The sequence below is a fragment of the Cydia amplana genome, chromosome 16 (assembly GCF_948474715.1).
Source record: "Cydia amplana chromosome 16, ilCydAmpl1.1, whole genome shotgun sequence".
NCBI lineage: Eukaryota > Metazoa > Arthropoda > Insecta > Lepidoptera > Tortricidae > Cydia > Cydia amplana.
Window position 1 is genome coordinate 15,022,041 of NC_086084.1, and position 131,819 is coordinate 15,153,859.

The following is a 131,819-nucleotide window of genomic DNA, read 5'->3' on the forward strand; positions in this document are numbered from 1 at the left end:
AACCCCAAGTAATTTAAAGTGAGGCCGAAGGCCGAGCTGCATGAATGCAGTTCTCCCAAGCGTTCTACCAAGTCAACTGTCTTGATAAGCGAGCCGTCGAGGCACGCGAAGGCCGAGCTCCGCGTAGGGCCGAAGGTTCGAAGCGTCACCCGAGAGCGTCACCCGAGAGCGTCACCCCTTACGCTCCCAAGCAAAACCAACCCTCCCCAAGTGTATTAATAAGCGAAGCGGTGGGCAAAGTGGCCAAGTTTGTTTAACCGCTCGTGCTAATATTGATACCCGAGCAAGCGAAAGATTCTAAAATTGAACCACGAGCGTAGCGATTGGCTCAAGAAGTGGAATCTTGAGCGTTGCGAGGATGTCAAGGCACGAGGGTTAAACAAAAACTTGGCCACTGAAGTGCCAACTTTGCTGTTGGTGTGGTGAAAAGATTATTGTAGGGCTAAACAGCCAAGTTATAAATGAGGCGAGTTAGGAAGGGGACATGTTTAAGAAAGAGACCAAGTAAGAAAATGGCAAATCAAAAAAGAGACGAGTTAGGAAAGAGACAAGTTTGGGAAAGAGACCAGGTAAGAAAATGGCAAGTTAAAAAGAGACGAGTTAGGAAAGAGACAAGTTTGGGAAAGAGACCGGGTAAGAAAATGGCAAGTTAAAAAAGAGACAAGATAGGAAAGTGCCAAGTTTAGGAAAATGTCGAAGTCGTTCTGAGCGAAAAATTTAAACCTGCAAAAAACAAAACAACTTCTGAGTTAAAATCATATTTCTTTTTAGAACGCCTCAACGCCCTAAATAAACCAATAGCTTAATGTTGTCAGCATCAAAAATTCAGTCAGTCACCTGGCAACACTCCAACCGGCCCGGGGGCCAAATAAAAATTAATTATTATTGCCACTTCTCACTCCCCTTTACCAAAGAGAATAGATGTGTAGAGAGTTACTGTCATGGTAAATTATGTAGCCAGAGTACATTTACTGCCATCTTTCGACAGAAGATTAAAACTGTTAGAACGCCATTTGACTTTGATCCTTATTCTTTCAGTCTTCTTCTTCTTCGCCTAGCCTTTTCCCATATCATTTGGGGTCGGCTCTCCCCGTCATTCTTCGCCTGGCGTATCTGTTCTGGGCCGTCGAGACACTTTCAGTAATAATAATTATGTGTTAATTTTTAGGGTTCCGTACCCAAAGGGTAAAAACGGGACCCTATTACTAAGACTCCGCTGTCCGTCCGTCCGTCCGTCTGTCACCAGGCTGTATCTCACGAACCGTGATAGCTAGACAGTTTTTGAAATTTCCACAGGTGATGTATTTCTGTTGCCGCTATAACAACAAATACTAAAAACAGAATAAAATAAAGATTTTAGTGGGGCTCCCATACAACAAACGTGATTTTTGACCGAAGTTAAGCAACATCGGGCGGGGTCAGTACTTGGATGGGTGACCGTTTTTTTGCTTGTTTTGCTCTATTTTTTGTTGATGGTGCGGAACCCTCCGTGCGCGAGTCCGACTCGCACTCGGCCGGTTTTTTTAAATATTGAAATTATGCCATATACTCGACAGGTAGGCCAAAGGTATCGTGCAATGTTTTCGAGCGAAGGCGCCATAACCTTTGACCTGCTGTCGAGTAGATGGTGTTAATTTCAATATTTGACAAATTAACACATATCAGTAAAAGAATAAGGGTCAAAGTCAAATAGCGTTCTAACTGTTTTAATCTTCTGTCAAAAGATGGCAGTATAATGGCTACATAATTTACTTTGACAATCCGCCTCTGTTTAAAATTCTCTTTGCCTTTACAGTACACTGCGAAATAAAATATGGCCGCCCGCGGAGTTTATACCATTTGGATTGTTTAATCTTTATGCATGCCTTTTTGTTGGGAAATGAATGAGGTAAGACTAATTTATTGTTTACGACCGTGGCTAAAGTTTTTTTGAGCTTTTAACGAGCTCTGGGAAAATGTTATCAATGCTTCGCATTCGAATGGCGGGTTTTTGAGTCAACTGTACACTGTACCTACACCTAGTACTATTACTTATTCTGTACCCTAGTGTAAATTTCATTCAATAGCGTGACGTGACGTACCTACCAGCTACCTACGCGTTTGTGTTGTCTCATTTTGTATAGGATTTTGAGTTTTTCAAAACGTACCGCTTGGCGCGCTGTTTAAAATCCCATAAAAATTATGAAATCTTATTGACAATTGCCAACCCCATTTAAAGAGACAGACACTGTAACATAATATGTAGTACATTACGATACAAGTGCGAAAAATAGGAAATTTGCAACGAGTGGCGATAAATTAAAACACGACCGAAGGGAGCGAATTACCTATTCTCACATGTACCTACACTTAGCACCTATCGTGTGCTATCGTACAATGTTTCACAGTACAATTTTCGACATGTGCTAATTATCGCAGTAGCGGTAAAGTAGCACAATATATATGTACTGTAAACAAATACAACGAGCATATACGTACTTTAGTTATGCGATAGTAGACTTTGTACCTATCTATTTTCCATCTAGTTATAAAATAGATGGAAAATAGATAGGTACAAAGTCATACAGTGAAGCACGTATTGAGCCTTTTGGGAAATACATTACTGCCCACACCTACCTACTTAACGAATGATGCGCCGAAATTGCCGGTAAAATCTGTAATACGTAGTGATGTACCGACTATTGATTTGGCCGACTAGCCGACTAATCGGCGCTCGGATGGCCGATAAGTCGGCCGAATAGTTGGCTAGTCGGCCAGATCATTAGTTTTGTCCAGGTTCGATTCAGATGCACTTAAAAACAATCGTTTTACCCCTTTCGTCGCGCTATTCGTAATAATATTATAGTAACACTAAAAATAAAAAGTCTATCCTAAGGGTATAACTTCATACGACAGTCGGAATCGGACATAAAAGAAAGCGAGCACACGGGCAATAATTCGAACAAAATGTTTCTTACCACTCTAAATAGGAATTTGGGTAAAATATGTGAAAAGATTATGGTAATTTGTTGTTTATTTCTTTTTACCCTGTTTTTCTGTCACTTATAAAGTGCCAACTACTTAGTGGCCATTTTTTCCGACTAGTGGCCATATTTGCCGACTAGTGGCCATTTTTGCCGACTAGTCGTCGACTAATCGCCGACTACAAATAAAGCCGGATAGTCGGCTTTCCCGACTAGTCGGTACATCCCTAGTAATAGGTACGTGTTCAAAGGTTTAGTTTGCAATACATCCCCCGTTATTCCCTCAGAACACAATGTAAATTATTATTTATATATTTGTACCGCGTACAGAATTCTCGTTATTTTACAAGCTTATATTTAACTTGCCCTGTTAGTAATTAGTATGTTTGTTAGTTAGTTGGAAGCTTAGTTTGACCTACTTCCGGATTTCCGATTGAGCTGAAATTTTGCATACATATGTAAATCGATAATGTAATTAAGTAGGTACAAAATAAAGATCACTCTATATCCTGAAACGTAACTTCAGAGAACACGCAAAAAAATCACGTTTGTTGTATGGGAACCCCACTTAAATATTTATTATATTATGTTTTTAGTATTTGTTGTTATATAGCGGCAACAGAAATACATCATCTGTGAAATTTGTAACTGCCTAGCTATCACGGTTCATGAGATACAGCCTGGTGACAGACAGACGGACAGCGGAGTCTTAGTAATAGGGTCCCATTTTTACAAGCTTTTATTTAACTTGCAATGTACCTAATTGTACCTTGTTTGTATGGGTCAAATCTTGCAAGTTAAATTTGACCCAATTCCCGACTTCCAATGAAGCTGAAAATTTGCATATGTAAGTCTGGTGACAATGCAATATTATGGTACCATCGAGCTGATCTAATGATGGAGACAGGATGTGGCCATAGGAACTCTGTGAAACAAGGTAACCTAATTGTGTTTAGAATTGCGAAATGCGATTTTGCTCACTGTTTTTAAGTAGCAAAGTACTAATAATAATAAAGACATAAGTAGTAAGTAAGTAATGAGTTCGACCCCTTAACCCTTAACCCTTGTTCGAGCTGCTGAGGTGAAAAACTTATTAGTATTATTACGTTTTGGTTACGAAACCCTAAAAATCAGCACAGATGCACAAAGTAGGCGAAGTCACGGGTAAGACTAGTGAATATTTTGATGCTACCGCGGCGTGCCTCCGACGTATTACCGGCGTTTTCCGCACGAGCGAACATCGCCACCTGCACCGCCGTGATACGGCAGGGTTGACACTACTTGACACCGCCCGCGTGCTCAAAACAAAAAGCATTTTTTACCGTTCTTTTTTTCGGAACGAAAAAAAGGGTCGTATAATTCTAATTGGTACCTGTCGCTATCGCTTCGCCATCGAATCGCTTTGTATCTTTCTACCACTCTTCTGTATTAGCGTGACAGTGACAGTTGCGTTTCGTTCGCTACGGAGCATTAGCGATTGGCATGTTGTCTACGAGCCCTGAGAGCGGGTTAGTCCAACGCTCAAAAAACCAGTGTACGAGTTGCTGCGCTCTCCGATGACGCGCCTTCTATTCCACTATTCGTTACGCATCTCGATGACACATTTTAGACTGGTTCTGTTAGTTCTGTAACCGTAGTAATTTGTTCATTTTGAATCTAATTGCAATTTTCATATTATTAGTTCTAAGCCCTCTCGCACATGAGAGGAGGCCTTTGCCCAGCAGTGGGACGTATATAGGCTGAATTATTATAATATTATATATTATTATTATAGTTGTAATTCGTGTTGTCACTGTTGTCAGGAACTAAATAAGGTAACTTTTTCTCTTCTGAATAATAGTCGCCAACCCTACCCTATATTTGTCGGCGCGCCCGCAACACAAGCGGCGCGGCGCATAATTCCAGCTCGGCGCATATTTACCGAAAACGCCGTATTTAGGACAGCTCGCTCGAACTGGTTTTAGGTTACTACGCAATCTAATAAACTAAAGAGCAAAGGAAATTCTATAGTCCGTGCTCTCAACCATCGCATGGCCATCTCGCTGGTCCAGCGCTGGGCCATCATGTAGAAGGAGCCATTAGTTATGTTGTATGAAAAATTTGTGGTACTTAATTGCAAAAAGGCAATCTGCCGCCGCGGGGTGACGTAATCCCATTCGGACCGGGGTGGTATGTAGCCATTCTGCAGATTCACAAAATAACGCCTCTCTTTGAGTTGCACCCATAAAAGACAATGAAAAACTCGACTCAGAAATTAAAAGACCCGGAAACATTTAAGCGCTGAGCCTCGTAAAACAGAGCCGAGGTCTTCAAATTGTCGCCTAGCATTATGCATGCATGAAATACTATTATTTACCTGTATCAACAACTACTTCGAGTCCGTACTGGAAGTTGCAACCAAAATCAGGCGATATGAAGACCTCGGGAATAAGCTCGCGCGCGCTCTGCTCTTTGTACTTCTTTATAGAGATGTCGAGATGAAGATCTTATTCCTACATGCGTGAAGATAGCTCCGAAGAAGGACATTATCGGCAGTGAACGCATACTTCGCGAGTGAGAGATTACTGTGTATCAACAAAATTTTCTTTTATTTTCCTACTTTTCCCTACCCTTTTAATCCGATTACCATATACATAGGTACTTATTCATTGTGTAAGAGTCTATGAATATTAGCGGCGTTATTTCCGTACAGTGTCCGCAATTTGTATCGGGCAAGCAGCCGCATATTGATAGGCATTAGAGCGAGGTCAATCCGAATCACAGACCACTTATCAATAGACGGAGCACTTAACAAAGTTTATATTTCAATTTAGTGTTTATTAAGACGAGTCATTTGAGTTCGTCTGCTTTTGTCTCGAGGACTTGACTCAGGTTTTCACTCTCATAATTAAGTCGCAGTTCGTTTCCTTTTTAACATGTTAGAAACCTGAATATTCTGTAGTAATTTGAGTCTTTCAGATACCTAGCTCTCATCTTAATTTATGCATATACAAGCCTTATTTAAAATTGATGAGTAAGATACACAAATTATAAAATAACACCTGTTTTATTTACTCTTATTTCGATAAAACGTTATAAAATTATTGACGAAGTCCTTATTTGGAAGCTCGACTCTCTTTGAGTTGCGCCCATAAAGACTCAATGAAAAACTCGACTCGGGAATCAAAAGACTCGGAAACTTTTTAAAGCTAAGCCTCGTAAAAACGAGTCGAGGTCTTCAAATTGTTGCCAACCATATACCAATTGCGGGTGCAGCAGCGTTATAGAAGCGAGAAACTACTTACTTGATTTATAATAAGGCTTGTGTTGTGGTATATGATACATATGATACATAGATGTAGATATTTATCCTACTTAAATACTTAGAAAATATCCATTACTGAGGACGAAATTGCTAGGGATCTTAATGCGGAATCTGTGTAAAGTAGTCTATATATTAATTGAATCAGTAGGTACCACTATCAGAACACGAAGCTAGAGAGCCCTTTGACGGTGTTGGATACAATACCAGTTTGTGAAATTATATATGTTTTTACAATTTGGGACCTTTTATATCTTCAAATTTTAATGGTTTCATTGTCTCGGTCGTCACTTTGGTTGAAAGCAATAATAAATCTGGATGCAATAATACGGAATCTGTGTATGGTAATCTATGAATTATTTGAATTAGTAAGTCCACTATTAGAGCACAAAGCTAGAGAGCCTTACGGCCTTGAATTAAATTCGCTTCAATATTAGTGGTTAGTAAAATTTTGAGTATTTCGAATAATTGAGTTATTTGTAAAGATTTTATTAATTATTAATGTTGGAAGCCAATTCGAACGAACACTTGACATACAAACGATTTCTGAATGATGTCAGTTAGTTATAAAGTGTACATTTGTACTTATCTTGATATCAAGTGATCATCATCATCGTCATTCTACGCAGACGGAGTCGCGGGCAGAAGCTACAACTATTATAAATGCGAAACTGTCTGCTTAGCTCTTCACGCTTAAACCGCTGAACTGATTTAGATGAAATTTAGTAGGAAGATGACTTGAGGCCCGAGGAAGAACAGGATAGTTTTAGCAATCATCATCATAATAAGTAGACGAAGTCTGGAGAAGTTAGTAAGTCGATATTAAACTTTCGTGAGACATAAATTTTAAACTGTTTATACGACAACGGTAAGTGTTCAAGTTAGTAAGTAAAAAATCGCATAACACTGCCCTATAGTTCGTTCTTTTTAGCATTAGAAAGAAGGTAAGCGATCTTGAAATGTCTTTTAATTGAAAAACGCTGTTTAAAAATCAGTAATTATTACTTATGAAAGCAGAATAATATAAATGATCGTATTAGATTCATAATTGTTACATATTTGCCGTGCCTTATTTTTAAAACGTGTTTTTCTATAAAAAGACACAGCAAGATTGTTGACCTTATTTCTAATGCTAAAAAAACGAACTATAGTAACTAATAAGTACAGAAGACTCACTCTCTAACAAAACGCGTCTGTTACGATCAACACAGATATGGCCGCTAGATGGCGACAGCGCCACGCGCGGCTTATGGCTTTCGCCAAAATTGAGGCCGAATGGATGTAGGTACTTTTAGCTACCTGTAGCAAAGCGACGAAATCGCGGAGTGAGACACGCCTGCTATAGGCGTATAATATACTCGTATTAAATATTAATTAATATCAACTCCCTCGATGGCAGAATTTTCGATGTTAAGTTCAGTGTTCCTTGTGAAGTGATTACAAGTTGGGTAATATTCGCAAAACGTGCGGTATTAATTAATATAGACCAGAATAGAAATTAATTAACACTTTATTATGAATATTAAAGCGTGTGGAAATTGGTATTTGAGTAAAAGGTTATTTCTGGAGTGAAATTTGAAATACACATTGATCTTAGCTAATTACCTATTTTACGCTTAGTATAGGTACCTACGCACAAAGAGCAAAAGAAAGAAAGCAAAGAGGTCCCGGGTTCGAATCTTGATAAAGAGGAGTGAGATCAAAATTAGATCAAATACGTGTTATAATACCTCTGGGATTCGATTTATATACGCTTAGGTTTAATATTTTGGATGGAAAGTTTATCTATTGGCTTCTCTACACGATGGCCTAGCGCTGGACCAGCGAGATGGCCATGCGATGGTTATGGCTCCTCTACACGATGGCCCAGCGCTGGACCAGCAAGATGGCCATGCGATGGTTGAGAGTACGCACTATGGAATGGGCCACGTGTGGGGCCGCCAAGATGCGTACGCAGCGCACCATCGCTGGCCCACTACCTTTGAAACAAAACTGCATTCAAAGATTTTCTAAAACTCGCTTGCCTCGCCCGGGACTCGAACCAACTAAAATTAAAAAAAACAAACACTCCATATTTTATTATACTAATCGATAGTATTATTATTCAGGATAAAATTTCTCTAACAAAGCATTTTCTCTTTAAAAATAAAGGAAAGTCTCCTTTAAGTAAAATGAGCCAGCTTAAGGATTTAAGGTAGTTTCCCTCCAGGGCCCGACTTATCTTTCCACACTGTATTCTTCTCATGAAGTTAATTATACCTCTAAGTCCGTGATTCTTCTATTCTCATTCGAATTATCTCAATTTAATTAAAATATCTGGGAGACCGAGCTTTGCTCGGAAAAACATATAAAATCTCAAAAATTAGCGTTTTCCCAGAGATAAGACCTAGCTAGATCGATTTTGCGCCCCCGAAAACCCCCATATACCAAAATTCATCGAAATCGTTAGAGCCGTTTCTGAGATCCCCGAAATATATATATATATATATATATAAATAAATAAATAAATATGCAAGAATTGCTTGTTTAAAGGTAGTATATAATATAGATAGATAGATTAGATTAATTACAGCTATAAGCATGCGCTAAGCTGCTAGCGCCATCTATGTTCTGCGTCCGGAACTTATTCCTTGCTATCTAAGTGTTTCTAAACGCGTAACTTGTCAAAAAGTTGTGACTAGGTAGCATAGATGGCGTTAATGTCGTGTAAATTATTTTCACAAACTTGTTAGTTTGCTGCAATAATTTCATGATTTATATTAATATTTTTCTACCTATCTAATTATTAAAGGAGAACAAATAAGAAATGACTCGAAATTATGTAAGTTACCTACTGGAAATGTATTGTAAGATGTGCAATAAAGAGTAAATAGGTAGGTACCTATGTATTTTATTATTTATATTGGATTTTAGATCAAAACTTAAGAAGTGTCCGCCTTATACGTACAAATACAATACAGTTAAACAGGTACTTACCGAACAGATATGGCTTGTTTTTAAAGATGTAGGTAGGTACCTATTTATGTACCTATAGGTATTTAGGATTGAAAAAACACACCGTAGGTAATATTTTCACACATAACATATTAGTTGCCGTAAGGCCGTAACGTTTTAAACCTCGCCAAACATCTGATCGAACATTTTTGCCTGATTGTGAAATGATTTTTTAATAACTCGGTAATGTCGGCAAATAAAGTAAGAAAATAAAGATTTTAAAATCTAAAAGTGCACTATTTTTCGTAAAGGCCTATTGCTTTAGTTAAGTAAATAGTAGCAAAGAGAATAGATAGTAAATAGGGGTCCTGTCATAGTAAAACTTGTAGTCACAGTAAATTTACTGACATCTACACACAAAACTCAAAATGAAAATAAATTTATATCATTCAACTATCAAATAAATTTATATCATTTCGACCCATGTTCCTTCACTGATACCTGTGTTAAAATTGTTCAATATGAAACGGTGTCGTCAACGCCATCTAGCCGAGCATAGGCCAAAGGTGTGTGCGCCATCTATCCGAGAACGACTTTTTCTTGATTTCCGGGGCACGTTTTTTCCTTAAACTTTATTCATCTTATACGGAGTTATACATATGTCTTTGGTAATATTAGGTATATTTACAATTTTCAATATAATATGGGGCATTATCTATGAAAAGGGACCTTATTGTCGATGGCGCTTAAGCCGCTCAGCGTCGCGTGGCATTGTATTTATATCGGAGCATCGTTAACAAAGGCGTAAGCGCCATCGACAATAAGGTCCCTTTTCGTAGATAACGTCACATATTAAGGCTTAAACAGCATAATCCCTTTGACGTACAACGTACATGCTGATGCTACAAACAAATTCCATTATACGAGCATGTACCTAGTTATTATTTATTCCGCGCTGGAAATCTGGGCCCGATTCTCATTTTACTACTTGTCACGGTTGTGATATTTTGATACGAGCTTTAAGAGCCCGTCAACGTGCACACTAGCGCCACTGCTAAATAATCGTGATAATTTCAATTGAACGAAAGATATTAAAAAAAGGGGGCCGCTACCTACTGTATCTTGTATTAAAGTACCTTTTGAATACATCAAACTAGTTTATATGTTGCTGGATTCGTTAATCTACGAGTATAAACTCAAAACAAATAGATTGACGAATCCAGCAACATAGAAACTAGTTTGATGTATTCAAAAGGTACTTTAATACAAGATTAGGGTTTGCAATCCGGATCCATATGTATGCAATTATCCGGATCTGGATCCGGATCCGCAGATCTTCCCATACATTTCGGATCCGTCGTGCAAACCCTATACAAGATACAGTAGGTAGCGGCCCCCTTTTTTAAAATATCTTTCGTTAAATTGAAATTATCACGATTATTTAGCAGTGGCGCTAGTGTGCACGTTGATGGGATCTTAATAATTTTTAAAGATTATTTTTTGTTATTTATATTGTCAAAGTTAAAACGATTTAATTCACTGTTATTTACCTACATTCTTCTTTTTCTTCTCTTCTTTATTGTTTTTGTACAATAAGCACCTAACTTACACTACATTGACCTACTAACACGAAATACCTAAGATACAAGTATTAAGTTACTTAGTTTAGGTATTGATGTAAAATATCAGTTACAATCTTTGCTTACAAGATCTTTATTTTATATATACTTTTCTAAACCATGATTGTACATTTATATTATTTAATAGGTAACTATTTAAGCGTATTATAATTGTATTGTTGGATATTTTACACTGAAATATATTTTATCTTATCTTATCTTAATATCGCTCACGCAGATTGGTGCATAAGTACATAGTGAGTGCGTGAGATGCAGGCTAATAACTAAGCGCCACTTACACCATGCCACTAACCCGGGGTTAACCGGTTAAACCTGGAGTTACCATGGTTACCAGTACAATTTGACACTGTGTTAACTGTTTAAACCGCTTAACCCCGGGTTAGTGGGAAAGTGGAAGTGGCCCTAAGACGATCATCAAGTACCCGTACCACGACACGAGTCACTGACAGTGTCAACACTGACATATACACTAACGTCTACGTACTTAATTATCTTCCTACATCTCGCTCACACTGACATGTCAGTACGAGCGAGACGCATATAAAGTAAGTTACGTCGACGTTAGCGTACCTATATGTCAGTGTTGACACTGTCAGTAATTCATGGTAAGAGTAAAGGTCGTGTCGAAACCAGTTCATAACCTTAACGAGTTGTTAAATCTGAATCGGTCTGGTTACAATATTATACAGCGTGGCGCTGCTGAGGGTACAAAGCATAATTGTTGACATGGATTTAAGTTCCATGTAAGTAATTACTTTTATCAGAGATGTCACTAGACTTATATCGACCGGGATTACTTACCTCTTGTATTGTTTTCGAGCTCCCGATATTTCGACGCAGTTACATGCATCTTGTTCAGGGGTAACCAAGGCCGCACAACCACGCGAGTGAACGTAATTCATTATACCTAGGTACTAATAAGTTTTTAGCAAAAATTTCTTTTTTGGTATACAAGCTTTTATCGCAGACTGTACTTTTCTTACGACAGACAACTAATACTCATCATCATCATCATCATCATCATCCTGGCGTCAATCCCAGCTGTGCCCCCGCGCGGGGCGCGAGGACCCGGGGTCCGCCTTCCGACTCCTTCGTGTCCACTTTGCATGATCTTCGGCGTCCCTAGTGGTGTGGTGAGTCCGTTGGCACGCATGTCCTCCTTAACGACATCAAGCCATCGCTTCCTGGGCCGGCCTTTTCTTCCCGTACCGGGAGGAGGCGGCATGGCCAGGCATTTGTTACCCACGTAACTTGCCGGTCTGCGCGAGACGTGGCCATACCAACGAAGGCGGCACTCTTGCAGTTTGTCAGCGATGTCACGGACGCCAAGACTACCCCGGATGTGGGCGTTTCGGATGCGATCCTTGCGTGAAACTCCGCACATCCACCGCAGCATCTTCATTTCCGTGACACGCAGTTCCTGCTTGTGCCGCTCTAGTAAAGGCCAAGTCTCGCTGCCGTACAGAAGGGCAGGTCTAATGATGGTCTTATAGACCTGTCCCTTCAATTTAATCGGCATTTTGGGGTCACAAATAACCCCAGTCATCTCCCGCCATTTGACCCAGGCAGCGGATATTCGGGCTTTGACGTCGCTGTCGATGTCCCCGGTAGTGCTAAGTACAGATCCTAGGTACTTAACTTGATCCGTGCGCTTGACCATGTCCCCGCCTATGCGGACGGGTAGAGGATCTGTACTATTGCAGGCCATGTACTCTGTCTTCGCCACATTTAGTTTAAGACCGCCGTTCTCTAGCGACCCCCTCCATCTGTTCACCCGCTGGACAAGTCGGCCCTTATCAGAGTCTGTCAGCGCGATATCATCAGCATACATGAATAGCCACGGTGGCTGCTCATGGTAGTCTCGGATGCTGGCTGACAGGGCGTCTAATATCACGCTAAACAGAAACGGGCTGAGCACAGAGCCCTGATGTACTCCAACGGTGACAGAAAAGGGGTTGGTGTCACCAACAGCGGTCCTGACTATTGAATCGGAATCGCGGTACATGTCCCGGATAGTGTCAATATAGGTCTCAGGTACAGCCTTGGACCGCAGTGCCCACCAGATCATCTCACGAGGGACACAGTCAAAGTCAAAATCGAGACAATTCTAAAAACCCCTAACACAATTAGGTTGTAATGTACACCTCCTGTCTCCATCATCAGATCAGTTCGACAGTACCATATTATTGTATTCTCATCAGAACTACATACAGCTGCCAATTTTCATAACGCTTATGGTCCTTGGAAGATGTTTAAATTAGTTACCTTAGATTCCATTACATAGTTACATACAGGTCGATCTAATAAAAGCTTGTTAAAAATGCACGCTGCCACAGTTTCTACGTCCTATCCGGCAAAGCGGTCGTTCAGAAATCATGTGGTCGTTTAGAGGGGGGGTGGGGTAAAGAAAATATCACGAATTATCACGACGGGTGGGTCAGAGAAGATATCACGCCAAAAACAACAATATTACTCAAAAATTTAATCAAATATAAATCCGCTCTATTTTATATAAGTGATAAGCAGATTTTAACGATGCCTGTTTTGAGAGATAGCATCTTGAACATATACGCAATACAGAAGAAAAGCGGCCAAGTGCGAGTCGGACTCGCCCATGAAGGGTTCCGTATTTAGGCGATTTATGACGTATAAAAAAAACTACTTACTAGATCTCGTTCAAACCAATTTTCGGTGGAAGTTTACATGGTAATGTACATCATATATTTTTTTTAGTTTTATCATTCTCTTATTTTAGAAGTTACAGGGGGGGGGGACACACATTTTACCACTTTGGAAGTGTCTCTCGCGCAAACTATTCAGTTTAGAAAAAAATGATATTAGAAACCTCAATATCATTTTTGAAGACCTATCCATAGATACCCCACACGTATGGGTTTGATGAAAAAAAAATTTTTGAGTTTCAGTTCGAAGTATGGGGAACCCCAAAAATGTATTGTTTTTTTTCTATTTTTGTGTGAAAATCTTAATGCGGTTCACAGAATACATCTACTCACCAAGTTTCAATAGTATAGTTCTTATAGTTTCGGAGAAAAGTGGCTGTGACATACGGACGGACAGACAGACGGACAGACGGACAGACGGACAGACAGACAGACAGACAGACATGACGAATCTATAAGGGTTCCGTTTTTTGCCATTTGGCTACGGAACCCTAAAAACGACAATAGACTTGCTTAGCGTCTGAGTACCCGCATCATAATTATCACGTGATCTTGTGGCGCGGGGGGAGGGCGTTGCGTTAATATCACCAAGGGGAATCAAAAATAGGCCAAATATGATCACATGATTTCTGGACGACTCCGACCTATCGTCGCGATTATGCACGAGTATGCAGCGTGAGGCGCATAGTGTGGCGGGGGCATTACAATGCAAGTTGGTCGTCGGGTCGGAGTGGACCAAGGTGAACTTGTGGATCCATTATGTTAGTGTTATATACCTACCTAATAAATAACCTACCATACCATAAAGAAGAATGAATGGAGATGGTTGTCTGGAAGAGATCGCTTTAGCGATAAGGCCGCCTGTTGTTTACCTCTGTCTTTGTATTATTTGTGTTTCCATGTACATTTTATCCTGAGGTTGTGCTATAAAGAGGATTTGAATTGTATGTACTTACATATAATTGTTATTTACGATACAAGTGCGAAAAATAGGAAATTCGCTACGAGTGGCCAATTTTAAAACACGACCGAAGAGAGTTTTACTTGTTTTAAAGTAAAATATTGCTCGACATGGTTTGGCGAAATAACGAGTAGCTTCAACGGGAGCACGCGTTGACAGAACGATAGATCCTAACGCCCTTATTAGGCGTTATTAATCAACTTTCTATAAAAAACGCCCTATTTTTACATATATACTTATCTATATATATAAATGCAAGTGTCCTGACTGACTGACTGACTGACTGACTGACTGACTGATTCATCAACGCAGAGCCGAAACTACAAAGCTAGAAAGTTGAAATTTGCACACTAGGTTGCATTTGTAAAGTGTACAAGAGATAAGAAGCGATTTTGAAAAATTCAACCCCTAAGGGGGTTAAAAAGGGGATGAAAGTTTGTATAGGGTTCAAGTTTTAGTTTAAGCTAGGAATTTGAAACTTTGTGAAAATGTATTATATTAAAAAACAAGAAAACTCATTTCAGCGTTTTCGAAAATTCATCCCCCAAGGTGGTGAAAAAGGGGTTGAAAGTTTGTATGGAGATCAAATATTTTTGAGAGTGTGTGACTTTAAACTTTGTATATGGGTATATTATTATAAGACAGGAAAAGTAATTTCAGCGTTTTTGAAAATTCATCCCCTAACAGGGTTAAAAAGGGGTTGAAAGTTTGAATCCATTACAAATGCTTTGAAACTTCTTAGAAAGACATAATAGCCGATTACAACAAAAAGTAATTGCGACGTTTTAGGAAATTCAACCCCTAAGGGGGTAAAAAAGGGGATGAAACTTTGTCTTGGGGTGCAAATTTTATTTTAAGCTAGGACCTTGAAACTTTGCAAAAAGATATTAAATTAAAAAACAAGAAAACTAATTTCAGCGTTTTTAAAAATTCATCCCCCGAGGTGGTGAAAAAGGGGTTGAAAGTTTGTACGGAGATCAAATATTATTGAGAGTGCGGGACTTGAGTCTTTGTATAAAGCCATATTATTAAAACTCAAGAAAAGTGATTTCAGCGTTTTTCAAAATTCATCCCTTAAAAGGGTTAAAAAGGGGATGAAAGGTTGTATGGGGTTCAAGATTTATTTTAAGCTAGGAATTTGAAACTTTGTAAAAATGTATTATATTAAAAAAATAAGAAAACTAATTTCAGCGTTTTCGAAAATTCATTCCCCAAGGTGGTGAAAAAGGGGTTGAAAGTTTGTATGGAGATCAAATATTTTTGTGAGTGTGTGACTTTAAACTTTGTATATGGGTATATAATTATAAGACAGGAAAAGTAATTTCAGCGTTTTTGAAAATTCATCCCCTAACAAGGTTAAAAAGGGGTTGAAAGTTTGAATCCACTACAAATGCTTTGAAACTTCTTAGAAAGGCATAATAGCCGATTGCAAAAAAAGGAATTGCGACGTTTTAGGAAATTCAACCCCTGAGGGGGTAAAAAAGGGGATGAAACTTTGTCTTGGGGTGTAAATTTTATTTTAAGATAGGACCTTGAAACTTCGCAAAAAGGTATTAAATTAAAAAACAACAAAACAAATTTCAGTGTTTTTAAAAATTCATCCCCCGAGGTGGTGAAAAAGGGGTTGAAAGTTTGTACGGAGATCAAATATTTTTTAGAGTGCGGGACTTGAATCTTTATATAAAGCCATATTATTAATTCTCCAGAAAAGTAATTTCAGCGTTTTCAAAAATTCATCCCTTAAAAGGGTTAAAAAGGGGTTGAAAGATTGTACAGGGTTTAAATTTTATTTTAAGCTACGAATTTGTAACTTCGTAAAAAGTTATTTCATTAAAAGATAAGAAAACTAATGTTAGCGTTTTTCAAAATTCAACATTTAAGGTGGTGAAAAGGGGGTTGAAAATTTGTATGGAGGTCAATATTTTTTGTAAGTACGGGACTTGAATCTTTGTATAATGACATATTATTAGAATACGAGAAAAGTAATTTCAGCGATTTTAAAAATGCATACCCCATAAGGGTCCAAAAGGGGTTGAAATTTGTATAGGGTTCAAATTTTATTTAAAGCTAGGAACTTGAAACTTCGTAAAAAGGTATTTTATTAAAAAACAAAAAAACCTATTCAGCGTTTTTAAAAATTCATCCCCGAAGGAGGTGAAAAAGAGGTTGAAAGTTTGTATGGAGATCAAATATTTTTGAGAGTGCGGGACTTAAATCTCTGTACAACGCCATAGTATTAGAACACAAGAAAACTTATTTCAGCGTTTTTAAAAATTCATCCCATAACAGGGTTAAAAAGGGGTTGAAAGATTGTATAGGTTATAATTTTATTTAAAGCTAGGAACTTGAAGCTTCGTAAAAAGGTATTTTATTAAGAGAAAAGAAAACTAATTTCAGAGTCTTTGATAATTCATCCCCCGAGGTGGTGAAGGGGGTCGAAAATTTGTATGGAACACAAATATTTATTGGAGTGCGGGACTTGAATCGTTGTATAAAGGCATATTATTACAATACAAGAAAAGTAATTTCAGCGTTTTTAAGAATTCATCCCCTAAAAGTTTAAACAGGGGTTGAGAGTTGGTAGAGGGTTCAAATTTTATTTAAAGCTAGGAACTTCAAACTTCGTAAATAGGTAGTTAGGTAGTAGGTTTTATTAAATAGTGGACTTGAAAATCTTCTGGGGGTTGAGAGAGATTATATCGAGATTATCGAGAACAATTTTATTCAGTTAGGGGCTCGAAACTTTGTAGCCAGGTTGTGAAAGACAAATCTCATGCGTTGTATAATAATTAACAAATGATTAACCGTCCCTACTGCTATCTTTTGCTGCATAATGTTCTAAGCTAATGTAGAATTTATAACCACCAATATACAAATCCACGCGTACGAAGTCGCGGGCAACAGCTAGTATAATATATACGTGTTTTAGTTTCGTACATATGGCAACAGCCGTTATTTGTATGTAAACAGACATATTATTATATTGTATGATTTGCTGCCGCGGTCGATGCTCGACCTATTAACCTAGCCAGGGACGCGGAACAGTTTACTCTCTTTATAAATAAATAAAAACTTTTTTTTTTCATATCTTAAATATAAATCTTTTAAATTAAAATAATCAACAAAATTCACGACAACTATGCTATTATTTATTTTTGAACCGTACCTTTAACATAGCATATTACTTAAATTATTAAATTCATAATATATTCAGTTAGATGCGGGCAATAGATACCTACGAATTGCTAAAATTTACATGACGCATCACTAAAACTAAATTACACCAAAATATATTTCGCCAACACAAATTACAAGCATAGCAAAACAAAAGATAAACCATAATGTCTGCTGTTTTGAATTAACATTGTTTGTTTATTACACACGGTAATGAGGTTGCGATAGGGCTGCCCCATTATTTTAATACCAGCTTCTGCCTGTGACTTTGTCTGCGTAGAATGACGACGATGACTGATATATTAAAAAAAATATAAATAAATTACTATGACTTGTCCTTCCTCGGGTCTCCTTAAATCGGTTGAGCGGTTTAAGCGTGAAGAGGTGACAGACAGACAGGGTTACTTTTGCATTTATGAAATTAATGATGAAGTAGGTATCCCTACTATAGTCCATAGGTTCATTTCGCGGCCAGAATAAAACGTGAATAAAATTGTTCTTAATTTATCTAGTTATACGTGTTAATTTTTGTTCCTACATTTTGACACTTAAAATGTACACCATTATCTATAAAGTAAACAATGATCTACTTCCTTAATTTTTCAAAATTTTAAATGCACTTTATAAATTCAATCGAGTTTACAAGAAGTGACAACCCTAAAAGTTGCGCCAATCAGACTGGTCTGATTGATCTAATTGTAATATTGATGCGATTGCAAGTTTGAAAGAACTAAATTGAAAGTTTGTTCATGAATGTAACATAACTGTGAGCAAAAGTACGTATTACAAATACCTATTACGAATTTACAGTTTTAATTTACTACTATGATTATTACAATACAATACAATATAAATACTCTTTATTGCACACCTCATTACAGAAAACAATACGGATAATACAGGAAGAAGAGGTTAAACAACAGGCGGTCTTATCGCATATACATATTACATATTTTTTTCAATTTTCGTTTTTTCGTTTTCAAATAAATATTTATTTCGTTTTCAGTCGGCATCCCAGTCGGCAGTCCGTTTCATTTCTATTCCATTGCAATAATAAAGCATTAGATAGGCTACTCGTACTTTTGGACTCATATTTATAATTCTCTAGGGTCCAATTCAATATCATATAGTCAAACGTCTAATGAGCGATGAGTTGTCTTGTTCTAATGAGATGCAAACAGCTGAGTACCGCTAGCTATCTAGCCTTATTTAGTAGATAGTCTTCGTTAACATACTTTGATTGGATAACTGTAACAGAAGGCTTATTTCACATACAAAAATCAAAATTATGTCATTTTCAATATCTAATGTATTCACTAGAATTACATATATCGACCGGGATATGGACCGTGGTTACCTTTTGTATTGTTTTCGAGCTCCCGTTATTTCGATGCAGTTACATATATGCATCTGCGTCGAAATATCGGGAGCTCGAAACCAATAGGTACATAAGGTAATCAGTTAATCACGGTTCATATCCCGGTCGATTTGTCTAGTGAAACTAACCGTCAAACTAATCATTCAAAACTGTTATCTAATGTATTTTATGATATTTTATATTTTTTGCTTCGCATAGTTATACAGTGGCGTAAACTACTAAATGGGCAAGAATAATTTTTTTAACCCTTTGTTAAATTTAATAAAAGGGTAATTTCTGTTAGTTGTCTACTTCATAAATGAATTAACCTGTGTTCAGCAAAAAAGCTGACTTTCTTTTCGCATTAAAGATCGTTAGCAAAAAACGTTGACGACACCTGACGTGTTCGCGACCTTTGCGCATGCGCATACGGTCAGCACGCTAGTCCGAGACGCGCGCGCATCCTGAGCGCCCCGGTTCCGCTTCCGAATTTCAAAAATCGAACGCCGATGTAAACAAATGACCGTTTGAGATTGGAACGTTATTTTGAGCAGATTTTTTTGACAGTTATGATTTTAATCTTTTAGAATGAGAGTTTTCTATTTGGTGATTTTCTTTTGTTATTCGCTTTGTTTAATATTTACGTGTCTTTAATGTTTTCTGGCATAATGAGGATTGCAGAGTTTTTTTCTGCTTAGTTGTACATTTGTTGCTGATGTGTAAAATGTGTGTGTATCGGTGTATCGTGATGATGTGGTGTGTTTTATTTGTCTTAATGTTTGTGCCTGTGCATTCAAGTTTAATTCAAGTTAGCGATGTAGCACAAAATTATACAAGGTAATCATATTAATTATTTATATATATACGCGACGAAATAAATATAATTAACAAAATATTCAAGAATGTGACCAACGAAAGAAAGTCAAAAATTGGAACAGGTAGTTATTTGTCTTCATTTTGGTGTAGGTAACTTACAATAAGTTAGTATTATGTAGTATCCACAATTTCATGGATTAATTAAGTGTGGTCCGCAGCGTAGTAATTTCTGAGTATCAAAACACAGATGTGATGGCAAATGTAGAGTTTGTAAGGGCCAGTACAGACGGACTGCATCCCGACTGCAATTGGTATAGGAACTGCTGCAACAACAACTGCAACGTCGGCGTGCAGTTGCCATACAAGTTGCTGTCGGGTTGCAGTTCCGTCTGTACTGGCCCTAATATAACGTAATCAATAAATGAAATACGTGCTCTACTTCGAGGCCATATAGGCGTCTAGTGTGAGATAGCCAAAAATAATATGATACCTATTGTTGTTTACAACAATACCACGTACTCGAATTTAAAACTGTTGAAAGGTCATACTAACATTGAATAACATTGAAAGGAATCCTAGACTCTCCGAAACATGTCGCGCGAGTGAGTCTAAACCGTAAAATTATTCAATAAAGGGGCCCACTGATTGATTACCAGTCCGCCGAACGATATCGGCCTGTCAGTTGTTCGAAACTGTCACCTTTTTGTTCTAACTGACAGGCCGATATCGTCCGGCGGACTGGTAATCAGTTGGTCCCTTACGCTGCGTCTTACGTAAGCGAGCAACTCACGAATGCGAAGCGATGCGGCGCGGCGCGGCGGGCCCACGGCACGGCGTTCGCGTTCGCAACGAGATCGATCAGCACAGATATGGCCGCTAGGTTCCGACAGCGCCACGCGCGGCTTATGGCTTTCCCCAAAATTGGGGCCGAACGGATGTACTTTTAGCTACCTGTAGCAAAGCGACGAAATCGCGGAGTGAGACACGCCTGACGTAGGACACTTCTATAGGTATCAAAAGGATTGATTCACCCCGCGCCGCATCGCTTCGCTTCGCGTTCGCGTGTTGTTCGCCTACGTAGTACGCCGCGTTAACACGAACTGACCAACTGACCCTACTTTTGCATTCCCCAAGCGTTTTATTACTTGGGACGGGATGGTGGATAATTACTTATTTACGGTCTCGGTTGGCGTAAAACTTTTATACGCGATTAAGTCCCGTTTAGCTAGAGCATAAACTTTTATCGCATTTAATTATGATTTACTAACGCTAAAGCGGACCCCATGCTAAATTAAGATTCAACAAGATAACCGGTATAAGTACATGTATGATTAGATTGATTAGAATGATTTCATACCCGAATACTTTACGTACCTAATGCAACGGAAAGCCACTCCGCCTTAAAACAGTCGTTATATTTCAATAGGGTATTATACTGCATTTAAAATAAATTATTAGAGATGCCACGAATATTCAGCAACTATTCGGTATTCGGCCTATTCGGCCACTTTCCCGAATATTCGGTATTCGGCCGAATGTTGCCTACTATTCGGCCGAATACCGAATATCTGTTGCACCTACTTAAAAAGAAAAATTGCACAATAAAAATAACCAAAAACTATATAAGAATGTATAGTATATTTAGAATGTGTTCTTGGAAAGTTGTTAAATACGAAGACCCTTTTTTGAGCATTTGTTGATTAAAAACATTTTATTTTTATAATGAGTCTGTTTTGTTTGACTCTATTCATTAATGCTGGTCAACAAAAATATATCTTAGCTTAGCTAACGTCATCTAACGTTGAGCTTTGTTAGCGATCAGTTTTCATAATAATTGGGACTCAAAATGTTCGCATGTCATGCCGAATATTCGGTCGCCGAATATTCGGTATTCGGCCGAGAGAGGGGCCGAATATTCGGTATTCGGCCAAAACCACTATTCGGGGCATCTCTATCTAATCTAATACCTTTAAACGAGCAATTCTTGTTTATTTATATATACATACATATATATTTCGGGGATCTCGGAAACGGCTCTAACGATTTCGATGAAATTTGCTATATTGGGGTTTTTGGGGGCGAAAAATCGATCTAGCTAGGTCTTATCTCTGGGAAAACGCGCATTTTCGAGTTTTTTTATGTTTTCCGAGCGAAGCTCTGTCACCCAGATATTAAATTATAATAGAAATACAAAAAGTAGGCGAGTTGACCGTGACGTCACTGTGTAATGTTTCATATAAATTCCATATTAGTAAATCGTTTTGACAGTTCTAAAAATTTGACTAGTAGAAAAACACCCTATTATGCGGTTGAAATCAAAGACCAGATGTTGGATACGAAGGATAACCAACTCATTCATGAACTGAAAACTGTATCCCATTCATTCAAGTTCGTTGGCCTGAACGAACGAATGATTTTCTTGGTAATAATTGTATAGGTACTTAGTATGAATTATTTGAACTGGAAGTCAATTATATTTGAATAATATGACAATAAAATGGAGATATGTGACGTTATCTATGAAAAGGGACCTTATTGTCGATGGCGGTTACGCCATTATTAACGATGCTCCGATATAAATACAATGCCGCGCGACGCTGTGCGGCGTAAGCGCCATCGCAATAAGGTCCCTTTTCATAGATAATGCCCCATATGAACATGGAAATCATATTTTTGTTGACAATTACAACCATTCTTTGTTTTGAGGCGAATACAATACAACCATTAATTTATAATTATCGTTTTTACTTTGGACCTGAATAAATAAACTTTAAACAATTGCAGTTCATTTTACTACGGCGTACAACACAAAACTGCATAAGTAAAACAAACTTCACAATTTTTGTAGCCAAAACATAAATAAAATAAATATTTTAGGACATTATTAGAGTCTGTTCGGAAAGAGAAGAGTCGTGGAATGTATTGGGCCTCATACATTCCGCACAGATTACACAAATTGACCAAGTCCCATGGTTAAGCTCAATAAAGTTTGTAACCTAACAGACTACAAAGATAATTTTGTTCATGTCAAACATATTAAAACACACAAACAGAACAGCAAATGGTAATGATTTGTATAGATGAGATGACCTAGATTAAAACTGATTTCCTCATGCCTTTGTCGTGACTTCCGGATGACATTTTGATGCCGCTCGATCATTTATTTTACATTATATAGATTTAGATACCTCAATTATATAATTTACTTATACCAATATTTATTTGGTACCTACTTATAGTTATAATTCGCGGCCGCCTGTTGTTTACCTCTGTCTTCATGTATGGTTTGTCTTTCCTTGTATCTAAATTTATTCTGAGATTTGTATTGTATTGTATAATTAGACCACGAACTTTTCCTGGCAAAGTGCTTGACCAAATGGAATTTCGATGCACCTGTAATCGAGGAGTATCTCAAATTGACAGCTAAATAAATACAACAAAAACATAACGTGGTGTAACTCACTGAATAGTTTAATGAGTATAAATTAATATAGTAGGTAAATAATATTATGTCCTTTCGATATTTACCATCTGAATATGTTTCGTCAAAATCCAAAGTTCCGATGGGATGTCTTTTCAAAAAAATATTCGGCATACGACGATTACTTTATAGGTAAGTACTGTTCTAACAAAAATCTATGAAATTAGATTTTGGGAATCTGTCTGTTGGGGTCCCTCCCAAATTTTACGATTCTTTGTCAACATAAAATATTATCGTCGAAAACCAAAAATTCCCATGTCTAACCACAAGTATGTTTCTTAAATAGTTATAGGATTATAGGTACGAGGGGTGTTCAAAATATTCTCGGTATGAGAATGAAAACAAACAAGTACGAAAAGTTTGATATTTTTATTTTTCAATATACTCCCCCCCTATGTTCATACACTTAAAAGATCGATCAATTATTTTTTTTAATCCTGCATAAAAATATTTTTTATCTTTGGTGTAAAAATGCTCCTCCACTGCCGCCTTCAATGCTTCATCATCGGAAAATTTATTTCCACGCAGATCCTTTTTAAGATTGGGGAACAAAATGAAGTCGCTGGGGGCTAAGTCCGGACTATACGGTGGGTGAGTAACAGTTTCAAACCCACATTCAACAATAGCTGCCTTGGCAATATGAGCAGTATGGACGGGGGCGTTGTCATGCAGAAGCATAACACCTTTGGTTAACTTTCCTCGCCTCTTTTCTTTGATTGCATCCTTTAATTGACGTAGAATGTTAGCGTAGTACTGTCCTGTGATATTTACACCTTTTTCTTTATAATCGATCAGTAATACTCCTTCACAATCCCAAAATATCGTGGCCATGACCTTGCCAGCTGAAGGGATGACCTTGAACTTCTTGGGATGAGCTGAACCCTTAATGTGCCACTGCATGGACTCTTGTTTACTCTCTGGGTCATAATGATGAACCCAGGTTTCATCTCCAGTAACTATTCTTTGCAGCACCTCATCAGGATTTTCACCGCACAGGTCAATAAAATCGGAACAACAAGCTACACGCATGTCTTTTTGAAGCCGAGTCAGCATTCGCGGAACCCATCTTGCACTTACTTTTGACATATTAAGATGGTCATGGATAATATCATGTACGGTACCAATAGAGAGATTGGTTACTTGTGCTATAGATTTTACCTTCACTCGACCATCTTCCAATATAAGTTTTTCCACTTTATCAATATTTTCTTGTGAAGTAGCTACTACAGGCCGGCCAGGTCTAGGGTCGTCTTCAACACTCTCCCTTCCACGTTTAAACTCGCTTGACCACTTTTGAATGGTAGATAAAGAAGGAGCAGACTCACGGTAAACACAATCCATTTCCTCTTTTATGGTTTTTTGATTTTTTACCCTGTTTTGTCAAGAATTTTATCACGCATCGATGTTCTAATTTAGTTAACATTGTCAATTCCCACATGATGTTCATGTTTGTTCAGCAATTGCAGAAAAACAAAAGAACATCTCGGTTCGAATTATACTTTTTTTTAATGTCAATGAATAAACCTTAGCGGCCAGTAACGAAAGAAATTTTAGAAGAGGTTGTAAGATATCAATACCGAGAATATTTTGAACGCCCCTCGTATATGTAGTCATAAGGATCCTGAATAATTCCTGATTGAGTGCTTAAGTTGGTTCATACAAGGAAGCAATCACTACAGATTATGCGCCAACGCAACTGTTTTTGCTGCTTGCACAATACACAGATTCGGTGCAGTAAGATGATGATAACCACTGTTTGAACAGATGGTTTAGCCAAGTGAAAATCGTCTATAGAAAATGCCAACCGAATCTTTAAAAAAATAGGTGAAAAACTTAACTTAAGCCCCTTTTGCAAGTACATAGTTGTGTACAGTTCACAAAAAAGCATTAAATTAACCTTAAAGAAAAGAGCGAAATCTGGTCAAAGGCCGGCAACTCACTTGCAAAACCTCGATCTCTTGTGTTGCGGGTGTAGAATACCACTGTCCCTTATCAGTACCGACAAATTATGGCAACCCTAGTTATGCGGGACTCATGCCTATATTTTTGTATTGTAGGGAGGCGGTATTTGCAGCTGCTTCATTTGCAACTGCTCACTTTTTCAAAAGACTGTGTTCCAAATGTTCTTGTTTATGATGTACCCATATTTGCAACAATATTATTCACCCATGTTAAATAAGCTTAGCGTCATACATTTTGAACAAAAACACCTATGCTGGTTGCTGTATTGTAGGTATGTATAGGTATAGCTTGATTGGCTGGCCGATCAATTAAATCTATCAAAACTCAAGATATCCCTTCCATAATATCATTGTTCTCTCTCGGCATCAGTCACGATTATAATCACTCATATATGTCACTGTAGAGTGCTAATTCAGAGTAAGTACATATCTTGTAATGATATTAAATTGTTTGCTGCATCGATCCATTGTGCCAAGTGGCATATAAGCATAATGTAACGGGTGTCCATGGGCGACGGTAATCGCTTACGATCAGGTGATTCGTCTACTCGTTTGCCTCCTCATAAAAATACTAGATTTTGATAACATTTTCTATTTAATCTTAAATTATGTTGATAACATTAACCAAACCAGTTTAAAACTAAACAAGGAATATATATTTGGTCAAACAAATTTGTCAGTAAATAAGAACAAAAAAAAACTATACTCATCCTTTTCTTTTGGGTGCTAGTAGTGTAAGACAAAGAGAGTATGATTCTCTGTGTCTATGTTTGAAATGAGACAGTCCTTCGACAAACTATACGAACCTTATGTTTATTTACAAATATCAAATATTTGTCTGGAACTTCTATAGAATTGAAAATTCTATCTTCACCGCCACAGACGAAAAAGGTTGTCACAAAAAAAATATAGTTGGTCAAATCAATTTTTCAGTAAATAGGAACAAAAAACTATACTCATCCTTTTCTTTTGGGTGCCAGTTAGTACTGGAACTTACACTAGTGTGTAAGACAAAAAAGATAGTATGATTCTCTCTGTCTATGTTTGAAATAAGACAGTCCTTTGACAAACTATACCTCTACCTATCTAAAACTACCTACTATCTTACTACCTTACTTCTGTGTACTATGCTAACGGACCGTAATCCAAACATAATTGTTCCACACAAATAGCAAAACACGACTCCTGAGATCTTCATTACAAACATACACATGCAGCCAGCGGCGGCGCCACTGTTTAACGAATAATTCAATTTAATATGAAATGTGATCAGTTTAGTAATTAACCACTGGCATAGTTAAATTTGTGAAGCACGGTGTAGATTGTACTTTGAGTTAACTGCTTGCATTTACTAGCAGGGTATAAAGTGGAATCATTCCCATTATTTTGATAAAATTGGGACCAATAGGGATATTACTGCAATGTTTTGCCGCCAGAGCGCAGCACTAGTGACTTAAGTATACCATAATAGAGTAACTTATACATACTTACATACTGTACCTTAAACTGTTTTTTGACAAGTTTTCACAGACAATCAAATATGACATTGATACATCAAGGCGGTTTGTTTACAAAGGGCCTACCGGGAAACGCGAAATCGAAACTCAGCTATCTGCCTCTTTATCGCTCGAATATGCAAGAGCGATAGAGAAGTTAGATAACAAAATTTCGACTCTCTCGTTTGCGGTAGACCCTTAGATTGTGACTTATTTTGAGAGTGGCGCACCCTACGCAGACTTTCGCGTAATATTCCCTATTGGAAAGCCCTTGTAAATAAAAGTCTTGGAGGATATAATCAAACGGAGACGCCATGTCTGTAATTTTCTGTATAAAACAGTCTGCCGATTTTTGCGGGGGAGGGGAACGTCAAATGTATGCGTAACGTAAAAATAGCCATGTCAGATAAACGTCAGTCCATACATTGTGTATGACCGTTGGCCGCCTATTTTCGACAGAGGGGAAAGCCTGTTAATGGCTACTCCGTTTAGTTGTATCCTCCAAGATAAAAGTCGATCATTATAAATGTCAAAGTTTTGTTATTGTTTCTTTACGCAAAAACGTAAAGGGGGGGAGGGGGCTGTGAGTTTAACATCTACGTGGAGGAAGTCGCGGGCAGAGGCTAGTCATAAATAGAAATCTTCTCAAATTGAGAACTACCTCCCTCCTTCTGCTCCTAACCTAAATAATTCTCCTAAATATAAATAAATAAATAAATAAATATCAGGGGACATCTTACACAGATCAACCTAGCCCCAAACTAAGCAAAGCTTGTACTATGGGTGCTAGGCGACGATATACATACGATACACTTATATAGAAAAATACGTACTTATATACATAGAAATCATCCATGACTCGGGAACAAATATTTGTGTTCATCACACAAATAAATGCCCTTACCGGGATTCGAACCCGGGACCATCGGCTTCACAGGCAGGGTCACTACCCACTAAGCCAGACTGGTCGTCAATCCATCCATCTTAAAACCTGTTAAATAGACTTTTTCCTTCCTTCCAGCTACCCGTGCACTGACCAGAACCACCTGGTCCTCATACCAGGCGCTCTCACTGCAGGCAGCAGCAACCGAGCTTGCGTATCACGGTTCCACTCTGAAGGACCAGCTTATGTGACCTTGACCTTGAAGGCTGAGGGTCAAGAAACTAAAGCTACAAGAGATTTGCCCCCTGGTAAGATTGCCACAGCCAGTAAGTTTGCTTAAAGCAGCCGCATGCGTATCAAGGTTACATTCTGAGGGCCCAGCTCATGTGACCTTGACCTTGAAGGCTGAGGGTCAAGAAACCAAAGCTACACGAGATTTGCCTCCAGGTAAGAACTGAATACTTTCAAGGTCCAGATCATGTCCTTGAAACCCTGAAGACCAGAACCACCCTGGTCCTCATACTGCCTACGTATCGCGGTTCCACTCTGAGGGTTCCACCCTGATGACCCAGCATGTGACCTTGACTCAGCTCATGAGCCAGAACCACCTAGACCTCATGCCAGGCGCCCTCACTGCCGGCGGCCGCATCAGAGCCTTACGTATCACGGTTCCACCAGGGCGCCTTGGGTTCGGCACGTGTTCGGCATTCACCTTAATTAATTTAATCTGACTTGTTTATCATCATCACTACACCTTATAAAACAAAGTCCTCAGCCGCGTCTGACTTTTTGTGTGTTTGTACGGGATAAACTCAAAAACTACTGAACGGATTTTCACGCGGCTTTCACCTATCGATAGAGTGATTCTTGAGGAAGGTTTTTGTATAATTTGTTAACCCGTGCGAAGCCGGGGCGGGACGCTAGTATTATTAATTATTATTTCTGCCCACAGGCGATGGAGGCTGCCTGGATCTACCCGTTCCTCTGCTGCCGAATACCAAAGCCGAATTCATTGTTAATATAAGGTAATGTAAACGATGATGAAATGTCCACAAAACTGAGCACGAATCATATCATATTATAGAGCCTGACCAAGATAACAGTGTGGTTAAATAGAAGGGTTATAAATGGCTCAACACACTTTGTTACGTTAAAGTCGGTACGTGAGTTAGCATCAAAGACGGACGGTTATGCACAAAACTAACATGTTTACTTTAGGTAGGTATAGGTGAACCAGGATCTATTGAGGGTGCGCCATGTTGCGGAATTTCACTGGAACTAATTTTTTCATACTACACTGAATTGTCACCCTATACATGAGAATAACAACGCCCTCTTGACAATTATCATATATTACTGGTCAGGCTATACATAATTAATAGATTTTGTTAGAGAAGTAATTCTCAAACAAGAAATGAAGCGTGTGATAAATTGTCAGTGTCCTAACCAGCGCCAGTTTAAACTAATTGAAAGTTATGTCACCCAACAACAAGTCCTAACCTTGTTTTTGCCGCATCGCAAATTCCTTGCAGCCCGTTTGGAAACTTGGCTGGAATCTGCACCGGCCGTCCTTCGTCTTTCGACTTTATTCTTGTTTGACAGATGAGATGACTATTCGGCTTTTTTGAATTGGTATTCGTAACATGGCGTGGCCACTTTCGATTGTTTGTAAATTTTCTGGGTTAGATTTATCATACCTGAATACTGTGCATTGTACAGAGTCAAGTGGCGGGAAAGAGGGGAGGCCTTTGCCCAGCAGTGGGACACACTAATAGGCTAATAAAAAAAATAAAAAAATACTGTCCTAACAGATAGGTACCTATTAATCAATTTCATCTTCCTCGTGTGTGTCACGGCTTTTTCCTAGGGTCATGGGGCCTGGGGACTGCGTGGCAAGTTGGCAACTAATCACAAGTATAGGCGTAGGCACTAGTTTTTACGAAAGCTACTGCTATCTGACCTTCCGACCTAGAAGAAAAACTTATTGGGATTAGTCCGGTTTCCTCACGATTCACGATGTTTTTCTTCACCGAAAAGTGACTGCATTATAACTTTACGACTTGATCCTTCCTTAATGGAAGCTACGCATATTCATACATATATTTACACAATCATAATAAATCATAAGATTCATAAGCATAACTTCTTGTCTCATTCTTTACTCATATAATTTCTATCTTTCTCATTCTCTTAAATCCCATTCTTCATTTTAAATCAAAAGCATATTTTTGTATAAATCTTGTATTTTTTACTTTATTGTGTTCAGATACCCTGAACTCTGCACTTGGGAACGCCGTCTAACCCTCCGCATCACCAGCGGCAGGGTCGTGGTGTTACATACCGAAAGGGCCCGGTACCGGCCTGGGGATACCGTTCGCGCCCGAGCCTTGGTCCTCAAGGCTGACCTCGCTCCAGTGCATGGCAGTGTAAGTACACTTGCACTATATCACCAGCGGCAGATGTCGTGCTACATACCGAAGGGCCCGGTACCGGCCCGGGGATACCGTTCGTGCCCGGGCTTTAGTCCTCAAGGCTGATCTCGCACCAAGTCCATGGCAGTGTAAGTACACTCCTGGTAGTCACCTTACACTTCATAGATCTCGACTAGTAGGGTCATCATGATACATAAATACTGAAAGTCCCCGGTAGAGTGCTCAAGGCTGACCCCGCTCCAGTCTATGGCATTGTAAGTACACTTGCACTACATCTCGAACGGCAGTAGTCGTGCTACATACCGAAAGGGCCCGGTACCAGCCCGGAAACTCCGTCCGCGCCCGAAGCTGAGGGGCTACCGCGAAAATTGAAATTGCGTAAAAGTACAGAACCCTCGGTGGGCGAGTCCTACTCGCACTTGTCCGGTTTTTAATATGAGTATACTAAAAAAGTTTATAACCCAATTAAAACATTGCCCTTGGTTCTTAGATAACTGACCACTTGACCATTAAAAATGACGTGACGTGACCTCCCAACGTCATAAAACCATTGTGAGATGCGTCGGCCATGGCCTCCGAAGGCAAACGCCGGCGGGTATGCAAATGATGTTTATTTATTCGTTCTTGTTTGTATGTTAAGCCAATTTCTCTTCAAGAGGACGTATTCTGACGGTAGTGGTACATAATTATTCTTAGACTTTATCCAAGCGATATACTTACTCAAGCTGCTGTTAGGTACTAATTCCACGCAGACGAAGTCGCGGGCAAAAGCTAGTGTTTAAATCAATTATAATATAATATTTCTTTCGTAGAAAAAGAATGAAAGGAGACGAGATTGAGGGCCCGATTCGGATTTTGTAATAAACATCTATTAGATATCTTTTAGACATCGCCAAGATACGATAACGCGATATGTTTAAAAACTAACCTGTCAAATTTGACATTTCCGCGATTCTGATGGAGATACTCTTGAACCATGGTATAATAATATACTCCGCCTGGTACTCTCTTCCGAGATTCGCGAATGACCTAACACTTGCCTACGTCATCATGCTGTTTACAGGTTCTCAAACTTTAAAATGTGGGAGAATTTTAACCAACGGTGAAAATTATTTTAACGGCATTAATTTTAAGTTATTCATGTAGAAACAATAGTAAAATAAAACAAATATATACTGCCCTTTCCACTCCTACTCTTACAGTTCCGAATAGAACAGCCAACCATTTTCGTAACAAAACATTAATTACCAAGCTTACGACGTGAAAAGTTTGGAAAACACTGCGACTGCTGACACTGAGCGAGAAGGAAATAACAATTAACACGCGTTCGACAAGGATGACGGTCAGGGACAAAATGGCGGATTGTCAAATGTGACAGCGCTATCCTGTGTTGCAAGTAGTGTAAACAGAATTACCCGAACGTCTGAAATTTCTTTCGTGAATCGGAAGATATTGCTAACAAATAATTAAAAATGACGTGTTATTGTAAAATTTAAGATAAAATACATATAAATGAAAATTATAAAATTATAAAGAAATATTTTAACTTATTAACCATAGATATAATGTACCCATGTAACATGTTATGTTGAAATATAGTGGCAATGTTATTGTGACGTAGGCAAGTGACACTCTGGGAAGAGAAGACCATGTTTTATTAGACCATGCTCTTGAACGATTTCCACAAGATATTACTTAGAGATCTAATTCACATCTAATAGATATCTAACACGATCTATCGTAAAAGTGACATTGGTTGCCGGAATTGCGCTGCAAAAGAGAACTAGTTGAAATCTAAACTATAACGTATCTAGAATGGATCTAGTACGTGTCGTCTCTTGTAAATATCTTGAAGTTTGAATACGGCAGTGAGATTTGTGAACGGAAACTATTTATTAGAATTTCATGCAAAGCCAATGAACGGCTAGTCTTGATCTTGAATTTAACTTCAACTTAATAAATAACCCAGAATACTCACCCGACTCAAACCGGCCCCTGACACGGTCATCCGCGAATACATTAACACAAAAACTGGTAATTAATCTCCTTTTCAATTAATTGAAGTGTCGCGTTCACTTTGTTTTACGAGCTTTATTTTAACGGGATCGAAATGTCATTACATTACAGGGTGACTTTATTACTTGTGCTCAATTTATTTCACTGTTAACTGACAGTTACCTTATTACCCAAATACCCACCCTTATTATTAACGTTATTACAAAATGCATAAGGTCCACCGATGGACAGTTTAGTGTTAGTTAAGAGTGTTAAGACAAAAAAATGAATTATCCGTCTGTCTGTCCGTCGGTCCGACCGTCTGTCCGTGTTTCATGTCACAGTCACAGCCGTGTATCTCAGAAACTATAAGGTATATTTGAATGAAAGGTTCTGTGATTAAGGTTTAAACTCACACGACCTTCCTCAGTTAAAGATGACTCACGTCACTCACCAGGCCGTGTCCGGGCCGGAGTTTCCGGCGCTTACTTTTCTATGACACATGACAAGTGATCACGCGATGCTTTCCATAGAAAACGAAGCTCCGGAAGCTCCGGCCCGGACACGGCCTGGTCTAACGTGAGTTACCCTTTAAAATAAATCCGTTATGTCCTTTCAAGGACCACCTTTATTGTGGGATGACTCACTGTTTACTCGGAGTATTAAATGTTGATTTTGGCCAGGAGGTCAGCGGACCAGATAAAGGTATTGTTTGTTTACATAAATGATTTAAGATTACACTTTGCCACACGGATCGTTTGTTTTGGATATTTTGTCTGCCAGTGTGACCATCTTACGATTACATTAAGGTCATGTGGGATATGGTGGTGTGATACGACACTTTGTTTTCTAACTAAATAATTTATGTAGAAAAACTTACCGTGCAAATACTTAATTTTGTCAGTAGACAAAGGCGGCAAATTTAAAAAATGAAGATGCAAAAGGGTGATATCTCGTTCAAATTTTGGATTTCACGCCTTTTTCTAGCGACAAATTGGTTATTAATTAACGTCTGTCAAATCAAATAAACCGTTGATAATCGTTTCACCCTATCTGTTATTTTGACTATGTAGAAAGGTATTACATTTAACAGAGGTTTGTAATAGGTTGCTAAGTGTTATGAAGTTTTTACACTTTTAATAGAATAGAATAGAATATAAATTATAATTATTATAAATTTCGTAAACACACAGACAATAGACATAATTATATAAAAATAACATTGTGAAAATAAAGTGTCACGAAAAATAACAATAAAATGACATTGAAATGTTCTTACAGATTGAAGAAATGTGGCTCGAAGGTCCGCCCGGTGCGTGGGAAGGGACGCGAGCGGCGCAGTGGAATCGCGTGCAGACACGGCTGGGCTTTGGACAGATTCAGCATGAGCTTGATGCCCAAGCACCACCTGGACGATGGACACTGCGAGCTAAGTTGGAGGACGGCTCACAGGTAAAAGATTTCATCATCATTTCTAAGGTAATTTAAAATAAAAATGTACGATCACCAATTTATACACAAACGACTGTCATCTGACCTAACCCAAAGAGTTAACGGATTACCGTAAAGATAAAAAATCGAATATCGTATTCCTTAGCTTTTGCTGTATTGGAGTTGTCACTCCAAGCTTAGCTCTCAGTTAGGTCTTTCTTCAGCTTACTTACTGTTTTACATACGTCCAATTTAAAATCTGTTACAGGGTGTGACGGAATTCTTGGTGGGCAATTACGAGATACCACCATTCCAACTCAGCGTGAAACACGCCGCCAGGGTGCTGAGAACCAGCGAGCGACTTGTCTGGACTGTGTGTGTTAGGTCGGTATCTAGTAAATTACACTTTAGGTACCAATGAGTTAATATTATTAACTCATTCGTCATCATCAGTATCATACCAGCCGAAAGGCATCAACTGCTGGACATTTGCCTCCCGAGGATCGACTGATGAAGAACGTTTCTGCCCCTGTGAAGGCCGATAGTGAAGAGCGTTTTTGCCCAGTGGAGGAGGTTTGCCATCGGAATCATAATTCGAATGTATCTATCAGAATCCTGAGCCGGGACCAACGGATCTTCCGTACGATTAGAATCGAAATGATTACTCTAAATATTGAGGGGAGGGAAGTGCGCCGTGCCGTCTAAGTGCGCCTACCATTAATATATCAAAAATTGCTTATAGAATACTAGTAATATTAATCTCACACCTCCTCCCTCCTCCTCCTCTCTTACCTACATCTCATTCAACTCTTTCCTCTCTGCAGGTACCCATGGACAGAAGCAGTGGAAGGCATGCTAGTGATCCGTCTCCGCGGCGCCGGCGTCAACTTCTCAACGGATTCAACACCTGGCGTTCGTACAGCCGTCCGTCTGCGTGCTCCGAAGGCCTGCCACAGACACGCTGTAGCTGCTAGAAGGATAGGGCTGGATGGAGGAAACCCGCCCGATGTTGTCGTAGCTGACTTCTCTTTCCAAGTTGGTGTTATTTTAACATACATAAAAGTAGTAGTAACTTCTCAAGGGATTCGACGCCGGGTGTCCGTACGGCAGTCCGTCTGCGTGTTCCGAAGGCCTGCCATAGAAACGCTGTAGCTGCTAGAAGGATAGGACTGGATGGAGGGAACCCACCTAATGTGGTTGTTGCTGACTTCTCGTTTCAGGTGTGTAGTCCCTATCAAACCCATCAAACTAATATTTTCTAAAGCACCATCATCGTGTGAAGTTGGTGTACCACTCAGTTATGTAGTCCCTTCAAACAAACTAAAACACACCCTGAAGCATCGACGCGCAAAATTGATGTCCTTGTTTCAAAACACTGTGTCAGCACTTGTAAAGTAAAGTGCCTTAAAAAAGCTTGAAAGCGCCAGCGCGTGAAGAAAATTAAATAAACTCTAACTGCCTTTATATGGACAAAGTCTTGAGCACAGACTAACCTGTCAATAAATCAATTTTAAATACCTATTTCAGGAGGAGGGTACGAGGATCTGGCAGAACACGACGGTAGTCTCCCAAGTGGTTGACAAGGCGGTCACCCTGCAGTTCCTTACGAAGCACCGAGTGGTCCTAGCCCCTGGGCTGCCCTATAAGTTGAAGGTACATCGCTGAAATGCTGTAAAAAGCTAAAAGGAGAAAATTGCTAAAATCGGGAATATCTTGAACTAAAAGGCAAGCCAAAGTCTTTCTTAGATAACATAAATATATGAGTCCTGTTTCTGCGATAAGTGACATATTGGAATTGTAACCTAATCGAAGGGTTAATCATTTGTGAACCATATTTAGTCACAGCGATTGTGAATAATTTAAGTAGATACTATTGTCCCAAACAGCTCTTCTCAATATAACTGTATTCTGTATTTTCCGAAACTACTTATAAGTCCAATTAATGAAACAGGCGTACCTTATGTTACAGATAAAAGCAACTCGCTGGGATGACAAGCCAGCATCGAACGAGCTTGTCCGCGTGTGTCGTTCACCGGCTGAACGCACCGAGGCGTCATGTGACGACGCAACGACGGACGCTAGAGGCGTCGCCAGGGTCATGTTCACTGTGGACGATGACGCCAATGTCCTATATAAATTTCAAGTAAGTTTGGCTTTAAACCCTTTGGAGCGTCAATGCATGGCAGTAATGCCAATGAACAACCCTAAACAATCAGCTTACAGTAAGTCACGCCAAGACCTAATTTCTTCTCTTGTAATTTTCTTGAGATTCTTTAGTTCACAAGTAACTAGCCAACGATTATCTATTTAAAACTTTAAACGCAGTCATAGCACCATAGCTAGAACCGTGAACATTAGAAGACTAATAATTTTTTTTCGCAAAAATTTGCCAAATTTTTTCCACTGTTAAATTCATAAGTTAATAATCCTAATCTATTTGCTGAATCAGGCAACTCTCAAAAATGAAAGCAGCACAGCAGCGTCCCCACTATACCTGCCAGTCCGAAGATCAGGATCCATACATGCTGCGCTCGGGCCCCTGCGCGGCGACGCCAACGCACGGAGCCTCGTGCCCCTTTACTTAAGCAAGGAGGTTGATACTGCGCTGAGCGTGCATTTTGTGGTGAGTTGGGACATACTTATTTGTCTTATCGTTCTCTTAAGTTAACAGTATTAAGAGCCTTGATTATATCGCCGTTCTTTCGCAATATCTACCTAATCCATACATGTTTGTTGCAGGATTAAATCTTGCCCAATATAAGGCGTTCGTAGTAGAAAGTATCTCTTCAGACAATACTTACCTATGGCGGTTTATATACGTGTACAACGCAACCAAGTCGAAAAGTGCCCCTTATCTTATTTACCTTTAAATTAAATAAACACCCAAATATCAGTTGTTTTATTTTTAATATGTATATTGTACAATATATACCAATCAAAAAAATTACACAGGTATGTCATATTCATTCAGAACAGTACACTAATTTACATTAACAAGTGGCATATTATATTGTAAATAACAAATATATGCACTATCTAATTATCTGCATTTTGATATGATTTTATTTTAGTAAACTTAGAAGACATAGGGAACAAAGAGAATATAAGCACTACGATAGAGAGTTGTTTTTGATATCTTTAAATTTGTTCATCATTTTGATTAACATTGTTTTAACATCGCTTTTAAATTGTTCGTCCATGTTTCAATTTTTTTCAATAAACCGCGAGTGACAATTTGAATTGACGTACGCAGGGCGCGCTCAGCGGAAAAAAAATCTTATGGTTCGATGTACATTGCTGCTTTTCTTAGCGCAATACTGCTCTTTGAGTGTTGCCCTACTTTAGTTTGCTTTACATTGCTACTGACAAGATTTGGTTGACGGACTATATATCGCCGCCTGCAAGCAAAATTGAAACTTATAACCGCGCATGAACCGTGAATCTCCTTTGCGCGCCGCAGTTTTATGACCGAGCTGTGAGTGTCGGCACGGGGTTATCACTTGACAAGTTTTTATACCTAAAGTCTATTTTTTTATTCGGTAGACTGAAATGACAGTTCATAGTATGAACATAAAATGTCATTTCATACTATGAACTGTCATTTCAGTCACCGAATAAAAAATTGACTTTATACCCACTGATTTATTATTTTTAAGATAAATATGTAGGAATTACAAACGTTGATTATGTAAACATACATTTTTTATCCGGAGATAGTAAGTATGTCTGATTCTCACGGAAGTAAGTTTCGAAGCCATTGTGTATTTTCAATTTTGCGCGAGCGCCGCGTGACACGACTATCGATCGTGCACACCGAGCGGCAGCCCACTGCCATACACCTGTCTGATGGGCGCGCCGGCCAAATGTACCTAAACTGCGGAGTGACACCCCCCTGGCACAGCGTCGCGCGGCATTGTATTTACATCGGAGCATCGTTAATAATGGCGTAAGCGCCATCGACAATAAGGTCCCTGTTCATAGATAACATCACATATATTTACTCGCTCAAGACATATATACCAGTGAACGCAAAAAATACATGGAAGACTAGATTGGAACTAATTATCAGCTTTAAACTGGGCAAGAGTACTGTTAATAAGAAAGTAAATTTTATGTAATTGCAGACTTTCCGTCTTTACGTGCGCGTTAAATTGAATACAATAATAGGCCAATAACGCTAGGTAGAAGATTTACTTTTGCAAACGATTTTGATACATCGCCAAAACTGCGACGGAAAGCTTGTCCGATACAAATCACAAATTACCAGAAATCGGGCTCGAGTTTCTTTAATTTCCGAAAACCACTAGGTCCTGTTTTCTGTGTATGACCCAATCAGAAAAAACGAGCTGACGATGCTAAAACTCAGGCCAGTGTTCTTATAATTCTAAGAAAGATTGACAAACGTTCGTGAAGTCATTTTTACTGGCTTAAATGAAAAAGGACTATCAGTTCTCTTGGTTGAACTAATTAACTAAGTACCTTAAGAATATTTGTCGAATTCCAGGTAATAACCCGCGGAGGCACCATCTACCGCTGGGGCGTGACCACCCAGTGCCCAATATCCTCCTCAACCAATCAAATTTATGCTGCACCAAGGAACAGCAAGTGTCCTCAAGCCCACCAATCCGATCACAGCAGTGACTTACTGGACAGACAAATCTACCAATCAGGCAACAGCAGTGGCTTCATCCACCAATCCGAAGGCAGTGATCTTCTGGATAGACATTTGCTGCGAGTCATGCTGCCAATCAAGATGACACATCAGATGTGCCCGGATAGCCATTTGGTGGCATATTTTTATCATAGTGGGGAGTTGGTCAGTGCTGTTAAGCATATTGAGATGGAAGAGTGTTTTGTTAACAAGGTAAGATCATTTTCCTATTTTGATTGACTTTCCAAAAAAATACTATAGTCTCGAATATTTTGAGACTAGTTCTGAATTGTTTGGGAAATTCTATTGATTTAACAAGTCTTTCAAATTCTAAGCCATGTCCATTAAACGTTTCCTCAAGCAGTTAGACTGGTAATTCTGAATAAAGGATGACTCACGCTAGACCCGGCCGGGTCCAAGCCGATACGTCCGACACGTCTATGACGGCTGATCGATGACCACGTGGTGCTTTCCACAGAAAACGAAGCTCCGGAAGCTCCGGCCCGGCCCCGGCCCGGTCTATCCTTATCCTTAAAAGATGACTCACGCTAGACTCGGCCGGGTCCAGGCCAATACGTCCGACACGTCATTGTCTATAACGATTGATCGGTGATATGATTTGATCGGTTGAAATGTTTTCAGGTGGAACTTAACTGGCTCTCCCGCCAAGTAGCACCGGGCGCCAGCGCCTCCCTCTCCATCAGCACCAACGAATTAGCCCTCTGCGGCCTCTCCGTGTTGGACTCGGCCTCGCGCTGGCTGGCCCCCGTGCCGTCAGCCAAGGACTCCATCATGGAGCGGCTGAGGAATATCATCGTTAGTCATAGGAACTTGACGGAGTATGATGCTAATGGAAAATGTTTTCTGAGTAAGTCATTATCTTCCTCGGCTTGGCAACTAATCCCAGGAATTGGCATGGGCACTAGTTTTTACGAAAGCGACTGCCTTCTGACCTTCCAAGCCAGAGGGGAAACTAGGCCTTATTGGGATTAATCCGGTTTCCTCACAATGTTTTCCTTCACTGAAAAGCGACTGGTAAATATCAAATAATATTTCGTACATAAGTTTCGAAAAACTCATTGGTACGAGCCGGGGTTTGAACTCGCGACCTCCGGATTGCAAGTCGCACGCTCTTACCGCTAGGCCACCAGCGCTTCCATGCTTTCTGAGTATGATTTTTAAATAAGTAGATATAGTCCGTCAACCAAATCTTGTCAGTAGCAATGTAAAGCAAACTAAAGTAGGGCAACACTCAAAGAGCAGTATTGCGCTAAGAAAAGCAGCAATGTACATCGAACCAAAAGATTTTTTTTTCCGCTGAGCGCGCCCTGCGTAGGTCAATTCAAATTGTCACTCGCGGTTTATTGAAAAAATTTGAAACATGGACGGACAATTTAAAAGCGATGTTAAAACAATGTTAATCAAAATTATGAACAAATTTGAACTATCGTAGTGCTTATATTCTCTTTGTTCCCTATCTATGTCTTCTAAGTTTACTAAAATAAAATCATATCAAAATGCAGATAATTAGATAGTGCATATATTTGTTATTTACAATATAATATGCCACTTGTTAATGTAAATTAGTGTACTCTTCTGGATGAATATGACATACCTGTGTAATTTTTTTGATTGGTATAGGTATATTGTGTAATATTAGGATTTTAAATAAACAACAACCATATCTAGTTTGGTCTAAGAATGATTTATTCTTCTGTTCAATCCATAGACACAAAAACATAAAAGTCAAAGACAAACTAAACATACTCTACATCTCCCTTTTCAACATAAAGTAAAATAATAAAATGTAAAGGTTAAAGAATTAAATAGTACACACATAATCGTTGAGATGCCTAGGAGGTCTAACATCTCTGTTAGATCTTCTGAGAGGCATTGGAAGAGCAGGTGCCTCAGTAGCACTCGTCGACTCCATCTCAGACTCAGGACTTGCAGCTGGATTCAAGTTAGTAGCAGGTGACTGCTGAACAGCGATCTGAGACCAAGCCGACTGTACATGCGGTTGGACAGGCTCTCTATTACTTTTGTCCACTTTGATGAACCACGAGTTCCTAGTTTTTAAGTTTCCATAAAAGTCTTTTATTGTTACAGATCGTGGATTGTTGGTGATTTTGTAAACCGTACCTGGTTTCCAAATACTACTATTTTCATTTTCTTTATATACTATCTTTTGCCCTTCCTCTAAAATGTCACTTCTAGATTTTGTGTGTTGATCGTAGTATGATTTATTTTTATTACAATTATTCAGTAATTTATGTTGTATATCATTATGTAGTTTTGGTCTTAATAAAGCTTTATTTATTGGAAGTTTGGTTCTACAGAGTCTATTGAATAACAGCTCGGAAGGGGAACAGTTAAGACTGACAATTGGGGTATTTCTATATTCTAACAAGAACAGCTCAATATCAGTTTTCGTTTCAGCAGATTTCTTTAGAAACCCTTTACACGTCTGCACTGCCCTTTCTGCAGCTCCATTGCTCTGGTGATAATGAGGACTTGAAAACACCGTTTTAAAACCCCATTCGACGCTAAAATCCCGGAATGCTAATGAGTTAAATGGCATGTTATCGGAGTATATAATTTCTGGTATGCCATGCGTTGAAAATATATATTTCAAGACAGAAATGGTTGTCTCAGCTGTTTTACTATTGAGTTTGTGTAACTCGATCCACTTTGAATAGTGGTCGAATAAAGTAAAATAATCATTGTTACCATATTGCAAAATGTCCACGGAAATATGCTGAAAAGGCAGTTCTGGTAATTCTCTCATAATCATTGGTTCTTTCATGTTGTTATTAGAATGTTTAAGGCACACACTACAGCCAGAAATGAAATTGTCTATATCAGAAAACATATTCTTCCAGTAGAATAATGTTTTCGCTCGAGCTTTGGTCTTAGACATGCCGAAATGACACTCGTGCAGTTTTGTCAGTATTAGTCTTTGTAGAGATGTTGGAACGTAAAGCCTATGGCCTATAAATATCAAGTCATCCTCAAAGCAAATGGTTTTTCGGATGTCGTAATAGAATTTCAGTTCAGTCGGTACCTTAGATACGGAAGTTGGCCATCCTTTTTTGAAGAAATCAATTAATTTCGATGCTACAGGATCTACTTTTATCTCTTGTTTCAATTGAGATAGTATTGCATCTGAAACGTTAACACTGTGAATTACTACATTGAGATCACTATCACAGTCTTGACTAGCCGTGGAGCAGGCTCGACTTAATGCATCTGCTATGTGCATTTGTGTACCTGGTACATGCTTCATGGTTAAGTCGTATTTACTTAATTTTAATTTTATTCTCTGCAGGCGAGTTGACGGAATGTCATGTAAGTCTTTTTTCATTATGGAAATCAGCGGTAAATGATCTGTCAACATAATAACTTTTTGGCCATAAATAAATGTGTGGAACTTCTTACAAGAGAATAATACAGCAAGAAATTCTTTCTCTATCTGACCATAATTTATTTCAGTCTCTGTTAAGGATTTTGAGGCATAATAAACGGGTTTATTATCCTGCAAAAGTACACAACCTATGCCTGTCTTGCTCGAGTCAGTCTGAATCACGATCTCTTTACTGGGATCAAAAGTCTGCAGAACGGGATTCGTCGATAAGATAGTCTTAATTCGCTCAAAGGCATCAGTATGAATTTTTTGCCAGTCAAATATCGTGTTTTTCTTTAGTAAATCTCTCAATGGGCTAGTAAGCGAAGCCAGATTGGGAATATATGGTCGTAAATAGTTAATTAGTCCTAAAAGTCTTTGTAAGTCAGACTTGTCATTGGGTCTGTCAAAATTAGTTATAGCCTTAATCGCGTCGTCATCGGGTCGGACTGTACCATTTTCAAATATTTGCCCTAAGTATTTAACTTGTCTAATCATGTATTGAAACTTCTTTTTGTTGAAACGAACATTACATTCCCTTGCCTTTTCGAACACTTTAGATAAGATGTTATGCATTTCTTCCTCAGTTTCTGAAAAACATAGCACATCATCGATATAGTTTACAACACCATCAATTGAGCTAAACATGTCAGATAAGCGTTTCTGAAACACTTCTGACGCTAATACAATGCCAAAAGGCAGACGATTAAATTTGTATGTTCCAAACATTGTGGAAAATGTACAATATTTTGAGGAAGTCTCAGTCAAAGCAATGTGCCAAAAGGCGTCTTTCAAATCTAATACTGAAAAGTATTTAGCATTCTTAATTTTCGCAGATAGATCTTCAATAGTAGGAATGTAACAATAATCTTTTACTATCGCGTTGTTAAGATCTTTCGGGTCTAGGCACACTCTAATAGACTTATCAGGTTTTTCAATCACCACTAACCTGTTAACCCATTCCGAGGGTTCCGTGACTTTGCTTATTATGCCGAGACCCTCAAGTCTTTCCAACTCTTCTTTTAATTTTGGCCTTATTTTTAGAGGAACTCTGTATGGAGGTTTGGATGTAGGTATAGTATCAGCTTTTAATTTGATTTCATAGGGATCATTAAACTTACCCAAACCTACAAACAAGTCCTCATTTTCACGAATTAATTGTTGTTTTCTATCATCTGTAGCTTCGATAGATGAAACCCTTTTTACTAAATTTAAACGAACACACGTGTCTCGAGATAGAATCGGTGTAGCGTCCTCTTTTCCCGCGATGCAAAACGTTTCAGAGTACATCTTGCCATTTACTTCTATGTTGAATGTTGCTAATCCTTTGACTTGCGTTTTGTAGCCATTCCAGCTCTCGAGTGTCGACACCGTTTTCTTGAGGGGAACAGGGTGTGAAGATATGACCTTTTCATAGATGTGTACTGGTAAGATGTTGACATCAGCTCCTGGATCAAGTTTGAATTGAACCGGATTGTTTCCAGGCAGTATTACCTTTTGGAACCACGCCAACGAGTCAACAGACATGTCTGATGTAACAGACCCTACATAGTAATCAGAATCATCTTGCAAGTTTACCTCATTTGATGCGACTTTGCTGGAACGACACATCTTAGCGAAATGATGTCTCTTCTTACAGTTGACACACGTCTTGTTATACGCCGGACATTGACCGTAGATATGATGGTATCCACAGTTCGAACAGGTCTTCTGGGTGCTTTTAGGCACTGTGACCGCATTAACATCGGGTTTGTTGTCAGTTATATCTTTAACATGTACATTCGTAATCTCAGATATTCTGAGTGATGACACCACATCGTCCAAGGGTGGGTCTCCTTTCTTTATCATCTTTTTTTGACAATCCGTGTCACTCGAACCTAATACAAGACGGTCCCTTAGAATTTCATCTTTATTTTTGAAATCACAATCATTGCATAACTGTTTTACGTCAGTCAAATAATTGTCAAAAGATTCTCCTGCTTTCTGATTTCTATTATAAAATAGGTACCTAGAATGAAGTATGTTCTTTTTGGGGTTGCAGTATGTTTCAAATACCTTTAATGTATCTTGGAGAGTTTTCACCTCTTCCGACTTTACATCTAGAGTGTTGTAGACGGCAAGAGCCTCCTCACCAATTAAATTTAGCAAAAGTGAGATTTTCCTTGCCTCTGTCACTTCGGAAAGACCCGCGGCATTCAAGTATATATTGAATGATTGCTTGAATTTTCTAAAGTTTTCACTTAGATTCCCCACCAGGGATAACTTGGAAGGTAAATTATATCCTGTAGCCATACTTGACTGCGCCATGTAATATTAGGATTTTAAATAAACAACAACCATATCTAGTTTGGTCTAAGAATGATTTATTCTTCTGTTCAATCCATAGACACAAAAACATAAAAGTCAAAGACAAACTAAACATACTCTACATATTGTACAATAGGATTACATATTAAAAATAAAACAACTGATATTTGGGTGTTTATTTAATTTAAAGGTAAATAAGATAAGGGTCACTTTAGCTTACACTATAATTCAGGTCATTAATTGAAAAAATATAATGAAGTTACCAATGTTACCGGGTCACTTCAACCAAGCATAATACTCTGTAGTATTCTATTGCATCTTTGTAAATAGTCACAACTGATTGCTGAAAATATTAGACATGTGGGCCTATGGACGGTTTCCAGGACACAATTTATGGTCTTGTTGGATAGATTTAGGCATACGTTTTAATTTTATTTATGCCTTTTAACCCTAAAACAAAAAAACTGAACATAATCTTAAAAGTTCGAAAGAGTTCTTCCAGTATGTACTTGTCATAACCTCAATTTTTAGTCATGTTTACCATCAACGAGCATGATTGTACATTGTAGGCCCCTTAGCTTTGCTTATTCTTATTTAATGTATTGGTATTTAATGGTGACAGCAGAAATATCTCATGAAACAGAAACGATTCAGAATGAAAACCAAATGAAAACAAATAAGGTGACGGCTGTCATTCACGATCCACATTCCACAGATAAAACACAGATGACACGCATTTTGGAATTATTCGAACACAGTGTTGCTAACCCGCGATTTTTCAAATTTGCCGCCTTTTACTACTGACAAGATTTGGTTGACGGACTTTACATACCATAAAATAAACGCAGGGCGGAAGTACTTACCGTTTTTGGCCACCTTAGCTTCCTTTTTGGCCAGTTGTTATATAGGTATAGTTTGTCAAAGGACTGTTTCATTTCAAACATAGACAGAGAGAATCATTATATATTTGTCTTACACTAGTACTAGCACCGAAAAGAAAAGGATGAGTATCTATAGTTTTTTTTGTTCTTATTTACCTACTGACAAATTGGTTTGACCAACTATAGAAAACTATTAAATCAATATATTTTTTGTGTTAAAGTTTTATATGGTAACGCAGCGGTTCTCAATATTTTTTTTAGAAATACTTGATGGAACCCTACAATAAAACAATAGTTTTAAGAAGTGTATTTTTTTATTAAATAAGTATAATTCTAAATTCTTGCGGAACCCCTGCAGGGGTGTCGCGGAACCCTAGGTTTCCGCGGAACACACTTTGAGAATGGCTGTGGTAACGGATTGATTTGACCAAAAACGGGACTTCTGGCGAAGACTTTATTTATGAATGATTTCCGCCAAATATGACCATGACGATATACTTTTTAAGGTTCCGTACCCATAGGGTAAAAACGGGACCCTATTACTAAGACTCCGCTGTCCGTCCGTCCGTCCGTCCGTCCGTCTGTCACCAGGCTGTATCTCACGAACCGTGATAGCTAGACAGTTGAAATTTTCACAGATGATGTATTTCTGTTGCCGCTATAACAACAAATACTAATAAAAAAGTCGGCCATTTTGAAAAAAAATGGCGGCGTCAAAAACTTCCTTGGTGCGGAACCCTCCGTGCGCGAGTCCGACTCGCACTTGGCCGGTTTTATTGTTACAGCGTCAGACGAAGCAGTTCCAACACCCAGCTCCGTCCTCACGCACTTGGCGGAGGGCGGCGTGCGCGTCGCCGGCGGCGCGGGGCACGCGTGCGCACCAGCGCCGGCGCCGGCGCCGCTGCGCGAACATGCGCAGCCTAGGACCGACTTTTCGGAGGTGAAACTACAATCTACCGTGTGTCCTGTATAAACACAGGGCCATACAGCATCTCGCTATCTTGTGCCATAATCTGTTAGCATTTTATCAAAATCCCTCTAGGTTTTGAAATAAGACCTGGATGCCAGACAATACATACTGGACAAACTTGGCCTAAGCTTTCCTACAGTTCCTACACATACAACTCAGCTGGTCTTTTCTGCGCATTTGTGGGCTATACCCGTAACCCTATACTTCCAAAATCACGAGTTATTAATAATATTAATATAGCCGAGGAAGGTGATGAGGATGAGACGTCCCTGACAGGAAAGTAAATGAAACACTAAAAGAATATAACCTACAATTCAATTCAATTCAATAACAGTAAGTACCTACAACAAAACAAACAAAGTAAGCGAAGACATCGGCCTGTGACGGCCAGTTTGCACGCTGCAGCCAACAGGCTGAAATAGCTTAGGCATAACCAATCAGTATTGTTTCTTCAACTTCGCTTACCTCTTTCCAGGCCTGGCTGTGGCGCCTGGTGGCAGTTGGCGTGAACGGGACAGTAATAACCAGTGCACGAGCACCGGACTCTATAACACGTTACGAGGCCACGGCGCTTTGCGTGGCAAGAAACGGCCTCGCTGTATCCCCACCGGCCTCCTTACAGGTTAGTGTTTATGGTGTGACTATCACCAGGCCAGACTCTCGCTTCGCTTCGACTTCGCTGTCCCCAGCATCCTAGTTCAAACTATACGCGCGAGACTGGCGCGTTCTGCATGTCTCTATAGTTACGGCCTTTCTCTGTTTCCCCAGTATCCTTAACAGCCAGTGGTAGACCACTTTATTTCTACTGGCATTACGCCCTTCGTGTCCCTCTGTGTCTGAGTGAGCCTCGCCATTTTATCCACGGTACCTAAATTAATGAAAACTCTATCAGTAAGCAGAATGTGAGACGCCCAATATCATCCTCGCCTAATATTTTTTTTTTATGATTTTGCAGGTGTTCCGTGAATTCTTTATCCATGCTGATGGACCGAAGCGACTGAAGCGAGGAGACTCGTCGATTATTCAATACCGCATCTTCAACTACCTTTACGAGTCCCTTAATGTAAGTATTTTCGAAATAAGTATGTATTTCGATTTGGTTTGAAATTATAAATAGCTACCACATTTGGATTTTCTAAATGCTTAACCCGAATCAACCTTCATCAGTTTCGGCCCAGTACAGAAGTCAGCCTCCGTAAACCTTCAAATTGCATTATGGAGTAATAAGTATTATGTCTTCTTTCTTGTAACATAATTGTGGAAATATAAGTGAACACAGCACGTTTTGCTATCATTGGCCTTAAGTGACCCTTTACTTTAATTTTGTATATAGGTACATACCTACTACTTTCAAGACGAGACGTTTTGAAATTCCAGATCGAGATTCAAGTACTAGCTGATCCGCACATAGAAGTGCCGGACCGTACCGAGGTGGCGGCGATGCCAGCTCGTGCAAGCGTGACGCGGCGCGTGACGCTACGCGCTGCGTTGCCAGGTTCAGCGCGGCTCGCTATACGCGCGCGTGCACCTTCTCAAGGAGTCAGGTGCTTCTTAAGCCCTTGCTACACGGTCGCCGACAAGCCTTCTAACCGTCTGTCCTTGGTCAGTTTTGGTCAAATTTTGTTGGAAACAACTGTCTACACGGTCCGTCCAGACCAAGGCCACGCGGTCTGAGGGGCTTGTCGGCGACCGTGTAGCAAGGGCTATACGAAGTGGTAGTTCGTGATCCGACGCCGCACCAAGGTGCAAGAGGTCGGATACGTCATTAACAAACGTAATGGAGCTGGGCGGGACATGTTGCCAGGCAGTGATGGCAGGTGGGCCAAAATGTTAACGGAGTGGTGGCCGCTTTCAGACGAAAGGAGTGCCTGGCGTCCGTGTCAGGCGTGTAGATAGACATAATGCCTTACAAAGTGCTCATAGTTACTCGAAAGTGTCATACTGTGCGATGGCGGCGTTGCCAGCTCGTGCAAGGTATAACGCTATACGCGCGTGTGCCAATACAGGGAGTAGGGTATCATCATTCTCTTGCCCTTGTCCCATTTACTTGGGGTCGGCGCAACATGTCTTTCTCTTCCATACCTCTCTGTCGCCCGTCAACTCATTAAGCCGGGTTCACATTTGTCTGTCGTGTTGTGTTGTGATGCATCAGAACGGTATCGGTTTCATACATTTAATATAGTTGCGTTCACATTTCTCTGATACCGTGTGTTGTGACGGTGTATGAAACCGATACCGTTCTGATGCATCACAACACAACACGACAGACAAATGTGTGTGTGTGTGTGTGTTTCATATCATCTCTCACACAGTCCATCCACCTTTTCCTCAGTTATCCTCTCCACGTACTTCCCTCCACATTCATTCGTAATACCTTTCTCGTCACATGACTTTCATCCCTAAGCATCACATGCCCGTACCACGCTAGGCGGTTTGCCCTTACTTTTTCTGTTATGGGTGCAACTTTCAGAATTCCTCTTATATACTCTTAGGGTATGACTTTTTACAAATTGGAGGTCTATTTGGAAGTGTGGGACCGCACAAGGACTTGCTACAAAATACTGGAAGGGCTTCTACTCAGTTATATTGTCTCCTACAGGATTATGAACTAAAACAGTCGAGCTCATAACTGAAATTCTGATTTGGTTGCAGTGACGAGATAATCATCCAGATCCAAGTGGCTCCAGAGGGTGTTCCAGCTCAGGACTATCACTCCGCTCTACTCTGTGGACCAGGTACAAAATTAAATTATGTTTGACAAAATTTCTGCATATTATATCTTTTGGCAACCTACTTTATTCTAAAAATTTACCTTGAAATGGTTTTTTACGTTATCCTTGTCGCTAGGTTACCAATGCTAAAGGTAAGAACTGATAGCCTCATCCACACAGTTTTGTGACAATTCATAAACTTAATACTTGGTCAACCAGATCTTGACAGTAGAAAAAGGCGGCAAATTTGAAAAATGTAGGCGCGAAGGGATATCGTCCCATAGAAAATTTGGTTTCGCGCATTTTTTTACTGAAAAGACTTTGGTTGACCAGCTATAATTGCAAAGATATGATTTTTTTTATTTAGGTAGTGAAGTGTCCAGCACGTCTGAAGTGTCCTGGTCTTGGCCCAAAGTTGACGCTATACCCGGCTCTGAATCCGTCACAGTTTGGGCCATAGGGGACATCGCTGGACCATTACTCGCTGTAAGTAACACAAGCACACAGTTACAAGTGAAATGCGAATAATGTCATCAGGTAGATATATTTTATCGGTGTCCCTGAGGATAAAATTCGAATCTCATTATCTCAGGCTGTTTTTCCTATTCTTCATTTATTAAAAGTAAACAATCGTTCGCTAAGTTCAGGGCCAAGGAATCTTTGGTCAGTTTTAGAAATAGAATAAGCACTTGACTCTTTAACACTCATCAGACATCAGAAGAATAAGAAATAAAACATGGATAAAAAAAACGTGCTACACTTAATAGCCTCACCTCAGTATAGTGATTGCATTGGCCAGCGCTAATCTATCAATACACGAATTGATAGTGTAAATAATTAGACTGATTCAATAATGCGCTGAATATTTTCTAACATCATGTTGATGGTTCCCAGGATGCAGATTCCCTAGTGCTACTGCCGCGAGGTTGCGGAGAACAGAACATGGCTCGACTTGCCACCAACCTTCTGGCCCTCAAACAGTTGGACCCTAAGAGCCCAGCAGCTTCGTCTGCTAAAGAACACGTAGCTAGGGGTACGTTTCGTCAATTAGAGTTGCACAGTGTCCGACATTTTTAAAACGTCCGTCAGACATTTAAGAAAATGACGGTCATTATCGCCATTTATCTGACAATAATGGACATTCATAAATTTGGTTTAATTAGAAATAAATCACTGTGTCCGTCACCCCCTGTGAATCCAATACACAGTACCTGCAGTTATGTGTGTACCTATTGGATTCTCAGGGTACACCTCTCTTAGACGACCGGTCTGGCCTAGTGGGTAGTGACCCTGCCTGTGAAGCCGCGGTCCTGGGTTCGAATCCCAGTAAGGGCATTTATTTGTGCGATGAGCACAGATATTTGTTCCTGAGTCATGGTTGTTTTCTATGTATTTAAGTATTTGTATATTATATATATCGTTTTCTAAGTACCCACAACACAAGCCTATAGAGCTTACCGTGGGGCTTAGTCAATTTGTGTAAAATGTCCTCTAATATTTATTTATTTATTTATTTTAGAGGTAAGTAGGTACGATACTTCTAGCTTACATACTGAAACAATGTCGTTTTCCCAGGATTCACTCGTCAGCTTCAATACACGCATCCCTCGGGTGGATTTAGCGCGTTCGGTGCCTCTGATGACCCATCTACATGGCTCACCGCCTTCACTCTTAGATACCTGAGAAAAGCACATGAGGTAAGCGTGGATATCAGCCTGAAGACGTTCTGCTTCTAATATTTTCTTCTCCTCTTCTTAGCCAATTTATATATACTTGTATTTTTTTTTTTTTTTTTTTTTTTTTTTGATATTAATCATTTACTTGTATTATGTTCACAGGTGATCTCACCAGGCATGCCACCGCCGCCGGCGCTGCGTCGAGCGGAGCGCTGGCTGATGTCGCAACAAATGGAGAACGGATGCTTCAGGAATGAGGGACAGGTCTTCCACAGGGAGCTCAAGGTTAGATTCAGAACTGTTGCACTCTTGGGGATGTTTCTAAATAGCCATAAATCCGTCTACTTGAAACTGTAGCCTTCCTAGTGTAACTTAGAAAGCGTCGCCTGAATATTGCTAATCAAAAATGAATAAAAATCCTGTTCGTTGAATGTTTATAATCCCTTGGGAATCCTTCATAATCATTTGCGAAAAAAAAGCAATATGAAACCATGTGCATGATAGGTAGGTAATGAAATTTATGCATGTGATTGAACGCCCTGCGTCTTAAAGAGGAGTTTAGGAAATTCAGAAACTTTATTACTTTTATGTACATATATGTTTTATATTTTACCAACCGAAGGGAGGAAGAGATGGATCTTCGAATCCAAAACGCCCTAAGATGCTCGGCAGCGCTCCATCGAGTCTTAGTGTCCAAGCTGATCAGTAGACCGACCAAGATTCGAGTCTACAAGACTGTAATTAGACCAAGTTTGATGTATGGGTGTGAAGCTTGGACGCTGACTCAAAAAGAAGAGGCGGAGAGAAAAATCTGGCGGAAAATTTTGGGGCCTATCAGAGATGAAGATGGAACTTGGAGGCGAAGGACTTGGTCACTTTTTCTTTAGTGTATGACATGTATTTCAATTTACAGGTCAAGGTATTGTGATTTAACGAATCCTGTTTCCTTCCCCAGGGTGGACTCAACGAAGACGGCGAGATCGCCAACGTAGCGCTAACCGCCTACGTAATCACCTCCCTAGTAGAAGGGGTATCTGATCTCCCCTACAAACTCCTCAAGAACACCCTCCACTGCCTCCGTGCTTTACCCCCCTTGAAGACTAAATCACCGAACAGAGTCTACGCTCACGCTGTTCTAGCCTACGCATTTATGAGACTGGGGAGGTAATTTAATAAAGCTGTCTTTATTTAATTTCAATTGCTTACCTACATATACCTACATATGCACCAACATATGACAGGTCTTATGTTGGTGCATAGAAATTAAACCCGACTGATAGTAAGAGTGACCCAGGTGTCATATAGGTACACATGGCAACGTGTGACGTCGTTGGAATGACATCCGCTGTGCTGTGCTTTACGACGACATTCACAGTGATAGATATATAAAACTTTATTCGTTTCCACAACATACATGGTACCTACATAGATAGATGAAAGAAGACATGCAGCTTAAAATTAACATAAAAATTAGTTTACAAATCTTAAAGTAAAAGAAATTAGAAAATAAAACACAATGCTCAAGGGTTAACTGGAAGAGATCCCTGAAAGGGATAAGTTCGCCTTTGTACTAATGATGTGTGTTCTTTCATGTTTTATGTTTCTTTTTGTACAATAAAGTATTTTACTACTACTACTACTACTAAACACAAATACAAAACCATGTATCGTGGCAGAGAATAGACGCTGGCTCAGCATGGTGATGCGGCAAGCCACATCGCTGATATTTTGCCAGGACAGAAAAATGAAAAGACTGTACAACGCTTAATTCTTATAAATCTTACTTAACTTAGGTAATGATGCTCATGTTGTGTGTTCTGTGTGTACTGGCACGTGCTTATGTGCATGAGATGTAGTGATATCCGTTCCCGGACTTGTTTTATGTGCCCATACCTCTCTTAAAAATTTGTCTTGTTAGGAACCTTTGTAGATTCATTAATTGATTTGCCTTGTAGGTATGAGGAGGACTTGAGGAGAAGCAACGAGGCGAGCCCAGGGGTGGAGGGGTTGGAAGACGACGAGGATGTTAGGGAGCTGCTCGAGCTGATGAGGATGGCGAGGAGGAAGGAGGAGTTTGTTTGGTGGGAGACGAGTAAGTATATAAATCATTTATTCGCTTGCTTTTCTATTTTATTTTTCAATTGTTTTTGCTTGCAAAAACCACTTAAGAGCCAACAGGAGCTAAGATTTAAATATTTTAGGTAAATATACCCGTCTCGCTAACGGAAGCGGCTCCTAAAACTAGTGCGATAAGGACAAGGTGAAAAATCCTGCGTAAAAATCTCAAAAATCGAGGTTTCGTACTCGACTGTTTCCTCCTCCAAAACTTAACCAATCGTAACCAAATTTGGAAATCTAAATGATTATGACATTATCTGTGTCGGACCGTTTTGCTTTTTTGGTTAATTGATATTAGTTTTGAATAGCACGCCTCTCATTGCGGCATAGTCAATTAGGCCATTTTGGCCATTTTTGAAGGGCGCCTTAAAAAACAAAAATATCAAAAAAAGCAAAACGGTCCGACACAGATATTGATAATATTAATCTGTGTTGAAAAAATCATTGCTCTAGCTTCAAAACCCACGGAGGAAACAGTCGAGTGCGTTTGTATAGAGAAATGACCACTCCTGTTGGCTCTTAAAGGTTATCGTATTTTGCTCCCATTGAAACATTTAATATGCTTGATTATCAATTTCACTTTTATATAGGTACAGTCAGTAGCAGATTATGCTAAGCGGGCGAGGTGTTCAAAATGATCTTGACGCGACTTTATCGTTAAGAGAATAAGAGCGTGTCAAGGTAATTTTGAACTCCTCGCCCGCTTAGCAACTTCTGCTGCTGACTGTACTACACTAAAAAATTTGAATCGGATTCCTTGTAATGCTTTACTCATTTAATGTGAGCTCAAGTGGCGTATGGGCCGTATGGCAGTCTTAATATCAGTAGTTACTAGCTTATATGAATTCACTTGCCAATAATTTTCTCTGATCTCAGTTGCATCTTTGTTTCACTTAGAGCGGTGATCGTGCGCCTCTTGAGTTCGAGTCTTTCACCAAACGACTAATTTTAATTTCTCCTTCGTTTGAATAATGCCATCTTTCTCCTCAGGCAGTCTGGCGACGTCAGTAGAGGCGACGGGCTACGCGCTACTCGCGCTCGCGTCGTGCCCCCGCACGTTGCGCGCCAGCTGCGCGCACGACGCGCGCGCCGCCGCGCGCTGGCTCTCCACGCGCCGCAACGCGCAGGGCGGGTTCGCTTCTACACAGGTACCGGCGCCATTTTCTTATATCCACCACACCTCGGACACTGGCGATCAAATGTATGAAACAAACGCGTTCCTACGCACACAGCCTAAGCTCGTGTAGGTGAACGCGTACCATGCTTGTATGAGTGAGATAAGACATTGTAGGGTAACTGTGAGGTAGCCGAGAGCGGGTGGGCGGCACTTTCAACGTGATGCCTCAGGAGTGTCCATACTGTACGCTAGTACTCTTTAATACGAGGGTAATTTGAGAAGTAACTTGTTTCGCCTACGTATAGATGGCGTTGACGTCAACTCTGTATGTATTGATTTAGTTTAGTAATTATTATATTTAATATGTGGCGTCATGTCATTTTAGGCAGGAATTTGACATTTGACAGTAGTTCAAACAAAACTGGTCTGAGTTACGCGGGAAAATGGGAGAAAATTGGAATTCGTGGAGTTTTTCAGTTCTTTTTTTGGAAGGCAAAACTGTGAAACAAATCCATAAAAGGATTTTACCTACGTTGGGTAGTTCGTGTCCTTCCTAGGGAACGATTTGACTTTGCGTAAATGAGTTTAAGCGAGGCAGGACATGCATTAAAGATGCACCTCGCCCTGGAGTCCCGAAAACAGCACTTTTACCCGAAATCATCGATAAAATCCATGATTTAGTTTTAGCCGACCGAAGATTGAAAATACGCGAATTAGCTGAAGCCACAAACATCTCTTCTGAGCGGGTGCGTTTTATTTTACACGACGATTTGCACAAGAAAAAGCTTTGTGTAAGGTAAGTGCCGCGATTACTGACTCCAGAACAAATGCGTATTCGCATGTGAACATCTGATGAAGATTTGCAGGTGTTTAAAAAAAATCCCACAGATTTTATTCGCCGTTTTGTTACTATGGATCGAACCTGGATCCATCACTACATCCCGGAGACGAAACATCAGTCGAAACAATGGGCTGGTCATGGTGAGCCAACTCCAAAGAAAGCCATATGCATTATGTCTGCTGGAAAGGTGATGGCGTCTGTGTTTTGGGACGCAAAGGGATACTTTTAATTGCCTACCTGGCCAAGGGAAAAACTATAACTGGAGCATACTACGCATCACTTTTGGATCAGTTACAGGCGGCAATAGCTGAAAAATGTCCAGGTTTGGCAAAAAATAATGTGATTTTTCACCATGACTACGCTCCGGTGTATTCAAGTCGTGTCGCTGCACAAAAATTGTCGGAGTTACGATTGGAACTTCTTCCACACCCTACTTATTCACCAGATTTGGCTTCGTCGGACTATCGCCTCTTCCCGAAACTGAAAACATTACTCTTAGGGCGAAATTTTAAGTCCGATGAGGAGGTTATATGGGAGGTCAATGCGTATTTCGAGGCCCTTGAAGAAACCCACTTCCGTGAAGGCATAGAGAAGTTGCAGACTCGTTGGGACAAGTGCGTAGAACTTCGGAGGGATTACGTAGAGAAATAAAATAAATACATTTGCAATATTATTATTTTTTGATATGAAACCAAGTTACTTCTCAAACAACCCTCGTACTGTGTCTCCACTATGTCGCTTAGGCCCCGTAGACAACATGCCAATCGCTAACGCTCCGTAGCGAACGAAACGCAAGTCACTTGTCACACTAATATGGAAGAGCGATAGAGACACCAAGCGATTCGATAGCGAAGCGATAGCGATTGTCACCTTGGCTAGGCCGCCAGCTGGTCTATATCGCTCTTTATCCTAATGTCATCTAGCCGTGGATATAACGGACGCCAGGTGCTTCAATGCCCTCTTGCATTGGCCTCGCACAACAACCCGAATAGATTATTTTTAGGGTTTCGTACCCAAAGGGTAAAAACGGGACCCTATTATTAAGACTCCACTGTCTGTCACCAGGCTGTATCTCATGAACCGTGATAGCTCGACAGTTGAAATTTTCACAGATGATGTATTTCTGTTGCCGCTATAACAACAGAATAAAATAAATATTTAAGTGGGGCTCCCATACAACAAACGTGACTTTTTTGCCGTTGTTTGCGTAATGGTACCTACGGAACCCTTCATGCGCGAGTCCGACTCGCACTTGGCCGGTTATTTAAACTTAGCATAAGACAAGGGCCTCACAAATATCTGCCTACCTTGATCTGTTATTTTTTACAAACCCACAGGACACCCTAGTGGCCCTAGAGGCGCTAACCGCCTGGACTGCGTCACAACCCCCTGCGCCGGCGCACCTCACCGTGACAGTCAAGAGCGGGAGCGCGACATCCAGCGTCCTGCTCACACCTGAAGCTAAGGTGCCGGAGCTTATGAAGATGCCGATGGGGATGCTGGAGGTGACTGTGGAAGGTGAGATCTTGCTTTAACACGCATCTTTGGTCCTAAACTAAGATACACGTGTGAAATGAACAGACAAGGAGAGCAAGATTAAATGTACTTATTGTTTCTCTTTCTTCTTTCAATGGAACGCTTTTAACAGTTTCTGTTCCTCAAAGGAGGCCAGTGGTTAACACTAAACTCAAAACGCTATCTTAAAAAAACTTCATAGGTCAATGACCTGTCCCAGTAAAGTGAGGTACCTAGTGTGCGTGAAGTGCGCTTGTGTGTGAAATGGGGTAAATTGTCAGAATCTGAAAATTTCCCATCGCTACCGTCGCCTTAAGATGGTTCACTAATATTTACTAGACCAGGTACTTACTACATGAGCGTTTCTTTTATTTTTTGCAATTTTTACATATTGTGACCTTTTTTTGCCAATTTGTGTTATTTCTACTCAGAATCAGGAGCTCTTTCGATCCTAATGGGATTTAAAAAATGTCCCAGAGTATTTTCCTATTGTATTACCTTTTCCCCATTTACCTAATTTCTGTGGCGGTAACAAAAAGGAAAGTTTGAAAAATGTAAGTAAGTTTTAGGACAGTTTTCCCCTATAAGGATGTAAAGGGCTCGCGATCCTGACTAGAAATAGAGTCTGTGCGGAAAGAGAAGAGTCGTGGAATGTATTAGGGCCCAATACATTCCACGACTCTTTTCTTTCCGAACAGACTCTAACATAAAAGTGGCAAAAAAGGTTGCCACTAAATCGTAAGTATCACAAAATAAATAATAGTACTAAGTACAGAAGACTCACTCTCTAACAAAACGCGTCTGTTACGATCAGCAATCAGCACAGATATGGCCGCTAGGTGGCGACAGCGCCACGCGCGGCTTATGGCTCTCCCCAAAATTGGGGCCGAACGGATGTACTTTTAGCTACCTGTAGCAAAGCGACGAAATCGCGAAGTGAGACACGCCTGTAAGTGTTTAGTTTAGTAAGGAATAAGAGTGCTCAGTGCTTTGTCAACAACTGTCTAGTGACTAATTATCTAAGCGTGTTTTATTACTGACATTTAATATTCCTCACCGTAGGGTCCGGATGCGCGCTGGTCCAAGCTACGCGCGCCTACCACACTCTTACACCGGTATCCAGTGACAGCCTGCTATCTGTACAGGTATTTATGCAAGTCACCAATAGACTTTACAATTTCATGATTGGTGTTAGGTATAGACGGAGGATTTGCTATTTGCTCACTTCGGGACATCAAGCTGAGTGAGGACATTTTAGCACAATGTTCTGTTCGTCTCAATGAAGTATGTATATTCTATTTGTTATTTGTTAATTTTTGTGCTAATAAATATTACTTACTTACATACATTGTGGCCTAAAAGGGTCAAACTCAAAATTATGTCCACCTTCTTTCCTGTAGACATACCCAAAAGTTAAAATTGTTTGTGACAGGTATCGGTGCGCACCGACGGCGCCTTCAACTGCGACAATGGTACCAACTGCTTCTGCGCTGCTGTTGTTGAGGTAGGTATACACTTACACTTCGCCTATACACTTCGCTACGCCAACTGTTTCACTCACTTGAATTTTGACTTCGGGCGCCCCCGCCCTGTCAGCGCGCGCGCAACGAGCGACCAGGCGGGCGCCGCGCTCAGTGCACGAAGGGCAGCCGCCGCGAGCGCTCGAGCCTGAGAAAGGACCCCCGTAGGGCCCGAAACATGTCGCCGATTTATATGATCTGTGCCGATAGCGACTAAAAATTCAAGTGAGTGAAACCGTTGTCGTCTAAACAGTTTAAAATATGTCTCACAAAAGTTTAATCTCGACTTCGCTACGCGTTCAAAACAAGAAGGCCTAGCCAAGACACTCGGTCAGCATTTCCTATTTCCTGACCTTATAACAATTTACTATTGCAGGCCTGTGTGGTATGGACGGGCGAGTTCCCAGAGATGGCGCTACTGGACATCACGCTGCCCGGCGGCTTCGGCGCAGACGCAGCGCTACTCTACGCTCAGCTGCAGAAGACTGATACACGTAAGTAAATAATATATGATATCGCAGGCAAATTGTATGATTCCGCCTTTTGTAAAAGTTATACAAATTGCTGAAGGATCCGCTTTTGGATCTGGATGGCGCTGCGGAACGGCTGCCCTCCCTCCGCGCCTCCGATTTCGCAATTGCTCTTTAGGGGTAGGACAGACAAGACCACCTGGATAGTTGGGTGGTCTGATTCGGTTTTGGGTGACCATGAGATAGTGGTGTCATGGTGTGGTATAAAAGTTGATAAAACATTGATAAACAGCAAATCATGGTCACTCTTAGACGGCACACGTTTACGTTGACACTATTGAGCGCAGTAACAATTTGCCTTCGGCAATTTGCATAACGTTTCACGTTTGTAGAATGACGCCGTTAGTAAAAGGCGGAATCATATACAATTTGCCTGCGACATATATAGGTTACACTTTTCGTTTGTTTTCTGTTTGGCAGTATCAGTGGTGCATTTAACCCTCCAACAAATGTTTGACAAATAAATGGTAAAAATTTCAGCTCTCTAGCATTATCCAAGCCGAAACTACGAGGGTTCGAAATACGACGAAACGTGCCGAGAAAAGATATGCATTGCCTTTTGCCCTTTAACTCGTCTTGGCGGGGGCACGGCCGTGCCCCCAGATAATTCTACTAATTTTTGAGGGCTCAGAGGGTATGGCAATTCGTGTCTTAATTATCACTAATTCGCAATTTTTGAAGTGGAAACTTCCTTAGCAGCGCTGTGCACTTTTTGAGGTGGGGAAAAAATGTTAAACTCGCGACAGATCACGTGACCGTAAGACGGACACGTGACCTGATCGAAAAACTGTTACAATGTCATTGAGTTTTTCTTTATTGATTTAAATGCCATCTAGTGAGTTTCCTCTAACTGGTATTAATATAACTCGAGCACTAACAGTGATGTGCTTAGGGGTTTCAAGTAATGCGATGAAATAACGCTAGATGGCGTTAACCTCAATTATACAGACATTTTGCACTAGTTATTGAGTTTTCACTTCTGCCGGCACTCCCGGAGTGCAAAACGTTGTTTTTTAAGGTTCCGTACCCAAAGGGTAAAAACGGGACCCTATTACTAAGACTCCGATGTCCGTCCGTCCGTCTGTCACCAGGCTGTATCTCACGAACCGTGATAGCTAGACAGTTGAACTTTTCACAGATGATGTATTTCTGTTGCCGCTATAACAACAAATACTAAAAACAGAATAAAATAAAGATTTAATTGGGGCTCCCATACAACAAACGTGATTTTTGACCGAAGTTAAGCAACGTCGGGCGGGGTCAGTACTTGGATGGGTGACCGTTTTTTCGCTTGTTTTGCTCTATTTCTTGTTGATGGTGCGGAACCCTCCGCGCGAGTCCGACTCGCACTTGGCCGGTTTTTTTTTCCAGTTCTCCGTCGCATCGAGTTGTCCCCAAGCGCTGGTCGCGCCACACTGTACCTCGCAGCGCGTGGTGGCCGTCTGCGCGGAGCTCACAGATGCTTCTCCGTCCACGCCGTGGGACCTGCTGCGGCCACCAAACCGGCTTACGTCAGGGCTCAGGATTATTATGTACCAGCGCATAATGACACGCAGGTACGTAGCAGGGATGTTGCGGATGCCGATTTTTTGACATCCGCGGATGCGGATGCGGATGCGGATTTTTAAAGTCTCACATCCGCGGTACGGATTTTTAAAGGCTCACATTCGCGGATGCGGATGCGGATGCGGATGCGGATTTTTAAAGGCTCACATCCGCGGATGCGGATGTCAAGATAGTACCATAAAAAACGTCAAATATTACATTTTAGGAATTTTTATTTCAAAAAACCAGCCAAGTGCGAGTCGGACTCGCGTTCCAAGGGTTCCGTACATTAAGTCCCACTCACGCTTGACTGCTCATTTCTAATAGGTTTTTTTGGTTAATGACTAAATTACCTAGCAGTCTAGCATGCTAAGACGTTCCTGTACCGACCTGTTCCACATCCGCATCCGCATTAAATCCGCATCGATTTTATGCGGATGCGGATGCGGATGTTGAAAATAATGCGGAAGTTCCTCGGTTGCGGATGCGGATGCGGATATTCGCAACATCCCTGGTACGTAGCACTATTACTGTCGTGTTATCAAGCTTAGACTACGCTATCTTGCTGTGGCGGTCGATGTAAGACATGGTAAGACACTAAGGATAAGTAGACATAGGTATCACCTGCATAATTAATAAGACAAGTATGATTGAGTAACACGTAATGTCTAATGTTAAGCTATGCTATAATATGTGTCTCTCAGTAGAGGTTCTATGCATGGTCAATGGGTAGGTGTAGGGGGCTATTCATAAATTACGTCATTTCAAATTAGGGGGGGGGGGGGGTCTGGACATCGGATCGGATGATGGTAGCATGTTGTAGGAGGAAACGGGGTCATACGAGTCATGATTTTTGGATGATTTTATGGTCAAAAATCGTCAAAAATAAATGACGTAATTTATGAACAGCCCCTAGGTAGGTCGTAGAGTCGAAGAAATATGTGACGTTATCTATGAAAAGGGACCTTATTGTCGATGGCGCTTACGCCATTATTAATGATCCCCCGATAGTAATACAATGTCGCGTGACGCTGTGCGGCGTAAGCGCCATCGACAATAAGGTCCCTTTTCATAGATAATGCCCCATATTAAGTAAGGACCGGAAAACCTCTACTAAAAGCGTTATTACACCTATGCGTTTTGGGTTAGATACGACTGTATTGATGGGGAGAGACTATCATTAGTAATTTAAGCTATAGGTAATCACACTAAAACCTTATGTACGCGACTCAGCTCAACTTTTGAAATGGCTGTTGGGTACAGCCGTTATTTGTGATCAGGCTTTGTTATATATACCTTCGAATATCTTCCTAGGTAGAGTAGGTACCTACTCATTAAAAAGAAATACAAAATCGTTTCTTTTCAGATGTACACGATACCTGAGGATTGTCCATCGAGGATCTCGCAAAGGAGCAACGACTATTTACGTTCAGACAACTTGTTCACCAAATCCCTGTCAGAAGACGGTGAGATCCTGATAAACGACGAATTTACTTTCGAGGATGTGGCTGACGGTATTCCTCTAGAAGATCCTATTTACGATAATCTGACAAAAAAAGATGAGACAGAAAATAAAAATACGAATCAAAAAGCCAGTAACTTAGTAGCAGATAATGAAAGGAAACCTAAATTAGAATCTGAAAATGAAATCATTAGAATTGATGATAAAATTGACAAGAATTTCGACAATATAGATGATAGTGTTGATAGTAACGTTAATCCAGGAATAAACAATAAGACTAACGTAGATAAACCCGTTGACGATTCAGAAAAAGAACTTCCAGAAAAGAAAGAAGTAAAAACAGAGCATAGAATAGAAATAAGAGATGATAGTAAGCAAGAGGCAGGGGTGGATAATCCGAAGCTATCTAGTTTCCATGTGGTGAATTCGGCGAAAGATCTGGATGTTCCCGAAGGGATTGAAGGACCGGTGCCTGCGGTTGTATTGCCTCCTCCGAATTTTGTACCGGTTCCACCTATTACAGCGGGTAAGTACAAAGTGAGCAATTCTCAAAAAGTTTGTTTCGATCACATCTTAGATTAATATCATCATCATTTTCCTCGCGTTGTCCCGGCATTTTGACACGGCTCATGGGAGCCTGGGGTCCGCTTGGCAACTCCCAGTTATTGGCGTGGGCACTAGTTTTTACGAAAGCGACTGCCATCTGACCTTCCAACCCAGAGGGTAAACTAGGCCCGTATTGGGATTAGTCCGGTTTCCTCACGATGTTTTCCTTCACCGAATAAAATAAATAAAAATAAAATAAAAAATAAAAATAAAAAAGCCTTTATTATTCCAAAGTCTTACATAACATGCATTACTACTATTTTTACTTTCATTACATTATAATTATTTCTTGCTAACTAGCATGCATTTAAAAATAGTTTTAAATTGATAGTGTTCTAGAATATTATTATTATATTTTTTTAATAACTTATTATTTTTATTTATGTTCGCGTAGTTATATTATTATTCCATTGTTTAGAAATTGTCCATTTAATTGAGAAAATATTGATTTTACAGTAAGAATAGAATGTCATCCTTCACCGAATAGCGACTGGTAAATATCAAATGATATTTCGTACATAAGTTCCGAAAAACTCATTGGTACGAGCCGAGGTTCGAACCCGCGACCTCCGGATTGCAAGTCGCACGCTCTTACCGCTAGGTCACCAGCGCTTTTTTACATCTTAGCCACCCACTTACCAGATTTCCTTACACATTTGGTAACAAAAAAGGAATGTTTCTTAGAAACTTTCTGGGACATTTTGGGAAATGTGGTGGGAGTTGTTCAGCTTCATGTACTTTACCAGCATACCAATTTTTATAGAAATCTAAGATGTGATCGAAATGTACAAACTTTCTGAGAATTGTTCAAGTAAAGAGTTAAAATATGATCCATTGATGCCGGATGAACATGATCATAATTTTTTATGGAACCTGACATGAAACAGTAGCGGAATCTGTGAGGACATTGCTGGGGATAGAAGTATTTTTTCGCAGTCATGACGCCAAAAAGTCACCCAGTACCGGGTCAACCGGGATTTTCTAATTCCGGGGTTATAGCTTCTATTATTTATTTCTCGAATACGATGAAACGAAACGCTTTACGTTTACGTTACGTTTTATTCCAAATGATGATGATGGTATCCTGTTGACCCTCATCAGGGACATAGAACTCTCAGAAGGGATTTCCACTGTTCATTGCACCGTCCTACGCGGCTCCGTCCAAGGTTATTTCAAAGTATGCATATCACTAAGATGACAGAAGCTCTGTTATTCTCGTTATAAAAAAAAACTCAAAAATAGACGTAATAGGTAGGTATATAGGTACTTAATCCCATAGTTGCATTTATCCCGGTCGACCTTACCTAATTTTGGACTCACTTTAAATATTGCTTCTATTTTGCAGCACCTGACGTAGCCTTCCCGTCTGTCCAAGCCAACCCAAAGGCGTTCTACAGCTACCCGCCCTACGGTTACTACATCTATTCTGAACCTAGGCATAGATACGTGTATAAGCGCTAGACTGATAGTTTTAAAAATTGGTGGGTAGGTCTCCAGCTCCACTATTCTTCAGTTAAATCTTGGCTAGAGTTCTTTATCAGAATCTGGACTAAGAAAGAACTCGTGGTGTAGTCTACTGAACTACTTTGATTTAAAATTAGCGCCATCTAACGATTACATTGTGTACTTAAATAAGCACCAAGTTTACTACTTTGTGAACTGTATAACACAATGTTTAGTTCATCTAAAGCTACTTAGATGTCGCTAAAAACAATCTTGTGTTAAAGGGGCCTACTCCTAGTCTACTCGGTTTCCAGGAAAATATGTTACAAAAGGATAACATCTAATTGTATAGTTTAAAACATTATTAAATAGGTAAGGAAAACTTGTCCTTTACTAGTAATTAAGTGCAATGTATAGTTTAAGATTATTTATTACCTATTATAATCTCAGTGGATTTCTGGACCTCCTGAGCCCTTAGACGTAAGCAATATTGTGAATCCGCCGCCCTTGTATGAAGGCTGTGATTAAACGATTTTATACCGAGGCTAGTGCAGTTTTTGACCCACTCCTTTCCAGGCGTACCTAATCTGTCGCTGTCTACTTGTCATAGCTATATAATATATTCTTATGGCGCATAGTCTCATCCGCTACTATTGGTATTGAGTTTGAGCTAAACCTACCTACCTAATTAGTAGCTAAGTATATCATTATAATACCTACCCTACTTTTCGTTGCCGCCGCTGAATGCAGCTAATTATAAATATAAACCCAGATATTAATAACTTGTCCCAGTCATTCAGTAATCTGAATTCCTCTAAGGGCCGGGGTAATAATACACAGACAAGATGTTATGCAGTAGGTAGGTATCTTAAAACATCACGTAGTTATTTCCTTTTAAAAAGGTATTTCAAAGAGAGGCGAAGATGATGCAGATCGTGATCATAATCATAAGTACCTTTCCAAAAACGATATAGCCAGCTTTTTCGACAGTAAATTGTTGGTTTGCCAGTGCAATGCACAGAAACACAAACTTAATACCAACGATATGATAACGTTATCGCCAGGACGATAGAACTGCACAATACGGGAAGAGATACATAACTTTGTATTTATCTTTTAATAATTTTATAATAAATTATAAATATACTACAATTAACTACACAATAATACATATAGCCTCGAGGCAATCATTTATATACCTAAGCCACACTTAAGGAAAACTTGCCTAAGCCTTCATTCCCTAACAACCATAAAAATGTTAGTATAAAGTATTATATGATCTGTGGTATAACAATAACACAACAATAACAACAAATGTAAGTCCTCACAAGTTATTATTATTTTTCTACTCCAGCACTTAAATGTGTCAATTAAATGACTGACAGTGATATCTAAAGCAATGTCATTTGAATGATTTGTCTATAGGCTCATAAGATGACTGCTAGCAGTCATCTTATGAGTATAATACAACTGCTTTATTTTTTTTAAAGATACAAGTTCCGATCATCTTGATTGAAAGAGGTATGTTTTCATTTACAATAATAACTCTTTTTTTTTTAAATAATAACTCAATTTTTTTTAAATAATAACTCTTTTTTTTTAATAATAACTCTTTTTTTTTGCTGCAGCGCTGTCATAGAAAAAGTAATGTATGCAACAGCTCATAATTGGTTCTTAAAATTCTCGGGTCTTTTTTTACAAAACTCGACTACGTCTCGTTTTGTAACTTCGACCCTTGAATTTTAAGAACCCTTATTATATCACTGTTGCATAAACTACTATTATATACCTATATCAACCTATATTATAGGTATTTAATACTCATACTCATATTTCATATTATAGTTGAAACAATCTATCTCGGATTTACATAAGACCACTGTAACACCCTGTAACCTATGTTGGACAAAGAAATAATTCTAATTTTGATTTTTACCGTTAAGTAATAACATATCCATAGAACGATTTTTACCCCCTCCCGCCTGTAGTATATGCCAAGAACCTAAGATCCTCCCTCCCCCCCTTTGGCCAGGCGTGGTATTTTGAAGACCCCCCCCAACCCCCACCTCCTCTCTAAACTGATAACGTAGTACGGGGCCGTTCCCTAAGTGTGAGATCAGCAAATTATTTAAGGCTTGGCCAGACACAGAGCGCGACGCAGCGCCGCGTGATGCCGACGCGATGACTGTTCAAACAGGGCGCGCGCGGACCGCGCTCTCAACACGCCTTCATCGCGCGCGCGCGAACGCGGCGCGGCCGCGCGCCACCGCTCGCTGCCTAACGTCCGATCCGACTGATGTGACCCAGCGCGGCGCAGCGCTGCGCGGACGCAAGGGGCCGCGCGGCGCGGGGCGCGACAGAAGCGGGGCGTGATACCGGCGGGACGCAGTCTGTTTGACGTCGGTAACCTGTTAGCATGTGCCGCGGTCGCGCGGCGCGGACTCCGCGCCGCGCTGCGTCGCGCTCTGTGTCTGGCCAAGCCTTTATCAAACTTGCCAATAAACCAGGAAGTGGTGAAACTGGTGAACCACGAACCAAATAAAAGGAAACAGTAGTTAGCAACATTTTAATATATATTTTTATTCAAATGAACTCAATCATACATTACAGAATACTTGAATTTTAAATGTACGTTCTTTATTAAAATAATTATAATAATTACAAAATAATCCTTAGCGGCATATAATTACTTAGAAAATGTTTGCTCTTTAAGCAAAGTATGGACAATAATTTACTGAATTTTCCATCGCTCGAGCAACTCTCCCTTTGTATTGAAAAATATTGGATTCATTATGTGCTCTGCTCAATGTGGCTTAAAAGCTACATGGACAATTTTTTAAATTAACTATAATTAAATGCACCATTGTAACCATCTATAGCTCCTTGCTGTAGCCCACAAACATAGATATTAAGAAATAAATTACCTGTCGTTTGTATAATGTAACTGATTTTCAATACTCTCTGTAGGCCATGTCATGCGAGCAACATTAAATTCTTACATGCCAAAATTTCAACAGCAAATTGTTTATAATCCGATTGGTTGATGAGATCGCATCACGCGCGCGATTGGTCGCGACTAGTTGCGTTAGACTGCACGATTGGCTCGAATTCGTGAGCGACACCGCTGTACTAGCACCATTCTTAGTGCCATCACGGCCATAATATTCTTGGCTTCGATGTCTTATTTCACTTTTGCTGTAAAAATGTGAAATAATTAGCAATTGCATGAAATAAAATTATCTTTACTGATAATTGACAATTTGCATAAATTAATTGAAGATTTTGTTCATATTGCTCACATAACAATAAGTTTCTGTCCTCACTATTTTAAGTTTCTGTCAAACTATTTAGCATGGACTTAATCCCTGTAAAGATCTAACTTTTATTTTTATATCATTAATATTTTCGTGTACTTTTGATTCACAGTTGCATGTGTCATGCTGCAAAAAGTATTAATATAATATTAGGTCTCTAAGCCTTTGAATGCCGGAACGTAATCTGAGTATGAGGAAACTATTAGAAAAGAAAACCCGGCACACAAAAAATTAAACTTAAAGCTTTTCTAGGTATAATGTTAAATGCACAAAACTCTGTTAGTGGAATTAAGTTTGACCTAAAAGCATTGTTATAGTGATAATCTTTTCTACCTATTTGATTGTTTACAAAAATAATCTGAAGTGATAAAGCAAACATTAAAAGTAAATCATACACATAATCAAATACAATCAAAGATCCATTGATGACCCACCATATGAGTCATACTGTAAAGGCAGGTAATACCGAAATGTGAATTTCTGGTTGATAGTAATAACTTCATTCGTTGCTAATAAGGATGATTTTTAATTGCATTTTTGTCAATGGCCTTACAAATGACCAATGAAATCGAATTTTTAGCCATGAAATGGCAGATAGTGACAGTCTGGCCTTGTTAATTATGTTTACATCTGGACGATTTCTACAGGCCTTTTGTATAAAATACTGACATTTAAATCATCCTTGTACCATAACACTTAATTTTCTGCAACAATTACCAAAGTAAGACGCTATACGACCTTGTAGTCACTCAAAACTGTCAGTGATACCTTGCTTTCAGTAACAAAATGCAATAAAATTTAACAGTTACGATAGCGTTTCTCTATATAATCATAGATAAATACGCACCGGAGAACCGGAGCCCGTAAACATTTGAACAAGATACTCTTACGCGAATATGTACAGAGACGCGGAGCGCCCGCTGCGGCTCAGAGCGCAGCGGCGAGACATCATTGGCTCTTCAGCTCCTTGCCAATGGAATACGACACGAGCCGCGCCCAGTCGATCTTGCTGCGCGTCACGGGCAGCTGTCGCCGCAGCGCCTTGAACGTCGTGTCGCTCATCGTCTTGTAATTATCGGATATCGCAGTCTGGTACGCGTTCTCGGCCTCGCCAACCAGTTTCACGAACTCCTTGGCGGTCGCAGACTCACTATTGGCGACTATGGGCGCGCGGACTTCTTTCGAGCTGACTAATTGGACGTTTCCGTCCTCGTAGTAGTGCACCTGCACGCGCAGCACGCCGCGCAGCTCGGCTGCGCCACCACCCACGGTCAGAGACCACACCGAGCGCCAGCGGCCGTTCCAGTAGTTCTTCGGCTGGAACTGATGGTCCTCGATGCAGGCGACGAGCGACACGGCGCCCGACTCGAGCGCGCGCCCCACCACGAGGCTGGCGCCGTGTTTGTAGTGTGCCGCCACGTACGCTGTCAGCTCTTCGTCCAGGGCCGCGCGCCACGGCTCCGCGACGCGATCTGGCTCGTAGGGCTCGTACTCGGAAGCCTCCTTACGCAGGTGATCATATTTGAACGAGCGCTTATTTCGCGGATCGAAGAACCGTCCTCCGCTTAGCTCGTTGTGATCGGTCACTAGAGTGTGCAGCTCCGCATCCTCCAGCCGCACGGGCGTGAGCTGGTCCTTGTTGTACTGCGAGAACGCCCCGCTCGCGCCCTCCTTCAGTAGGCTATCGTTATTCAATAGCACCCTCACATCGTTAAACACCTCATTGAATTCACCGGGCGGCGAATGAAGGATAAAATCTGAAACGATTCTAACTTTTTCCTGATCACTGATCACTTCGTCACCGTCCGCCGCCATGTTTAGCACTTTTGACACAAATGAGAAAAATGACGGTGTCGACGATTATGTTGCCAACTTAAAAAACGTTCAGAATTCTACCAGATATGCAACATCGTTTTCATAAATAAATGCTTTGCCTTTCTCTTGAATTCATCGTTAAAATTATCTGATTCAATTTATAAATCTAATATCGATTCAATGTACGTTAAATGTACACACAATCTATTTTTAGCATTTTAACTTCTTGTACTGTTATAAAAGTATTTAAGTGTTCGAACGTCTTCTTAGACGTCAACGACTAGCATGTACAAAGAATGCGACCACTATTCATAAGTTTTGTAGAGTAAAGATTAATTAGGATTATTTATTATTCTATATTAAAATTAACCCCAATATTTAAGATATCATCAAAAATATATTTTTCCGTAGCTGTACCTAAAATTAATTATTACATTAACTACATTTGTTATATTTAATTGTGCAGCTGTCAAACGATGATTAGCAAAGCTATCTCACTAAACGCGCAATAGCAAGTTGTGTAACTTCTTCACCGAAAAATCTCCGAATAAATAGAGCCATGCTAAATTACAAATATTACGACTCGCCCGAAGGGCAGGACATTTTCAAGAAAGTGTTTGTGACATCCAAATATGCTACTATGTCCGGACTCGGTCTTGGCGTATTCGACGTGCTCATGTTTTCGCATCCCAAGGGTTTAGCGGGTACTGTGGGTCGCCTGGCGTACTACGTCGGTCCCGCAGTCGGCATGGCGGCAGCGTTCACTGTCACTGCCAATGTCGCTCAGAATTGCAGGGGGAAGAACGATAAAATCAACTATTTCTTGGGAGGAGTAGTAGCTGGCTCTGTGTTTGGAGCTTGGCAGAAATCGATCACTATCGGTGTGCCCGCGGCGGTGTTGCTCGGAGTAGCGGCGGTGATAAAGAAGACTGGCGTAGAAGAAGGCTGGACATTCTTCCCAGACAACCGCACTGCCCACCAGAGTGCTACCTCAGCCAAAAATGACTTCACAATGGCTAAAGATGTCCTTGAATACAAGACCTGGTCCACTGGTGAGCATGTTAAAGAAAATTTTAATGAATAGTCTGTGGTTTTGATTATTCTTGTTAGATTTACAAGTTTACATATAGATATTACACTCCTGCAAAAACCCTAATCAGTCAAACCCCAGATCAAGCCATTGGGTCAAAACTTTTATTAACTACATCAATTAAGAGACCTTAATATTTTAATATCACTTTTGATTATTTTAAAGATACTTACATATTATGCATTTTGCAGGTAAGTGTTACAATAATACTACAAGGGTCATTTTTAAGTTGAGAATCAAAAGTCAGATAACCTTTTCTATGCCGTGTCAAACACAAAAGCTGTCACTCAGATGCCGCATCATTGAAGTGTCAAAACTGACGTTGAACTTCATGTAAAGGTGAACCAGGATCTATTGAGGGTGCGCCATGTTGCGGAATTTCACTGGAACTAATTTTTTCATACTATACTGAATTGTCACCCTATACATGAGAATAACAGCGCCCTCTTGACAATTATCATATATTACTGGTCAGGCTATATAATTATGCACGTAGGTCAATGTTGCTCGGTGGTCTGTGACCGATCAATCGGTCTTTGGTGTTGAACCTACGGTGCGGATATATCGGTCATTGGCGTCCAAAATGTTAAAAATGTGGGTGATGTACTAATGATTCTTGTTTTCTCTTTCAGGTCATTAAATAGAAGAACTCATTGGTGTAGTGTAAATATGAACAGCTTGTAATTAATTTAAGTAAAATAATAAAAGAAGATCATTTGTTTATTTATTTTTTATTGAATAACAAACCTAAAGTGGAGATCAATAGAAAAGACAAATAATGTAAACAAATATGATATATTTTGGTTATTGATATAAATTACAGGTTTAAGTATAAGTATAAACTGCTGATGAAATCATGGTTGTCCACAAAAAATGCGAGATTACAAAGAAATTAAGGTAAATTGTTTTGTTTATTGTCTTTTCTATTGAACTCCACTTTATAAAACACTGAGACACCCCATGAGCGGTAAAATTATAATTGTCCATTCTAAGATAAAATTAATAAAAAAAGAATTTTCTTCTTGATTAGAAAAGGCCTGAGATCTTAAGAGACAAGACAGTTAAAAACTTTGATGATACCCACATGTAGATGTATTTCCCCCCCTTCAAATCTTCATATGGCAAATTTAGTTCATGCATGTGAACAACATAAAAATAATATTAAGCTAGAATATCACTCCCCTTGACTTGAAGAGTGGAAAAATGCGTAAAAAAACTCCCAAAATATATGTGATACTGATACACTCAAAGATGGATGAATAGGTAGAAAGAAAACAGCATTTTATGTCAATCTCATTTATTTCTTAACTAAAAAACTGGTCATCGCTAGTTCAACTAAATTCTGTACCTAAGGAACGAATGTTAACTATTTACCTACTCCCAACATTGCACATAGGGTTGCCAACTATTTTTTGGTGGAATATAGTATTTTCCAGAATGAGGCATCAAAAATATAGTAATTTCAAAAAAATATAGTACTTTTAGATAAAATAACTAAACATAAGCGAAATATAGTATTTTAGCGTACTATATATTTTTCCAAAATTATATAGTACAGAGAGCCAAAATATAGTACAATACTATATAATATAGTACGGTTGGCAACCCTAATTGCACACCTACTTTTGTCTATAACTAAGTAGATCTTAAATACTTAAGGTACAAAATCTTAGTCACGCGATATTAACAAAATGCTACGATAAAAATGTTAAAATAACATTAACATCACTATTCTATTAATAAATAAGTAAATTATACTTGTGTAAAACAATTGACAAAAATCATGATCATAAAAACGTTATATTATTTGTGAAAGAATGAGAAAGGGAATGTTTTAAGCAAAAAAGGTGTGTCACAATTTTTGGGAGTCCGATTCTCATTTCATAATATATTTTTATTTAATAGGTGTATAATGGTCATGCACAATACAAAATAACAAAAATAGTATATAAAATATAACATAACAGGCAACTGGACTTTTCTACCTGGCAACACTTCAAAAAATAAATAATATTTCTCATGTACAGAGGATAATTGTAAAATAATAAAAGTTTTAACAAAATAAATAATTATACTCTTAAATGCACAATTATTGCTATTTCAAACTCTGAAGTGAATAATTTTAATAAAATACTTTGTAAAATACGTTTATAATAAGCATATTGACAGTTATAATTAATTTACGATAAACCTTAATGATTGCTATTCCGAGTATTAATATGTAATTCTGATGTCCTTAATATTAAAATATTATTATTTTTGCATTGTAAAGAAGTGTACTAACTAGACTACAGGGCCAAATTTGTGAATAATATCAATGTATTTCAAATTAGTAATAATATATAATGTATCACTCAAGTCAATGAACTTACGTATACCGTATTTAAAAATCAAATAACGATGTACCTAACAATTTTAAACATATGTGAACGCAAAAATGTCGAAAAAATTTGGCAAAATTACAGACTTTTAAGTAAGTATAAATAATGTTTATTTAAAAAGCTTTAAAATTTACTAAAGTTTGGAAGGAAATTTGGCACGTAAATATACATTTGAACACGAATAACCAATTCAGTATTTTTTAATACTGGCAACATTAAACACAATCGATTATATTGAAATTGAGACCTAATTGCAGTTGCAGCAAGGCTTAAATTCGGTTTTGTCTTCAAACCAGACTTTGTTTAATATACTGTAATTCATACTTCGTTTCACGTACAATTTTAGGAACAATTTGCCATTTCTTTATGTATTTTATAAGACTCCACCATAAGGTAGGTAAATACCGATTAATGCAATGAAAACGAGTAGCTTTCTATGTAAAATTCTTTTAAAGTGAACCTTTCATTGCTCCTTAGTATAAAACTAATAACATAAAGACTGTTCCAAGCAGAGGCACGATTACTATAGTCTGTCAAACCATTTCCGTCAGTAGAAGCGGCAAATTTAAAAAAATGAGGCGCGAAGGGTTATTTTCCCGTAAAAATTAGAATTTCGCGTCTTTTTTACTGACAAACTTTTTTGACAGACTACAGTTAACCATTTTATAATTCAGTATAAATGTAATAAACAAAAGTCTACCATATTTTGTATAATATAAGGTTTAAATTGTCTCAAGCACGACTAGAAATGTTAACAAATTATAGTAAGCAAATAACAACCGTGTGTAATGTCTAATAAGGTTCAAATCAGATCGTTCCCACGACTAGAGTAAATCAGTTCATTTCTGCTCTTTCGGCTCCTCATTCGGTTCATCTTCTTCCTCCTCGATCTCTTCTATTTCTATTTCCTCTTCGATCTCCTCGCCTGACGATTCCCCCTCTTTCTGTAAACAGATAATAATATGTATACAATAGTGATATAATCAATTTTCAATCTTGTACCTTACTTAGGCAACTCAGCAAGCTTTTCCTAAACACGGTAAAAAGCTCTCCATTATATCACGATTGTATAAAATACTATTATTAACCGTTTAACCGCCATAGAATTTTACATCGAGCGAGCTCGTGTTTCTGGCGGCAATAAGTTACACGAAGTTTAGTCTTATTTATTGTATTAGACCGCGGCGAAATGAGCCCGATTTTTTACAGTCAGCATCAATAGTTGCTAAGCGGGCGAGGTGTTCAAAATGATCTTGACGCGGCTTTATTCTTAAGGGAATAAGAGCGTGTCAAGGTAATTTTGAACATCTCGCCCGCTAAGCAACTTCTGCTACTGACTGTACATCTGAGCATATTAAACTAATAACATACAAGTAAATAAATACGTAGGTACTCGCAAATTAAATAAGTAACTAATAACGGTTGCGACATAACGGAAAATTAAAGTGTCAGTTTAGAAAACAAATTTCGATTTATAAAAATAAAATACGACAAAAACTATAATTTAAAAAATACGACCAAAAATATAAAACGGCCACTATTTTCGCTTACTTCCTGTGCGTTGTCACTTCCGTTATATTTGCGCGCTAGAATAATAAATGCAAGTGTTTGATTAAATAGATACGAAATATACTCAATAGTATATTATATAAATATAATATACTAGAGGAACGCTAAAAAAATCGAATTACTGAATTACAGCACCCAAAACAATTTCGAAATTAGTAATTTATTTTTTTGCGTTCCTCTAAATCTGTGCGTGAGTGTATATTTGACCACCTCGAGAGGATGGATGAAGACCGGGCAGCCAAAAGGGCCTACGGAACGCCGTCCTGTTGGTCATCCTAAATATCGGTCTGCGTACAGACTGGAGGCAGATCTCCGTGAGGCGTCGGCGAAAGCTGGCGTGATACCGCTCTGGACCAGGGATGTTGCGGATGCCGATTTTTTGACATCCGCGGATGCGGATGCGGATTTTTAAAGGCTCACATCCGCGGATGCGGATGTCAAGATAGTACCATAAAAATCGTCAAATATTACATTTTAGTAATTTTTATTTCAAAAAACCGGCCAAGTGCGAGTCGGACTCGCGTTCCAAGGTTTCCGTACATTAAGTCCCACTCACGCTTGACTGCTCATTTCTAATAGGTTTTTTTGGTTAATGACTAAATTACCTAGCAGTCTAGCACTTACGCCGACGCTAAGACGTTCCTGTACCGACCTGTACCACATCCGCATCCGCATTAAATCCGCATCGATTTTATGCGGATGCGGATGTTGAAAATAATGCGGAAGTTCCGCGGTTGCGGATGTTCGAAACATCCCTGCTCTGGACCGAGCAAAGTGGCGTGCTCTTGTGTTGGAGGCCAAGACTCATTTTGGGTCATCGTGCCAGCCAAGTAAGTAAGTGTATATTTAGGGAAACCGCGTATAGTAAAACCCCAGGAGTTACCTATACATATAAGAAATTTTAACTATTTTTTAGGGTTCCGTACCCAACGGGACCCTATTACTACGACTCCACAGTCCGTATGTCTGTCTGTCACCAGGCTGTATCTAAAGGTACAAACTAACGAACGGAGTCGGGAGGTCAAAGGTCAAATATATACGACGTTACACTCATTTTGTCAAACTATCAGTGTCGGTGAATTTAGGAGATTGTTTGGAATTCCACGCCTCAGTATTTTAAATATAAATATAATACCTCTGCAACCGGCTGCGTCATGGCACTAGCTGTGCTGAAGTCATCCATCGTCGATTCTGCAATAACAATATTTTATATGGAATTAATTTAATTTGTTCTTGGTGACAATTAATGGTACTATTAAAAAAAATAAACTAACTTATCTAAATAAAACTAAAAATTAAATAAAATTAAAATAAATCTAAGAAATTGGACCCCTTTCGCATGGTGCCGAGGACGCTGGCAGCATTTCCCTGCTGTATTGCGAGGCTAATACGCTGCGCGAGAAAGCTGCCAGCTCTCATATTTTATTCAATAAGATTACTTCAGTAGGCATGCAGTCAGAATCAAACAGCGCACCTCACTTACTACAGATCGGAGTTGGAAACTTCTAAACAGTAGATATTAGGGTTCCGTACCCCCAAAGGGTAAAAACGGGACCCTTTAAGACCCCACTGTCCGTCTGTCTGTCACCAGGCTGTATCTCATGAACCGTGATAACTAGACAGTTGAAATTTTCACAGATGATATATTCTGTTGCCGCTATAACAACAAATACTAATAACAAAATAAAACAAATATTTAAGTGGGGCCGTTTTTTGCTCGATGGTACGGAACCCTTCGTGCGCGAGTCTGACTCGCACTTGGCCGGTTTTTTATAATTTAAATGGCAGCACACCGTTTAGTTTTTGTTTTAATTGGCAAGTCTCGAAGCTCGGTACTTAGTACCATCGCCCACCTGTTAACTGTCGCATCAGTATGGACCTTATTACAAGAAGCATAAGGTCCACCAATGTACAGTTACAGTTGTTGCTGTTTGTAGAGGATGCATAAAGTAAGGTACCTGGGTCGATTTCGGCCAAGTCCTGCTCCTGAGGCGCGTCTTGGATCAGAGACAGCGTCATCTTGCCGCTAACCACCGTCTGAAAAAGTAAACAACTTTTAATTGTAAATTATTTAAGTCTTGGTCTCTGGTTGACGTGTAAGTAGGCATGTATTTTTTTATTTTACAGTACATATGGTACTTTACCGCCCTAGAGCGGTAATTACCACAATACGTGTCTATATCGAAAATTTAAAGGGCCTATGCACTGTAAAACGTTGTACAATACCCGTGCGAGAAGGTAATTTGCAACTCGTGTCGATTTAAAGGGACCGAAGGGATTCGGTCGTGTTTCAATTTATCGCTTGCGAATTTTCATATTTTTCGCACTTGTATCGTAATGTAACGTAACTATTCGTTAAGACTAACGTATGTATAGCGAAATAAGGTATGTTAAATTAGTATGCTTGCCAAACAATGACAATATAATGTGATAAATTAGAAAATGAAGGAAATTAAAAGAAAATAAAGATCGACTTGGCGGGGGCACTGCCGTGCCCCCAGATAGAATATCATTTAATCAGTTTTACAAATATATGAGTTATCTCAACCAGTAATACATTGAACAAAATAGTACTAGACTGTAGGTATATTTATCGTACATAATTGTTAAAAGGTGCTAGTAGTGTGGAATTTTAAGATGTTTTTTATAGGGTTTACTTACTCGGAACGTAAACCGCCCTTTGGCTAGCTAATGGCACTGCATATGAACAATGCTTTTGTTTAACCGAGTCCCTAAAATCATCCGAGTTTATCATCAAGATAAACTGTTACTGCCTGTACCCGTACCATGAGTCACTGACAGTGTCAAAACTGACATATACAGTCGCCATAAGATAATATATGATATGTGCTCAAAAATATCTCACACTCTATCGCCTTGAAAATAGAGTCGTCTTCAGATGTTCGTGACAGGGTTCGAAAGGATAATTATCAATAATAGTTATCGTGATCTTTATGCCTGATAATTATCCACTTGATAATAACCTAAAAAATAGCAAAAAATGTCAAATTATTTTGTTCTATCAAAGAATTCAAAGAAAATAAATATAGCACCATCAATACCTGGAATAATTATCCCATATTTATCGGATAATTATCGCGATAATTGTCAGACTATAATTATCTGGGTAATTTCGAACCCAGGTTTGTGAGCACCTTGGCCGCTCCGATATATTTGATGGCGACTGTAAGCTAACGTTTAAGAGCCAACAGGAGCTAAGATTTAAATATTTTAGGTAAATATACCCGTCTCCCTAACGGAAGCGGCTCCTAAAACTAGTGCGATAAGGACAAGGCGAAAAATCCTGCGTAAAAATATCAAAAATCGAGGTTTCGTACTCGACTGTTTCCTCCTCCAAAACTTAACCAATCGTAACCAAATTTGGAAATCTAAATGATTATGACATTATCTGTGTCGGACCGTTTTGCTTTTTTGACTAATTGATGTCAGTTTTGAATAGCACGCCTCTCATTGCGGCATAGTCAATTAGGCCATTTTGGCCATTTTTGAAGGGCTCTAGCGCCTTAAAAAACAAAAATATCAAAAAAAGCAAAACGGTCCGACACAGATATTGACAATATTAATCTGTGTTGAAAAAATCATTGCTCTAGCTTTAAAACCCACGGAGGAAACAGTCGAGTACGTTTGTATGGAGAAATGACCACTCCTGTTGGCTCTTAAAGTGTCATTATATGGAACTTGCTAACTATGTAAACAAAAGTCACTAGTAAATTCATCGTTCAGAGACAATTTCAATATGGCGGTTTGTTTACATAGTTAGCAAGTTCCATAGAATGACACTTTACGTAATTTACTTTCTATACATCTCGCTCGCACTAATATGCGAGTACGAGCGAGATGCATAGAAACTATAGAAAGTAAGTTACGTTCTCGATAGCGTTTACGACAGTGCCAAACTGGTGGTAGTCACACTTGCCTATAGCTATTACAATAATGGATGTTCATATTTGTGTATGGTCAGGCGTGGCTCACTCCGAGATTTCGTCTCGGCCCTACAAGTACATGCGGCCCACACCAATTTTGGTGTCTAGCCATAGTGGTTGCCGCGCACCGCTACGGAACAGACGCCAGCTCGCGCTTGCGCCACCTAGCGGTCATATCTCGTAATAGACGCGTTTTGCTAGAGGGTGAATCTTCTGTACCTAGTACTATTATTTATTCTGTGCTATAACTATTACAATGCATGTTCTTATTTACACAAATACACAGGTATTACCTACACAGGTATAGTCTGGTGGCGTTATTCATAAACGGCTGCTAACTTAATCAGTTGATGATCGTCGTTTGTCCCTATCTGTCGTTATGCTATAGAGAGGGACAAACGATGATCATCAGCTGATTAACTTAGCAGACGTTTATGAATAAAAGATAAAAGATAGTTTATTCAAGTAGGCATAATTACAATGCGCTTATGAACGTCAAATAAAGCTAGGTAGGCCGGCTCCAACCCTACACCTCTGCCCCGAGAAGATTTAAATCCCCCCTCAATTGGAGGAGGGTATCCCATTATGGGACCGGCAACAAACTCGGCGGGACACATCTTTTCAAAAATAATTACATCTTATAATTAACATGCATTACGAGAAAATAAGGAAAAAAAATACAATTTAAATCACTATAGAATTCATGCAATTATACACATAAGGTGTAATAGAAATTTGATTTAGAAAATATACATATGTACATGGAATCATACAAATTCGTAGCTCTTTCAGAAAACATATCAAATAAAGCCGTAAGTCTATACTTTCACTGACCGGTTCATGTTTCTTGTGCGGCTTGGCTCTGTCCTCGAAATCGGCCACCAGCACCCTCGACTGCTGCGGGATATGGGTCTCCAGGAATATGGACTTCACCTCGTCGGCCTCGTGCTGCAATATGGACGCTGTGTCAGTGGGATAGGGTCGCTTTTTGCTTGTAAGTTGGAACAACGGATAGTTGCAATTTTTCTTTCATAGCTGAGAGTTAATAGATTATAGAAGCGATGTAAAGTGGACAAACCGTGTCCCCTGATAAAGATGGCGCCATGCGTTTTGTGGTGAATTGTCAAATGTCAACTTTTGACAGCTAGATTTCACCTCAGGTGTCAAATTGGAGGCACGATTTTGTCTTCGACTTTACTTTTTACCTCTTCGACTGTTGGGTCAAAATTATATTCGCTGTCTTGTTTTTTGTCCCCACAAATGTGACGGAGTGTAGCTTTTTCTATGTGATGAAATTTAGTTTTTAATTTTTCTCATGTAAAATATAATCTATAGCTAGAAAGACATGCGATAGCACTCGACTTTTTTATTTCAGTCAGAAACGAGACAACGAAAAGTATTTTGACCCTGTGAATAATTCTTTGCTACATATTTTTTACCCGATACGGTAAAGTTATTTTGATATTTGTTTAAAACTGCCTTTATAAACCAAAGACTAGAGAAATTGCTGCAGAATCTTCGGTCAAAAGCGATATAAAATCAATAGATATTGCAATATAGCAACATAAGCAAGTTAAATATATTCGAATTAAATAGTAAATCGAATAAAGTAGGTGCAGAAAAAAATATTATATATAAATTGTTTTTGTGTTAGCTAAAATGGCGGACAAACTACAGTGAATTAACTTACCTGTTTCAATCCGAATATTTTTAGTGGTGCATTAAATAAAGGAAGGTGCATTAGTCAATTAAAAAGACATGTTAATGAAATAAAACTGCTTATTTATGTTAATTTTTATTAAAGAATCTTAAGAGTGCGAATAGGTACATTCTGTGTACTTTACAATAAGCAGTTTTATATACTACGACATGACTGTACTACAGGAAGAAACGTTATTTCACGGATTTAATGTTATTCTTTTGAAACTTTAGAACAATTTAGTAGTTTCACGAGTAGTTTTAGATCTGTTGAGATGTTTTAGATCGTTTTTTATGTTAACATAATAAACAATAGGCAGTATGAGTTTTAATCGTTTTATTAATTTGGAATGTTATACGTAACCCGTATTAAACAGAAACATCTACTGATATTTACTTGTAAGTGGTAGTTTTATTAATTCTACTGTTTAAACTCTTCAATAGTGACATACATAAATGTAGTGGTTATCGAAAAGGGTTTTATTTCTTAGTATTTGTTATTATTATAAAGTAATTTTAAACCTTTAGAGACCTACGGAGTGTTTTTTCAATCCGTAGCCAAATTTTGTAAGGTGGATGTAAAAATTTAACTAAACATCTTAAACTATGTAGGTACGAGTATGTAATCAATCCCGTAAGCTCCAATTGATATACGCAAATCGCCATAACTTCCACTTGTTTACATTGTAAACTACCTACTCATTAAGTGAAATGTAACATGTCTTTTGAGTAAATAAAATGTCTTTAACCAGAATATAGCTAAGGGTTGAAAAAACACCCTGTATGAGCAGAAAAGTAGTTAAAATTTAACATAGAAAAATAACCCCTTTTAAAAACACCTCTACCACTACACATGCGTGCAATATTAAAGGGTCAACTGTCATAAATGGTTTGCACAATGTGCACCGTGCAGTGCGCTCTCACCGATCGAGCGGGCGTGGACGCGGGCGCGGGGACGGGGGCGGGGGCGGGGGCGCGACCCGTCGTGTGCGCAGTCAGCTCCATCCCCACCACCTGTGCCACCAGCCAATGAGAATAGACTATTTTTCTACACGATTTTTGAATTTTCAATATTCTTTTGTGGCACGTGTCTCAGTGACGTGGTAAATAAGTATTTTGGAACGAAACGCAAGTTCATTTGTATGTGTTGGAATGCTCATGGTTTTGAAAACCTTGACGTAAGTTACGTCGCCAATAGGACTAAGTGTTAGGCCTAAGTGGACGCTCATGTTGGGCGTGCAGCGGGGCGGGGCGTGCGGCGTGCATGTCAAACAAATGCAAACGAGCGGCCTAAGGCCTTAGTGCACGCTGCTCAAATCACCTGTGAGCCCGACGCCACGCTGCACGCCCCGCCGAACGCTCCGCTCCGAGCGTCCACTCAGGCCTTACACTAAGATGATCGATGTAAGTGCGAAAGTGACGCACGGCATGACCGGTGATAAGAATGCGATCATGATAACGCTGCTGTTCGGTTGGGAACGTCCACTAAGGGTCGGTTGCACTTAACCGTCTGTAACTGCTAAAGCGTTCGCTAAATCTTATTGTATGGGAAATTTCAAAGATCTCTGCCGCGTGACGTTGATCAGTCTGTTAACTGTGGCTGGTGCAACTCGCCGTAAGTCAGACGATATTACTTTCAAGGTATACACAGTAACAAAGTCCGATCGATAGAAATACAAATCGCTTGGGCATACGAGTAGTAGTTTATTGTCTGTTAACAAATTTAACACCTATCAGTGAAAGAATAAGGATCAAAGTTCAAATTATCCTTGATCCTAGTAGAATAACGTGACGTATTGAGTAGTAGATTATTGTCTGTCCCACGCCACCTCAGAACGTTTGGTAGCGATCCTGGTAGTAAAACTGATCTAGTAGTGTGTGTACCTACCGCGCCACTGAAGAGTGTGATGGTATCAATAGTGTATGTACTCGATGTAGGAAGTAAATGGGTAGGTGTGCGTAATCGCGCCGGGGATGCGGTTGATGGAGCACTATGAAATAGGGTGTTTTAAATGAAACAATGAAATTAATTTCGTCAAAATTATTTTCGTTGTCTTGTTTTTTGTCCCCAAAAATGTGACGGAGTATAACTTTTTGTTAAAGAGGAATTTTAGTTTTTAATTTTTCTCATGTAATATACAATTTATAGGGTGTTTTAAATGAAACAATGAAATTAATTATGTTAAATCTTTAACAAGTAAAAAAACGTTTATACAAATAATAGACAATGATGTATGTAAGTATATAATTTATTGTACACAGAAAAACAAATACGAGAAACATAGTTACATAGAGAATTAAATACAACAAGGTGAACTTATCCCTATATAAGATCCCTTCCAGTCAACCTTTGACGAAATGAGTAGAAAATAAGACAATACACAACAAGCAAGCGGCAAATTTCGAAAGTAAGATACATATAAAAGATGTGAATTCTACATTTATGTCACCTAACGTCTCCTCAAAGTAATTTGCGACGCTGCTCCACATACTAATGAAAGAACTCATTTATTGTATAATAAGTGTTATATAATGAATATAAAACTAAAATTAACTACAATTAAGATAACTAAAGCTAAAAAATTAAAAATACCTATCAAAATTTTGCGCCCTTGGTAGGGTGCCCATCACGCAGGCAGCGTTCCCGCGCTGGATTGCTATGGCCAATCTTTGCGCGAGAAAGCTGCCTGCGCGAGGGTCACCTGTGGCCTGCCTTAGGCGTTTGCTGAGCGCCTTGTGGAGTCCCCGATCCCCCCTACCCCACGGACGGCACGGACCTAGTGTCTCGACGCCAAAGGCTACAAATTCGTAGTGTGCGCCGAGACAACTATATTTTCTCAAACATGCAATGAAATGTCGTCGCTCCGGGCGTTATATCAGGCTTCGAAGTATCACGTTTAGGGCGGAGCAATTCCAGAGAACTGTAAAGGAATTTCATACGAAATTGAAGGCCTAGGCCGGGAAGTATTTTTTTTTTATTCTAATGTAAACCTGGGGTCTGTGTCCATGAACAGGCTAAACAGCCGAATAATATTTTTTATTTTTAGTGAATGAATGGTTATCGGACCAAAATATCCGTGTTAACGCCTGTTATACACGAACGTACTGATATTAAGAATACGTATCTGTATGATTCAATGTGTTGATGAATAAATTTAAAATTTTGTCTATACGTAAGTCACCAGAGACCATAGACAATATTTAAAATCCTCTGCATTTATTTTATTTATAGAAATTGAGATTCTTATTATCAGATTGTGTATAATGGTCCTAATAAGGTCTATTCGAACACTACACACGCGAAATACGGACGACTTCCGTAAAAAAAAAACAATTATGGCGGGATTGGAAGGAAAATTAAAAAAAAAAAGCGCCCAAGTGCAAGTCGGACTCGCCCATGAAGGGTTCCGTATTTAGGCGATTTATGACGTATAAAAAAAAACTACTTACTAGATCTCGTTCAAACCAATTTTCGGTGGAAGTTTACATGGTAATGTACATCATATATTTTTTTTAGTTTTATAATTCTCTTATTTTAGAAGTTACAGGCGGGGGGGACACACATTTTACCACTTTGGAAGTGTCTCTCGCGCAAACTATTCAGTTTAGAAAAAAATGATATTAGAAACCTCAATATCATTTTTGAAGACCTATCCATAGATACCCCACACGTATGGGTTTGATGAAAAAAAAATTTTTGAGTTTCAGTTCGAAGTATGGGGAACCCCAAAAATTTATTGTTTTTTTTCTATTTTTGTGTGAAAATCTTAATGCGGTTCACAGAATACATCTACTTACCAAGTTTCAACAGTATAGTTCTTATAGTTTCGGAGAAAAGTGGCTGTGACATACGGACGGACAGACAGACGGACAGACAGACAGACATGACGAATCTATAAGGGTTCCGTTTTTTGCCATTTGGCTACGGAACCCTAAAAACGTTTGTTGTGAAGTTGGATTTTTATTATAAAGATTATAAATTTGTTTTTTTGAGTAGTGTATTTTTTTATTTCATTGCATGTTTGAGAAAAGCACTATACATGCCTAGCCGTGAAAAGGTCTTGCCGGTTTCGTATCACTATCCGGCCTCCCTACGGTCGGCCGGCTATACCTACTCACCCGGCAAGCCCTTCTTTCCCGGCGTCTGCAGTAATGTACTATTATTCGCCTTGAATGAATAATAATAATCACAACAATTGTTTTAAAAAAAGTTGGTAGGTTGTAAGACATTTTACTTATAATGACAAAAATAGGCATTTCCCTAAGCCAGTAAGGTAAGTAAAAACTCGTTAGTTTCAATATGCTCAATCATTATCCTTCCAAAATAGTATGCGTCAGAATTGGAAAGAGTCATTGTCTGGAAAAGATATAAATAAAATTAAGCACTGCACTTTTTTAATCACTCAAACTGTATGTTGAACTGCGCCTCTCACGGGCATATATATTTTCCAAATATTCTTCACATAAATGTCTGAATCATTGAACTCGTTGAAGCGACATGGGGGCTGTTCATAAATTATTTTTAGAATCATCCCCCCCTAGAATCATCCAAAAATCATGCTTCGAATGACCCCGTTTCCTCCTACGTCATGTTACCATCATCCGATGTCCACGTCCAGACCCCCCCAATTTGAAATTACGTAATTTATGAATTTACGCAATTTATGTTGTATATAATATTAACTCACTTTTAAATCTTCCTTTTATCGCAAGATCCAGAGCTTTACTATAGATCCCACTCCTCTTCTATCCAATCCTTGTGGTTGATGGGGGTTTTCGCCGCTCCTGCCGCTCTAAGAACAGCTGCTGGCGGTGGAATAGGTCTAATCATCGTTGGATCCTCGTACACCGATTGGGTTCCTGGCGGTATGGTGCAACCACCGCCACAGGCTTGTTGGTGGCGTTGGTTGACGAGGACATGAAAGACGATAGAGTTGACGGAGGCGGTAGTGGTGACGGAGAGAATGGAGGTGACGATGGATGGGGGCAATGAAGGCGGTATAAGTGGGGTGTACATCACCCCCGGTTGTTGTAGGTATTCTTTGGGCAGCACCGCCCCCCCAAGACCATTTGTAGGTATGGGACGAGGTAATCGTACCCCCGTCCCATGACCATGTCCGACCGGCGATGGAGGCATTGGCATCCACATTGTATCGCAATGAAACTACGACTGAAGATATAGCTTTAAGTAGTCCTTTGATATGCGAGTGGCGCGGTAGTGAGTAGATTAATTAGTTACATTACATTTTTCCTTAAAGTATTATCAACTGCAATAACAAGTTGTTTTCAAGCGTTATAACGATTATTAGCCGTTAATTAATTAATTTATATTTTCCTTATCTTGTTTGTTATTTTCAGCCGGTTTAGTAATGAAGCTTGAATTTATTATCTGAGGCATGTTTTCGCAAAAGACGTGCGTGAACTTTGCCTTTAGTTATTTTATGTAGTTCTGACATCGTCCACACTAACATATTTTCCAATGTATTTTTATAATATATTAAACAGTCCTTACTCAAATGCTTTCATCTTTTTTTTTTCTTCTAACCTCATATCTCCTCGCTCGGAAGTAACTTGCGGATTGGTATCACTGTTAACAGGATTTAAATTTGTTTTTAAATTCTTCACAATCGGTGTGATATTTACCCGTTGTTTCACTCTGACAGAGAATTCTACTCCATCATCGTCTCTCAAAACCTGTGAATATATATCTGATGTCCATGACTGAGCCACAGATACTTCACGTTTATTACGTAGTTGAATTTCTTCACCTTCAACGGCCGCTCTGACGACATTTTACATTCACACCATGCCGTCACCCGCATCCCCGGCCTACGCACACCTACCCATTTACTTCCTACATCGAGTACATATTTACGCTATTGACACCATCACACTTTTCAGTGGCGCGGTAGATACACACACTACTAGATCAGTTTTACTACCAGGATCGCTACCAAACCATTTTCTGAGCTGGCGTGGGACAGACAATAATCTACTACTCATACGTCGCGTTATTTTACTAGGATCAAAGATTTGAACTTTGATCCTTATTCTTTCAATGATAGGTGTTAAATTTGTTAACACATATTACACATAATTTTTCAAAGTCAAATAGCATTCTAAAAGTTTTAATCATGTTGTCGAAAGATGGCAGTTTACTGTGGCTACAAAGTTAACTTTGACAATACGCGTCTGTACTAAATTGTCTTAGATTGAATAATTTTACGGTTTAGACACTTGTTTTAAGTCACTCGCGCGACATTTTTCGGAGACTTTAGGTCTCCTTTCTCAAGCATTAACAGTACGAGCAGCGTTCACGACTCTACATACATAATTTATGCGTGAAGCATTTTTAAGTCGTGGAAGCGGGAAGTTACGCGGCGGCGCATATACCAAGCACGTATAATTTCTCCGAGTTTTTGTGAAAATACAGGTTTTTTTTTTCGATAATTCTTATATCAGCCACACAACTGCAGAAAAGCAGTTGACACAGAAAATATGACAAAAACGGAACACATAAGACAAGTCAATGCTTATAAACGCTGCGTCAAGTTCTGACCTGCTAGCATGAGTTGCGTTCTCGCGCGCGATTCCATACATCTAGCGCGACTTCAAGTATGGACACGCGCGCGTTGAGTTGTTGCATGAGTTGTGTACTCATGCTAGACCGCCAGGCCCCAATTTCACCACGGTGACAGGTGCGACAATTGTAAAACATCACTGTTGCTGACGTCACAGGCATCCATGGGCTACGGTTACCGCTTACCATCGGGCGGGCCGTATTCCTGTTTGCCACCATCAGTGTATTATTTAGAAAAAACTTTATTATATCGGAAAAAAACAGATATTTCTCTTACCAAGTTTCTGACAATTGCCACAAGATTTAAAAGAATTGTCGGCAATTCTTGACAGGAAATGAGTTCTGTGTCGGAATTATGTGACAATTGTCGTGTTTCTTGTGACAATTGTCAGAAACTTGGTAAGAGAAATATCTGTTTTTTTCCGATATAATAAAGTTTTTTTAAAATAATACACTGGCGGTGGCAAACAGGAATACGGCCCGCCCGATGGTAAGCGGTAACCGTAGCCCATGGATGCCTGTGACGTCAGCAACAGTGATGTTTTACAATTGTCGCACCTGTCACCGTGGTGAAATTGGGGCCTGTAAGTACATAAGTCTAAACTCACCTTAACGCTGACTTCCTTATCAGGATCAACTTCCTCTTCCTCTTCGTCTTCGTCTTCCACCGGAGAATCTTCTTTCAAAGCCTCCTTCAGCAATTCTACAGTCTTCTCCGCATTTTCCCTAGCTTCGTTCAAAAAGTCTTTCGTGGACTTGGCCAAGTTATCCTTCTTTTCTTTAATGTCTTCTGACAGTTTCAGCAAATCTTCTTCGAGATGGCCACGTTCTGGTTCTTTTTCTAGTGATTCTTCCTCTGATTCTTCTGGTTCTGGTGTCAGTTCTTTAGGGCTTGGTTCTTTAGGTTCAGGTTCAGGCGTAGCCTCTTTTTCTAGGGTTGGTTCAGCCAATTCAGGGGAAGGTTCTTTCTCTGGGCTCAGTTCTGCCGGTTCAAGGGAAGCCTCTTTTTCCGGACTCGGTTCTGCCGGTTCAGGGGAAGCCTCTTTTTCTAGGCTCGGATCACGGGTTGCCTCTTTCTCTGGACTCGGTTCTGCCGGTTCAAGAGATGCTTCTTTTTCTGGACTCGGTTCTTTCGGTTCAACTTCTGGTTCTGGAGTCTTCTCCTTAGCTATGATAATAGGCGAGCTGTGAACGGAACCATTTGTGTATGGACGTGTGTGGTTTTCTTGAGGTTCCTGGAAATTTTATAAATAGATTAGATTTATGAGATACGAGAAACGGAGGAGTCGAGGGGAATACGCTGTAAGTCCGGTTTATTATGTTTAGGGTTAAAAAATCTGTTTTTTAAAGAGTCTTGCCATTATTTACAGCACTAAAACCAAGGCTCGGAAAAATATCCGTCATTTTGAAAATATAACCCTGCTGCGGTATCATGGTCGCGTTTTTATTACCTGTCATGTCATGCGTCACTTTCGCACTTACATACTTGTTAGAATGTGACAGGCATCGTGACAAATGATAAAGAGCCGGCCATATTAGCTCTTCTGTTCCGTACAACATAGACTTCTTTAGAGAGTACGTAGAACCCGTGTGAACGAACATTTTCGAATCATAAATGGGTCTTAAATTACGATGCTTTCAAAATGACGGGCGTTTTTTCGACGAGGCTTGCCTATAACATTTTAGTAATAGAATTTGGAGGACGAATAAGAGCTATAATTTAGAAAAAATCTCGTATCGTTTTTCCCCTGGACTCATCACTTTTAGACGCTCTACAGGCCACACGGCAGCGACACGACAAGCGACAAGCGTCACGAATTGACCAATCGCAATCCAAGAATTGAGTCTCGTAATGTGATTGGTGAATGTGTGATAGATGAGTCTGTAACAAGTTGTATTTACTTGTGCATCCTTCAGTATTTATAGTTTAAGAAGTTTTAAGAGTTTTAAGTGACAGACATTAGCGTTAGCTGCTAAGGGCGCCCGCTATTTACGCTGCGTCTTACGTAAGCGAACAAATCACGAACGCGAAACAAAGTGGCGTTCGCAACGAGATCGCCCACGTAGGACACTTCTATAGGTATCAAAGGATTGATTCACCCCGCGCCGCATCGCTTCGCTTCTCGTTCGCGTGCTGTTCGCCTACGTAGTACGCTGCGTTAGCTGGCGCGGCTGCACGGAGCGGGTTAACGGAAAATAGTATGAGCGTTGCTAACTGGCGCGGACGCGTGCGTCGGATTTTACTTACAATGGCACCCGCGTGCGTGCGCCCGCTCCGTGCACTCGCACCAGCTAGCGGACGCCCTAAGACCTAGTTGCTTAGCTTTTTTATAATTTTTATATTGCATGTCGCCACCGTGTCGCCTTTTAAAAAGACCAAACCAAAACTAGTCTACACAACACACACAGAAAAAGAACCCTCAAAAAATGTAATATTGGGTAATATAAATTTCTACTAACAACCACACTGCAAGTCTATCATACAGTAGCTAAACGAAGCGAAAAGTAAAACCACTGCAACGACAATCTCATTCTAATTCAAAGAGTGCGAAATAAGCATAAAAAAAAACACTTATTAATCAAATTTTATATGTTTTTATTATTTAATTATACATATGTATTTATTTAAAAATATTTTTTTAACAACGATATACAAAAAAATTAATTAAGTTACTATTATTCGTGGATTATCAATTAATAAACAGATTCCTCTAAATGTGTACCTATTTGTTTATTTATATTTAGCACAGATAATTACCATTAAGCATCAATTCGTGATATCAAAAAAACTTTACAAGATTATGCTCACGGTCTTTTAAGTAGAGCTCGAGGTGACTTAAAACAGAGGTAAGTTGAAACTACGTTAATTTTGCGGTATTTATAATCATATTGAAAAGAATATGAATCTGTGTAAGAATGTCCTATAATATTTATATTTATTTATATTGAGGCAAGGATGCATATAGTGGAACCAGCGGACGGTGGGACAAGCTAAGCAAAATTGACGTTGTTTTACCTTCCTCTGTTTTAATTCACCTCGGTCTCCCCTACCTAAGTTCCGAGTAGGTCCTCCAGGTTGGAGCGTTTGGCGTCAGTGTCAATCAAATACAAGCGTATGCGAGCGACCTCAGTGCAGGAACCACTGTGACGCTGCCCGCTCCGCCGAACGCTCCGCTCGACACTTGAACCGTACACAGCCATCACACAAGCGTCTTTTGAGCGTCGGCGTCTAGTCAGCGCTATGGAAAATGGCGTCGCGGCGCAGTTGCGTCGAGCAGCAGCCATAGAGTTGAGTAGACGCCGACTTTCGGGAGACGCTAGTGTGGGGTGGCCCTTAGGACTACTTTTTTGACAACTCGAATTTATGTTTTATTTCACGTTTATTAATTTAATTATCAGAATTTTTAGTTAGATATTGATGAGCGTTAGTTCTGACATGGTAGCTTAGGCACAGACAGACAGATGAAACGAGTCAAAAACACAGGATATGCCAACCGGAAAAGACGCTTCTCGCTCTATGATATAGCAACGTCTCTTTCCGTTAAGCAATATTGTGGAACACGCGGCAAACGACGAAAATAAACATGCTGAAAATTGCAACTGAAATATAGTAAATAGTGATAATAATGCCACGATAATAGCAATGATGTAAGGCGCAAAAATAAGTAGGTATATCGGATGAATGGCACAGACAGAAAAAAAAACGAAAGAAAAGCAAATGCCACACTAGCCAGATTGCGTTTAGCGTTTGCAACACCTTCCTAAAAAAATATTACACCCACTTTTGGACATTTTTCATGTTGTTTTTTGGCACCATAACGGCGTGTCTCTAAATTGAGACAATTTTTCTTCTATAGAAAGTATGGGTATGATTTTCTTACAACGATAGTGGGATTATCGCGAACGTCGAAGTTCGTCTATCTGCGTCTTTGTAATGACTAATGCACTGTGGAAAATGGCAAGCGCGATATATACTGATATGCCCACAAAGAGTGCCCAAAAATTGCGATATTTTAATTTTTAAAGATCGCTAGTGTGCCATTCGCTAGTGTGGCATTCGTAAGGCAGACCGGACGCAAGCGACCGGCGGCAGCGTCGAGCGGCGGCCATATTTGTGTGTATTGTTGTGTCTCTCCAACCTATGGCCGCCGCTCGTCGCTGTCGCCGCCCCGCGATGTGGCCGGGCCGTCGACATAGAGCGACTTCGCCGGCAGCGACAACCATAGGGAACGAAAGGTCCGATCGCTGTGTCTCGCTCCAACATATGGTTGCAAGTCGTTCAATGTCGTGGCCGAGTAAAGCATCGCCATGCAATGACCTGTCGTTGCTGGCTCTGTGCGTAGCTCGCTTCCATCTGCTGGTGCACCTCCGCTACCAGGCCCGATATGGCCGTGACAACTGCGTAACATTGCACATTAGAAGCTGCACTAAGGGTCAGTTGTACCAAATTGTCAACATAGTTTGGTAAATTCATTGAATTTTACTTGAATGAAAAGTTTGACTGACAGATGGGATGACATCTGCCGCCGCCATTTTAAAATTGATCAGTTCGTTGATTAAACGTGCAACTCGCCAAAAAGGTAGTTGGTTTCGATATTTTATTAGATATCTTTCTTACTGTGAACAAATGACTGTGGAATAAGGATACAAGTCTTGGGCAGCGCGGGTGTAAAAGAGCGTAAGTTCCACGTAACACTTGTGCCCTTTTACACCTAAGCTGCGCGAGAGTTGTACCCTTTTTCACCAGGGCCACAGGATTAAACCTGCACAAGACTCAACTCACAATTTTACACATCCTGAATTAAGCTTAAGTGTGAGGCCTGAGTGGACGCTCGAGTTGGGCGTGCAGTGGGGTGGGGCGTGCGGCGTGCATGTTAAACAAATGCAAACCGATCGGAGCGGCCTTAGTGCTCAAATCACTCGTGACCCCGACGCCACGCTGCACGCACCGCCGAACGCTCCGCTTCGAGCGTCCACTCAGGCCTTACACTAAAGCTTTTGTTTTGTTATTCCTAAATTTCCTAATTGTTACTAAGGTGCACCAGGGGCCCGTTTCTCTAAAGCTTGTAACTTGTAATAAAAGTGGAAGTCCCTTTCTAACAAAAGCTGTCAAACAATTACATCCGCTTGTATTACAAGTTACAAGCTTTTAAGAAACGGGCCCCTGGCCTTATATGGCCGTGACAACCTGTATAAAATTGAACATTAGTTGAGCTAAAGGAAGTTGGTTTAGATAAAGTACAGTCACCTGCAATAACATGTTAATCTTCGAAGGCCGCAAAAATATGAGAAACGGTCTTATGGCTCTACAAATAAATGATAATTATAATCTTATGATACCTCCGTATGTGGAGTAGATTTGGTATCAATCCATCGGTTTTATTTTATCATGTACTTGGCGGAAAACCATCGCTTAAAATGTACTTGGCGCAAAACCGTTATTTTTAAACCGGTTTTTAGGAGAATATTTCCATAAAGCTTCTTACCGGCCAGGCATCTCGTCGCGCGTCGATTAAACCGGTTTATTTAGGTTACAGTAAAGTTCTTCAAACGCTCGCGTTCTTATGAATGTTCGGAGGAAAACCGAAATAAACCGGTATTTACCAGTATTTTATAAACCGGGTTTGAGCCTTGCTAGCTAGAACTCTTCCGCAGGTCATAAATCTTCAGAATCGATTATCGATCGCTCCATAAATCATCAGCTCAATTGGTCATGTCATATATTAATCGTATTTAGATAAATATAGATGCGCTCACTATAAGTTGGCACCGCGTGGACACTTCTAATGAATCTGTCATTTGTCATCTCATTAATTACTGTGCACGTTTACGTGAGGTTTATTTATAAATTTGAGATTATATTTTATTTATTTATTTATTTATTTATTTATAAATACGTTTACACAACATTACAGATAAACCAATACGTCGTGAAACTAACACTACACATAACAACATAATTATAACAATTGATACTATTTACATTACACACGGATAACAAACGATTACGTTACACTCGAAGGCCTAGCATCCATCACCTCACAGAACCTCAAGCATTCGTTTCTCACGGCCGCCCATCGCCATGCAATCAGATCGCATTCCGGTGCTGACGTCAAGAGCGCATTAAGGAGAGAGAGAGCGCGCGGCAGTGGCGAGTTCTTTCGCGACACAGTTCGCGCAGCCGGCACAGCTAAAAGAACGCGTCTCCGAGGCCTGAGATCTATTCTGGAGACACCTGGAACAAATAGTCGCACGAGGCGGCTAACTAGTTCCGGACAATCCGACTCTCCGCGCAGTGTTCGACACGCAGTAATTATCAAATTAAAAGTCCGTCTGACTTCTAATGAGTTGTATCCAAGGGTTCCCAAGAGGTACTTGGTTGGATATAGAAACGGGTAGTACCCATAAATCTTTTTGTACAAGAACCTTAAGAAAGCCTTTTGCACTTTCTCCAGCAGTAACGCGTACGTTGATTCATGTGGTAACCATGCGATCGAGGAAGCCTCTAACTTGCTTCTGACCAAGGCGTTATACACTAGCTTAATAGCCAATGGATCTTTAAAGTTACGCATGTTGCGGATTACAAAGCCCAGTCTTCGATAGCAGTCGGTAGCAAGTGACACTATATGCTCGTGGAATGTGAGACGCGTATCGAAGACCACACCGAGATCCTTAACAGAAAACACACGATTTATGGGCTCTGATCCCAGAAAGTACTGTGCAAGTATTGGAGCGCGCGAGCGGCTGAAAGTACAGACACAGCATTTGGCAAAATTGAAAAGAAGTTTGTTCTCCATGCTCCACCGAAAGACCAAGTTGAGGTCCGCCTGCAATGATTCACAGTCTGTTCCTTGCTCCACACCGTAAACTAACTTTAAATCATCAGCGTACAGGAGACATTGACATGACTTTAGAACAGACTGGAGGTCATTAATCATAATTCCGAACAGGAATGGTCCTAGTATAGAACCCTGACTGACGCCCGATCGAGTATGATAAGGAGCCGAGACAAAGCAACCATGCCGGACAAATTGCTGTCGATCACGTAGATAACTTGCAAAGAATTTGAGCAATCCAGTAGAAAAGCCAATGCAGCTTAATTTTTGCAGCAAAATATCGTTATCCACGCGATCGAAAGCCTTCCTAAAATCGAGATACAGTACATCACCCTGGATACCTCTATCAAGATGTTCCGAAATGCTATCAACCATGATCAGAAGATTTGTGTTTGTGTTTGTGTATCGAATGTTACAAGTAGATGAAACCGAAATTGTATAAGTGCATTTTATTTTATGTACAGTCAACAGATAAAGTAGATAAGCGGTAGAGGGCGAAATTATTTACACATGTTTTTAATTTCTTAATGTGTTTTCGAATACCTCGAAAAATAATTTTGAATAATTAATTCACCAGCTTAGCTACTTATATGTATTGTTGACTTTATTTCTGTATGTTTTTTTTAAATTTATTTAGAAAACCAAACAGTCATATAAACACATCAAAAATGCAATACAAAAGATGTACTGCAAAAGGAAAATACAAAAAAATAGACCTGGAGGTTGATAACTATAAATTATGTTAACTGAAATAAATATATAAGTAAAATTATAATATGTAGGTATAACTAATGCATATCTATATCAGATAGAAAAGACTGCTATCTCTACTTAGGTACTAAAACATGTATGTATTTAACTTTTTATATCGTTTCATTATTATAAGTTATTATTTTCAGTTGAAAAATATATATCATAAATCAATAAGAAAATAGCCTCAAATCATAAATCATTTGAACGCAAATAAAACAATTAACCAAACATACGATTAATACACTCTCGCTTTCAAAGAAAACATTAATAAAAAAAAATCTAAAAATAGTGCGAAAACAAAATGACGGAGGACTCTGACCGGAATAGCACGATGCATCAGACGAAAACAGCCTTGGATATGAGCCAAGCGTACACTGGTTGTGGATAAATCTTATGTCTTTGCGATAAGGTCTATAACTGTTAGTTAACTAACCAAAGATTTTTTCGAAGTTTGCTAGATTTTGGGTTTATAGGTTATAAATTGTATGTAGATGACATGAGTCACCGAATGTTTTTAATTTTGAAAGATACTCCATCTCAGGTATAAATGGGGACTATGAGTTTATGATTCATCAATACGAACTAAATACGCGTATTTCATGAGGTTAAAACACTACTATCAAAAACTCGAAGATTCTCGCGCTACAAAAGGTCTTAATATGTATTAAAAGGGATACGCACAAAAGGGGTCTAAGTTCTACGTTATAAGGTCGGCATTCGTCTGGATGCATTATGTTTGGGTGCGTCACACCTACTAACCGTCACCATGCCGCAAGCTAGCTACATTTGCCAAGCCAAAATGCCCTGTACGGATATGATGGTCGTTCTTGTCTACGTGACAGCGTGATAAAACGGTGTCCGTCACTTTCTTTCCCATGGTGTTAAACAGTGACAGTTATTTTATCACGTGGATAAAGATGGATAAAGCTATCCATAATAGGCTGGCTGCATGTTTATAGTAACAAATGACGTTTTGGCTTGGACAGTATCAGTTCAACCTTAGGGAAAGCTGGCTGGTACTGGATATGAAGCTATTTAGGTACAAAAAAAAAAGTTTATGTTTCCGATGGACGCCAGTGCGTTTAGGTTAGGCGCAGTGCTTTACCAGAATGAACTATTTCAACAAAACACTTTCGACCATTGATATCATATATTTAATCGGTAACCACACTTACTGTAAATTTATAATGATTAGTTGCGGAATGTTCATACAATCTGAACCAGTACCTAATTGCCGTTTGTAAGAAAAAGTAAATGAGATAATTCAGATAATCTTCGGGTTCAACTTACCGAAGAACAACAGTAGAAATGTACACTGCTGAGACACATAATCAAATGCAATATATTTTTATTCTGAAAGGGTCAATGTACAGTCAGTAGTAGAAGTTGCTAAGCGTGCGAGGTGTTCAAAATTACCTTGACACGCTCTTATTCTTTTAACAATAAAGTCGCGTCAAAATAATTTTGAACATCAGGCTCGCTTAGCAACTTCTGCTGCAGACTGTACCGACGAAAAAAGATTATTTTTTGCTAAATAGGGTCAATCTGACGAATACCGTCTCTACCAGCGCGTTCGTCACTTCTAATCCCTCCATTTCTGACTTCACCGAGTGAAGTACGTATACATAAACGAGTTTATTGCCCTAGGACGGTCTTCCCAACCTAAAATTTTATATCTTCTTCGCATTGACCTTATACAATTGTATTAACCAAACCAGCCAACTCTCCACTTAAAACCTACAGGATCTACTTTGAAAACATTTCCCAGGCCATTCAGGGCTAGTACCATCCCACACGGTTAACTGTTCATCGGTGGACCTTATGCCTACACTTATGGTACACCGATGTACAATTAGGAATGTTGCTGTTTGTACCGCGTCTCGCTTGGCGAGCTGGCCGACGATCCTTTGCATGGCTCGCTCGGTCTCCTCGAGTCGCGCCCTCAGCGCTTCCAATTCCACGTCCCCTGTCACGTTCATTAATATCGTCAGCATCATTTAGATCTTGTTTATGATCTTGATATTTATAACGCCTTTTGTTTAAATCTTCCCTGTTATTTGTAGGTCCGCAAATTTTCTAACTACATTATCATTATCAACTCGACTAATATCTTCAACATCACTGTTATCGTCTTTACGGTTTAAAGCGCTTTCGTTTACATGTACCCTGTTTGCTGAACTGACCTAACTTTATTGTTTAACTTTACAAAACCTATCATTACTTTTAGTCTATCTATAAGTAGGTACAACATTATCATCCACATCATTGAGATTATGGTTATCATCATCGTTAGAAACGCTTTTGTTGACTATTTCTACATTATTATCATGACGATCTTTACCATTATGGCTCGGAACACTTTGTTACACTTTTTCATCATGATAGTAATTAATATTGTCAACACTATCAAAGGTATCATTTGTTGTATGGTTTTAAGTACCTTTAGTCGTCGTTTGTTTCGACTAGCCTACCTCTGCCTTATATTTTCTATTTTGATCTCTTAATTTTGGACTTTTAATTAAATTGTATTATTTACTGATTCAACATTGTTTGAACTTTATAGTTCACTATTTATTAATCTCGACTTTACCATTGTCGAGTTTTTTTTATATAATCACTAATGACTATAACCACCAATTTTAATTATTATTAATGAACCGATGCCCTACTTGTGGACCTAATTAGTTTTCTGATAACCGATATCCCGTTTTCCTGTTTGTGGTTGAATAAAACAACTAAATCGGTACTTACTTGCGTCCCTTTCTTTAGGTCCTGCGTGCAACAGAGACAAAAGATATTGTTTTTTTTTAAATAAACGCATTCCTGGCAGCATATTCTAACTTGGATTTTTAGGTAGATATTTCGGTACGATGTGTAAAACAAATGTATTATTTTTAAGTCCGACATTAGAAATGTGACTTATTTATTTTAAATCCCTTGTGCACGGCTTTTCGTGCAAGATACTCGTTTTGTCACATAGTGTTACACAACAATGATCTGGAAGAATCTAATCCTCCTAGATGCTTTCATTTTGTTTCTGAATTTGCAACCTTGTCTAAAATAAAAATCATATTTTAGTAAAAGGCCTCCGGGACTTAGAAGTGAAAATGATGAACATAGAAATTACAAAAATTTTATCTCACCCAGTTTAGAATCAGGTGAAGCCCTGGAGTCATCCCTGAAGACTCTGCGGCGGAACTGAGGGTCGGGAGCCACGTGCTCATAGGGGATGGAGCCAGTCCTCTTGAACAGGATCTGGAAACATAGATGAGAGTGTTACTTGACTAATCTGAGCATTTTTACAATTAATGTTGGCTGATTATCATCTTCTTCGCATTGTCCCGACATTTTTGCCACGGCTCATGGGAGCCTGGGGTTCGCTTGGCAACTAATCCCAGGAATTGGCGTGGGCACTAGTTTTTACGAAAGCGACTGCCATCTGACCTTCCAACCCAGAGGGTAAACTATAGGCCTTATTGGGATTAGTCCGGTTTCCTCGCGAAAAATGACTGGTAAATATGAAATGATATTTCGTACATAGGTTTCGAAAAATTCTTTGGTACGAGCCGGGGTTCGAACCCGTGACCTCCGGATTGAAAGTCGCACGCTCTTACCACCAGACCACCAGCGCTTCACGTTGGCTGATTATATGTAGAAAAAAAAATAGAATTCTTGTAAATAAGTTGCACGTCTGCATGCATTGTAACGCCATTTAGGGTCCTAGCTAAATTGGTTCTTCCATACTTACGCTATGGATGTCCAATTTAGCTAGAACCCCAAATGGCACAACAATCCCGTGTGGTGACTGTATATCGAGCGTAGACACGAATCTGCAGTTTTAGTGTACATTTCACGTAACCCATTCGATAGTTGTAAAATAACACTTCCCAGCCCGTAGACCCCAGTGAAGGAGGCCATAGAGGCAAAGAACTAAAACATAAGCATAATACCTTGCTCAGCGTGTAGACGAAGAACACGATGATGCAGATGGTGTAGATTGGCATCACGAAGCCCATGGAAGACTTGGGGGCCGGTACCGGTCCGCCAGGGGAGCCCAGCGGCGGCCGCATGCCCGGAATCGGTGGAGGCTGTCAAGATATGAAAATAAAGTTAAAACATTCTAAAGGAAAGTAAGATTCGCATGCATGTTAATTATAAGATGTAATTTTTTTTTGAAAAGATGTGTCCCGCCGAGTTTGTTGCCGGTCCCATATTGGGATACCCTCCTCCAATTGAGGGGGGATTTAAATCTTCTCGGGGCAGAGGTGTAGGGTCGGTCTACCTAGCTTTATTTGACGTTCATAAGCGCATTGTAATTATGCCTACTTGAATAAACTATCTTTTATCTTTATCTTTATCGCCTGAGTATATAGACGGCAGAGCGAAGATGAGGACGTTTAGTAAAACAAGTCAGACAATCCATCTTCCGGCCGATTTAGTAGGGCGCCGACCTTAAAATTACCAAACACGCGTGTAAGATTAAAGAAATAACTCAAATAGACCCAATAATTCCATTTATCCCGGTGATGGTGTAACATGAATAGGTAGATAAAACTAAACTATACCTATACCTATATAAGGGTTTTGCCATTCCGATAACAGTAAGTATCAATTGACAAACTTATTGAATATCATTACACCTATATCAGTTGTATGACGATTATTTTATTTAGCAGTTGACTAAGTGTAAGGCCTGAGTGGACGCTCGAAGCGGAGCGTTCGGCGGGGCGTGCAGCGTGGCGTCGGGGTCACGAGTGATTTGAGCAGCGTGTACTAAGGCCGCTCCTAAGCGTTTGTATTTGTTTAACATGCACGCCGCACACCCCGCCCCGCTGCACGCCCAACTCGAGCGACAACTCAGGCCTCACACTAAGTAGTCATAATCAATTTACTCCAGAACCCCTAGTATAAGTTTCATTCGATAGCGTGACGAGCGTTCGCGTTTGCGTTGTCTACTTTTGTATGGGATTTTGAACAGCACTAGAGATTTACACTAGAGGCACAGATTAAATTTTAACCAGTACTAGATTTCAAAGTTTTCAACCAGGTTTTACGTTCAAATTAAGGGAATTTCCTGTGGGACATTATACCCAATGATTAGCTATAACGAAGCAGCCAAAATTGAAAAGCATACCTTCTTTCCTTGAACCATATTCCACACAATTTCCCACTAAAAATTCACTCGATAACTTTTAGACTAATGTCCATTTTGACGGCGCGGCGTGTACGCGACTGAGACGGTTTCATAAACGTCTTTACGACGTCCACGTTTTATAACTTCCTGTGTTTACTGAATATTCCGATTCCCGGATGTAGGAGAGTCCGTCCAACCTGTGGAAAATTCGTAAAATCCTTTTTAGGGTTCCGTAGCCAAATGGCAAAAAACGGAACCCTTATGGATTCGTCATGTCTGTCTGTCTGGCTGTCCGTCTGTCTGTCCGTAAGTCACAGCCACTTTTTTCCGAAACTATAAGAACTATACTATTGAAACTTGGTAAGTACTAAGTAGATGTATTCTGTGAACCGTATGGGTTTGATGAAAAAAAATTGGTGTATAGGGATAGGTCTTCAAAAATTATATTGAGGTTTCTAATATCATTTTTTTCTAAACTGAATAGTTTGCACTAGAGACACTTCCAAAGTGGTAAAATGTGGGTCCCCCCCCCCTGTAACTTCCAAAATAAGAGAATGATAAAACTAAAAAAAATATATGATGTACATTACCATGCAAACTTCCACCAAAAATTGGTTTGAACGAGATCTAGTAAGTAGTTTTTTTTTTAATACGTCATAAATCCCTTAAATACGGAACCCTTCATGGGCGAGTCCGACTCGCACTTGGCCGATTGGCACGAGCGGTTAAACAACAACTTTGCCCCCTTGTAAAACAAATAACTATTTTCGTTCAGATGTGTCTTTTACTGTATTTTTTGTAGTTCTAAGGCAAGGCATGTTTATAAATGGAAGAAAAAACTCGGAGTAAACCTAAAGGGACATTGCTATTGATACTAAATTTCCTTTTGAACTTGTGGACCATAGTTGCAGTACTGGACTATATTTGGGAGGTTTTACGATAATTAACATTGGAAAAACAGTTTGAACTTAATAGCATTAAGGTAAACAATTAAATCACTTCAATCTTATCGGCGTCTCACTCGTTCCACACTCGAAAGAAGGAGACGCACGAAAGGACACTTGCGCAGGCGCAAATGCGCGTGATTCTATTTCTGCAGTGTGTCTAGGCCGCGAATGTGGGTCGGGGAGCAATGTCGCGCGAACTTGATTTTCTACTTGTGTATTTGATGGAATGGCCGAAATCGACTGGTTTTCTACTCGAACACTTGTAACTTTTTGACAGCTTTTGTTAGAAAGGGACTTCCACTTTTGTTACAAGCATTTAAGAGGATAGTAGACGACCACTTCTCCATACAAACTTAGCCCTCATTTACCAAACTTTAAAAAAGACAAAATCCATACTAATATTATAAATGCCAAAATGTGTCTCTCTGGCTGTCTGTCTGTTACCTCTTCACGCTTAAACCGCTGAACCGATTTAGTTGAAATTTGGTATAGAGATAGTTTGAGTCCCGGGGAAGGACTCGAACTATAAGGGGATGAAAAGGGGGGTGGAAGTTTGTACGGGGAATCGATAAAAAGCAGATTGGATCAAAAATAAGCTACCCAAATTACTAAATCCACACGGACGAAGTCGCGGGTAAAAGCTAGTATTCTATATGAAAAGATCCGCCCAATTAAGGTTAAGTTCAATGTGGCTAATTCCGTCATAGGGCCTATTCCGTCTACTAGCGTTTTTCTCGAATAACCAACAAAATTGATAATTTCATCGACAACGCAGTGATTGCTTTTAGTTTCAGCAATCAAAAGCAGATGGTTTTTTTTTCCTACGATTGAAAATCAAAGATATATACGCTCGTGGACGGAATAGCCCCTATGACGGAATTAGCCACATTTACCTTACAGATATTCAAATGCTTAATAAAATAGTTAGTAGCTAGTAAACTTTAGACTTATCTTTGCATGGAATTCAATTTTTATGTGAAGTGACAAATCGCCCATTATGTTAGAAATGTTTGAGTTATTCGACTGAGTTTTTTTAACAAGATATCTATTCAAATATCGACCTTGCCATCTAGTTAAAAAGATCCAAATTGTAATGGTAATTTAAGACAATTTTACTACACGTATACAATGCAAGCATTTGAAATTCCAAGTCTTTGAAATGGTAATGTCGGCTCCATTGTCGCAAATGGTCATTTGTGTTTATTTCCACAGATTTGGAGCGGGTTTCTAGTTCTGTTCACCGTTTAGTTTCATTGATTTATGTTGTGTTAGAATACACGTACAGAAAATGTAGATTTTTAGGCACGTTTTACCAGTATCACAAGAATTTTGCCTGATGTCGGCGCCTAAACCTTATTTTAAGGCATCAGTTGTGAGCATCAGTTGTGACTTACCCACGAACGAAATAGACTACTAATTTTCAGTTAGTGTGCAATAAAGACGATATAATATAAAACTGAAATAGATGTCATAATAATATTAACTAAATAAAAAGTGACCAAGCTTTCTGGTGGCCGAGGCCGGAATCGAACCGGCGACTTCAGTTTACGTGGCTAAAATCCTGCTCCTGACCACTAGACCACCCGTACAAACGGCAACACTCTTAACTTTACTGTCCATGGGTGGACCTTACTTTTGTAATAATGTTTACCGGTGGACAGTTAACAGTGTGGGCGATGGTACTATAGGATTATAGGTATAGTCAGAAGGTGAAACTACATTAATTAAAGGGTTTCATGACATAATTCGGCAGGTACCTATGTGGAAATGGATGATTGACAAGAGTCCGTCTAAATCTAATTTTGCACAGATTTGCATTTGAACACAACAAAGTGAGAGAGTGTCATAAGTATTTTCATAGAAATATTACATTAATGATGACATTTCCATACTTTGCTATTGCCATGCATGACTAGACTAGGTCCGACTGTAATAGGTAGGTACCTAGATTATTTATCTGGATAGATAGTCAGTTAACTAGCACAAGATCAAGAAGCCCCAAAAATAATGAGTATGACATCATGCTGAAACGCATCAAGTGTACATACTCTACTGGTGAATGGTACAAGTCAAAGGAGCCAGTTCACATGACAGATTTAGTTTTTATAGAAAACTCAATTATACCTACATTAACTAGATCACAGCATTTACAGCACTAACTGGCCTGCTAGCAGCTAGCATGAGTTGCGTTCTCGCGCGTGACTTCATACTTACGCCAAGCGCGACTTCAAGAATGGGCTCGCGCGCGGGAATGCAACTTATATGCTAGACCGGCTGCTCCTACAAATATCTTCTTCGTCGCGTTATCCCGGCATTTTGCCACGGCTCATGGGAGCCTGGGGTCCGCTTGGCAACTAATCCCAAGAATTGGCGTAACTAGCTGAACTTGTCCGCTACTTGACGCTAGATGTCGACTATGAAATAACTCGCGTTTTGGTAAGAAAACTGATGTATGGAGTTACCACACTTTCTTTACTTATATGTATTTCTCTATGCCCAGGCTCACATGTTTGTATGTAGCTCGCTTTGTGTTCAGCTGACTGTACGTCGATATACCTAATTTCTAAATGACGATGACGCTACGCTAATTCCTAATTCTATGCCTTGGACCAATCACGGAGCGACGCAACTAACCGACGTACGCGCATCGCATACAGCACGAAACTTGCTAGGGTTGTTACTTGTCTTGTATGATCACAAAAAATACAATAAAATTAAATTTCGTCCTCTCAGCATTAATAAAAATGCTGAGAGGACGAAATTTGATATCTAGTAAAGGATAACGCTATACTTTGCTTAAAACGTAAGTGAACTTCAAGAATAACGCAAGGAATTTAAAAGACAAAACGCATTGATATAGAATAAAGAACTGGATACCCAATCAGCCGCAAAAAATGGCCCCACAAAAGTAACGTTAAAACAGATCACGCGTTACTTTTTCGTTTAGTCTTGTTTGAAACGCTCAAATGTGAAGTTGTCAACAATTACGAAATGTGCCGTTAAAATATGTAAAAATAACAATGACAAAACAAGAAAAAAGGATGGAATATATTTCTTTCGGTTAGTTCTTTGGATAGCATTACATAATTTATGTAATCTGGTGGTGATTTTATGGTTTTGAATAAATTAATTTGTTAGTACCAAAGAAGGGATGTCAAGGAACAAAAATCTAATGAGTCGATGTGAGGTCAATATTTTTTTATATTTTTATATGAAATTCGTAAGGAATAATATTATGTTTAAATTCAAGATTTCCAAGAAAACCTATGCGACGTGCAAAGTGGACTGCTATTTAATTATAGCAAGAGATAGGGGTGATGCAGTTTTAAACAAGGCAAAACGGCACTTGTGTGTTCGGCCCATTTCCCTGTTTCCGACATATACGCCACCAATAAGGGCTTATGTCGACTAACTGTAAATGCTAAACCTGTCTGAACACAGTGACAACCACAGGATTTTTTTAATAAAGTATGGACTTTATTAAAAAAATCCAATCAGTACCTAAATGTCCCCGTGCACCCGTGCGATGAGTAAATGTAGATCTAAAATACACAGTTATTTTATTTAATGAGTTGAATTCATTTCAAGGAAATTAGTATTTAACGACGTATACTTACTTATTAAAAATTAAATTTTTTTGAATTTGAACCACGATTTAATTTTATTTGAGCTCCCGATTAAATTAAATTTGTTTTATTTATTACTTCAATTGGTTTTTCTGTACAGTAATACCTATTAAAGTGTACCAAAGTGACTCCATTCGTTCATTATTCTCGTTTGACGTTCTTTGACGTAAATACGTTACGTTTAGTGCCATCTGACTAAATTTTTTAACAGCGTTGGTACTTACTACTTATGTTTGCAAATTTGACACTTAATGCTTACGACATTAGCTCTTTTCTGTACGAAACATTTATCTTGACTCAAAATTTACGTAAGCGTTTTTATCATCAATGCAAATGGTGCGAAACGTCATTAGGATCCACATTTGTTGACGTTTTTGTTCTGCTTTGTATGTCTATTTCTTTTATATTAAGTCAGTGACAAAACGTAAACAATTTAATCTTCAAATTCTATCAAGACTTAAATAAATTATACCGGTCTGCTCTTCAATTCTATCTAATACAAAAACAAATAAGTTATGTATCAAATATGAAAGCTTTTATCTTCTAACGACCCCATCAAACACTAATTACTTTGCATTGTTTTATCACAGAGTTCCCATGGCCACCTGCTGCCTCCATCATCAGGTCAGCTCCATGTCACCATTATATTGCATTATCATCCGATTTACATAGGTAATACCTATGCAAAATTACAGCTCAATGGGAAATCGGGAAGTGAGACAAATTTAACTTCCAAGTTTTGACCCACGCTAACGAACTAACATACCTACATACATACTAACAGAGTAAGTTAAATATAAGCTTGTAAAAACCATGATAAACATTCATTCAAGTATGTCACATCACGAATCGCAAAAAAAGATGTATTGATCAACAATTTCCAAATTTTACGTCTTTTACAAGACGGTTGTCAATAAAAAAGTCCGATAAATATTCTAGAACTGAAATACTTAGGTCAGTGTGGCTACCACCAATTTGGCACTGACATAAACGCCATCGAGAACGTAATTTTGCTTGTGCGAGCGAGATGTAAAGAAAATAAATTACGTTCTGGATAGCGTATATGTCAGTTTTGACATTGTCAGTGACTCATAGTACGGGCTCAGGTGCCAACCCTAAACATAATGTCCAAGAATACCCATTCGTAGTTTGCTTTCGAGTTACCTCATGTCATGTGTGCCTTAGACAAGTCCTACACTGTTCGTCCACGTATTCTTTAGTAACTTTTACGCAATCGGTTAAAATTCTACGCGGTACGTACATTCCTAGGCGTGGAAAACTAATAGTGTTATGCAAGAGACAATGAATTGAATGGTATAACAAGTAAAATGTTTGACAAAGTATAACTTAGAAACATGGAATAAAAAAACAGTGTGTATGTGTGTGTTAAAGTAGGAAAAAGCTATAGTACGTTTTTTTAGCATTAGAAAGAAGGTAAACAATCTTGACGTGTCTTTTTATTAAAAAATATTGAAAAACACTTAAAAAATAGTTTATATTACTTATGAAAGCAAAAGATGTCGACTTTTTAATAAAAAGACATGGTCAAGATAGCTAACCTTCTTTCTAATGCTAAAAAAAACGAACTATAACAGTTCAAGATACTTACTTTACTCTTTGACTTCAAGCCATTTGCAATGTCAAAGACTGGAAACGTCATCACTATGTCGAATTTCTATGAAATTATGTCGCCTATAATGACAGGCCTTCACTTCGTTATATTAGACGGACTCCATAAGGTATTATTATATTTATAATCCGTAATATCGACAACAATACTCTTTACTGAACATCGATGAACCTTATACCTTTGAAATAAGATTTATAACAAGTCAATAACAATTTAAAGTACTCACGTGTTAGATGTTAGATCACTCGGCGAAGCTCGCAATGTGTTAGCTATTAAACGGGAGTTCCCAAGGATTTCAATATAAGGTTCAGAAGGGCTAAGATTGGCTCTTTATCATTTGTCACCATGCCTGTCACGTTCTAACAAGTATGTAAGTTAAGTGACGCATGACATGACAGGTGATAAAACGCGACCATGATACCGCTGCAGTATTTTTAATTCGGGTGTTATATCAAATTGAACGTTGTAAGAGGAGTATTAAAGTTGATATTATATTCAAATAGGTTGGTCGTATAGATTTTATGTAAGACTAGCGACCCTCCCCGGCTTCGCAGGGGTTAACAAATTATATATAAACCTTCCTCTTCAATCACTCTATCTATTAAAAAAACCGCATCAAAATCCGTTGCGTAGTTTTAAAAATCTAAGCATACATAAGGGACAGAGAGACAGCGGGAAGCGACTTTGTTTTATACTAGTGATTCAAGAGGAAGGTTTATGTATAATTTGTTAACCCGTGCAAAGCCGGGGCGGGTCGCTAGCATAGACTAGGGATCCTCTAGACGGAGTTTAGAGCAATTATTTCATGAAACCGATGCTGCCAAAAATACAGGGGTGCGGGGGGACGAGGTGAGCGAATCCCGCGCCGTGATTGGTCCGTTCAAAGACACGGACCAATCACGGCACGGGATTCTGACACTTTGACTCGAAGATGGAGTAAAACTACCGTATATAGTGGCAGAGGGGGTAGCGTTACTATGCTCAGTCTAGAGGATGTCTTGTCTGTGGTCGCTAGTAACAAATATAAGTTTTTACTCTGATTTTTAGATCCTACTCCTACGAATTGGGAACTCCCAAAGCTCACTCCCTCCTCGCGAAGCCACCACCACCATAACTCCCCTCACTGACCTTGATATCCACGTCAAAGTACACAGACAAAGGCGACCGTATTACCCTTGCGTGCGGGGGCATGGGCACAGGCCCGCGCGAGGGGGGCGTGGGCGCACCGGGGGGGATGGCGCGGCCGCGCTCGCGCAGCGCCGGGTGCGGCCCGGCGCCGAGGATTGGTGAACGCTCCTGCTTCACGGCTGTGGACATACCACTGTATGTAATACTTAGGGTAGGTGCGTTAGTTTTCGTCCAGCTCTAGTATCCGTCCACTCGACGAAATTTCAATATAAAATAAACGTACCTACATTGCTGCACAAATTTGGACTTATTGCAATTCTTAATATCGAAATAATATATCTACATAAAAATTATGTTTCGCAAGTAGCAAATTAAATATCAATAATATTATTTGCTAATATGTCAAGTGGGCGAAAACTAGCGCAATGACCCTATATGCGAGTGGTTAGATAACCTATCAGAAAAATAAGCTATTGGAAAAATAAAATAATGGAAAAATATGCGAATAGTTAAATATGCTATCGAGAAAAAGTAAAATGGTAAAAATTGCCAATGGCAAAAATAGCAATCTGGAAAAAACTACATATTTTCGGAAGAAACAGTACACACTTATTGTCGGTTGTCGATAAGGTTGATTTCAAATTGAAAAACTATATGAAAACAGCGCCTTATTGACAACAGATGGTTAAGAATGCCACTTTTGTAGCCCTTATTAAGGATTACGAATGGTTAATTAGTGTAGCATGATATTATTATAATTATCATACACTCAGGTGCAGATAATCCAAAGCATAATATCTTAAACAGTTGTTATTACAAAACACGACTACGCCTCACGTAGTCGGGTAAAACAAGGGATTAGTGACAACATTCACACATATTATACAAACGCACATTGAGATGTTTAAACAGAATTGTAGTAAAGTATGTTACATTGATTTTGTTCTACCTATTACGATTTATTTCTAAATTCCTAATACCCACTTACTCGTAACTATATAAAGTACCTAACTTGTGCAACTTCCTAGGGAGTTATCGCTTTTTTTCACAATCTATAACACCCGCGGGAACAATATAGGCCTTTGTCTTTTAGTACAAGTGTGATGTGCTTTTCGAGCAAAGGTGACGAAAAGTTATAAAATTCAACATGTGTCATCCCTATACCTATTGCCTGTTTCTGTACATACCATTGTTTACTAATAGCCTATTCTAGTCCTTATACTATTAACATAAGGTCTAAAATACAATTGTCCGCAAAACTTAATGAAAAATTAGGCTAAACACGTCACATCCTAAAACAAGTTCCGTAGTCATACTCATTAAATAGACCAACTGTCCTTGTCAGATCGCAGTCAGTGGAGGGAGATGGGTGATGAGAAAAATCGTGAGTGAGCTGATGTGGTACAAGTTGTGAGATTGAAGCGGAGAACATAGCGGATTCGGTTGTAGAAGCATGGCGCACCGGAATATCATTTATACAGTACCGGTACCATGATTCTCTGACAGTGTCAATACTGACATACCTACGTAACTTACTTTCTATACATCTCGCTCGTACTAATATGCGAGTACGAGGAAGATGCATAGAAAGTAAGTTACGTTCTCGATAGCGTTTATGTCAGTGCCAAACTGGTGGTAGCCATGCACTAGCCACACAGCAGTCTTCCGAACTCCCGAAAAAATGACCCGTGTTGTGGACCCGGGTAAGTCCTTAAACTACGTCCAAACGAGAGGTATGGGCACTGTGAATGCCATCTCGCTTTGCGTGGTAGAGCACAGCACAGCGAAGGTCATTCCAGAATTTCCAGATCTACATAGAGCAGAGCCCAACTGGGGAAGTACCTCCACCTTACAGAAAACCGCAGCCAAATAACACTAGACCCTACTCATAGTGCTGTGTTCCGGCAGGAACCTTACTCACCGGCAGGTGAGTAAGGTTGCCAGAGCTGAAAGAGGGTGCTGAGTGTTAGGGTCGGCAACGCGCATGTAACACCGTAGTAGTTGCAGGCGTCCATAAGTTACGGAGACTACTTACTATCAGGCGGGCCATATACTTGTTTTACACCGACGTAGTATTAAAAAATATATATTTAGTTGAACAGAATTTACCATAATATACCTATCTGCCGAAGCCCGTCCTTTGAGAGATAACTACTTAAAGATAACAAGATTACTTTCAAGAATTAAGAAAATAGGATGCATTCGGTTCAAATTTAATTTCGGAAAACTGAAGACAAACTTCGTGAAAGAGATATCTAATGAAAGGGAATTCCATTCATTCATTCATTCAGTGGTCTAGCTAAAAGTCGCCAAAGTTTGTAACTCGAGCCAAACCCCTCAATTTGACCCACATCGCCAATTGACGCATTGCCTAATTTGTGTATAAACCATATGTGCCTCCAAGGACCACAGATGCTAAACAATACGCATGTGGGCAAACAACATGTTAGAACTAACAGAATTACCTATTAATTCCAAACTAAATATGGCGTAACTTGGAAAACAAACTAATTTCGAGAAATATTTTTTGAAGTGAAAACTTCTTTAGCGGCGCTGGGCACTTTTTGAGGTGGGTAAAAAATGATAAACTCGAGACAGCATAAGGCGATCACGTGACCATAAGGGTCGTAAGGCGATCACGTGACCGTCAGCCCCGTAAGGTGGCCACTTATAATTTAAATGGCATTTAAATCAATAAAGAAAAACTCAATGTTATTTGGCATTTATGTTGCGGACTCGTTTTCAAGAGTCTTTACCTATGTTCAAATAATTTGACGTTGTCATGGCAGTATGTAACAGGGATGTTGCGGATGCCGATTTTTTGACATCCGCGGATGCGGATGCGGATTTTTAAAGGCTCACATCCGCGGATGCGGATGCAGATGCGGATGTCAAAATAGTACCATAAAAAACGTCAAATATTACATTTTAGTAATTTTTTTTCAAGAAACCGGCCAAGTGCGAGTCCCACTCACGATACATTAAGTCCCACTCACGCTTGACTGCTCATTTCTAATAGGTTTTTTTGGTTAATGACTAAATTACCTAGCAGTCTTACTCCGATGCTAAGACGTTCCTGTACCGACCTTTTCCACATCCGCATCCGCATTAAATCCGCATCGATTTTATGCGGATGCGGATGTTGAAAATAATGCGGAAGTTCCGCGGATCCGGATATTCGCAACAACCCTGGTATGTAAATAAACATGTCAATGAAAAAGTGTGATCTTATTTGAGAATGATAATAATATATAATAAATAAATAGAATACTTCCGCTAAACGTATGTATCGTGTTACCGGGCGTCGGTAACATAGTGAGGTGAGTTTTCACATCTATCGGCACTCCCGGAGTGCAACCTTTGTTGCTTGTTTACATAAACGTTTCAAGATAAGACTAGAAGATCATGTAATGAGGAGGGATGAATACTTCAAAAAAATGAAAATATTAACGTTAACTTCACTATACATTTTTGAATTGTGTAAATTAGTTAACAAACGAAAACATTTATTTGAGCGAACAAGAGATAACTTTCCAAGGAATCAAAATCTGCGGAAAAGAAACAAATTAGTTAGCACTTTCACAAATCTAAAAATAGTGAATTCCTGTCCTTACCATATGGCAGTCACAGTATATAACAACATACCGTCAGAACTAAAACATATACTTAGAGAAAGATTCAACATTCTTTAACAAACTAAAAAAGTTCTTGGTAGAAAACTCATTTTACAATGTAAAGGAGTATCTTAATTATAAGTCTTAATACCTAATATTAATTGCTAGTGTGTGCTAGTTTATAAGTATTAGTTTTTAAGTCTTTATGTATATTGCTGTGCCCCAACGGGGTTTATGCTGGAACACGTAAATACTTTAAAATCTTGTAAAACCCATAAAAGCAATGAATAAATTATGAATTACTTACTATATAGCCTAGCCTATTTAGGCAAAATAATGTTAGGGATGAATGTTGATGGACGGAGAGCGGATGGTAGACCCAAAAACGATGGATGGATTGTTTGAAAGAGGATATGAGAAAGAAAGGAGCGAGTGTTGAGGTGATGAACGAAAGAGGAGAATGGAAGAGAAAAACATGTTGTGCCGACCCCACATAACGTGGGATAAGGGCAGGAAGAAGAATAATTAGTAAATAGCGGTAGCGGTTAAGAAAGTAACTCTTCATTTCATTATATTATATATATACTTGGTCAAGCAGAACTTGTCAGTAGAAAAAGGCGGCAAATTTGAAAAATGTAGGCGCGAAGGGATATCGTCCCATAGGAAATTTGAATTTCGCGCCTTTTTTTACTGACAAGATTTGCTTGACCAGCTATACCTACTCGTACATCTTTTGGATATCGATAATAATACAGACTGACTAACCAACAACAGATGACTTAGCCACTAATTAATACAAATAAATCCAGAGAATACGACTTTTGCAATTGTCATCCGAACAACCTTAAAATTTGCCTTTTGGGGTTGGCAACTGTCAAAGGTTTTGCATAGATGGCGCCATCATAGCTTGCCCCTTTCTCTAGTTATGTTCTATGAGATTTGGCCTGGATGCCATAAAATTAAATAAAAACATTTTTGACAATTCTATGGATTGACAGGACAAGCAATGCTGGCGCCATCTGTAAAATACATCGTCAGGCCAACCCATTTAAGAACAACGAGTCACTTAACTAAGGCTCTACTTCATTTACATATTTGGACAAACAGCTCTACTGATGATCTAGTTAGATCTGAAATTACCAAATTAAGATCTCGTGGGTAGATCCGGTCACCCAATGTTAAATTAATTTTCAACGTATCAAGCCGAAACGTCTGCGAACGATGGAGCCTCCCTATGGCTCATATATCGTGGAAATATTCGCTGTATTGGGTACGGTCTTGGTAGCTCAGATGGCAGAGCACTGTACTAGTGACCCAGTGGTCGCGGGGTTAAAGTACCACCCAAGACAGTGATTTTTGTGATCTGCAGCGGTATCATGGTCGCATTTTATCACCTGTCATGTCATGCTTCACTTTCGCACTTAGATACTTGTTAGAAAGTGACAGGCATGGTGACAAATGATAAAGAGCCGGCCATCTTAGCCCTTCATTAGGTACTTTATTATAGTCTGTCGAAGCGCTTGCGCTTAGGTAGTCATACTTGAAGTGTGCAAAAAGGAAGCCGTTATATGAAAATTTCATGAGTGCGAAAGAGGTGGGCTGCAAATGTAAGAACGTGAACACTTTTGAGCTTCATTAGCAGCCGTTTGAATAGGTACATGTACAGTCGCCATCCAGATATCTCGGAGCGGCCAAGGTGCTCAAAAATATCTGAACAGTTGAACACGCACTCTAGCGCCTTAACAAGAAAGGCGTGTTCAGATATTTGTGAGGTCTTTGGCCGCTCCGATATATCTGATGGCGACTGTACCTACCAAAACGTAAGTTTAGCGGACTGGATAATAATAATTTTTAAGAAAAAAAAACCGACTTCTATGCGGCCCGGTGAAAGATTATTGTAGATGGTGCGCTATGTAGAAAAGGAAGCATTTCGTTTCTGTAAGGCTCGCAGTTCTAACCTAACCTAACCCACTTTTGTTCGGTTCTGTGAGGATAGCAGTTCAAACCTAACCTAACCCACTTAACGGCGCATGCGGTGCGGTGTACGGGGGTTTGAGCGGGAGGGGTTTGGCCTCATCATACTTTATACCTACATTTTATGGTAGGTAATCATAGTGGTTTATTTAGTTTAGGTATCATAGTGGTTTTCCGGGTCAAGGTCCGGGTCTGTGTCCGAGTCCGGGTCCGAGTCCGGGTCTAGTCCAGGTCCGAGTCCGAATCCGAGTCCAGGTCCGGGTCCGGGTCCGAACCGGATCCGGGTACGAGTCCGGATCTGGTTCCGAGTCCGGGTCCCAGTCCAAGTCAAAGTCGAAATTCGAAATCACCAAACATGTAACTATGCGTCGTTGAAGAGTTCTGTTCTGATCATCATCAGCAGTTCCAGTTCATCAAATGCGACAGTTTTTAATGTTAATGTATTATTTTATGATGAAAATACAGAAAATTCTATACGTGTGCCTTTAAGATTTGAGGAGTTCCCTCGATTTCTCATGGATCCCATGTTCAGAACTTGAGCTTGACATAAATATGGCTTAAAAACCTAACTTGCTTAACAAATATAACGAAAAGAAAAAATCGCCAAACGCGAGCTATGCGTCGTTAAAGAGTTTCGTTCTGGTCATCATCAGCAGTTACACTTCCTCAAATGTTACATTTTAAATGTATATGCTTGATTTGTTGATTAAAACACAACAATCACTATATGTATGCCTTTAAGATTTGAGGAGTTCCCTCGATTCCTTATGGATCTCATCATCAGAACTCGAGCTTGACAGAAATGTGGCTTAAAAACTAAACTTGCTTAACAAACATAACGAAGAGGACAAATCGCCAAACGTGAACTATGGGTCGTTGAAGAGTTCTGTTCTGATATCATCAGCAGTTCCACTTCATCAAATGCGACAGTTTTTAATAAAAATGGTTGATTTTCTGATGAAAATACAAAAATCTCTATACGCACACCTTTAAGATTTGAGGAGTTCCCTCGATTCCTCATGGATCCCATCATCAGAACTCGAGCTTGACAAAAATGTGACTTAAAAACTTAACTTGCTTAACAAACATAACGAAGAGGACAAATCGCCAAACGTGAACTATGCGTCGTTGAAGAGTTCTGTTCTGATCATCATTAGCAGTTCCACTTCATCAAATGTCACGTTTCTGAATGTATATGCTTGATTTGTTGATAAAAACACAAAAATCACTATATGTATGCCTTTAAGATTTGAGGAGTTCCCTCGATTCCTCATGGATCCCATCATCAGAACTGGGTTTTGACAAAAACGGGACCAATCTGTATGCATATACATACAATCAAAAAAAGAATTTTCAAAATCGGTCCAGTAATGACGGAGATATGGAGTAACAAACATAAAAAAAAATAATAAAACATACAACCGAATTGATAACCTCCTCCTTTTAGATTTGGAAGTCGGTTAAAAAGCTGTAGTCAAGAAATACGGTGGGTGATTAGATATGTCATGGATGGAACGTCATTAATATTTTTGTATTCAATACTTTCAATGACGATAAGGAATAGGAAGTAACTATTGATAAAAAATACTAAGTTTTCCCTACGATATACTCAATGAACTGGTCCTAATATTAACAGTAAACTCCGTTACTACCGACCTCAATAATATCCAAAGAAGGAAAGAGGCCTTATAAAAAAGTGTGACTGAAAACTTGAAATTTGAATCATAAATCATAGACGCTAAAATCCCTATTTGCTTGCAGTATTTGGCTATAACTCTCAAATATTCTGTGACGTAGCCATGTAACAAATTATCAAGTACATGGCCCAGTATGATGAGCGTGTCACGATGTGACAATGTCATGTGACCTCAACAAGTCATTTTAGTCATTTTTTTTTAGTCATTTATTCAATATTGCATTGTCATGTACATAATAAGGTGTTACAATTTAAGAGGTCAGTTCATGACACCCTGTAAGGGCACACAATAGTAGGTACTTATATTTACAGTTATATAGGACTTTATACGATTCTATCAGGTTATATAACATAATCATTTAAAGTTACCAATTATTTAATAAAATAGCATCTACATAGTCACATAAATTAATTCAGGATTACAATGTCAATAAATAAATTGGAATATTAAATAGTTAATGGAATTATTTTGTCAAAATATAGTATAGTTTATTTTCCGGACGTCTTTTCTAATCGTATAGTTAATAGTAGATTTATTGTTGGTACTAGTAGGTCAAGCTATAATTTAAAAAAAATAATAATTAAATCCTAAATTAATTCAATGTCATACTTATTATCTAGCGTATTATCTTCGAGAAACGATTTGACTGTGTAATAACAATTTTCTATTAACAGGGTTTTTAGTCTAGTGTTAAACATTTTGTCATCTGGTTCGGCTTTGATAGCATTAGGGATATTATTAAAAATTTGTATACATTTGTACTGCGGTCCTTTTTTATACATAGCTAAGGTAGATCTTGGCACTAACAGCTTATTTCTATATTGGCTTCTAGTTTTATACGTATCGATTTTCGGTGGGAATAGTTCTGTCTGTCAACATGTGACAATGAGTATTCCGTAGACCACCACGCACAGACTCCTTATGGTACAGTCAGCTGCAGAGAAAAGGTACCACTCTTACATAGAAGTTTGTATGCAGGGGTGGTACCTCTTCTCTGCAGCCTGCAGCTGACTGTACCTATATGAAGCCTACGGACGTGCAAGTTGGGGAGTTTCCAAAAAGTTGGAAATTTCAGGAATATTTCACAGGAAACAAAGTAAACGTTCATTTTCGAAATGGAAAATAGGTACTAAATAAAATATGACAAGCTTCGGATTTTTTTCTATAGGGAAATTTCGCAATTTTGGTAACTTTCCGACGGCATATAAGTAAATAACCTGCCATTAAGAAGCACCACCTACGCCTGAGGACCTCTAGGGTCGAAAGTTGGGACACGGGACTGAGCTCAACCTTATTCGGTCTGTATCGACTGTCGACGGACTGAGACGGTGGATTGTTTTACTTAATTAAAATACCAAATCAAACTGGACTTTTTTTATGACCTCAGTCAGGGGTCAGCAAAACCGCGGCTCGCTAGCTAAGCAGCATGCGGCTCTTTCGATCTGCAATTGCGGCTCTTCAAAGCATCCAAACAAATGACACTTAGATTATACTAGTCAAATCTACTTTTTGCTTATTGACATTCCTGTAACTGATGATTTCTACTGTAGTTGGCTCTCTTCTCCTCAAAAGTTTGCCGAACCATGACCTAAGTAATAGTGATTTTTTATGCCATAAGTAGGAGGCAAACGATATATCGCCTGAATCAATTGCCGTCGGCAACAACCTGCGGTGTGGATGAGCCTTTATAAAGGGCTCCATGTTTTTAACGTGGATGCAAGTGAAAGAACGCGACTTCTTACACCAATTTTATAAGGTAGCGCAATGTGTGGTGCCGTGGCCAATCTCAAGACATCCATATGCTCCGTCTAATGTAAGTGATCATTGCTGTACTAAAACAAGTATAACTAACCGGGGACCGTAGGGCTGGCTCGTTCCTCGCCCAACGGATCGGCATAGCCATCCAAAGGGGGAACGCAGCCAGCCTTATGGGAACCCTCCCACATGGATCGGACCTGGGTGATCTAGCCTAATATATACATATTGGGCTAGGTCACCCACATTATCTTTATTTATTTTTTAGGTATTCGTTTTAGTTTTGTAGGTAGTTTTAATTTTAGGTTAATTTTTATTTTAAGTCTGTTATTAATTATGTTTATGGTTTTAATAAAAATGTCAGTATAACTTGAAGTGTCTTGCTTCTGTGAGCTAAGTGTCTTACATATATTTACTAAACAACTTTTCATCTAAATTGAAAATAGAGCTGATCATTTAGCATATCGGCCAAGTAAAGAAATAAGTATTTAGCATCATGACTTCCAAAAAAAAACAATCGAAATCGGGGGGGTTATTCGTCGACCGCCATTTTGGTAACATCGCCTCGTGATTCATTTCTTTGTTTTTGCTTATTAATATTGTTTAAAGTGTAATATTGATAGCGTATTATGCAGTAAACTAATGTGGAAGTGTGCAGATAATGAAAAAATAATCATGAAACGCGTTTAACCACCATTCTGGCGTCAACGCCGGGTAGCCCACGCGGGTTCTTGTAAAGTCCAGCTATCGCCTTACAAGAACTGAGAACCCAACTACTTACCGAACAACGTCGTGCTCTAGAGCATTTATTTTGGTATTTCTACCTCTAACCGTGGCTGGCTAGAGCCCTAGAGGCCATAATTTTATACTTTTATACCGTACACTGGCTGAATTTTATTACAAATAATCAAAATAATAATAATTCGATCCCACGTGGGATCCACTTTGACGTTGGCGAAATCATCGACAGTATCGATGGAGCCATATTACCCAAAGATTGATTGAATCGAAATCGGCTCAAGTATTTTCAGCTTTTCAACACACGTGTCTATAGTACCTATAACTCTAATAAGAGTAGAATAATTACTAATAAATATCTAACTGTTAATCTAAATTTTGCTTTGTAGCAGATAGTCAGGTAAAAATAGCACAAAACACTCTGATTTTGTCATCACGAACTGGGCTATAACCGCGAAAATCGAAGTTCGTCAATTGCGGGCATTTTTCTCTGTCACTCTCATTACGTCTTGATGAGAGTAAAAGAGAAAGATCCCCGTAATTTGCGAAAATCGGTTTTGGCGGTAGGCCCTCTGTTTTCGACACATATTCGTTCGAAAGTCTCGTTCGTCTGTTTACACCCGCACCCAAACCACGCTAATAGAGTACGCTTACTAAGAGCAAACAATTGACCAAAAATATACCTTAAGTCGTCGCAATAAAGTTTAAGAACAGTCGGGGTATAATGTCGAAAAAACACCCAATTTCTTAACCTTTGGTAGAACTTATGTTATTGCAATAAGGTTCAAGTTGTTCAGTTAAATTTGTCAATAAAGTTTCCAAAACATTTAGTGACATTCTACGATTTCTACAGCGTTGGTCAATTTCCTATGTGGAAGATTTTTGAAACACAATCCGTGCTGAGGTTTTCCCGAGGGGCTACAGCTACACAGTAGGAAAATAAGCATACGAGCCGCCTGATGATAAGTAGTCACCGTAGCCTATGGACGCTTACAACTCAAGAGATGTGCGCGTTGCCGACCCTTTAAAAACCTGTACACTCCTTTTTTGTAGCGGCTACAGTATTTTTTCGTTTTTAGGGTTCCGTACCCAAAGGGTAAAAACGGGACCCTATTACTAAGACTCCGCTGTCCGTCCGTCCGTCCGTCTGTCACCAGGCTGTATCTCACGAACCGTGATAGCTAGACAGTTGAAATTTTCACAGATGATGTATTTCTGTTGCCGCTATAACAACAAATACTAAAAACAGAATAAAATAAAGATTTAAATGGGGCTCCCATACAACAAACGTGATTTTTGACCGAAGTTAAGCAACGTCGGGCGGGGTCAGTACTTGGATGGGTGACCGTTCTATTTTTTGTTGATGGTGCGGAACCCTCCGTGCGCGAGTCCGACTCGCACTTGGCCGGTTTTTATATTTTCAGGACTACAATTTGTAGGTCTATATGTCTATAAGGTGGCAATGAGGCTTGAATTCTAGGTAGGTAGGTAGGTAGGAGGGTAGGAGGGGCAAGTGACTCTAAACCGTAAAATTATTCAATGTTAGTATATCTCACAACAGTATAAATTCGGTTAGTAAGATTGTTAGACACATCACATTCGCACACAAAAACATTACTAACTGTCATCCTGTATTGCCCAAAAGTTGAGCGCAGTGTGTGCACCGAGACTCCAAACAGGCACTCCGAAATGCTCCTTCAAGCACGAGCTGTTACTATCTTTCATTGTATTCAGTAGCACTTTGGTTGACTTCCCAACATTATCAGTTCTTTTCAAGAATGCAGCTATGTCCAGCCCGCAAGTCTCGTTGACAGTCTTTCGGCATTCAGCCGCAGCGTATGGAGACAATAAGCCGTCTTTTCCAACGGCAGAGCTGCATACTTCGTTTACTAACTCGAGGACGGCCATTTCTGATTCGAAGATGACTTCGCAGCATCCTGTTTGAGTAACTTGCAGTTGGAATATTTCGAGGGATGAGCGATCAAACTCTATCTTATCAGCCTAGGTATCTTTTCATTTTATATATGAACTCTACACAATTATCCAGTTTCAAAGACCCATTTGCTTGACTTGTTGGGTTGGACCACTCACCTCTTCTGTATAGTTTTCATCATTTAGAACAGGGGTCACCAATTAGTTTCTTCAGGGGTCCGGGTTATTTTATAATATGACCTTCGCGGTCCGTTTCTACTTGAGTTTATTAAATAAGTAAAAAAATATTATTGGTTATTGCCATTTGGTGACCCCTGATTTTGAATAAAGACATGTATGAATATGATGATCGCAATTAGCCTTCATGAGCTTACTGTAAGGCTTGGTCAATTTGCGTAATAATTTCCTATAATAATTTTTTTTTATACATTCACTGCAATGGGTAGTCAAAAGATCCCATGTCAATTATGGTTAATTACGAGTTAAAATAATCGCTACAGCAAAGTTTTTAAAACAATTATTGAATATCAGCTAATCTTGTTTAGGTATGTTTCATAAAAGTTAATGATGTCGAAGAAAAACATCCTGTATATGTATTAATATATTATAATTAAAATGAATAACTGTAATTTATGATTGAACCTACTGTTTTATGTTTCCTGTTTTCCATTTAAATTGACAATTACTTAATACATTAATAGTAAAAATGCTTAAAGAATTGAAGCTTTAAATTCAGATTATTAATTTATCTTTAAGGTTGCCCTGATTTATAGAGCCTGTTTTCCATTTAAAGGAAATACAGTATAGGCATTTTAACCGATAATTTATTGATTCTAACTGTAGGACTAATAGACATAAATATATGCATAATTTACCCTAATTGTCATATTTATTAACTATACTGTGATTTATTATTAACAGTTGCTACAATTATATAAGATATCTCGAAATACGACATTTTTACACTATAATATGCAAAGCTGTAATGCAAAATTAATATCTTTAAATTGACACTATTCCTTGATAATTATTTATGTTCATCAAGCCAGTAGACATCCCTGACACATATTACAAAGCAGAAGAACAAGATATAGGTATATATTTCCATGTTAACCAACTGGTTTGATTCTAACCACATTCCGATCAGATCTTATGTCAACATTAGGTAATGCTCAGTCAATAGCTGGGCATATTTGCACAGCCGCGCTGGGAACCACAAACACGCACGCGAAAGTTGCGAAAAACTACCCAAAGAATAACAAAAATACCATTTCATAACTCATTTTAAACATTGAAAAGCGTGTTTTGTGTACAGAGCGACGTATAATTAGATTTAAAACGCTCTAAACGTCGCGGCGTCCAGCGATATTGACATTGAGCTTAGTTATAAATACCGCGCTTACCTGCGTCCCGGTCGAGCTGGTTTGGCTTCACCGGCCCCTGGCCCAGCATCAGCGGCGACAGGATCCTAGGCCACAGCACCGCGAAACACCCCACAACAATCACTAGAACGAACATCGTCTTCCGCGGCCCCAAAGCCTCCTCGTTGACCTCGTTCGCCATTCTGTCGTCGTGTTTTCGTATCGTTTCGTCGCACGTACACAGCCGGTCGCACTCTACGGGAACATCGTCGTGTGTGATATAAATAAAAATTTTACTCGACTCGTCCCACGGCCGCCCGCACGAGAAAGCTCGATGACAGCTGTCAAAGCGAAAGCGCCCTCTCCGGGCGGGCGCGGAACGCGACTCGGGAGCGATCCGAATTCCTTCTTCGCTAGGGTGCAACCAGGATCTTCGAGAGTAGAACGCCGGTGGATTGAGCTGGCTCGATGTGACACAGCCGTATATCAACGTCAATCAGCTATGCCGACATCTTGCCTTCCCAGCCACCGGCTCGGCTTCTTCTGGTGAAATCGTCGGAGCGGCACTACAGTTCAAATATTGACAGAGCGAATTAGCGTTAGTCGGAGGAGCGTTTGGCGCGGCGGCCGGCGGCGGCGCTCGAGCCAGGCGTCGGAACAATATGGCCGGGCGCGGAGGCGGCACCGGCTAATAACCCGTCCCCACCGCGTCGAGGACTGCATACGCTCAGATGAATACTAATTAGACACTCTTTGTACGTATTGTCATTATTTAAAAGAGAAAAATCCTAGAAAAAAATGCCTTGGAACACTTCAAAGGACCAAAGGGCACTAAAAATCCCTGCTCATCTTAAACGTTTATCCTAAATAGTTCGCCTTGATAGTGGGGGCGCGACCTACGCGATGATAGAGTGGGTCAGACTGTGACCCTGCCGCTGTAAACGCTTTGCATTAGGTACAGCTTTCTTGCTAAACATGAATATTTACGTACGGAGCATCTTGTTAAAAATTTAAATACTTTCCGCGTAACGACTATCCAGACTCTTAGCAGCTTTAAAATTACACGACCGGCTGTATATTGAATCATCTAGGTACCTAATGGACTCGTACATTCGTCAGCTAGTAAATGACCTAATTAGTGAAATGAAACCAACAAAACGGCGGCGGCGTTTGTTTAAATAGGATGAGATAAGCGTGCTCAGGTTGCGGCTTATCTCGGTTTATTACGGCTCCGATAACAAACACGTTACAAAAAACTAACTTCCTCCTTGCTTCCTCTTATTAATATTGTATTTATTATAGGAGGCAAACGAGTAGACGACTCGCCTGGTGGTGCGATGTGTAGCCCATAAGCTACGATGACTGCTTAGGTACCATCAGGCGGGCCGTATGCTTGTTTGTCACCGAAATGGTGTAAAAAGGCGTAATTCAAAGAACTGCGGCCTTTCGGCTTTGCACATCCTGAAGAAACAATGGTTACAAAACTTCAGGCGCTTTTATTGCTAAAGACCGAATTGATTTAAGGAACTTTTAGAGTTAAGTAGAGATATAGGTAACTAACTAACTAATAAAATGAGATAATTATTAATGCGACTTGGACCTTGGTTGATATCGAAGCTATTATACCCACTGAATTGTTTAACATCTAAAACTATCAACGTAAAACTCCAACTTCTATTTAATTTGAACAGTTGCCGACATTTTTTATTCGATAGCTCTATTCCAATCTGTATGCAGGTCACACGCATCCCCTCCCATAAAACAATGGGTAGGTAGCTCTTTTCGAGGCAGGAAACTGCGTACGCGCACACTTTACGAAATGGCCCCCGACGCCATATTGGAACCCACAAACGGCGTTATAAGCTGTCTGGATGCGATGGAGACACTGATCCATAAAGGGAAAGGATGTCCTGCTGCTTTCCGCTTAGTAATATTTTTAGTTGTTTAAAATTCTAGGTGGTTTGTGCCTTCCTTCCGCGTGAGGGAGTTCGAACTTCAAATGGATGTCTTATCATAACGCTAAATAAGGTATGGGACTGGGATATCTTTGATAGCCTGAGAATTTGATAGAGATTAAAATAAACTCTACGCATCTCTGATAGTTCAGCTTAAAAACTTCGAAATGCCGGGACGGTTCCAAGTTGAATGTAAGAACTTCGCTTCGATTCGCTCGCTCGTTCGATAATTTATTTATTTATTTCATTTTTATTACATAACATGGAAAACCAACACCTATAAACATGTGTTACAATAGATTTACAGAGCCAATTACAACGCCAATTATGACGTTTATAATGACACTGCCTCACTCTGCTCTGATCAAATCGGTGCAAAGATAGTGGTTAGCTTAAGAGTGTCCAGACGAGCTGGTCAAATCGACCGATTTGATCAGGAAAATAATTGGCGCCAATCTCATCTAGCGTCCACACGTACACAATTTAATCACCAATTTGCATTCCATAGATACTAACTTCGAAAATTGGCATTTTTGTGTCCGCACCCGCTGATTTTATCGGGGAATCAAATTGGCGATTGGCGTTTGCGTCCGCACGGCCTGGTTCGATCGGACAATTTCATCAGATTGGCGAAAAATTGTCTCGTCTGGACTCCACTTTAGCGTTTGCTAAACGCGAGGGTAGAATTCTTCGCACTCGTCGGCGCCAGTTATTGTTGCTTATTATACCATCGCCCAAACTGTTAACGGACAGTTCGTAAACCTTATTACAAAAGGCATAAGGTCCGCCGATGGGCAGTTAAGAGTGTTGCTGTTTGTACTTACTATCAATACTATCATGTACTATTTAACCCGTTCAGCGCTCACCCGCTCCGTGCAACCGTGCCAGCTAGCAAACGCCCTCATCAGCAAGCAAACAAGCATAGGTATCCGTTGGGCAAGCCGGAGCTTATTATGCCCTCTATTTACGAGCTTTTACTTAACTTGCATTGTATGAACACTTGCATTGTCGGAACTAAAGGTAAAAACAATGAAATTATATCGCGTTAGACCCGTTTGTGTAATTAAATATGTGTACAAAACGCGAGAGTTTAAAGTGTTGTATGTACTATGTAAGTTATGTTAGGTAACTAGGTATATGTTTGTACGGGTCAAATCTTGCAAGTTAAATATGATCCACTTCCCAGTTTCCGATGAAGCTGAAAATTTGCATAAGTGTGTAAGTCGGTCGACGAAGCAATATTATGGTACCATGGAGCTGATCTGACGATGGAGACAGAGATGGAGGTGGCCATAGGAACTCTGTGATACACAACGCAACCTAATTGTGTTTGGGGTTTTAGAATTGTCTCGATGAGTAGGTACCTATTAGTTGTCTGTGGAAAGAAAAGTACAGTCAGCGATAAAAGCTTGTACCAAAAATGAAATTTTTGACAAAAACTTATTCTTAAATAGCTGTTACAACATACAAGGTGTTTAAAGTTTAATAAAAACAACGGGTTGTACTCCGGGAGTGCCGGCAGAAGTGAAAACTCAATGAGTACTGCAAAATGTCTGCAGCACTATGTATAATTGAGGTTAACGCCATCTAGCGTTATTTCGTCGCATTACTTGAAACCCCTAAGCACATCACTGTTACTACTCGAGTTATATTAATACCAGTTAGAAGGAAACTCACTAGATGGCATTTAAATCAATAAAGAAAAACTCAATGACATTGTAAGTATTGTAACAGTTTTTCGATCAGGTCACGTGTCCGTCTTACGGTCACGTGATCGTCTTACGCTGTCTCGAGTGACTCGAGTTTAACATTTTTTCCCCACCTCAAAAAGTGCACAGCGCCGCTAAAGAAGTTTTCACTTCAAAAATATTTGCGATTATATCGATGTCCCACATGGTGGTTAACAAACACACAGATCCCATCTGTGAAGACCTATTGTTATCGCTATCGTTTATTGTCTAAAGCCGATTGCACATTGAAACCCATAAGGGCATAGTCAATCCACTTTTTCTGCGTAGGCGCTGATGAATGGCGGTGATGCAACAGTGACTCATCCACATTGTACGTCGACGTCATAAATATGTTTACACGTTTGCACCTTGCCTCTTTGTAATAAGGCGGAAAATGTAAACATCTTTGACGTCCACTACTTACTGTACGTAGTACGTAATACGCCCTCTAACACAATTTAGGAAAGATTTGTGACTTTTATGTAGGTATATAAAACAATTCAATAATAAGAGGGCCTAGCCAAATTGCTGTAGCGATCGAAACGGTAATCTCTCTCTATCACTCTTCCATATTTGCGACAGAAAGACATAAGCGTTTCGTTCGCTACAGCGCAAGCGATTGGTATCTTGGCTAGGCACCTAAGAATGATTTATTTGCCAAATGTTAGGTTTCTTATTTTACAAATGAGAATTCTAATAACGGTACCTAGGTATTGACAGAGCGTTAGCGAAGGTCTTTTTTCAGTTTGGGCAAAAATGTTTTCGTATGTCCGGATGTTATCCTCCGCAGGTCGCATTTATTAACAGTGCTATAGCCGCGAAAATCGAAGTTCGCAAATTGCGGGCATCTCTCTCTGTCTCTCTAAGTACGCCTTCTTTGCAGTAAAAGAGAAAGATCCCCGCATCTTGGGAATTTCGGTTTTCGCGGTAGGCCGGTAGGCCCTCAGATTCTCGTGACTAATATCTAGATATTCTATAGTTAGATAGAGTGAGACGGGTTAGACCAAGCTAAGTTGACAGCGATTTTGAACAATAACAAATTTAAATAACAACAATAAGATATAGGCAATAAGGCATATATAGGCAATAACTGCAATAAGGTATGGCAACGGCACTTGTTTTATTCAAATTCAGGGTTGATTTCTCTGATTTTATGTTTGATGCCACGATCCTCCATATAGTTACCGATGCCTATCCCTCCAACATAACACAGGAGCCGCATATTCTCGCGTGCCTGCGCGTGAGTGGAATACGTAGCCGCTTCCAATCGTTTCGCAATTGTGAGGAAAAGGTTTCGGCAAAGGCGTGACAGGGAAAACTGACGATCATAAATTAATAGATGGCTCAATACTGAGGAACATTCATTCAGTCAAGCTACCTTTAGTTCGTAGTAGTTACATACCATGGACCTAGAGTCATATGATATGACAAACCGGCATGACTTCACATCACAGCATCCATCAGCTTAAACAAAAAAGTCCTTACTAAGGATTTCGTTGCCTGTTCCATTTTCGAAAACTTTTGGCTTTGGCGGGCGGATGGCACGCCTATCGTGTCATACCTACGCCACACGTTAAAAACATTGATGACACGCCTGTCGTGCCATCCGCATCGAAACTGTTAATAGGTAATATTCGTAGGGGAGGTAGGGGACCATTGGGCAGTCGGGAGGGTCGGGCACGCCCTTGTAAATCGTCCCCTACTGATATTATAGCGAAAGTAACTATATATGTCTGTATGTCTGTTACCTTTTCACGCTACCGCTGAACCGATTTGGATGATATTTGGTATGGAGATAGTTTCATTCCACTCAGACGAAGATATGGGCAGAAGTTAGTAATAATAAATATATGTCGGCGACGGATGGTCCCGATGGCGGTGGGCGCGTGGGGGTAGTACCTAGATGTATTACTTCACAGCCAAAATAGTAGGTATGCTACCAACGCATGAGATAAACATTCGGACTCATTAACCATACTAGTGCCTACTATTATTTCAGTACTAAATAATCAAAATAACAACGATCTTACGATGGAATCGGATTCGATAAAAATAAAAAGATCACATGAAATCGTTCAAATCTTTATTTTACAAAAGTAAGCTTCTAATGGCACATAAGAAATCAAAATAACACTTGGAATAAAACACTTAGCTAAACGGTTAAAGAACGTGAGAATCTATAAGATTTCAGAATAATCCTTTAGGTATAAGCCTTCAGGAACGTAGCGAATTAGGCACGAGCTTGGCTAACGTCCGATCTCTAGCGCGGTCCGATCCAGAAGAAGGAAGCCAGTTCCAGCGGCGGAGCCAACCGCTCCCGCCTCCAATTCAAGTTGGTAAACCTGCCTGACCAGTCTACCAACATAATGACAAAAATGCCTGCTCGTGCCTACGTTCACTCAAGATACTACGTCATCTTGACGTTCCAAAGCCTTCTACCTGTCATTTTAGTTCAACAATACGCCAAACATTGCTAATCGATTTTATACAGGCGTCTAACTATGAACTGTAATGCTGCAATACGTCTTTCTGGTGTCTCGCTCCGACACGGCCATCCTGCGTTACACACGTCCTCGTGTGTGGGTGTATGCATTTGATACTGAAACAAAACATACAGCACAGTATCTCATCGCTCGGTCATTCCTGACCAACAATTTGGGTCTCACTCAAATTACTATTAAAATCAAACTTTGTTATCAATCAAACCAAAAAAAAATAATTGTTCAAAATTACTTTAACAATCCTCAATTCTCTAGTCAAAAAATAGTCCATCGAGCAACGACTAAATAAAAATAATCATCAGTAATCATTGCCGCTATCTAACGGATACACTCCAATAATCATCGCCTCCATCTGGCGGATACTCTCAAATTTATGTGAAAACAGAACAATCCCAAACATCAAAAACACAAATCACAACAGCTCTAATTTATTGCTCGACAGTATCACTACTATTGTCGTAAATATCAATTTACGGGGAAATTATCTGGCATAAAAAAATTGGTCATATGTGATCTAAATTTTTGTAAGACATCTTAAAATAAATAAGATTCTGAATTGATAGTTCCAATTTTACTCATATGAACACAGTACATAAACGGGAATTCATTTTTTAACAAAACAACACCAGTCCTTCGGTGCATTGCCAGTCCTTCGGCAGATACCAGACCCTCGTCAGAAGTAACCATCTCAGCTGCGTAAGTGCTACTCCTCGCAAAGAGCATTCTGCACATAAAAAGCAGACCACGTGCACCTCTTACATGCTCCGGCACTTCTGATGCGGTCACTAAACAATACCCAGTCCATCGGGCATACTTTCAGTCCATCGAAAGCAACACAGTATTGCCCAGTCCATCGGGCGTGCCTTCAGTCCATCGAAAGCATGACAGTATTGCCCAGTCCATCGGGCGTAATTTCAGTCCTACGAAAGTACAAGCTTTCAGTCCGTCGAAAGTAAAACAATGTTAATAGTGAATTCCAAAAAAAGCAAATAAAAACAGGTCTTTAAATCATGTTACTCAGAACCATTGGTACGATCAGCGTCAACTGATCAACTGAAACTGAACATTACTGATCAAAATCAAACTCGCTCAAGACTTCTATGCAGAAGTAAAACATCTCAAAATAATCCCAACGAAATGGGAACTGCTCACCAGCTTAATAAAGTATGATGCACGCGACCAAGTCAAAGGTGGTGGTGGTGAGGTCCAACCCATGCACGGAGGCTGATCCTTTCCGCTTGCCGTTGCCGTTGCTGCGGCAGGTTGCGAGAGACACGATGTGGTTCAACATAGCCGACTGTTACTGAAATCATCATTTGCGCGGTATCAGGTTTATCATGTATGCAGGCTAAACTCAAAAGGTTTATGAAATGCAAGGTAGCAGACACAAAAAACATGTTTCCAATGTATACGGGACTTCAAAAACCTCAGAATAAAATTTAAACTTCAATGAGTGTGTTTTATTTCATTCTATGAACAAACAAACACGTGTTCCAAAAATAAGTAACACGGTAAAATGGGCCAATTCGAAAAGTGACAGCTTATTAGTTACGTTCGACTGTTATGCTTCGCCATTACACTCAAAATAAAATTCACTAATAAACAATTAGAACGAAACCTGTCCTTTTATTTCCAAATCTCCAGTACAGAAGATAATGCACAGCTGCTTCTGTGTCACGGGCGTAATGGTGTCTGCAAGTTCGCTCGGCTCTGGCTGCAGGACACTGTAACATTAATTTTCATATGCGTAGCTCATGTTTCCATAGTATGCACGATTTGTGATCTATCACGGCATTACGAGCAATAATTTGTCGCAATTTTATTAATTACTAAACGTTACAGGGTAAAGATTACATAATCCTTGCATTGGCAAATCAGCAGGATCAATTTCTAACGGTGCATTGTATTTTCATGAAAAAAAAAATATTTTTTGAGGGTAGATGCACAAGTGAGCGATGAAATAATATCACGTCGCGACAGCCAATATTTGATTTTAATTAACAATATGGATTTCACATCAAAATAACTTAAGATCACTTAGATTTCAACGGATTTTAAAAATTATTTGTATTTTCAAATCAATTATTGAGGGTAGATTCACAAGTGAGCGATGAAATAATATCACGTCGCGACAGCCAATATTTGATTTTAATTAACAATATGGATTTCATACCAAAATAACTTAAGATCACTTAGATTTAAATGGATTTTAAAAATTATTTGTATTTTCATGAAAAATCAATTATTGAGGGTAGATTCACAAGTGAGCGATGAATAATATCACGTCGTGATAGCTAATACTTGGTTTTAATTAACAGTATGGATTTCAAATCAAAATAACTCAAGATCGCTTCGATTTAAATGGATTACAAAAATTAATTACAAAGAAACATAACGATCCCAGACATGACGTCACGTAACGACCGCTATGCTCGACTGCCTCAATCATAATTCACAATTTCACAATAATTCTCACCAAATAACAATGAATTACACTCGCCATTCAATCAAGGTTAGACACGTGAGCTTACCTTACCACGTGTTCAGATTATGGAATGTAGGTCACCAGAAATACACCACGCTCCCAGGTGGCTGTGTAAGCAATACATGAAACTCCGCATCGATCCCACTTGCTGATGTCGGCGACGGATGGTCCCGATGGCGGTGGGCGCGTGGGGGTAGTACCTAGATGTATTACTTCACAGCCAAAATAGTAGGTATGCTACCAACGCATGAGATAAACATTCGGACTCATTAACCATACTAGTGCCTACTATTATTTCAGTACTAAATAATCAAAATAACAACGATCTTACGATGGAATCGGATTCGATAAAAATAAAAAGATCACATGAAATCGTTCAAATCTTTATTTTACAAAAGTAAGCTTCTAATGGCACATAAGAAATCAAAATAACACTTGGAATAAAACACTTAGCTAAACGGTTAAAGAACGTGAGAATCTATAAGATTTCAGAATAATCCTTTAGGTATAAGCCTTCAGGAACGTAGCGAATTAGGCACGAGCTTGGCTAACGTCCGATCTCTAGCGCGGTCCGATCCAGAAGAAGGAAGCCAGTTCCAGCGGCGGAGCCAACCGCTCCCGCCTCCAATTCAAGTTGGTAAACCTGCCTGACCAGTCTACCAACATAATGACAAAAATGCCTGCTCGTGCCTACGTTCACTCAAGATACTACGTCATCTTGACGTTCCAAAGCCTTCTACCTGTCATTTTAGTTCAACAATACGCCAAACATTGCTAATCGATTTTATACAGGCGTCTAACTATGAACTGTAATGCTGCAATACGTCTTTCTGGTGTCTCGCTCCGGTATAATATCTGTTTGTTTCGTAACTGCAAGGCCGGTGGTTTTAGCGGAAACATGTCAACTGGCTACGTTACTCGCTAAACGGAAGGTCACGAGCACGGGGATCTGTTATACACGGTTATCACACTGATGTGTATCTGCCAGCCGCTCTGGTTTGCGAGTGAGACATAGCTAATGCACGTATATAGTGATGTCCCGCTCGCAAGCCACAGCGGCGCATCTATTGTGAAGACCAAGACCATCATACTCTTGATTGACAGGTGAAATTTTAATTTTTAGAATGTATGGGGCCCAATACATTCCACGACTCTTCTCTGTCCGCACAGACTTTAAATGATATTGTGTGTGTTTAAATATGTGTCGATCCGAGCAAAAAGTCCCACTTTGTCGCTTGCCATAAGGACGATTTGTCAGGTTATTCGTATAAAAATACACGCAAATCTCTTCCGTATGGTAAGTGACAAAGTGGGACCATTGACTAGACTTCGACACATATCTATATAGCCCATATTGTAGATTGTAGAGAAATAGGAGACTAAAGAAAGTGGCCAGAAAGTCAGCCTGAAATGTGGCCTTCTAGGGTTTTCTAGGGGTTGTTACATCTATCGGCTCACAGTACCTACTTAAATAAAAAACGCTCATAAACTACTGTGCCCTCCTACCAATAACCATCAGATCAGGCAGACCAGACCATACACTTATTTCATATTTATTGTCTCATACAGTACGTCCATTTAATAGTAAAACTATCCCTATATGAACAAGATACCATTGTCGGGCTGATGATCAATATCACAGACATCACAGTCCATATTGAAAAACTTCTATGGCCCGTCGCCATATTGAAAAAAATATTATTATGCCAACCGCGTTTCCCGCCAAAGTACCGCACCCAACAGAATAGAAGGAATCATGGCGATGGAATTTTATGTTCAGCCAGAGACAAGTTAAAATGAAAAACACTAAACTTCTCCATACACACAAGTGATCTCAGTCAGATGGATGACAACACTGACTTAATATAAAAGAAATAGACACACAAAGCAGAACAAATACGTCAACAAATGTGGATCCCAATGACGTTTCGCACCATTTGCATTGATGATAAAAACGCTTACGTAAATTTTGAGTCAAGATAAATGTTTCGTACAGAAAAGAGCTTAAAGCCGTAGCATTAAGTGTCAAATTTGCAAACATAAGTACCAACACTGTTAAAAAATTTAGTCCGATGGCACTAAACGTAACGTATTTACGTCAAACAACGTCAAATGAGAATAATGAACGAATGGAGTCACTTTGGTACACTTTAATATTATGTATTACTGTACAGGAAAACCAATTGAAGTAATAAATAAAACAAATTTAATTTAATCGGGAGCTCAAATAAAATTAATTCGTGGTTCAAATTCAAACAAATTGAATTTTTAATTCGTATACGTCTTTAAATACTAATTTCCTTGAAATAAATTCTACTTATTAAATAACTGTGTATTTAAGATCTACATTTACTCATAGCACGGGTACACGGGGACATTTAGGTACTGATTGGTTTTTTTTTATAAAGTCTACCTATACTTTATAAAAAAAATCCTGTGGTTGTCACTGTGTTCAGACAGGTTTAGCATTTACAGTTAGTCGATATAAGCCCTTATTGGTGGTGTATATGTCGGAAACAGGGAAATGGGCCGAACACACAAGTGCCGTTTTGCCTTGTTTAAAACTGCATCACCCCTATCTCTTGCTATAATTAAATAGCAGTCCACTTTGCACGTTGCATAGGTTTTCTTGGAAATCTTGAATTTAAACATAATATTATTCCTTATGAATTCCATATAAAAATATAAAAAAATATTGACCTCACATCGACTCATTAGATTTTTATTCTTTGACATCCCTTCTTTGGTACTAACAAATTAATTTATTCAAAATCATAAAATGACCACCAGATTACATAAATTATGTAATGCTATCCAAAGAACTGACCGAAAGAAATACATTCCATCCTTTTTCCTTGTTTTATCATTGTTATTTTTACATATTTTAACGGCACATTTCGTAATTGTTGACAACTTCACATTTGAGCGTTTCAAACAAGACTAAACGAAAAAGTGATGCGTGATCTGTTTTGACATTACTTTTGTGGGGCCATTTTTGGCGGCTGATTGGGTATCCAGTTCTTTATACTATATCAATGGATGACAATAAAGAATGACTCACGTTAGACCGGGACCGGGCCGGAGCTTCCGGCGCTTCGTTTTCTATGCAAAGTTATTGCAAAGTAGCACGTGACCACCGATCAGCCGTCATAGAAAATTACATGTCGGACGCCTCGGCCCGGGCACGACCCGGTCTAGCGTTTCTCTAGCGGGCCCTAAAACATTAGGCGTCACTTGAACTCGCTGCAAAAACCGGTCCCATACAATCCAAGTTAAGCTCTAATTTTCGACACTAGATAGACACATCGATGAAACCATGATATCCTATGACATGATGATGTTATGATCGATGTGTGATAGATATGTGTGTGCGACGTTGCGCTTCGATTTTAGCTTCTATGCTAGGCCTCATCAAGTGACATGATGAGATTGATGAGACACGCAATAATATGGATATAAACAGATAGCAGATAAACAGTCTTAATTATTTACCTGTCTCTGGTTCAACCAATGTATGATATACGATGAATAAATAATTAGTTACTAGGAAAGGCGCTCTTAAATGCTTACTGCCTATTGTTTTATTTGTTACACGGTTACTTTTGCTAGTTTGGACAGTTTTCTGTTTAAATTCTTTTGAAATCTCACTCAAATCGACACACAATAATTTGTACATTTTAAACTAATAGTAATAACACCTTCGAGCAATACCGGCTTCCGACACAAGGAATAACACCCTTCTTTTCTGAGTTTCGGGCGGAGGATGCCGTTAAATATGTGTAGAAAAAAGACTTGTAGAGTCTGTGCGGAAAGAGAAGAGTCGTGGAATGTATGGGGCTCAATACATTCCACGACTCTTCTTTTTCCGCACAGACTCTTACCTATGATCGTTATAATTTGCGTCTTTTTATGGCAAGATAAGTTGTTAGAAAGAGAGGCAAACAGCGTATATAGATTCCAAGCCTTTTTACACGACTGCCCCAAAAAAAGAGTGTATTGTTTTTTTTTCAGGGTTCATGTTTGTATGTGGGTATGTAAGTTTCTTTGTTACACCGTAACAGCTAAGTGCCTGAACCGATTTAGGTGTTTGAGATATCATTGGAATCCTTACGTCATCCCGAGTAACATAGGCTATGTGACGTCATCACAAAACTAATATGGCGGATTATGTACTGCAAATTGTGCAACCGAAACAAAAATAAAACTTATAAACCTATCGAGTTGGGTATTAAAATAAAGGATTTTGAAAGACAATTCTAAAACTGAACACAAAATATGGTTTAAACTATTCATTTGGTAGAACAAGATTTTACAAAATATAAGTATAACGCAGAGATAAATGAATTGTCTAAATCTATTGAATGGGATATTAAAAGAAAGGATTTTTTCACCTCAGCAGCTCGAACAAGGGTACTTTGCTACTTAAAAACAGTGAGCAAAATCGATTTTTGCTCACTGAGTGAGACAAAATGAGCAAAATGCGATTTTGCTCACTCAGTGAGCAAAATTCGATTTTGCTCACTGTTTTTAAGTAGCAAAGTACCCTTGTTCGAGCTGCTGAGGTGAAAACTTAATCGTTGATATATCTTAAGAAAACATGAGTGAATAGAGGTAAGTGATGAAGAAGGCATACATTTTTCGGGTTCTCTAATATGTTCTCACTGCTGAGGTGAAAAGTTTTGTGAACTACACGAGATCAAAGTTATTTACATCTCGTGCGCTTTTGAGTCCCTTACTACGCTCAAGATTCTAAATTAGATTCACTCGCTACGCTCGTGAATCTAGTATAGAATCTTTCGCTTGCACGGGACTCAAAATAAGCACTCGAAG

General features: G+C 39.4%; 4 protein-coding genes across 7 annotated transcripts; 2 read left to right on the top strand and 2 right to left on the bottom strand.

The window, feature by feature from the left end:
• The first annotated feature begins 19,456 nt into the window (after positions 1–19,456).
• LOC134655468 (pregnancy zone protein-like) lies at positions 19,457–62,820 on the top strand. Its single transcript, XM_063510931.1, has 31 exons — positions 19,457–19,848; positions 27,787–27,956; positions 28,601–28,673; positions 29,915–30,074; positions 33,357–33,527; positions 33,775–33,890; positions 34,331–34,541; positions 35,034–35,159; positions 35,476–35,649; positions 35,956–36,129; positions 38,011–38,370; positions 38,800–39,025; positions 45,534–45,688; positions 46,194–46,340; positions 46,674–46,781; positions 47,096–47,262; positions 48,371–48,453; positions 48,797–48,915; positions 49,324–49,462; positions 50,005–50,126; positions 50,268–50,390; positions 51,061–51,269; positions 52,061–52,197; positions 53,214–53,371; positions 55,519–55,699; positions 56,759–56,841; positions 57,129–57,200; positions 57,593–57,710; positions 59,118–59,302; positions 60,658–61,279; positions 62,705–62,820. The coding sequence occupies exons 1-31, from the start codon at positions 19,727–19,729 to the stop codon at positions 62,818–62,820; spliced, it is 5,127 nt and encodes a 1,708-aa protein (XP_063367001.1). The 5' UTR covers positions 19,457–19,726.
• Positions 62,821–67,010: 4,190 nt separating this feature from the next.
• On the bottom strand, positions 67,011–67,968 carry LOC134655040 (F-actin-capping protein subunit alpha). Its single transcript, XM_063510498.1, has one exon. The coding sequence runs from the start codon at positions 67,929–67,931 to the stop codon at positions 67,065–67,067; it is 867 nt and encodes a 288-aa protein (XP_063366568.1). The 5' UTR covers positions 67,932–67,968; the 3' UTR covers positions 67,011–67,064.
• Positions 67,969–68,409: 441 nt separating this feature from the next.
• Positions 68,410–69,742, top strand: LOC134655041 (NADH dehydrogenase [ubiquinone] 1 alpha subcomplex subunit 11). Its single transcript, XM_063510499.1, has 2 exons — positions 68,410–68,983; positions 69,654–69,742. The coding sequence occupies exons 1-2, from the start codon at positions 68,491–68,493 to the stop codon at positions 69,659–69,661; spliced, it is 501 nt and encodes a 166-aa protein (XP_063366569.1). The 5' UTR covers positions 68,410–68,490; the 3' UTR covers positions 69,662–69,742.
• Positions 69,743–72,143: 2,401 nt separating this feature from the next.
• On the bottom strand, positions 72,144–119,125 carry LOC134655059 (uncharacterized). Of its 4 annotated transcripts, XM_063510518.1 has the most exons (13): positions 118,361–119,125; positions 116,648–116,962; positions 105,248–105,426; positions 96,733–96,870; positions 95,926–96,037; positions 95,534–95,554; positions 94,657–94,748; positions 85,802–86,428; positions 79,538–79,627; positions 77,750–77,863; positions 74,930–75,008; positions 74,107–74,162; positions 72,144–72,346 (listed from the first exon to the last, which is right to left on the bottom strand). In XM_063510518.1, the coding sequence occupies exons 1-13, from the start codon at positions 118,518–118,520 to the stop codon at positions 72,242–72,244; spliced, it is 2,088 nt and encodes a 695-aa protein (XP_063366588.1). In that variant the 5' UTR covers positions 118,521–119,125; the 3' UTR covers positions 72,144–72,241. The 4 variants fall into 4 exon arrangements, with proteins under 4 accessions (XP_063366588.1, XP_063366590.1, XP_063366589.1 ...); XM_063510520.1 differs by lacking the exon at positions 79,538–79,627 and having other exon boundaries at positions 72,145–72,346; positions 118,361–119,123; XM_063510519.1 differs by lacking the exons at positions 94,657–94,748; positions 95,534–95,554 and adding an exon at positions 89,512–89,591 and having other exon boundaries at positions 72,146–72,346; positions 118,361–119,120.
• Between the last annotated feature and the right edge of the window lie 12,694 nt (positions 119,126–131,819).

What these genes read in the sequence shown, in the direction of transcription:
- LOC134655468 (XM_063510931.1), top strand. Translation starts at nt 19,727, where the DNA reads ATGTGTAAAATGTGTGTGTATCGGTGTATCGTGATGATGTGGTGTGTT. An exon ending in AAGAGTGTTTTGTTAACAAG is followed by an intron (nt 38,371 to 38,799) that starts GTAAGATCATTT and finishes AAATGTTTTCAG; the next exon opens with GTGGAACTTAACTGGCTCTC. An exon ending in CCCCACCGGCCTCCTTACAG is followed by an intron (nt 46,341 to 46,673) that starts GTTAGTGTTTAT and finishes ATGATTTTGCAG; the next exon opens with GTGTTCCGTGAATTCTTTAT.
- LOC134655040 (XM_063510498.1), bottom strand. Translation starts at nt 67,931, where the DNA reads ATGGCGGCGGACGGTGACGAAGTGATCAGTGATCAGGAAAAAGTTAGA.
- LOC134655041 (XM_063510499.1), top strand. Translation starts at nt 68,491, where the DNA reads ATGCTAAATTACAAATATTACGACTCGCCCGAAGGGCAGGACATTTTC.
- LOC134655059 (XM_063510518.1), bottom strand. Translation starts at nt 118,520, where the DNA reads ATGGCGAACGAGGTCAACGAGGAGGCTTTGGGGCCGCGGAAGACGATG. An exon ending in TTGGGCAATACAGGATGACA is followed by an intron (nt 105,427 to 116,647) that starts GTTAGTAATGTT and finishes GTATGTCCACAG; the next exon opens with CCGTGAAGCAGGAGCGTTCA. An exon ending in ACCTAAAGAAAGGGACGCAA is followed by an intron (nt 94,749 to 95,533) that starts GTAAGTACCGAT and finishes TGAACGTGACAG; the next exon opens with GGGACGTGGAATTGGAAGCG.